At 44.0% G+C, this 132,644-nt stretch overlaps 3 protein-coding genes across 3 annotated transcripts; 1 reads left to right on the forward strand and 2 right to left on the reverse strand.

Moving 5' to 3' along the window:
* Positions 1-38,201: 38,201 nt before the first annotated feature.
* Positions 38,202-97,034, reverse strand: LOC306935574 (inactive dipeptidyl peptidase 10-like; the record flags this gene model as incomplete). Its single annotated transcript, XM_079518673.1, has 26 exons — positions 38,202-38,342; positions 40,768-40,844; positions 42,067-42,139; positions 42,264-42,319; positions 43,722-43,821; positions 46,315-46,369; positions 47,856-48,050; positions 49,277-49,346; positions 50,855-50,953; positions 52,053-52,100; positions 53,179-53,300; positions 75,171-75,218; positions 75,659-75,750; positions 76,128-76,235; positions 80,620-80,658; positions 81,209-81,347; positions 82,387-82,484; positions 83,172-83,326; positions 85,698-85,818; positions 88,060-88,141; positions 88,439-88,491; positions 88,992-89,066; positions 90,260-90,354; positions 92,070-92,165; positions 93,078-93,186; positions 96,975-97,034. 26 exons carry the CDS (start codon positions 97,032-97,034, stop codon positions 38,202-38,204), a joined length of 2,406 nt encoding a protein of 801 aa, XP_079374799.1.
* Positions 97,035-99,179: 2,145 nt separating this feature from the next.
* LOC306935575 (desmin-like) lies at positions 99,180-101,939 on the forward strand (the record flags this gene model as incomplete). Its single annotated transcript, XM_079518674.1, has 2 exons — positions 99,180-99,698; positions 100,584-101,939. The coding sequence occupies 2 exons, from the start codon at positions 99,180-99,182 to the stop codon at positions 101,937-101,939; spliced, it is 1,875 nt and encodes a 624-aa protein (XP_079374800.1).
* Positions 101,940-108,529: 6,590 nt separating this feature from the next.
* Positions 108,530-109,465, reverse strand: LOC306935576 (mitochondrial carrier homolog 2-like; the record flags this gene model as incomplete). The annotated part of the gene is made up of 1 exon (XM_079518675.1): positions 108,530-109,465. One exon carries the CDS (start codon positions 109,463-109,465, stop codon positions 108,530-108,532), a length of 936 nt encoding a protein of 311 aa, XP_079374801.1.
* Positions 109,466-132,644: the final 23,179 nt, after the last annotated feature.

The following is a 132,644-nucleotide window of genomic DNA, read 5'->3' on the forward strand; positions in this document are numbered from 1 at the left end:
TACCTCTAATCGTCCCGACACTAAAACATATCGTCATTACGTCACCATCGAAAACCAATTACACTCTGGCATTGGGACCTTTAATCCACATCTTTATTACGTCATCATTGAGAGCTAGTCATCATTGAGAGCTAGCATATGACACCAGTTATACCCTGACGTCATATGCTGGGACGGTGCATACGCATCAAAAGTAACCACATTATACCACGAATTAACTTACAAATTACATATACATATTCATAGAGGCATTTCCTGTAATCCACCCGACATTGATCGAGATATACGTCACCATCGAAGGCATTGGGTCCTTTAATCCACATCTTTATTACGTCATCATTGAGAGCTAGTCATCATTGAGAGCTAGCTATACCAGTTATATGCTGGGACGGTGCATACGCATCAAAAGTAGCCACAGTATACCACTAATCAACTTACAAATTACATATACATAGAGGCATTTCCTTTAATCCACCCGACACTGATCGAGATATACGTCACCATCGAAGGCATTGGGTCCTTTAATCCACATCTTTATTACGATATACTTCATAATACTACTTTTTTACGTGCAAAAAGTTGGTACGTAGCAAATAGCTAAACCTAATAATTCAATATTTCAATCAAAGAGAAGCTGAGATTTGACAGTTTGTAGCGGTCGACAGTACTTGCGCGCTCTGCTTGCGCCCTTGTGTGCAACAAGCAAGTAGGCACTCGACAGAGTGCAGTTCTAGTTTCAAATGTCCTTGCTCAAGGACACTTTGTGACACCAACTCTGGGGGAGCCCGGGATCAAACCGGCAACCTCGCGGCCAACCGGCTGATCTACCCCTGAGGCACTGCCGCCCCCTAGTGGTCTCTACCCGTGAGCAAGAATGGGGTCGTAGCAGCTGTAGCATATTAGGAAGATCAACATGCATCAGACTCCATGAGTGGCCAATTGATTGATTGATTGATTGAAGAATTTATTAACAGAATTACAGTACATTTCAAGCACAAACTCAATACAAAGGCTGTTAACTGTGAGTGGACGACCCAATTAAGCATTACACTTGTTTCCAATAGGGTCCACCATGTTCAAATCATCAAAACATTTAGAGACGTACAAATAGACACTTCTATAGACAGAACAGGAATTCATCATAAAGGAGGTAAAAAGGGAAAAGAAACATATACAGTGAGGGGAAAAAAAGGGGTGGGCGGCTCCGTTAATTTGTTTGTTTTCCTTGGAGGAGCTGCGTTGTGTCCCCAAGTCGGCTCCGTGGCCGTACCTTGAGTTGGCTGTGTGGCCGTGACCGTCTCTTGTGTTGTCCTTGCGTTGGGTCCCCAAGTCGGCTCAGTGGCCATACCTTGAGTTGGCTGTCTTTGTTGTCCTTGCGTTCGTGTTTGAGGGATTCCGATTTTACAGGGGCCAGTTTCGAATTGCAGCCGTCCGTAGGTGCCCTTTGAGAGCGGTTTTGAAGGAGTCAAGGGATTCGCATGTCTTAATGACAGTTGGTAGGGCGTTCCACATTTTGGTGGCATAGGAGCGAAAATAATTTAGTCCCTTGTTTGTGCCGAATCTGGGTTGTACATGGTTCGTTGCAATCTCTCTGGTGTTGTGGGTGTGGACTTCGTTAACATTAAGGAAGTATCTAGACAGGTACATGGGTATCTTGGTGGTGTATCGAATCTTGTGGACCAGACCCATTGCAAGATGCTGTACTCTGTCGTCGACCCTAAGCCATTCCACCCTGTCGAAGTGGGCAGGGGTGAGGTGGGTTCGGGGGGCGAGGTCAAGTAGGAGCCTGACCAGTTTGTTTTGGGAAGTCTGGAGCCTGGTTTTAAGGGCCTTTGAGGTGCTGTGGTACCAGGAGGTGCATGCATAGTCAAAGAACCCCTGTACAAGGGCTCCTGTTAAGGTCTTCAAGGTGTTTTTGTTGACCAGTGAGGAGATCCTGTAAAGGAATCTTGTTCTATGGTTGATCTTTTTGATTACGTTGGTGGCCATTTTATCACCGGAAAGATTAGCCTCCAGGATGGAACCTAGGTAGGTAATTTCATCTTTACGTGTGATAACATTGTCACCCACTCTAACCAAGAAGCCATTTGCCTTGCTGAGATTACTATTAGAGCCAAAGAGAATGGATTCAGTTTTTCCCAGGTGTAAAGACAGTTTGTTATCAGCGAGCCAGGTGCAGATTCTACCGAGTTCAGAGCTGAGGGCCTTTTCAACCTGCAGTTTGTTCCTGTCCGAGACTAGCAGTGCCGAGTCATCTGCGAACAGGAACAAGTTGCAGTCACAAGCTGAAGTCATGTCGTTAACATATATTAGGAACAGTAATGGTCCTAGTATGCTCCCTTGTGGAACGCCACAGCTCACTGGGAGGGGGGGGGGGACAGTGTTCCATTCACCTCCACCATCTGTTCTCTCCCCTCCAGGTAGGATTGCATCCAGCTCACTGATGTGCTATCGAAACCAATTGCCTTTAGCTTGTTAACCAGTATGGAGTGGTTCACGGTGTCAAAAGCTTTTTGGAGGTCCAGCATGACCATGCCGCAGTATTTGCCAGCATCCACCTCATGTTTGATGTGGTCGCTCAAATAGAGAAGGCATGTGTCAGTGGAGTGGGACGTTCTGAAGCCAGATTGGAACTCGTACATTAATTTATTAGTGGCAAGATACTTTTCAACCTGTTCATAGACTATTTTTTCCATCACTTTCGAGATGGAGCTAAGAATAGAAATAGGGCGGTAGTTGCCGGGGTCTAATTTACTCCCTTTCTTGTGCAAGGGGGTTACTTTGGCCAGTTTGAAATCTTGGGGGACCTGTCCCTGTTTGATGGAGAGGTTTACTATGTGGGTGATGATTGGAGCTATAGAGATGGCTGAGTCTCTGAGAAATTTGGAGGGAATATTGTCATGGCCTGTGGCCTTGTGGGGTTGGAGGGCACTCAGTTTCTTAATTACCTCATCAGTTGTTACCATAACTAGTTTAAAATCGTCTTTACAAACACCTAGGTTTCTGTAGAAGGTTGTAATGTGCTCTACACCAAAGAGCCCAGAGTGGGAGGGCAGTTTGTTAACCAGAGTTGTTGCTATGTTTGTAAAGAAGATATTCAAGCAGTTGGCCACATCAAGGTTGTCAGTGATGAGAGTGTTGTCCGATTTGATGTTTATGTTTGAAAACCTGGTTTTTAGTTTCTGAGCGCAGCCTAGTTGATTGTTTAGTAGCTTCCAGAGCTCACGAGGATTGTTTTTGTTTTCCTGTGCTTTATCATTGATGAAGTTACTTTTAGCTGATTTGGTCATGGCAGTTACACTGTTTCTTAGCTTGATTCGTTGGGTATTTAGGTTGTTCAAACGAGCTTGGCGAACACTGTCGAAGCGCTTGGCTAGCTTTGACTTGCATTTTAGAAATTCAGAGCATTTTTTGTCTCTGGCTTTCATTGCAGCCAGTATGTCTGAATTCATCCATGGTTCCGAGCGGGTTTTGCCCCTGGTGGTTCTCAAAGGAGCCATGTTGTTCAGTACTGGTATATTTGGTTTTGAAGCCAAGCCAAGCTTCTTCGACAAGTGTGCTTTTAAGCTCATCGGACCAATCCAGACTCTCCAATACTTGGTTAAAGACCTCACTAGAGTAGGTTTTGAGGTCCCTTGATATGACTGTTTTGTGGCAGCCGGTCTTAAGTTTTTGTATTTTGCGGGTACAGAATATCATAAAATGATCACTAAGCCCACATACAATAACCCCTTTCTTGGAGATTCTGGATTTGTCCGAGGACAGAATGAGATCAATGACAGTTTGAGTAGAATCACACACTATAGTGGGTTGGGTAATTAGCTGACTGACACTATGTAGATCACAGAACTTACTGAATGACTTAAACACAGGTGCTTCCTTACGTTGCATGTCTGTATTGTAGTCGCCAATCAGGATTTTCTCTACACATTCCTCCCCAGCTAAGCATCCCTCAAGCCAATCAAACCATCAGCTTCATGGATTGGCTGAGCTGATGTTTATGCCACTGTACCAATATAAACGTGCAATATCTTACATTATTAGAACAACCAATCTGTTTTTCTGCGAGATGTTCCAATGGACTGTGCACCTGGATGTAGTTGAACATGAACACTATGATCACAATGTTCTTGTGGCAGCGTGGGACAATGTGTATTCCTTTGAGCACAATCAGTTGAAACCCCACATTGTTGTTTATGTCTTCAACACAGTGTCTTTGAGCTGGAAGAGGTTGATGACCGGAAGAGGGCAACCTGCGTTGAAGGATCATTCCAGGAACTTCAAAGCTGTGCTGGTAGAAGATTGTATCTATTTATTGGATTTCTACTGCAACGTGTTTTATGCGTTAGATGTGGACACCCACATATGGGTCATGGCCAGGACGTCAGGGAAGGGAGAATACTTAGCCTGCGCCTTGGGGAAGATCATGTATGTCTATGGACAAAAAGAAAAATGGACTCAATTGGAAATGTACAAGTTGGACACTAATACAATGGTCTGGACTTTAATTGACACCAGAGGCACTCAATATGGGCACACCAGAGGCAATAAAAAGCTCCACTCTGCCACCAGCATCGGGACAAGGGTGTTTGTATTTTCGGGGTTCAAAGCGCTGTTCAATGTGTTTGACACAGAGACCAACCTCTGGCTGTTCACACCTTCAAGACCAAACGGACATTCAAGACCAATGGTACATTCAGTCCTTGCCTACAATGGAGAGCTGTACACATTGGGTGAGAGCGGTAAAAAAATCGCATATTTATATTGTGGAAACTAAACCCAGAGACCTTCTCCTGGAAGGAGGTTCAGACCTGGAAGAAGAGATGTACTGAGATGTACTGCTGTTTGACGGTGGGAGATCGTTTCATCTTCTTTGATAATGAACACCTGTTCATCTTAGACTTGAATCCTAGTCGCAAGACCTTATGCAAGCTGGCAGTTATTCAGTACGGTCTGGAGCAGTCAGAACTCCCACACAACATCATCTGGGAACTGGCAGCCATGCCAACAAACAACATCCACAGTGATAAATAATAACATGTTTTCCATGTTTTGCTCTGACTTCCAGTATGAAGTCCCTCCCCAACCACTAGCTGTTCACAAAGTCCCTGCCCAAAGTCCCTCCCCAACCCGTAGCCATTCACAAAGTCCCTCCCCAACCCGTGATGATAACCTCAACTGGACCTCCTAGTGCTTATAGTCATACCAATTCAATGCTGCGGGCCACTGTGTGTGGCCCCCGCCGGTGTGTCCCGCCCTAAGCCTCTGCCTGGCGCCTACTTTCCTCACCATAACTTGCACATTTCTACTGGCCATAGTTCTGCTGGTGTCAGCTACATTACTGGCTCCAATCTGCATGCTGTCTCGCCGCCAACTTCCATTACATCCCTAACTTTTTCCCGTTTCCCTCCTTTTATTATGATGGCCTACATCCGAGCAAACTCGGGTGTGAAATGCTCAAACTTAATCTCCGCCATTCCATGGCTCCGACAACGTGGAACAAGCTCAGGAACTCCTGAACAGAGTGGAGTTGGAGTGTGGAAAGGTTGGCCTTAGGCTAAATGCCAAGAAAATTGAGGTTATCACCTATAAGTTATAGGTGATAACCTCAGTTTTCTTGGCTATAACATCTCACCAGAACCTCTACCTCTCACAACAACAGGAGGCGCTGTGCTGAAGGAAGTCAAGGACTTCAAGTACCTGGACTCACGGGTCAACTCAACCGAAGAAGACCTGAAAGTGAGGATGGCACTTGCATGGAGGGCCCTGAATGGCATGACCAGTGTATGGAACTCCAATTTTCCCCGTCAAATCAAACTCAGATTCTTCTACGCAAGGGTGGAGTCTGTTCTCCTATACACCAGTGAATGCTGGACCCTGAAGCCAACCCTGCAGAAGTCTCTTGACGGGTGCTACAACAGAATGCTGTGTGCAGTACTTAACACAGCCGACGCGAATCGCGTATCAATACGTTATCAATTAATCAAACGTCGGGTGCGAACCACGTATCCATACGTTTTAATCACTTTTTTTATAGCATACTTTCATTCATCTTTTTACCCACCCGGACAATGAAGAACCATCCCCCTATCATTGCTGCTTGGTCCCGCTCACGTGATCAGAAAAAACAAAACAAAAAAACCCTCCCCTCCTGAAAACAGGAGGGCGGGCCGCTTTACGTGTAGAAGCCACTAAGCCAGTGTAAAATGGACGCGCCCATGGAATGATCCAGTCGGTGTTGTTACAGGGAGTGGAAACCACCCCCCTTTATAATGGTATGCCCCAGCAGCATTGGGGGAAGTTGTGATGTTGACATCCGTGCAGCAGTTCTAATACAGTCACACTGGAGTACATACTACTGTCTCGTGTCTCCTGATTTATACATACACAAACATGATGTCAGAAGTGGCTAAACCAAAGTGCAGTTTAAGTGAAGAGTATTGCGCTTCGGTGCGGGACCCGGCGTGAAGTTGGGGGGGAAAAAAAAAAGAAAAGACGGAAAGGGAAAAGACCGGCAGAACAGCTGTTAGCAACAAGCTAGCATAAAACGACACCACGATGGCAGCAAACATACCACCACCGGAGGAGCTGAAGATGAGCGGCGATCTGGTAAGTAACTGGGACAATTTCAGAGCAGAGTTTGAAGATTATTTACTTGCAACGGGATTAACAGAAAAGGCAAAGGAGGTACAGAATCAAATTTCACCTAATAGTGGAGGAGTTAGTGCAGAACATTAAGCTGTTAACTTCAAGTCATGCTACAGAGGTCCCCTTTGGTATGGAAGTACCTTAGGGTCATAGGAAAGGTTTTATCCAAAGAGACGAGTTGCTACACCTTTCATTTTGGAAATATTCACGTTTTTCAAAATGGCCGCCACCAATTACAGATATACAGCAGAACCAATATCTTTGCTTCTGTTAAAGCTATAATAATAAAATTGGTGTCAAAGTGTAATTTTTTGGGGTCAAGGATTCCAATTTTATAGGTTTCAAGGCAAAAAATCCCAATCATTTTCTCGTTACCATGACAACAGGGGTAAAATATGCAAATTTCATTCGAAAGAATATGTTTTAACAGGGTAACTTCCACCCCCTCATCCCCTAAAACTTTTATTTAGTTTTCCCTTTGGCATGGAAGTACCCTAGGGCAATAGGAAAGAAATTATCCAAAGAGACAAATAACATCACTCTTCATTTCTGAAATATATGCATTTTTAAAAATGGCCGCCGCCATATACAACAATACAGCATAGCCCATATCTTTGCTTCCGTTAGAGCTATAATAATAATATTGGTGTCAAAGTGTACAATTTTGGGGCCAAGTAATCCAATTCTATAGGTTTCAAGGCAAAAAAAACAATGCTTTTCTTGTTACCAAGGCAATAGGGGTGAAATATGCTAATTTAATTCGAAATAATACGTTTTAACAGGGTAACTTTCCACCCACTCATCCCCTAAAACTTTAATTTAATTTTCCCTTTGGCATAGAAGTACCTTAGGGCAATCTAAAGAGACAAGTAAGATCACTCTTAATTTCTGAAATATATACATTTAAAAAATGGCCGGCACCATTCACAGCAATACCGCAGCTGCAGAACCAATATACTGTATTTGCTTCTGTTAAACTATAACTAAAAAATACATCGCATGGATGCACCTGGGACGTATCCTCAGTGATGTATCCTGAGGTCATCACCTGGGACGTATCCTCAGTGATGTATCCTGAGGTCATCGGTGTTTCGGGTCTACCAACCTCATACCCCTCACTCAGGCGACCCAGCCGGGGTGATCAAGTCTCGACTTACGTCCCAGTAGCTACCCTCAATCAGTCCCACTAGGGCAAGACCAGGGCCACACAATCCGTTGGAACTACTCCAGAACTACTCTGCCAAGGCTGGGAGGTACGCTTCTGGCGCATGGAAGGACTAGGCTCTGTGGGTTGACTCCTGTCCAGGCCCCTCCTACGTCTCACCAGGTCCACTCCTGCTCTCACCAGGCCCAGGACCTGTGCATGCACCAGACACTTCATTCAGGAGTGGTGGGCAATGGTTCCGCAGACTCCACCCGAGCAGGAAGGTGGTGCTGCGGGCTCCGCTTGCTGCTTGAATGGCCCTCCTAAAGGCCTCACCGAGGTGACCACCGTCTCTCCGGTGGTCACCAGACTATACCTGGTTGTCACATAGTCTAGTCACTATAAATTAAATAATATAAATTATTAAATGATATACTCCTAAAATAATATTGGACTCAAAGTGTACATTTATGGGGTCAATTAATCAAATTAAATAGGTTTCCAGACTAAAATAACAATGGTGGTAAAAGAAACTTCTTCATATGACTATTTACTCTGTGTGTCTGTCTGACTGTATATTTATCTTTTTGACTGCTATCACCTGAGAGTTACACCTGTTGTAAGAAGAACTTCTCACCCTGGGGCCCTATTATGCATGTCTTAAGTACCAGGTCTTATTACCTAACTTAAGACCTGGAGGCGTGATCAATGCCATTTGGCTATTCTGAGTGGCCAAACAGCATTGACCACGCCTCCAGGTCTTAAGTTAAGTCATAAGACCTGGTACTTAAGACACGCATAATAGGGCCCCCTATCTCTAAGAGAGAGGCCGGCGCCGGCAACCCGTCTCATTTTGGCTGCTTACAGTATATCCGCGATCTTATTCTTTCAGTCATGACCCACACTTCATGACCATAGGTGAGAGTAGAAACGAAGATTGCTCGGTAGACAGAGAGCTTTGCCTTTTGGCTAAGATCTATTTTTGTCACAACAGAGCTGTACAGCGACTGCAATACCACTACTGCTGCTCCAATTATCTGGCTGATCTCCTGCTCTGTCCTCCCCTCACTCGTGAATAAGACTTAAACTCTTTCACCTAGGGCAAAGTATTGTTCCCTGCCCAGTATGCACAATTCAGCGGTTTCCTGGTCTCAGATTTGGAGATGCTGATCCTGATCCTAGCCACTGTGCACTCAACCAAAAAAGAATCCACTGAGAGTTGAAGGTCTCGGACAGATGGGTCCGGATAGGTGACAATGCGCAGCCCTGGCAGCCCCCACAGGAAACAAATCCAACTTAATGCCCAACACACGTGACAATGTTCTCGCTTTGGGTGTACAGAGATTGGATGGCCCTCAACAACAAATCCCTCAACCCATATTCCTGCAACCTGCATCTACAAAACACATGTAAACTGGATATGCCTACTCCCAGGCCTCTCCAGAATCTCTGAAAGAGTGAAGAGCTGGTCAGTTGTTCTACGGCCAGGACAGAATCCACATTACTCCTCTTGAATCTGAGGTTCGACTATCGGCCGGACCCTCCTTTCTAGTACCTTGGTGTACACCTTCCCAGGAAGACTGAGCAATGAAAGACCTCTATAATTGGCACACACTCTCTGGGCCCCGAGGGGTTGAAATGTCAAAGATGCACAGCGTGAAAAGAGGCGTTAACGGGCAATTATGGGCACTTGCTCAAGTTTAGCGGGCATATAGTTAATATACGGTAATATACAGGTGTGATGGTACAACAGTTTACCGGAGTTTGTTGGAAAGTTTAACTGGAGTTTCCGGCAATATACACAAACATATTCCATGCTTTTTGCGCAGTGATGTCTCAACCAAGCCCCTCAACACCCAGAGCCTTTAGTATTTATCGATGGATCTCATCAATCCCTGGGGCTTTGCCACTGTGGAGTTGCTTAACTGGCTGCTGACCTTCAGGCCTGTCGGCACCTTGCAACTGCTGGAGTCCCCCGGGATAACATACCCCGATAGGAGTCCTTCAGTCGGACAGCTTCCCTGGCCACCAGGGTGTTCGAAGACCTTCTGACCACAGCTCACAGCCGCAGCAATACAAGCTTTGAACATTGCCCATTCCCATTCAACGTCCCCAACTTCCACATGCAGGGATGCCAGAGAAGTCCTGCCGGAGGTGCCTCCTCCCAACGTCTCCAGTTCACCCGCGCTAGACGCTTGGGTTTGCCAAGTCTGTCCAGACTTCACCCTCACCACCAGATGGTGATCGGTTGACAGTTCAGCCCATCTCTTCACCCGAGTGTCCAGAACATACTGCCTCAGGTCAGCTGATACGATTTCAAAATCGATCATCTTAGGCCATAGGCTGCTCTGGTACCAAGTACACTTATGAGCATATGTTCGAACATGGTGTTTGTTATGGTCTGTCCATGACTAGCACAGAAATCCAATAACAAGGGTTCAGATCAGGGAGATTGTTACTCCCAATCACACCACTCCCATTGATTGATTGATTGATTGATTGACTAGGATTTGCAACCTCATTGTAATGACCCTAAAAATGTACACTTTGACAAGAACTGTACCATTATAGCTTTAATAGAAGCAAAGATCCATACATTTGCTTCTGTTGTATTACTTCAAATGGTGGTGGCCATTTTTAAACACATATATTTTAGAAATGAAGAGTGATTTTATTTGTCTTTTTGGATAATTTGTTTTTATTGCCCTGCTAAGGGGTATGTTACCCTGTTAAAACGTATTTTTCTAATGAAATGTGCATATTTCACCCCTGTTGTCATGATAATGAGAAAACTATTGGATTGTTTAGTCTTGAAACCTATTTAATTGGATTCCTAGACGCAGAAATGTACACTTTGACACTAATTTTATCACTATAGCTCTTAAGCAAAGATATATATGCTGTATATGGTGGCGGCCATTTTTAAAAACACTTCTGAAATGAAGAGTGATCTTATTTGTATCTTTGGATAATTTCTTTCATATTGCCCTAAGGTACTTCCATGATGAAATAGAAAACTAAATTAAAGTTTTATGGGGATGGGGAGGGGGTTAAAACGTATTTTGAATGACATTTGCATATTTTACCCCTGTTGTCAGGGTAACGAGAAAAGGATTGTTTTTTTGTGCCTTGAAACCTATAGAATTGGATTACTTGGCCCCAAAAATGTACACTTTGACACCAATATTATTATCATGGCTCTAACGGAAGCAAAGATATGGGCTATGCTGTATTGTTGTATATGGCGGCGGCCATTTTTAAAAATGCATATATTTCAGAAATGAAGAGTGATGTTATTTGTCTCTTTGGATCATTTCTTTCCTATTGCCCTAAGGTGCTTCCATGCCAAAGGGAAAACTAAATTAAAGTTTTAGGGGATCAGGGGGTGGAAAGTTACCCTGTTAAAACATATTTTTTTGAATGAAATTTGCAAATGTTAACCCTGTTGTCATGGTAACGAGAAAATGATTGGGATTTTTTGTCTTGAAATCTATTTCATTGGATTCCTTGACCCTAAAAATTTACACTTTGACACCGATATTATTATTATAGCTCTAACAGAGGCAAAGATATGTGGTCTGGTCTAATAGTGGTTCATTGTCGGTGGCCATTTTGAAAAACGTGAATATTTCCGAAATGAAGGGTGTAGCAACTCGTCTCTTTGGATAAAACTTTTCCTATGACCCTAAGGTACCTCCATACCAAAGGGGACCTCTGTAGCATGACTTGAAGTTAAAAGTGTCTTAACTCCTCCACTATAACCTCGCCTCACCAGGCTTTCCTCCACCTATTGGCTTTCACACAACACTATACTACTCGATTCCCCCCTCCCCTCCTGTTTCTCCTGCAGGAGGAGGGCCTTGCGAGATGGGGGCTCTGTCCTGGCTCTGTCTCTCGGAAAAAAACATGAACGGATCGCTGCCTAAACACATATGCACCGGATCCGATCGGCATTGCATTGCATAACGTCTGCAACACACATGGACAGATGCATGTTTCCTTCTTCATACTGTAGCGACCAAACGATCCCCGAGCCTACAATACTACGAACTAACCTAACCACAGTATCGAGGGGCCGCCACGACAACAGACACAGACGTCAGACAGTGTGCCGTTGGTGGATCACGTATCGCCATGCAGAACCGTCATAATCGGAGATCGCTCGGACGTGTGATTGTAACGCTTTTTTATTCATTATAATTGTAGTGATAAGACCGCAATGAACGCATCGGGGACGTAATCGACCCGGGTGTAATGTATAACGAACTTTTCCGCGTCCTAAACCGTGGTGTTGTGATCCGTTGTCGTCGACATCACAGCCGGGTGAATCTTTTTTTTTCCTCCATCGCCCCCAACCTGCATGCCCAGGCATGTTCTCTTGTTAGTAAATATACTTCACTAGCTTGAAAAACAAAATCAGCTGTTGATGACAACGCGTCTCACCGTTATACTATAGTTCTGAACCGAACGGTGGAATGGGACTTTTTATAGCCGTACGGATCAAGACTTTTGCTGCCCAATGTGCCCATGAACACCCCCCCCCCCCCCCCCCCCCAATGTTTTGCGATCAAGACAATGAGGCAATCATCATCATCATCTAAATAAAGCAGAGTTATGAAGGTTTATAGTCAGACATTGACAGGCAGATATAACAATAAACACAATAAATATGCTATACATCCTATACACCGAATGAAAGCCCTGAATGTGTACTTTTACGAGGAAAAGAGTAAACATTGATCCCATGTACAGTTTGTCATAAATTGGTTACATTGCACATTGCGCCCACCAGATATAACTGCAGAGAAGACATGGACCCGAACTCAATATTCACAAAATAAGGCCTATAGCGACATATAAATACTATATACCGTATGAAACAGAAGACTCTGCTTTCATAAGAAAAAAATCACACCCGTGTGAACTGAGTGGTGTAAGGTTTTATATAGCATGATCAGCTGTGGTCTGACGTAATGTCTGACGTAATGAAATAAGGTAAGGTATTATGTAGCCTGATCAGCTCTGATCTGACGTAATGAAATCACACCCGGATGTGATTTCACAACTGGCTTTTTCTGTGCAGAGAAAATGACCACGGTTGCTACGGTCATCCAGTTCACCCGGGTGTGATTTAATTACGTCAGAAATTATTTTGAACATAGCAACCATGGTCATTTTTTTATGCACACAAAAGCCAGTTGTAGGAGTGGTTTACACCACTCAACCAGTTGTAGGAGTGGTTTACACCACTCAAAAACTTGCGCGGTGCAACTGTAGAGAACAGTTGCACCGCTCACTTCACAGGGGTGTGATTTTTATTATTACAGTAGAAGTTTACAGACCAAACTGTAAATAAAAGGTTTACATGACTTTCTGTCTCAGTCCGTATATAGCGAGCTGTAGTGAATAAGTACAGAACAGTTGCAACGCTCACTTCACAGGGGTGTGATTTTTATTATTACAGTAGAAGTTTACAGACCAAACTGTAAATAAAAGGTTTACATGACTTTCTGCCTCAGTCCGTATATAGCGAGCTGTATTGAATAAGCAGAGAACAGAATATGGGACAGAGTTGCACCACTCACTTCACATGGGTGTGATTTTTATTATTACTACAGTAGAAGTTTTTTTCTTATGAAAGCAGAGAGTCTTCTGTTTCATACGGTATATAGTATTTATATGTCGCTATAGGCCTTATTTTGTGAATATTGAGGAGTTCACGTCCATGTCTTCTCTGAAGTTATCTGGTGGGCACAAGCTGCATTCAATAACCAATTACTGTCTAACTGTACATGGGATCAATGTTTACTCTTTTCCTCGTAAAAGTACACATTCAGGGCTTTCATTCGGTGTATAGGATGTATAGGATATTTATTGGGTTCAATTTTATATCTGCCTGTCAATGTCTCTGACTTTAAACCATCCATAACTCTGCTCGCTGTTCAAGATAACCACTTCCAGGCAAATGCAGGTGTTGCAAAAAGGTCAATATCTCCAGAATGGAACATGGTCAAATCAAAATGTATTTTTTTAATTGAAGTGGACAAGTTCAGCTTTCTTTTGATGTATGCGTGTGATTCTCGCTATAAGAGAACATTTTGCTGTGGGCCCCCGAACAAGGCCTTTGTGCAATGTTAAACGGTAGCAACATCCAAATAGGCCTGTCGAGATCTTGTAGCAATCAAAGTGTTAACATTAGCAAGAGTGTACATGTTACTAACAAGACTCTGGTGTGACTAAATATCATAAGATTGTAGTCGACTAAAATGTATTTTGGCGGGCCTTGATGCTGTCGTAATGACTGATTTTACATTTGCTGAAGGTGATTTAGTCGACTAAAATGTATTTTGGCGGGCCTTGATGCTGTCGTAATGACTGATTTTACATTTGCTGAAAATAGCAGATCTACAAGCTGACAACGCGTCGCAGCGCGACGTTGCATGCAACTGAGTGTAAAATGCCTTCTATTGGATCTCTTGTCCACTAGTCCCTCCCTAACATTTTAGTCTAGTTTTTATTTATTACGAAATTGTCCGTATATTTAGTCTTAGTTTTAGTCATCATAGCTTAGTTTTCATTTAGTTTCCATTTTGTTTATGTCAGTGAAAAAAGGTAGTCGACGAGTATTTTTCGTCTTAGTTTTAGTCGACGAAATCAACACTGCTGTCCAGTCCAGTCTTTTAGCTAACTGGATGCTGACTGTAGCTTTTGTTACTATAGGCCTATATAGTGAGTGATTTAAAAAAAAATCACACCTGTGTGAACTGAGTGGTGCAACTACACATTTATTGTTATAGTTACTGTCGAACTTTTGATTTATCACAAACTATACATACACCAACTGAGTACTTTTTCAATTCGGCTTTAACTCTCAACCCAAACAAATGATATAAGGTATTTGTATCTATTCCTCTACATGTCCCTAAGGCATTTCTATGTAATTCAGGGTCTTTTGATTTTTCCATATCGTCTTCTGAAGTGAAATATCTCCAATCTGATCTTTTGCCACTATGCCTAACATCTGTTGAGGAATAACTATAAAGATTGATTATATAGAGATTGATTCACTCTGACGTGATATATGTGATGTCAGTGACGTCACATACTAACCATAGCAACCATGCTCGTATTTTTGGTTGCTAACCATAGCAACCATGCTCGTTTTTTTGGTACGAACAAACACGGGTACACGGGTACAAAGCCAGTTGTTGGAGTGGTTTGCACCACTCAAAAATACAAAACGAAAATAAAAATAAATAATCTAATAACAAGAAATTGTATGGGATATACACTATCTTCCTCACTCTTATTTGTGTGATCTGTCTTTCAGCTGCTGCTCGACTGTTGGACTGCAAACTGACCCACAAGGACTTTAGCATCCCAAGGAACCGCAGTGACCCTTTTCCAAGCCAAGCAAACCCAAGTCAAACTTAGAGTAAGTACACCACACACCGTTTCCTTGTTCATACACTGTCACACTGGCTGATGAAGTGTGAACTAGGATAGTTCACACTTCATCAGCCAGTATGACAGTGTCCTAGTTCACACTTCATCAGCCAGTATGACAGTGTCCTAGTTCACACTTCATCAGCCAGTATGACAGTGTCCTAGTTCACACTTCATCAGCCAGTATGACAGTGTTAATGTCCTAGTTCACACTTCATCAGCCAGTATGACAGTGTCCTAGTTCACACTTCATCAGCCAGTATGACAGTGTTAATATCCTAGTTCACACTTCATCAGCCAGTATGACAGTGTCCTAGTTCACACTTCATCAGCCAGTATGACAGTGTTAATGTCCTAGTTCACACTTCATCAGCCATTATGACAGTGTCCTAGTTCACACTTCATCAGCCAGTATGACAGTGTTAATGTCCTAGTTCACACTTCATCAGCCAGTATGACAGTGTTAATGTCCTAGTTCACACTTTGTCAGCTAGTATGACAGTTTCCTAGTTCACACTTCATCAGCCAGTATGACAGTGTCCTAGTTCACACTTCATCAGCCAGTATGACAGTGTCCTAGTTAACACTTCGTCAGCCAGTATGCCAGTGGCGTGCAAAAGTAGTTAAAATAGCAGATTTACAAGTTTGCAGATGGTCTGTTTTTGCCATCTTTGAAAAAGCAACAATAATACATTAAAAGCAACTATTTCATGTCAAGGACCCCCAGAATTATCTGTATTTGGCTGCGGACCCCCAGCTTCCCCCCGGAAGCAAAGATTTGAGTTAAAAACGTTGCTGTGAAATAATATATATTCAAAGATTTGCGCCACATTTTCACAATTCTTCAAAAATAGCAGATCTATACTAGCTCATTGCTTGTAGATCTGCTATTTTTCAACAGCTAAAGTATAGCATAATGCTCAAAAGGGGTTAACCTTTAACCCATTTAGACCTGGTGTAACCTATACGCTGTTTAACCTTTAACCCATTTAGACCTGGTGTAACCTATACGCTGTTTTACCTTTAACCCATTTAGACCTGGTGTAACCTATACGCTGTTTAACCTTTAACCCATTTAGACCTGGTGTAACCTATACGCTGTTTAACCTTTAACCCATTTAGACCTGGTGTAACCTATACGTTGTTTAACCTTTAACCCATTTAGACCTGGTGTAACCTATACGCTGTTTAACCTTTAACCCATTTAGACCTGGTGTAACCTATACGCTGTTTAACCTTTAACCCATTTAGACCTGGTGTAACCTATACGTTGTTTAACCTTTAACCCATTTAGACCTGGTGTAACCTATACGCTGTTTAACCTTTAACCCATTTAGACCTGGTGTAACCTATACGCTGTTTAACCTTTAACCCATTTAGACCTGGTGTAACCTATAGGGTGTTTAACCTTTAACCCATTTAGACCTGGTGTAACCTATAGGCTGTTTAACCTTTAACCCATTTAGACCTGGTGTAACCTATAGGCTGTTTTACCTTTAACCCATTTATACGCTGTTTAACCTTTAACCCATTTAGACCTGGTGTAACCTATACGCTGTTTAACCTTTAACCCATTTAGACCTGGTGTAACCTATACGCTGTTTAACCTTTAACCCATTTAGACCTGGTGTAACCTATACGCTGTTTAACCTTTAACCCATTTAGACCTGGTGTAACCTATACGCTGTTTTACCTTTAACCCATTTAGACCTGGTGTAACCTATGCACTGTTTTACCTTTAATGCCGGCTGCTCCCTCTGTGTCACATTCACCTCTGTGTCTCATAATAAGTAGACGGGGGTCCACCTATGCTTTCTATGGCATAGGCAGCTCCGCGATCTAGACGCAGCTGCGCGACTTGAGACTAATTAATTAGAGCGACAGAGAGAAAGAGGAGTGTGTTGCGTGTGTGCGTCAATTTAACAAAGGTGCAGACAATCAGAAATCAGCAGAGTGATCGACGTTTGCGCTACTCTATGCCGAATTGAAGTGGGCTCGGCCCCAGACTTTTTTTTAACTCCCTGGAAATAAAAACGTCTGGGTTTCCGAGGCTACATGATAAGCAACACATTTTATTTTTTTAGTAAGAATTTGAAGGTTTTCAGAAAACCTTAGTTTAGATTTTAGGAGGTGTTTTTAGAATCGGCCTCAGGTCTAAATCGGTTAATTATTATAGTCTTAAACATAATAGTAGTAGTAAACAATAAACAGACAATAGTGCTTTTGAATATGTGTGTATTCACTGATTGGGTAATAGTACCAGTATCACTGTTACATATACACTCTATAAAGTAATGGTACCAGTATCACTGTTACATATACACTCTATAAAGTAATGGTACCAGTATCACTGTTACATATACACTCTATAAAGTAATGGTACCAGTATCACTGTTACATATACACTCTATAAAGTAATGGTACCAGTATCACTGTTACATATACACTCTATAAAGTAATGGTACCAGTATCACTGTTACATATACACTCTATAAAGTAATGGTACCAGTATCACTGTTACATATACACTCTATAAAGTAATGGTACCAGTATCACTGTTACATATACACTCTATAAAGTAATGGTACCAGTAGCACTGTTACATATACACTCTATAAAGTAATGGTACTGGTATCAGTGTTACATAGAATAGACCAGAACACCACTCCACATGCTGAAGTTGTTTGTGTTATCAAAGAGGCTGTACCCAGAAGGTAAACTCATGTAAACGGTGTCTCCCTCCTCCAGCTCTAGGATCATTCCATTAGAAATGGATTCCATTGTTCCATGATCGTTGTATCCATGGTTATACATGAGACGCTGATCATTTTTATACATTGCGATAACCACATACTCTGATGATCTACCATAGTGAGCTGCAGTGAACCTGAAGTGATAAACACCTTTAACAGGAGATGTGAAGATTCCTATGTAGAGAACACACATACATGCACGCGCGCACATGCACGCACGCACACACACACACACACACACACACACACACACACACACACACGCACACGCACACACACACACACACACACATAAATCATGGTGACACTTGGTGAAAACACAGTTAATTAAAACCAAATCACATTAAAGTTATCATCCCATCCACTATTGATTTCAATGGGAAATATTAATTTACATTACTGTAAAAAAAAACTAAGTTTGAAAACCTGCTACAAAATAGCAGATCTACAAGCTCACAACATGTCACATCAGGTGTTTTAGACTTATTAATAGTATACAATAGTATTGGGATACAATTGCCTTTTCTTTTCCCCATTTCCTGGAAAGTAACAGTTTTGGACAAGGTTTCCATCTGACAGTAACATTATGTAATTGGTTGGTGAGAGATAATTATGTAATGAATTAATGAAGTTAATGACTTAACATACATGACTTAATCACACCTACCTGTGGATGGATTGTAGGCGTTGCCAATGTTAGTGATGACTCTCTTATAGACCAGAGTGGTGTCAGAACTAACTGGTCCAATTGATCCACCCAAACCAACAGAGAAGGCAATCTGTGGTTTGTCTGTCAACACAGGGACATTATATAACTGTTTATAATATTATAAAAGCATAAATTATACTATGAGCCCTATATTAAAGCTCCATAATCCTTATGATAATGTTTTTTGTGTGTATCTGAGAAATATAAAGCTTAACAACATATTGTATAAACATACTGTACTTACTCCACAGTTCCTGCACCTTGTTGTCAGTGTCAGTGAGTCTGTTCTCTACGGTGGACAGCTGAGCAAGATGGGCTGAAATCAACAACATTCATATTAAATCAGCCATAAATCCACCTGTAGTTTAATTTGAGTAGATCAAATATACAATCAATAACATTACAACTAACTATTATCCAAGCATCAAATTAAGTCATTAAAATGAATGAACACTAAAGTAAGTAATTTTCCCTCAACACTGTCCTCTCCTGCCCGCATCCACTGAACATAACATGATTATTATCACCTTCACTTTCTTTCTTCAAGGCCTGCACACTGTTCTCACTGCTGCTCAGTCTGGTTTCTAGGATCTGGACCTGGTCATCAGTGGTACCCAGTCTGGTTTCTAGGATCTGGACCTGGTCATCAGTGGTACCCAGTCTGGTTTCTAGAACCTGGACCTGGTCATCAGTGGTACCCAGTCTGGTCTCTAGAACCTGGACCTGGTCATCAGTGGTACCCAGTCTGGTTTCTAGAACCTGGACCTGGTCATCAGTGAAATTCAGTCTGGTTTCTAGAACCTGGACCTGGTCATCAGTGGTACCCAGTCTGGTTTCTAGAACCTGGACCTGGTCATCAGTGGTACCCAGTCTGGTCTCTAGGACCTGGACCTGGTCATCAGTGGTATTCAGTCTGGTTTCTAGAACCTGGACTTCGGTCTCACTGCTGCTCAGTCTGACCTGAAGGTCTTCCAGCTCTTTCTCACTGGCACTCAGGTTGGCAGCCATTTCTGAAGAGAAGAAAATTACAACAAAATGATTTACATATTAGTTCTATTTCATACCTACTGACCGCCAGAGGGCGGTGTTTTCAACACCTGGATATACATCGCGCGCACGCGCAGAGGTCGAATATTAATACCAACAATGTCACTCGTGACCCCCTGTGGGCGTGAGCTACCGATATAGGTGCCCAGTTCACAGGGTTCATCCTCTTTCATCTTTTCGCTTTTGAGCGCAGGTCGATTTATTTTATTGAGCTCCTGCTATAGCCCTTCAAGGCTGTATGGGGGGGCTCTCGACGCCGGCTATGCCTAAAAAGCCTCGTAACCGTTCGATTGGGGCTACCTTGCGTCCTCCAGAGGCTACATGGCTGGCGGCGATAATTTTCCGCCGGGCTCCCTGGTCCAACTATCATGTTGGACTTTATTTTCTACAGGTAAGTTGTGTGCTACTTTACTTGCCCGGCGGGCGTGCCTGCTACAGCCTTGCGTTATCTTCGCTTTGCTGTGTTGCGTTACATTGGGTTGGTGACAGTGTTTGCTCGCTGAAATCCAACTTGTATGATTTGTGGAATTGTCGGTGGCGGCACTGCGGCAGTATCCGTCCATCCTCCCGACTAATGCATTAAGGGTTAGCGGTTGTGTGTTCACTAACTAACTAACTAAAAGAGCTAACTTTGTATTTAATGTTGGTGTGCTGTTGGTGTGGCTCGCAGAGGTGTGCTTCGCCTCGAAAGCGACCGCGGCGGCGCTTATTTGACTATTAATCAATACTCATGTTGAATGGCCGCACGATGCTAAATGAGCAACAGCAATGTTTTATGGCGTCAGTAACTGGGCAGCCCCCGTGCTGCCGCGACGCTTATTCTGAATGATTTATAGGATTAGTCATGTTGAATGACCACTCCTTTCCACGTGTTTTCTGCAAGAAGTGTTTTTCGCTCTGTCGCAGACGTGCAATCTACCACATATGTGGCGCTTGGTTGCAACGATGTCTACCAAGAGGAGGTTTGTGTGGTCGTGACGTTAATGAGCGCTTCTCCCCAGACGATTTCTGGTTAAGGAACAAACTTTTTCAAAATGCATGTCAAGTTGTAAACGCAGCTCAGTGCTGACTTGCTAGTTTGTTTTGCTAGTTATATCAAGCAGGAATATGACGATGTTGTCACTGCAGTGTGCTTAACGTAAGCTTAACTTAAGTGTATACTGCTATCTTGGATACGCATAGTGCTTGTAGCTTGAGTGTGATCCGCTCAGCTGCTGTTCGGGTAATACTTGTTGGCAGTATAATTACTAATATAATGTTTCAAGCGTCTATCACTTTACCATTGCGTGGTTATCAATAAGCGTAACGCTGTGGCTGACTGGTTCACTGGCATTGAGGGTGTGTTTCGCTCTGCTGCCATTCTCTGAAGGTTACGCAGTAACCATGGTTATAAGAGATATAAGCGAGGCATGCGCGAGTACGTGCTTTTATGCCCTCGTCGAGAGGGCACGTGCTTACGTCATGACGCAAAAGAGGCCCATTCTCTTATATACTTAATAGAATGTGAGTGTACTATAAGTACTTCTGTTGTCCGCGCCCAAGTTGGGATGCGTCCCATAGCGAACTGCTGAGGGTTAGATCTTCGTATAACCACGACATTGTGTACCTGGTACTCACTACTGCTTTGACATGTGCAGTATACTGTGGTTACTTGCTATCATAGCTTGAGTGTACGTCGCTCTGCTGCTGTTCAGATATTACTAATATGCTTGGTATTAAAATGGTTGTATATGACAGTCCAAGTGTTTGGCCTTGCCACTATACTATGGCACTACTTGACACTGTAGCTTGAGGGATTCTCGCTCTTTTGCTGCATTATCACTGACACTGGGGGTGTGTTTCGCTCCACTGCTGTCATACTTTGTGCTTGAAGCTGGCTTGAGTGGCCTTCACTCTTCGCCATACATAGTATTGTTGACATACTGTGTGTACTGATGGTCATTTTTCACTAGCACCGAGGGCATGTACCGCCCCGCCACTATCATATTGTGTACTTTACACAGGCTTGAGTGGTCCCCGCTCTTCGCCATGTCTGCATTGTATTAATGACATACTGTGCGCACAGATGATCAATAAGCGTACCGCTGTGGCTGACTGGTTCTCGCTGCTTTGGCCGCGTTATCACTGGCATTGAGAGTGTGTTTCGCTCTGCTGCCATTATCTGGAGGTATATGACAGTCCAAGTATTTGGCTTTCCCACTATACTATGGTACTACTTGACACTGTAGCTTGAGTGATTCTCGCTCTTTCGCTACAACTACATAACCAGTAGTATTTAGAGTGTCTCGCTCTGCTGCCGTTCATGGATTAGTACAACATGCTGGTCCTCTCTGGTCCCACAGAGGAGGTCCATTACTTGCGCATGTAGTCGGGTTTCGACTTGGGCGCCGGACACAGGCTATGGCTGTGGTTCATTCTTCCATCCATCTCCAACCGCTTATCCGTAGTCTGGTCGCGAGGGAAACAGCTCCATACCGAGAGCTGCAGACTTCCTCTCCAGAGCAGCATTAGTAACTTCATTCTGGGGGATCCCGAGGCGATCCAAGGCCATTTTGAAGATATTGCTGTTATTGTGGCTGCATACTGCTGGCACGTATGCCAACTGTGTTGGCCGTGGTTGTGGCTGATTTGCCTCCCACAGGGATGCTAGTGTTGTGAGATGATGCTCTCTCAACTAGGGGAAATTTCAAGGTGGTACTCTTGGCCACCAAGTTGCTCAGGTTAAGAACGTCTTAACCCATTTAGGGCCGATGCTGTAAACACCTTCTGAATCCGGACCTAGGTCTCGGAATGATTTCAAATGTCGATTTGAAGAATTGAGAAGAGTATACATATGGCTATATACTTTACATAGCAGCGGCAACCCAGACTTGTTCCTGTCTTAATGGGTTGATACATGGGTGCTGCTCTTTTCCTGCTGTTTGCAGAGCCGCTACTTGTGGTCTGTGATGAGTAGCACTGACCTTTTAGATTGCCTTCTGGGGGTGACCAACGAGACAGGGTCCCTAACCCTGGACTTAATGCCAGCATTGCTTCTCTGGTGGTGTCACTAGATGAAGCCTTCGAGCTAGTATGGCTATTGCCCATGGCCGCACGGAGTGTAGAGTCACTGGTCTGCCAACTAGATCCATGCCACGGCAGCTGGACTGGGACGTGTTGGACGGTCCCTTAATGGTCACCTCATCCTGGCCCTCTGGCCTGCGCGCATTGATGCGCAGGCACGGCACCTATGGGTGATGCTTGTTCTAGGCGTTAGCTTACGTGATAACTAACTACTCTGATGATGTTGGGGCCTAGTGTGGCCCTGAGGGGCGGCCACGGCGGGTTAGTGAGCCCGCCTGGCGACCCAGAGCCCCTGGATGTCCCGGGTTCAATGCCAGATCCGGCCAGCAATGTGTCCATGTGTGTCCCGGTCTGAGCCCCTAATTGCTCCCCGAGCGCTGTAGAATGGCTGCTCATTGCTCCTATAGCAATAACATGGGTAAATGCAGGGGACACATGTTGCGTATGTGCAACTGTACAGCTGAACTAGCTTGCACATTCTAACAGGCCCCACTTTCAGGGAAGTACAGTGGGACACTTAACACTCTGCCTGTCGTTCCAGGCCGGATGTTTGGGCCTGCCACCCAACAGACCTTGCAGCATAGTGCACGGTGAACAAGCAGTTTGGTTCAACTGAAGGTTTCTCCTTGATTCATGATGTGACTGATGACGGTGGTGGTTTCCGCCTGATCCTCGATCTCAGACCTACCAGCTGCCTCTGGTCATGTATGCTGGGCACAGTGGATGTGCTCCAGGCGGTGCCTGATTGAGAATGGTCTGCAAGCATGGCCTTGCTTAAACTCTTAGAGTTAATGCGGGGCTGCCGGACAGCTTCCACTGACCTGTCTCATCTTGGACGAGTACAGTGCTGCCAGCCAGTCCCTCTGGTTGTTAGGCACACCGAAGCGACATAGACGGTTGCTTCTCTAGGGCTGCTTTCATTGCACCCTTTTACATGTTCTGTCTATAATCTCTGGGCCTCGAACCCCAGAATTCTGCCTACCACCGTGGATACGGTTGGGTTACTGTTTCAGTTATGTACAGGCATTTAAGTAAGAGCGTGCTTCGCTCTACTGCCTACCACCTCCAGCCAGTGTCTGTGATGTACTGGGCCAGTGTTCAGTGGACTTGGCCCTTGGGATGTTTAGACTTTGTTCGTAACATGATATGTCAACAGTCTATCTTCCGACCCACTAAGGGGTCACTCGATCCAGTCAGTCTCTGCAGGAGGTCTGGCCTCATCTTGCTGGTTTCATAGCAATGCTCTTGTTGGGTATACAGTCCAGGCGGCGGACATGCTTCCCATTTAAGCCTCTTGGATCCGATGATGTTTCGTATCACTGGGCATGTGTACGGCAGAGCAGGATCTTTGGCCTTGAGCGCTTGGGGTGTGGCCAACTGTAGCTCTCCCTTCCGGCACTGGCCGTTAGGGCAGGACACTCTGGCCCACCCCTGGCCAGGCGACTTCTTGTAAATCTTCTCTACACTGCCACTTTTGGTGCCGTGTATTCACAGGATAGGCAGAGGCAGTCACACAGTAGTATGGTGCCACCATACCGGTCAGGAAGTATGAGTTTCCATGTTTCCGCCTCAATTTGTTTTTCATATTGGGCGGGCTATATGCGACTAGAGGTTCGTTTTTGGTTACCACTGCAGCCGAATCATCTACTGCAGCTTCTCGATGAAGTGCTTTGGCCTCCCCACAGAGACAGAATACCCTGTCACAGTTTAGGGAGAGGGTGCATTCTCACCCGGGTCACCTTCGGCTGCGTAAACTGACCACTGACAATCATGCCTATTGTCCGAATCCTACTTGATTCTTGTGCATCCTGCACCAGGGCGTTGCACGCCAACAGGAGTAAACTGTGGTCTAGTTGAGACAAAGCACCACCATGTTGCTCTGTGTTTTCATGATACCTGCCTGTGATATTGGCAGCCTTAACCCTCCACCAGGAGAGTAATTGTGATTGAGAACTGTTGTGCCCAGTACGGGCCTTGAGAGGGCCCGTGCATTTGAAAATAGCCGATGTACAAGTTCACAATGCGTCGTGTTGCGACGCATTGTGAGCTTATAGATCTGCTATTTTCAATAGACTTTGTACACATTTTGAACTTGTGAAGTGGGACATTCTGCAATATGAGTACTTTTACTTTCAGTACTTTAAGTACATTTTGATGCCAATACTTTTGCACTTTTACTGAAGTACATTTTCAATTCCGTACTTTTACTTGTAACGAAGTAGTTCTAAATTGCAGTATTGGTACTTTTACTTAAGTAAAACAATTGAGTACTTTTTCCACCATGCACTGCATAAACATCCTGACCTGCATTCTCCTTGGCCATTCGTTCCATCTCGTGCTTGGTGATGGCCAGCTCCACCCGAAGATCACTCACGGAGTCCCTCTGCTCCTTGACCTCTCCCTCCACGTTGGTCAGGCTCTGTCTCTGTTCCACCACGCTGGTTCCCAGGTTGTGCACCATGGCTCTCTGCTCCTTGACCTCTCCCTCCACGTTGCTCAGGCTCTCTCTGGTCTCGGCTCTCATGTCCACCACGGTGGATCCCAGGTTGTGCACCATGGCTCTCTGCTTCTCCACTTCTCCCTCCACGTTGCTCAGGCTCTCTCTGGTCTCGGCTCTCATGTCCACCACGGTGGATCCCAGGTTGAGCACCATGCCTCTCAGTTTCTCCAGTTCAGTCCAAAGGTCGGGTTGTAAGAGGGTGGCTGGTTCTGCGCCGTTGCCTCTCTCACTGACCGACCCCCCTGGGTCTCCCTGAGCTCCGACCTCAGAGAGACACAACAGCAGAACCAGCAAAGCTCCAGCAGCCTTCATTCTGGATGCAGAGTGGAGATACTGAAGACACTGTGTGGTGCACTCGTCTTTTATACTCTCATACCCTCGTAGACTAGCGTTGGACACGTCACTGTGCCCAGTGGAAAGTTAATCTACAAGCTGGACACTAAATAAAGTCAAGGACGGTCTGAGAAGTCCAACATGTGCTTCATGATTAGACGCGTGGAAAGGACGCCCTGGCTCTGAAATAAGTGTCTGTGAACATGTTTTAAGTAATCAGCTGTTGTTTTTCTGCAGTGATGTGAGGGCACTGAGTGTGACATGTTCAGGTAATGGAAAGTATCCATACAAAAATAGATATTCTTATGAACCACAACTGTTTTCTGTTCCTGCAATCCTTAATCTTCCCAGGGACCAGCCTCTTTCTCTCTCTCTCTGTGTGTGTGTGTGTGTGTGTGTGTGTGTGTGTGTGTGTGTGTGTGTGTGTGTGTGTGTGTGTGCACGCAAGCGCGCGCAGGCCCGTTTACCTGTAGACCAAAACGAGCCTGCTTATCTACACACACACACACACACACACAAACACACACACACACACACACACACACACACACACACACACACACACACACACACACACACACACACACACACACACACACACACACACAGGGAGCCTGCTTGTAGGCTAGACTTAGAAGTAATGACCTTAAATGTCCATATTTATAAAATCATCATAACGCCTCCACAAACTAAATGATTTTACAAAGTTACAATGTTTCATACTGTCCATTTATGTCCAGAAAAAGTATCTTATTTCTAAAGATGGACCAATATATCAGCCGTATATAGGTATCGAACAATATCAAAATAATACATGGGTTTTATACTTTGAGTTAGTGGTGCACCGATGTATCGGTGCCACATAATCGCTATTGGACAATATTCCTTTAAAATCAGCATTTTCTGGAGAAGCTTTCAAAACAAGTTGGAAAATATGTTAAATTTAAATATTACATTTACATAGTTTTGAACTAATATGTAAATCAGGTAATAAGAGTGCACAGTTTGTTAGAAGTCTACGTCGGCACCCATAATCACACTAAGTGTATGATGAGTATTGCAATGTAACTATTAGTACATGTACTCCAGAATCACACTAAGGCCTCACTCAGACCTTTACAACAGATTGCTGTATGCTTGCTGTATACAAAGGGTGTGACACAGCTTGCCCCAATGCATTTCCAATGGGAGTCACATGGTCTGACACAACACTTGTGTTGTATGAGGGGGAGGGGCGCAGTCGAAACACAGCCGAAAGCCATACAACAGCTTGTAGTCCAAAATGTAGTCCTCAAACCATGTGACTTCCATTGGAAATGCATTGGGGTGGCCATGACACTCACAGCATTCATACAACCAGCATGCAGCAATGCTGTGTGAGTGAGGCCTAAGGCTGAGCTCACACAGTCGCAACACGTGTGTAGTGTCATGGCCGCCCCAATGCATTTCCAATGGAGGTCACATGGTCTGTTGTATGGCTTTCAGCTGTGTTTCGACTGCGCCCCTCCCCCTCATACAACACAATGTTGTGTCAAACCATGTGACCTCCATTGGAAATGCATTGGGGCGGCCATGACACTACACAACATTCATCCAACAAGCGCATTACAGGTGTGAGCTCAGCCTAAGGCCTCATCACACCTTTCGATCTAGCACACAACATTGATGCATGCTTGTTGTATGAATGTTGTGAGTGTCATGGCCGCCCCCAATGCATTTCCAATGGAAGTCACATGGTTTGTAGTCCACATTTTGGACTACAAGCTGTTGTATGGCTTTCGGCTGTGTTTCGACTGCCCCCCTCCCCCTCATACAACACAAATGTTGTGTCACACCATGTGACTCCCATTGGAAATGCATTGGGGCAAGATGTATCACACCCTTTGTATACAACAAGCATACATCAGTCTGTTGCGAAGGTGTGAGTGAGGCCTAAGTGTATAATGAGTATTGTAATGTAACTATTAGTATATGTACTCCAGAATCACATGCACTAAGTGTATGATGAATATTGTAATGTAACTATTAGTACATGTACTCCAGAATCACACTAAGGGGCGACTCACACGGTCACAACAGATTGATGTATGCTTGTTGTATGAGATGTATGCTTGTTGTAAGCTCTCAATGCATTTCCAATGGGAGTCACATGGTTTGACACAACATTACATTACACACACACACACACACACACACACACACACACACACACACACACACACACACACACATCCAATCTTGCAACCCTATTTTGCAAGGTCATTAAGCCAAAAGTTCTGTCCAAAGATTTTGTAATATAACAAAAATAGCCGATCTACAAACTCACAGTAGTCAAACTTGCTGATCTACAAGCTCACAGACATCAATCTTCAAGACAATCTACAAGCTCACAGTTGTCATAATATAATATGTGGGTGGTGGCGCCTTGTGAGCTTGTAGATCAGCTATTTTGACCAGCCTACTTTACCCCGGCAGTAGTGGTATTAAATATGGAATTTAATTCAAATTTAAAAAAGATGAAATCTGGAAATCAATATTTTTTCCCACACGACAGAGACAATATAATTATTAATTATTTGACAATGTTGATACATTAAGGTTTCTGATCCAATCACCTGCTGCTACTAGATCAAACCTGTAAATATCCTTTTATTATATTTGTATTTATCACCCTGAAAATACAAAATAATAATGATTACAAAAATTACTTTTTCTATGACTTTTAACCACATGAACCCCAGCATGAGCATCCCTATTATGGAGGAACATTCACCAAAATAGCCGATCTACAAGCTCACAACGCCTTGCAACGTGACACATTGTGAGCTGGTAGATCTGCTATTGTTGGCACAGAGATATTGGGCCCTGTCTTGCTCCACCCCCTTATTCCTAAACTTATTTTGCCATTTTTTTAAACTATTTTAAAACATTTTAAAATAGTTCAACCAGCCAATCGACATCGAAACATTGCGAGCTTGCAGATCAGCTATTTGAACTATTTTAAAATGTTTTTAAAAAATGGCAAAATAAGTTTAGGGATATGCGGTAAGGGATAATAAGTGGTGTAGCAGTTGGTGTAGATGGAACCAGAACCCACCAGTACAGTGCAACTCAGCTCTGTGTTGTTAAGTAGACCACTCTTAACTAGGTTGTTAAACAGAATGAAGTGTGTGTGTGTGTGTGTGTGTGTGTGTGTGTGTGTGCGTGCGTGCGTGCGTGCGTGCGTGCGTGCGTGTGTGCGTGCGTGCGTGCGTGCGTGTGTGTGAGTGAGGGAGTGAGTGAGTGAGTGAGTGAGAGAGAGAGAGATCACAAGAGCAGCAGTGGAAAAGCTGATGTGTCTGTTTTTAGCTAAACTTATCTCCTTTGATAGATATGGGTTTTCAAATATTAACAGTTGTCCCTGTGTGTGTGTGTGTGTGTGTGTGTGTGTGTGTGTGTGTGTGTGTGTGTGTGTGTGTGTGTGTGTGTGTGTGTGTGTGTGTGTGTGCTCGCGCGTTGTACTCCACTGACAGCGGGCACAGTACATACGGCATTCCAGTTCATATCTTTATTTATATTTTAGAAAACGAGAATCTGAAATCCTAGGTATTATTATTATTATTATTATAAGACTATTATTTATTAGAAGTGACAGTTATAGACCTTTTCATCGCTGCCCGTTTGAAATGACCTTTATCCATATTTTAAACGTTGACTATTCAAAAATAGCAGATGTACAAGCCTGCAGCATGTCACTTCGTGCCACACTGCGAAGCTTGTATATCTGCTATTTTTTAGCATTTTCGGGAAAATCTTGACACAGCACGGTTGTTTTACATTGGGTAAAATAAATCCGTGTTTAGTGACGGTGTAACAAAAAAATATGTTTAGTGTTCTAGGGCCAATGCCGGCACCACCCACGAGAAAGAACATAGGCCTACCCTGGACCTCCTGCTGTCACATGGCATAACTGTTTCCGCAAGTAATTCTTTACCAAAAGAATGGTGTGCAGGCCCTACCTCCTTCCATAATAGGCCTATCTCACAGCATTTCCCTGCCCCCTTTCCACGCTCCCTTTTGGAGCTAGTGGTGTTATTTTTTCTGCGGTCCATAGGCTTCCATGTTAAAAGAGGTATTTTCAAGTCACAAACTACTGTTTTGTAAAGGTAAGGTTTATTCTACTTATTTGAGTTGTTATACCATTGTGTTTTCTTCATATTATTATCGGTCTTTGACATTTTAACATTAGGAAATGTACTTAGATTCTCCAGAGAAAAAAAGTGTAAATGCTAATGGTTAAATAACACCACTAGCTCCAAAAGGGGGCGGGGAAATGCTGTGAGATAGGCCTATTGCCTTATTGGCCCTGCACCCACTGTCGAGGTGCGTGTAAACAAGTATGCTCTGATAACTGTTTGCGCAACCAATGTTTTTCTGTCCATTTCCCTATTTTATTTACCACCACAATTCCCTGCTCTGCAACAAAATCTGGCCCTCATTTTCGTCGTACACCAACCCCTCAACCACGTCATTATTTTCCCCCAGTTTCATCCATGCCCTGGACTCCACCTGCGCTCCTCACTGCTCAGCATGTTCAACTCCACATGTACTCACATACTCAACTCTGTAGCGCCCCTTGGATACAGGCGCACCAAAGCTATCCCTGAGCCGTGGTTAAACCACACGCACGCGTAGACGCACAGAGAGGAGATGGTGCATGGACTGACTTCACGTTTCCCTGGACATTCTACAGAACAGCCCAGCGGTCTCTATATTGGACCCTATCCTTTTCTTCCTCCTATATGCTGCGCCTTGGTCCTATACTGTCTAAACATAACATCATAACCGCAAGGTCGCCAGTTCAAACCCGGGTTCCCCCAGAGTTAGTGTAGAAGTGTCCTTGAGCAAGACACTGAACCCCGAATTGCTTCCGATGTGCTACTTGGTGCCTTGCATGGTTTCCTCCGTCATCGGTGTATGAATGTGTGTGAATGTAATGCACAAACTATGTAAAGCGCCTTGGATAAAGGCGCTATATAAATGCACCATTTACCATTTACACTAACTTTTTGAGGGGCGCTCCTATACAGGTTTAATGTTTGTGTTTAGGTCAATGTTTGTTTTAAAACAATGAAGAGAAATTAATGTGTATTTAGTCACTAACACAAACATTAAATCCCATTAACAATAAAGATAATTTATTTTTTGTTTTGACACCGTTTGTTTTCATCATTACATCACCTAATCATCTTAACTCTATAATTGTGGCTAGCTGTTAGCATAAACCCCAGTTCCAGGTGCCACCATACGCGTTCACTTTAAAAGACACTGGAGTTTGCACACTCACTACACACACTCGAGTGTCATTGGAACAAGCACACACTGTTTACCTTTCGTCAGAAGCTTTTACATGACGGGACCATCACGGTACAAAGGCACACATTAAATCCGAAATTTGTATGGCAGAAGATCCACCAAGGACAGCTCTCATGGAGTCCGACTTATGGAGGTTTGAAAGTCCTCCTTTCAACTGCTTTACACCGTGAATAGAGGGTATGCGCATGCATAAAGTGAACGGCAGATCGGTGTTGTTTAAGTCATTTAATGCAATGAAATAGGACTTTTCTGTTTCTATGTATGGGCTATCAAGGCCAGAAAGTAGGTTTTTTGACACTCAGTAGGCATTCCCGCATAAACACATACCCTCTATTCCAACATCCGCACATCTGCTAAAACAAAACGTTTTATCCTCGATAGTTCTTTCTAATTCGATAAACAAATCAGTTCTGTTGTTAATACGAGTAGGCTATACTACACTAAATTAGTTGACAACTAATTGAATAATCGATTCAATTACGATTAATGGATTAATCGACACAGCCATACCTACGTCACACGTTTACAACAGGCTGTAAAGCAGAGGGGAGAAATCATGCTTCATACCAACTATCTAGCATTTGTGTATTTATAAATCATGTTTCATACAACCAACCAACTCTGTGTATTTATAAATCATGTTTCATACCAACCCCATTATTTGTAAATGGTAAATGGTGCATTTATATAGTGCCTTTATCCAAGGCGCTTTACATAGATTGTGCATTACATTCACCCATACATTCATACACCGATTGCAGCGGAAGCCATGCAAGGTACCAACCAGCACATCAGGAGCAATTTGGGGATCAGTGTCTTGCCCAAGGACACTTCGACATGTAGACAGGAGGAGCCGGGATTCGAACCGCCGACCCAAGGATCATTGGACGACCTGCTCTACCTCTTGAGCCACAGTCGCCCCATTTGTGTATTTATAAATCATGTTTCATACAACCAACCAACTCTGTGTATTTATAAATCATGCTTAGAACCAACTCCATCATTTTTATTGTTCAGGAAAGGACAGACATAATTTGTATTGTTCAGGAAAGGACAGCCTTGTAGAAACAGAGTTTATAATAATTCTGTCTAAAATCATTTCTGTTTGTTCAAAGTGCTCTAAACAAACATTAAAAGGCCATAGACTTTTGGCTGCCACATGACTAGAGCTATTGCCCCTCAAAACCAAGAAAACAGGTTCCAATATTCAATAATTCCTGATACGAGTGCAGTGAAATACATAATAAATAAAAATAAAATGAATTAGCAACGGCGTGAGACCGTTACATGAGCAACTACGTACAATAATGGTAACAGATGTAATGGTTTGTCCTGTAAAATCTGAATCAATAGATTGACCTAGTTACGTCAATCAATGGTCTGTCTGTAGTGAGGATCATAAGTACGGCCTTTGATGTTTGACAGAATGATAAATAACATGACGAGATGAATGGAATAAAGTCTTTCACTACTAGCAGCATACTAATGAAGTCTGGCTTATTTGACCCTGTTTTCCCTCCATTCTCCCTTTAAAATATAAGTATATACATTTATTTCTTCACATTTTCCCGGGATGTTACCTGTATCCAAGTACTGACACCAGCCGCTGTTTGTTTGTTTTTTTGTTTCTTTCTTTCTCAGTGACGTCATGTGACCACCACGGCTCAGTGACGTCATGTTGTAGTTTTAGATGTGTTGTGTGAGCGGTGACCACCACGGCTCAGTGACGTCATGTTGTAGTTTTCGGTGGTCACCTCGTCACCGAAAACTGGACTATGAATAGGCCTTTGTGAGGTGACCTCCGAAAAGGTGGTCACCTCTTAAAGGCCTATTCATAGTCCAGTTTTTCATAGTCCAGGCGTGACGTCATGTTGTAGTTTTCGGTCGTCACCTCTTCACAGAAAACTGGACTATGAATAGGCCTTAGGTATAGAAGGACTAGCCTGGCTAATAAGCCAGACCGAATCAGCCGTTGGCAAAACAAATTGCCTGCCGGCGGATTACGGTCTGGAGAGGCTTAATTGTACGCCCATTTCCTACACCAGAGAACTGGTGTGGCCAATCGGGACACGGTATGCAATATGGGCGGGCTTTGGTACATTGACGTTCAATGCTTGAGACCTTTGACTGACAGTAGCTCTAACCAATTGCGTCAAAGAGAAAATGTTTGAACCCGCCCCCCGGGAAACAAGATCCATACACATCATCTCCAGACTCAAATACCACACGACAGTGTGATTTGAGTCTGGCTTATTAGCCAGGCTATAGAAGGACATCATTGCTTATAATACCAAAAGACATAGATAATGAACTCATGCAATGTGTGGACACTAGTAGTATAGTCTCTGGTATCTTCTAAATCCCTGATTACCATTATACCTACATGTGCATACACAATAAAACAGAACACTAAAGTCACTAAAGAAAAGGTGTCAAAAGGTTAAAAATGAGGATAAAAATAGATGTACTTTATTTATAAAAGTTAAAGGGCCCCTGATGAAGACTCTGTTGGAGTCGAAACATGTTGGCTTCTTTTAACTTTATAAATAAAGCACATCTATTTTTATCTACCCTCTCCTCATTGTCTTTAGTATTCTAGTCCCACTGGCACTGACCTGTGACGCACCAGCCAGTGGTGGAAAGTAACTAAGTACTTTTACTTAAGTACTGTGCTTAAGTACAATTTTGAGGTATTTGTACTTTACTTGAGTATTTCCAATTTCCAGTACTTTTACTTATACTCCACTACATCTCAGAGCCCAAATTTGTACTTTTTTACTTCACTACAATCATTTGAAAACATACATTAACCACTTCAACCCTATACATTTTGGCCATTTGAAAATAGCAGATGCACAATGCGTCGCAACGCAACACATTGTGAGCTTGAGCTTTTGTACTTTTACTCAAGTAAAAGTACATTTTCAATCCCGTACTTTTACTTGTAATGGAGTAGTTCTAAATTGCAGTATTGGTAGGCCTACCATTTTTGTATTTTTCCAGTTTTTCATGTGTCTATGAGGTGACAGTACTTCATTAGACACCCTGGAGTCGTTTTTATGTGCAATGGTGTATTAACTTTGGATTTAGGGTTTCTTCCTGGAGGCTGAACCCTTGACAGTCAAACGGGCCAATGAAATAAACCCCTAACCCCTCCCCCTTTATCATACAACTACAGCTGTGGGTACGGCTTCAGTTCAGGTGGATCACCACCCACCAGGCAAACCAGGCATACTTAATGAACTGGTGGGCATGCCCACATAAAACAACATTTTAACAAATACCGTACACTTTTTTGACCACTTTTTCCACCACTGGCACCAGCCTACTTTACATTATTAATTTTTGCATCTCCATCGAGCACCTGGTTGATTTTCTATTTGTCACTATAAAGTCACTATTCACATTTTTTTTGTTTTTGTTCTAGATACAGTTTAGATACAGTTCTAGATACAGATACAGGCTTTTCTTACAGTTTAAAGCCTGTAAATAATAGCTTTAATATGAACATCATTCTCTTGTGTGTTACCGTAGGGAGATGGGGCTATGGCCAGTTAAAACTAACACGTGGCTCCCAACATGCACGGAAGGTTATAACTAACATGTGCCAGGTTAAAACTAACCCGTGGCAGGTTAAAACTAACCCGTGGCAGGTTACAACTAACCCGTGGCAGGTTACAACTAACCCGTGGCAGGTTACAACTAACCCGTGGCAGGTAAAACAACTAACCCGTGGCTCCCGACATGCGTTGCAGGTTAAAACTAACCCGTAGCTTCCTGTGAGGCTAGGTTTAGGGTTAGGGTTTTGGGGTAGGGTGTCACATTGGTCCTATGGCTGGAACTATCCGATTAAGATAGAATGAGCACTTCCGCATTCCATTGTTACAATGGGAGTCAACACTAGTGTCGCCACTCTCATACTATATTACTCTGGTCGGACGAAACACGTGCACCCCATAAGGAGATGCAGTGTCCTTGCATGTTACTGTCAGTGTGTCCGAGTGAGACACACACGCACGCGCACGCACACGCGCGCGCACACACACACACACACACACACACACACACACACACACACACACACACACACACACACACACACACACACACACACACACACACACACACTTTGAACGAAGGCAGACAGCGATTTGTGTCTTTGGCCACTGACCATGTTTTGACCCTGTTGTTGTTTTCTCTCTGTGAATACGAAAGACAGAGAGGTGAAGTAGAGCAATATACCGCCATACACGTACGCGGGGTGGTAAAATAAGTTTGACAAACCTCTCCACCAATAGTTTTCCTATATGATAAAAGTAAAATATGAAAAAGCGTGACATGAGGGCTATGTTAATGTTGGTTAAATATCCTTGGCAGTGAATTTTATTTGATTGTATTGTATTAGACGCAGTGTTGTCAAAGTTACTCTAGAAGAGTAAGTAATAGTATTACTTATTACTTTAAAAAAGTAATATAGTTAGCCTACTTTACTTATTACTCCATAACTAGTGTTAATACTTAGTGTTATTACTTTAATTATTAATTTCTTTCTCAATCTCAGTAATTGCATCTTTTGTCCCCAGAAGTCTTACTTTGCATTTTCAACATTAGCAGTATTTTCTCCCCCTTTTCTTATTTAAATCTGAAAAGTGTACTGTATAGTGTACACACATCATGATGGGTCAATTTTGTTCCATTTGTACACTCATTTGAATTAAATGAATTAACATTAAGACTTTTTTCCAACTGTTTTATGAGGTTTGAAGTTGAGTTTTTCGCCGTGGAAAGTTCCTTCTTCCCTATGTACAACTTGCAGCGGACAATAATGTTCTTCTCGCGGACATAATCAAAATAATGACAATACTTCAAAGTAGTGAATGTAAGTCTAAGCTGTGTGGTGCCGGTGTCTCCTCCACCTCCATGTTTAGTTTGTTTATGTATTTTGTATTTGTCTACCAAGGGTCACACACTAGTTTGTTGTTCCACGTTCTGGACAATTTAAGGCCCGCACTTCTACATCCGATACTTAACACCTACAGTACGCATCGTTTCCATTTCCGCTCTAGAGTCTAGAATAATCTAGAGCGGATCAGCAGCCTGCAAAGAAACTCCATCCCAACCATTATATATAAACACTCAAGCCCACAGTACCACCAAGGCTTGTGAAAATAATAAGTTACTTTTGGAAAAAGGTTAATGTAATATTATTACTCAAAATGTGAGTGTAACTAGTTACTTTACTAGTTACTGGAAAAAGGTAATAATATAATATATAATATATACCACTAGACGTCATGTAGGGAAACAGAATCACGGTGTTGAGTTGATATAAAAAGGCACCTCGATGTCGTATTGTCATAATTCCATTACAACCTGCGAACATGGTTTCGTGCAGAGCCATCTAATAGAAGAGTTACAATATAGAGGGGGCGGAAACAGAGCGCTCGAGCGCTGTCCATGCAGCCTGAACTGAGACAACCTGGAGTTGGAAATACATCGTTTTCAACGAGGGCAGCACAAATAAGAGCTATTATTTAAGCATGTGTGCAACATGACAACTGTTTTAAAGTATTGTACAGTAACAACTAGTCTCTTTAATGTTTATGTTGTACTATTACTACAAAACAATCTAAAATAAAGGGATTTAAGATCATTAAAGCTGGGCTGTTGCCTGAGTCCAATGCATTTCTGCCTACTTGCGGTCCAGGACTTGTCCCAGTTGATTGTCCCCATTCTAATCTCAATAGAAGTCTATGTAGAGGCCATGGGGCCATTGTACTGGCCCCATGAAGTGAACACAGTTTGCGTAACTCTGTCTATATCTAAGGCTCTGGTTTCGTGATGCTCTGTGTCTGAACATATGGGATCTAGTTATGGAAAGTTAGCGAAATGTTTGGCAAATCTACAAAAAAAAAAAAATTATGCTTACCACTAGCTTTCATCACAAAATGTATTCATAAAAGGTGTCTACTCTCAATTTGTTCTCAATTTGTTCCAACCCAACTCGCTTGGGAGCCGGGAAACATCTGCTGAAAGTTAGGGTACCAAACACGGAGCCCGCCAGAAACGTAGAAAGCGTAGATTAACCTTTGTCTGGCCGCCCGCCAACAGTGTAGACTACGTTTTCCAGGGTTTATATTCTGTAATCCATGTTTTGATCCGATCGCATCGGTAGCTGCCTCTCGTTAGCATCACAGTGTAAAGTGGGACAGTGGCCGCGGCGGCCATTTTGAAGATGCGCGCGCATCCACTTGCACTCTACTGTATGTGCTGATTTAAATGGCCTGTATCTCCAAATCGGCGCAATGAATGTCGTTTCTGGTGAAAACAAGGTTTTTCAACGGCCGGCAGCAGGCGCTGTGATACGGTCGTTTTTTCGAGAACAACCGGTTGTCGAGAACAACAACCGGTCAAGACACCAAACACACAGCATTATTGTCATTGTAACATCCGGTTACGGATATTTGTCTCTTCAAAATAAGGGTTGAAAGCGGAAAAACCTTGGCAATGCGCGATAAATAGATGAATTAATCCCGGCGGGCAGTGGTTAACAACCTGTATAAGGTAAGATTTTCAAAAATGCATTATACTTTAAGTCGTTTGTGACATGCCTAACTAAGTAGCATGCAGCAGTATACTTCAGTATACTGTGGAGAGTAATCCAGGCGATGAGCGAGTGACGTCAGGACTTCTGCACTCTATAGCACTGGTGCCCAAAGTGGGGCCTGGGGACCCCCATGGGTCCTTGAGAGAGTTCCAGGGGGTCCCCAGCTAAATGATAGTTTGGAACCAAATGGCCCATGGGTCTGTAACTCTGAGAGTGTACAAATGGAATCAAACATTTGTACACTCTCAAGAGTTAAATAAACATAGATTTGACTATATAAATCGGGGGTCCCAGAGATAGAAATGCCATTAAATGGGGGTCTGTATACTAATGCATGTCAAACTGGGGGTCCTTGAAAATAAACGGGTTGAGGATCTCTGCTAGGGCTGTAAAAATCGTCTCTTATGGGGGTGCCGGGCATATCTTTTCAAAAAACGGGCTAATTAGTGTCAATGTGGGGTCCTTGACATGAAAAGTGTCAATTTGGGGGTCCTTGACATGAAAAGGTTTGGAGTGACGTCAGGACTTCTGTACTCTATAGCAGGGGATGAGTTGGCGAGTGACGTCGTCTGGACTTCTGTACTGTATGGAAGGAGCTAGTCGTCCTCCTTGGACGAGGTGGGGCCGGGGACCAGCATCTCCTCCTGGAAGCAGGACCTGAAGAACTGGAGCACTGACGTCAGCATGTAGTGCTGGCTCTGGACCGAAGCCATGTGGTGGTCTTCATCTGGGAACATCTGAACCACGGGAGGAGACACACGGACCACTGTTAACTCTATAATTGCGGCTAGCTGTTAGCATAAACTAAGGATTTAAGACATTATTTTATAGAATCGGCCTCAGGTCCTAATTAATGGATAATTTAAAGGGAGGCATCCTTTGGTTAGATATAGCATTGGTTAGACATAAGGTCGATGAGGGGTGCCTTAAAAGGACCGGATTAAGGTTGAGGGGTGCGTTAAGACAACCAGATTAAGGTTGGTGAGGGGTGCGTTAAGGGTTGGGAGAGGCGTAAAGTTAGGTTTAGGTGTGCTGCCCCGTGGGAGGTTAGGGTTAGGTTTCTGGTTTAAGGACTTCAGTGTTTTGTACCATACTATTGTATGAGTACCGAACAAAGAATGTTTGCTTTCGCCATCTTTGTTGAAGAAGAGTCTGGGCAATTACATTTTAGTCTTACTAGAAGTACTAAAAGTTTCTCAATCTAGTTTTAGTCTGGCTTAATCTAGTTACCTCTGAGGTCAATGATTAAAGTGTGATTACCTTTGAGGGTATTAAATCCACCCATCAAGCCCATTAGTGTCAACCTCAGACCAAGATGGTCTGATTTTGAATCTGAATGGCTTTGTGTTTCTGCTATTATCCTGGCTCTGCTCGAATTAAGAGCAATTTAGAAGTTTAGCATTTAAAGGTTTGTTTACTACCCTGTTTCCTGTACTGGATGAGGGATGAGTGAGGGTTTGAGATATAGTATAGGTATAGGTATAGGACTGGTCTAACCAATGACTAGTCTGTATATAGACTAGGCTTGATTTCTGAAAATGTGCTTATTTAAAGTGCTGAAGGCAAATCGTGTTAATTTATTACATACATGTTTTCTAGGGGTATTAAGGGCTGCTGAATCCAAATCTGCTGTATGTATAACTCAAAAACGGATGCTAAGCCCTGAAAAAAAAGGCGGCCACCACTATACTGAAATATATTACATAGCATATTTTTGACAAAAAAAAAGTATAGAAACTTTTGTTTTCTTTTTTTTAATTAGGTTTTCATATATGGGGAATCCAATTAAATATTCAGATTTCAAATAAAGTGTGAGTAAATTGCGTAAAACTCATATACGTTGTCGCATAACGTTAACCTCTGTTGTACTTTCACAATTACATCTGATAATCTGATATCATCATGGTGTGTGACTGAGTGGCATAATTTACTCCCCTGTTTTATTACCGTTAGTTGTGTAAAGAGATAATAAATGTAGGTTTATGATTTCCATGTTCTAAGAATTGCTGCCAAATCGCATGGAACTTGCTTGAATTATCCATCATAACATAACACATTTTCTCCATGTGTAATATACAAGTCAGTTCAGATAACCAAGAGTGAGGTCTGTTATTTCTGAAATACTAGGACTGGATGTGAGGTCTGTTATTTCTGAAATACTAGGACTGGATGCAGTGGTGTGCACAGACATTTTGAGGGGCAGGTGCTCAAGTGAAAAAGGGGCACCTTGTGCAGCGCGTGGAACCGGCCGGTTGCCTTAATAGTGTGACTGAGATGTATAGATTTTGGGGCCTAAATAATATATTAGAAGCTATTTTATCAAGAATTGATCAATGTCACCATGGTCCACATACTGTAGTCAGTACTGTACAAAAAAAAGCTTTTTATGCTTGTCCTCCGACAGCATATTGTTAGGCTCATTAAAGGTGTAATTCACTGTCATGCACTTTAATGTCTAGACTTTGAGCTTCCTGATAATCTGATATCATAATGATGTGTGACTGAGTGGCATAATTACTCCCCTGTTTTATTACTGTTAGTTGTGTAAAGAGATAAGAAATGTAGGTTTATGATTTCCATGAAACCAGGTGGTTTCAAGAGAATAACCGGTCGATACACAGCTCAGCATATTTCCTGTCAGTAGGCTGGGGTGAAAAACCCAAACTCAACTGTACTACACCATGCCATACATATTAGGGATATGACAATACCAAACTCATAGCTAGTGGCAAACACATGCTAATATACTTAAATTAGCTTAAATTAATTGTAAGATTTAAGATACATTCATGACCTTCGGGTATTAACCATGTTCTACCAGTTACTCAACTGCCAAAAGGCCACATTTATTTTCTATACATCGGCAGACATCCCTCCTGCTTTGCATAAGATCAAAGTGGGCAGGGGGGGGGGGGCATTTTTGAGTTATACATACAGCAGATTTGGATTCAGCAGACCTTAATACCCCTAGAAAACATGTATGTAATAAATTAACACGATTTGCCTTCGGGGTTCATATTTTTGGGAAACGGACTCAGTCTAATAGGACTGGTCTAACCAATGACTAGTCTAAACTAAACACTGCACGGGTAAAGAGGGGGGGGGGGGCTGTATGTGTCTGTTATGAACGGAACACGGGCGACAGGGTCGGGGACGGGTCACCTGCAGCGTGTAGTTAGCATTGTTCGATGTCGTCAGCAGCTTCACCAGCTCAGCGGAATGTTGGAAGTGAACGGTAGCTGTGAACAAAGGTCGACAACAATTACACTGGATTCACTGCGGCGCTCTCTGTGATCCATCGATTACACTGGATTCATCAACACGCTCTCTGTGATCCATAGATTACACTGGATCTCTTCTCCACTAGTTCCTCCCCTAGCATTTAGTTATACTGGATCTCTTCTCCACTAGTCCCTACCTGACATTTTAGTCTAGTCTTTGTTGATGATGAGATTGACTGTATATTTATTGACTCGTAGTTAGTGTGGTTTCCCTAACAGGGCAACCAGACTATTGTTTTTGTAAATTTGGATACTTTGGCACACTACTCCTCCCACAGTTTTTGCCGCACACACTCGAGCCATATGTCAAATCGACCAGCTTCATCGGGAATCGTGTGCTTGTATTTTGCTAAGAGATCCGTTGTATAGTTTAATTGATGATTCATTAATTAGTTCTCCATATACTTATAATGGGGAAGCCCACTTTATGTTTTGGCTTATAACTCTTGAACCATAGGTTGTAAAATCAAATTTTTGCCCTGGATTCTTGGGTCATGACGCATCTCCCCATATAGGCCACGCCCATTTGCGCCAGGATAGATTTTCCGCCATTTTGAATTTTCTTCAAAACACACTTTTATTTTCTGATTCTACAGATTTTGTCCGAATCTCACAGAAATCGGTACACATGATCTCTGGACCTATCGGACCACGTTTACATTTTTTTCAGATTTTGATTTTTTTTTTTCCGTATCGTTCGGCCTTAATCGTCGTCCTAAGTTAGTGGGAGGGGCCTATTTTACAAAAAATGCCTAAAATCACGAACGGAATGTCCAATGCATCCCAAATTTGAATCAGATGTCGCGGGTGGTTTAATCAACCAAAAGCCAAAAGCGATTCCATTTTCCTCCATAGGGGGCGCCGCAAATGCAAAAAATGTAACCGTTTCTTGCAGAAAAATGATTTTTGGGGGGATAAATCCCCTCCGAATTACTTACGCATGATCGCAGGGGTGACGCGACATTGTAATTGGCTGGCAATATCAGTGGGAGGGGCATATTTAAGCCACTGCGGCAACCACACTTTGCAATTTTTTTAAATTGCGACCTTTCTAGTTTTAATCATCATTGCTTAGTTTTTTATTTTGTTTTCATCTAGAGTTCGTCAGTGAAAACTGGACCAACATTTCTAAACATTTTTCGTCATAGTTTTAGTCAACGTAATTAACAGTGGCTCTCACCGTCAGCAGTGCCGTGGACAATGAGAAGTTTCCGTTGGACGGTTCCAGAGACGTTACTGAGCAGACTGGAAATCTGTGGAACAACAAGACGTTACTGAGCAGACTGGAGATCTGTGGAACAACAAGACGTTACTGAGCAGAAAGAAAGAAAGAAAGAAAGAAAGAAAGAAAGAAAGAAAGAAAGACTCAAGTTTTACCTCATATCTGCTGTCCTTGCCTGGAAATCCAAAGTATCGTTCAGTGAAGGCTGAGCCTTTACAGGAAGAAACAGGAGAGATGAGAGTCGTTCAACATGCTGTTCTGAACCTTTTATTCACATGTTGCTTTCCTACATGTGAGACAGTGTGGCGATGGATTAAAAAAGCTTTAGCTACATGTGAGACACTGCATGGCGATGGATTCTAAAAGCTCTAGCTACATGTGAGACAGTGTGGCGATGGATTTTAAAAGCTTTAGCTACATGTGAGACACAGTATGGTGATGTTTCAAAAAGCTTTAGCTAAATGTGAAACGCAGTAATTCAAAAAGCTTTAGCTACATGCGAGACACAGTAAAAAAAAAAGCTTTAGCTATTGTGAGACACAGTATGGTGATGTTTCAAAAAGCTTTAGCTACATGTGAGACACAGCAAGGCATTGAATAATGAGACTTATTGCACGGCTTGGTTGAATGCGTGATTCTGATTGGTTAATCACTGAATTCAGCTGTGCCATTTCTTGATAATGACCGCTCCACTCTATAACAGGCTGCTGTCTAATCAAAGGCTCAGAGCACCTAGCTGCACACACAGGCGCCTGATACACTATTAAAACAAGATCGCAAGATTCATTTTCAATTAAATGGGAGTCGCTGTGTTCTGCCCTCCTCCCCCCCTTGGACTCCCATTGAAAATGAATTGCGAGCTGCTCTGCACCCCCCTCTCCCTCCGGAAAACAGAGAGAGCGATTTCGTTTTAATAGTGTGTCCCGGGCCACATACACACTGACGTATTTGAGGCTCTGCAAGCGATGCACCACGGGGGCCCCTCCAGCAGGAGGGGGGCCTCACTCGCCCAAAGCTATAGCCTAGATAGAACTTGGTTTACATTTGAGATCAGCCCGGGGAGTGACATCATCGCTGTCCGGTGTTGCCGTTGTCTGTGGCCTCATACACACATATCAAACGGACATGCTGTGTTCCGTCTGTGTTTCATGGCCGCCTCAATGCCAATGGAAGTCACGGTGGTTTGACCCTTGTGGCAATCAAACACAAGTGTTTGGTCAATACACCATGACTTCCATTGGAAGACACAGCATGTTCGTTTGATATGTGTGTATGAGGCCTGTGGGACTGGGAGGTCCATAATCTGCTTCAATGTTTACATCTGGATTTACGGCAGAGCGATGCTGAATGGGATATTTTCCAAATTGCTGAGAAGATGGTAAGTCTTCCATGATGTTATAATCGGCGTGTGGTGAAAGGGCACCCCGCCCGGATCCTTGCAGGGGGGGGGACTCGGGATTTTGAGCACCGCTACTGAACGCACAATGTCATTTACAGCTAAACGTTGCACTCTCAACTCCCAAGAATATTTCTGACAACACAGAAATAGACGATGTAGTAAGTAACCGATAAATCGATTCTATTTGATCAAATACTGCTGAGGTTTCTCGTACCGTAGAGTCTCCAGTTGGTCACAGGAGTCACGGCGACGCCACACTTGAACATGGAACCATGAGACAAGAGCAGCAGTGTGCTGAGGAACCCACCATAGGCCTGCAACAGCAATACATATACCAATACATTACAGCTGAGGAAACCACCCTAGCTAGGCCTGCAGTGCACCAACAATACACATACCAAGACATTACAGCTGAGGTAACCAGCGTAGGCCTGCAGTGCACCAACAATACACATACCAAGACATTACAGCTGAGGAAACCACCGTAGGCCTGCAGTGCACCAACAATACACATACCGAGACATTACAGCATACATGGGCAACATGGCGGCCCGGGGGGCCACATGCAACCCCCACCTTCACTGAATGTGGCCCTCAGGTTAATATTGGAATACTGACATATTATTGATTTCAGACATTCCAAACATGCATGCAAACATGACCCGCTTTAATTACTTCTAAATGACAGTCTAAATGAGCTTAACACTAGGATGTCTGAAAAAAATGCACTACTACTATGACGGCTAACGGTCAGGCTGACCGGTGTTTTTCGTGCTATTTGTTTGGCCATTCTCTCCCCCACTGTCTAATGATCTTCACACCTCTCTCTGCATGGCTTGCCATTGTCTTCTAAATGTTACATTCCAACGAATTCAAGGCAGCAGTTTCAACTAGACAGGACAACTCAAGTTATTTTTTATGTTTTATTTCAGTTTACCAAACTATAATTATAGTGACGGTGTGAGCGCTATATTGAATACCCTTGCGCAGCAAACACTGTCCGACTTTGTATTGAGCCAATAAAATAGGCTACCACACGTTATTGTATAACAGCCAGAGCCAGGCACATTGCTCAGAGTCAGACGAAATACGACATTAGTTATATATTGTCATTTTTATATAGAGGGGGAAACATCGATGTAATTAATATATATTTGATTGATTGTGCCAAAAAAAGGAAAGAGCTGTGCGTGCGTGCGTGCAAATCAGAAAAGTTTAGGCTACAGACAAAGGAGTTGGGAGTTTGGGAGCGGCTAGCCTTCTATATAATGCTGCGCACATATTAGCCTATATATATTTTAAAAATACCCAGCATAATTTTTGGGAAGGCTAAGCCTGGCCTAGCCTTACATACCCGCCGCCTATGATCGATGTCATTTATATATATTTGATTTATTGTGCCATCAGAGAGGTCCGTAGCAGCAGCACGGTTTATATATACACCATAGGATAGATCAAGTCATGTGACGCATCACCGCCACAAATAGTGCTACAGCGTTATCTAAAATGCACTTCCGCATACCTCACCGTCAGTTACTTGGATATTTTCTCCCTCTCCACGAGAGAGGGAGAGAGAGAGAGGGAGAGAGAAAAAAAGAGAGCCGTGATGCGTGGAAGAAGGACGGACAGAACTGTTCTTCTGACTGACAAAACATTTAGAAGTTCGGGACGTCTATCGGGTTGGACTGATTTCAAACACTGTCATTTTTATTTGGCATCGCGCTGATTCGCGCATCGGCGAGCATTCTCGCTTCAATGAAAGGAAATGTCGGTCGGGTCAAACAGACCATGCTATAAACTTTATTATTCCAGGATAATTGATTCATTTTTATCATCGCCACCTTACATAATTATGCTATAAAGATGGCGTGTATAGTCAACATGTATTTATATCTATTGAGCTATGCGTTTGGTTGAAACAATACACCAGTCAGTCAACACACCATATTTCACCATATTTTTTTTTTCCGTTTCGAGAAATAAAGTCAGACATCGTTATTTCTGCAAACCGCATATAACAAATATAACACATCTAAAACAACAAACTTACATTCGTAATGTAAGTTTGCCTACATGTGGAAGTAGGCCTAGTTGGAATGCAAATGACACATTAGCTTGAACAATGCCCGTCTCCAGCCGGGAGGGAGGTGTGAACAGCGCTGCTTGCGGGGGAGAAAGGGTGAGGAGTCTATAGAGCGGTCCCACGGACCGAAAAAGAGCAGACATTTTAGTAGAATTATGTCTAAAATCATATTTCCAAAACGTTTCAGATGGAAAAAAAACAGAGATGGTTTGAATCTAACATTTAGAAAAAGTCATGCAAGGGGAACTTTCTCAGGACTTCATGGGCAAAGAAAATCCACTTCAAAATTTCAATTTCCAGACCGCTCCGACGCGCTAGTGTTAATGAGTAGCATTTAGACCTGAGGCTGATTCTAAAAAAAAGGTTTTCTGAAAAAACAATGTTTCTATATCAGTGGTTCTCAAACTATTTCATGTCAAGGACCCCAACAAATATATGTAAATGGCCGCCGACCCCCATCTGAAAATATGTTGTTCCAGGGACCCCTTAGCAGAGAGACAGATGAAGCAGGGACCCCTTAGCTTAGAGACACTTAATTAACTGGTGGGTGTGGCTATATAAAAGAATACTTTTAACACTTCCTGTACAAAAAAAAAAAATCCTCCAAGTATAAGGAGGGAAAAGATCACAGCACTCCATCTTTAACTATTCCTTATCCCTAAATATGATTAATGCCATATCAGTGTAACAAGCAGTGCTAAACAGAGAAGCCATGTTACTGTACCTTTCCGTACACTCCAACTCTAGTCCCGTCAACATAGGGCAGCCTGAGCAGGTATCTGGGAGATGAGAGAGAGGATCGCTGGTTTGGAACATGACTGATTGAACCCATTTAGACCTGAGAACTGATTCTACAAAATGTCTTCTAAATCACGACAGTTTCTATGTCAGTGGTTCTCAAACATTTTCATGTCAAGGATCCCCAAAATATTATGTAATGTAATTGGCCACCGACCCCCCATCTGAAAATATGTTGTTCCAGGGACCCCCTGGTGTGTGTGTGTGTGTGCATGTGTGTGTGTGTGTGTGTGCATGTGTGTGTGTGTGTGTGTGTGTGTGTGCGCGTGCGGGCGTTGTGGAAATAGCAGTTAGCCGCACGTTAGCATTGCTAGCCTGCAAAAATGATGCACAATTGCACTAAAATACGCGAAAATACGGCAATGGCGTGGAAAGAATTAAGTACAAGTATCAATACCACAACGTAAGAAATGGAATGGAATTAATGGAATGTGGTGATGTTAATTATCGATTAATGCATTAATAGTTAATTGATACGTTTTGATAACCTTATTGATCGATTAACCGGTATATAAGCAGTGTTTTTGTAAAGAAAAATAATAATCTGAGAATCTTAATTTCCCTCAATGTCTAACATACAAATCTACATTTAGCTGATATACAGAAATAATATTCCTTGATCAAACATTTATTTGACCATTGACGATACAGGGCCAGGCAATGGTATCTTTGTACTGTATGTGCGTTCCTCGGCCACACGCGCGCGCAGACAGAAAACCACCCAATGATAGAACCGCATAATGTTCAATTAATTTACAATTAGTTATGAACTGTTTAAGTTTAACCGACTAATGTATTAACGGCGATTAAGCGATTAACAATTAATTATATATATTCTTTAGTTTTTGGTCTGACTAGGCTAAATGTCATCAAATTAAAATGTCCAATAAATAATGGGCCTTGATATGAAACGGGTTGAAAACCATTGATTTAACAGAACCTAATCTACATCATGATATTAATTTAACAGAACCTGCTCCAGGGCAGCGATGTGGTCTTGTACATCTGGTATTATATTAAACTCACTCCAGGGCAGCGATGTGGTCTTGTACATCTGGTATTATATTAAACTCACTCCAGAGCAGCGATGTGGTCTTGTACATCTGGTATTATATTAAACTCACTCCAGGGCAGCGATGTGGTCTTGTACATCTGGTATTATATTAAACTCACTCCAGGGCAGCGATGTGGTCTTGTACATCTGGTATTATATTAAACTCACTCCAGGGCAGTGATGTGGTCTTGTACATCTGGTATTATATTAAACTCACTCCAGGGCAGCGATGTGGTCTTGTACATCTGGTATTATATTAAACTCACTCCAGGGCAGCGATGTGGTCTTGTACATCTGGTGTTATATTAAACTCACTCCAGGGCAGCGATGTGGTCTTGTACATCTGGTATTATATTAAACTCACTCCAGGGCAGCAATGTGGTCTTGTACATCTGGTATTATATTAAACTCACTCCAGGGCAGCGATGTGGTCTTGCACATCCACAGAGCCCAGTCTCTGGTCCAGCCCATGTAGGACCCTCTGACCAGTGAAGCCGCTGCCCCGAGCGTCCAGGCGGGCAGCGATCACATGGTCCGAGCTGACCAGGACCGAGTCCCAGTCCAGAGAGAAGCGGTCGCTCACGCTCTGGCCACCGGGGGCGCTGGCTCTGTCCAAACAAAACAAAACACGAAGTACAGAGGAGGAGAATCGCCATTTTACTGTTTGGGAAAATGAAACAATGTCAGTTTATGTTCCTGCTACGTGATTCTGTTTAAAAGTCAGAAACTGTTCATTTTAGTAGTCTGCTTTAGCGACACCTCTTCTATCTCAGTTGTTGTGGGGGGAAAAGTATATATATATATATATATATATATATATATATATTTATACCAGTGAAAGATTATATAAAATATAACTGTACAATTTACACAGCATTTTTAATGCAAGTAAACGGAATGAAAAGGATCTAAACAACACGCTCTACGGGAGTATGGCAGCTCACAGGGTGCTGCTTGGTTTCAGAAAACTGTTAACACTTTTTATGCACCGGAATGTTTCAAAATAAAGGCGCTAGTGTGCCCAACAGACGAGGGAGATTTTACTCTGTAAAGCCCAAACTTCCATTTCCCCCCAAAACCGGGAGTTATAATGATCCTTTACTACATCACGCTAATACGTCTGATCTCTCTCTAGAAGCGTTAATATTCCAAACGAGATGCATTGGTTAAGTCAGAAATGAGGACAGAACATCGCCGTTTTGATCAGAACCATGGACAGCTCCGGGACGGACGAAGCAAGGCGTTGCCTAGCAATGGCCGCTGTACAAATCAAAACAAACAAAAACAAAAAATAGCGATCAGATTTCATATCATTAAAAAGGACCTAAAGACGTGTCCTACGGGTGTAATAATATATATTATATATATATATTGTTTATATTGTGTTTTAGTTTCCAAGGTGGCCGCAGCGCCAGGAGGGGGTGGCCTTACTGGGCTGCATTCACACATTCAAGACACCTGTCCTGTGTGTCTGTCTTGTGTCTGTGTTTAATGGCCGCTCCAATGCATTTCCAATGGAAGCCCATCAAACAAAATGTTTGATGGGGGAAGGGGGGGCAGAACTCATCCATCAAAGCTGTGTTCAGACACAAGTCAGGGGTCAGACAAAAGGCAAGTGTCTTGAATGCAGCCCAGTTAAGGGAATATGTCGACCCCGCCCGCTCACCTCCGCCCCACCCCCTCCTGGTGCTGCGGCCATCTTGGATCCTAAACACAATATAAACAATGTGAGAGCGGTGGGGCCGAGAAAGGCCCTTATTATTATGAAGACGTGTGGACACGTCCTGGACATAATAAGTGTTAATAACAGCGACATTGTATTAACAACACGTACATCATCAGGAGGAGAGGGTGCTGCTTGGTCTCGTCCAGATGTTTAGGGACACTGATCTCCAGACGGAGAGCTGTGGGCAAAAAAAAACAACAACAGAGGAAGCAGCTTTTATCCAATGACACACACTGTCATTATAATATACAATGTAGGCACGTAGCAGACGCTCTTAATCCAGAGCGATTTACAAGTAAGCAAGAACAACACATGGTAATACATCAAATGCATAGACATAGTCATCTAGGATAATGAGGCAAGTCATTCACCGCCACCAGGGTGCGCCAAAAGTCCCAGACCGCCACCATATATATATATTTTTATGTAATTATTGTTTTATTTTTTTCAAAATTCAGAAAAACACGTCCTTGGCACTCCATGACATCATGAAAAAGAAGTCCTTGGCAGCCATTGAGAACCTATAACATCTGTGTAAAAGTACGTTCAGACTTGGATGGATAGAGCGGCGCGATTACATACAAAGTCAACGCAAAGACGAGAAGTTGCACGAACGAACAGGGGCAAACGGGAAGCGATTGGCGCGACTGGAAACAAATATGGTCTGAACGCAGCTTAACAGTAGAACATCTGTAAAATGAAACTATACGTATACACTATAGAGTGCTATGTCTACATAATATGCTTTAATAATACCTCTCTAACTCTGAGAGTGTACAAATGGAATGGAGTGTAACATTATTCTCTTACGGGGGTCCCTGGCATATCTTTTCAAATGGGGGTCCGTGGGCTAATGTGTCAATTTGGGGGTCCTTGACATGAAAACGTTTGGGAACCACTCCTTCACAGCACTGCCCTTCAGTGTAGTATTTCAGTAGCATAGCAAGGTTATCGATGAGTACAGTTCTCCTGTCCCTCTTGACTAAATGTACTTAGTTACTGTGTTGATTTCGTCGACTAATACTATGACGAAAAATGTTTGTCGACTATACCTTTTTTCACTGACAAACTAAATGGAAACTAAATGAAAACTAAGCTATGATGACTAAAACTAAGAGTAAATATTTTAACAATTTCGTCAACAAATAAAAACTAGACTAAAATGTTAGGAAGGGACTAGTGGACAAGAGATCCAGTATAAGTCATATTACACTTGGTTGCATGCTGAACATGGCAGATTTAGAAGCTTGCAGATCGGCTATTTTCAGCAAGTGTCATTACGACGGCATCAAGGCCCGCCAAAATACAATTTAGTCGACTAAAATCTTATGATACCTAGTCGACTAAAACTAGACTAACACTAAAACATACCAGGTGACTGAAATGTGACTAAAAACTATTCAAGAGGCCTGGGCCATGGCTCAGTGGTCCAGGCACCTTGGCTGGTAACCCAGTCTGGCAGTGTGCCGCGGGTTCGACTCCCGATCCCGACGGCCTTTACTGCATGTCTTCCCCCCATCTCCCTCCCTATTTCCTGTCAGCCTACTGTCTGTCTCTCCATAAATAATATAAAATAAAGGCGAAAGCCACAAAAAAAAAAACATTTAAAAACTATTCAAGAGAAGAGACTGACTAAAACTAAAATAAAAAAATGCTGTCAAAATCAACGCTGCTTAGTTAATTTACCGAGGTCGTTGATGAGTACGCTTCTCCTGTCCCTCTTGGGCATCGGCATGGAAACCAGAGCGTCCCTTAAGACCCCGTTGTCCTCCACCATGACACTCTCTGAAAGAACAACAATAGATATTAGGAATTTGCTCAGGGACGTGCAGAGTGTGTTAGAGAGGCAGGGGCTGTAATCACGTAAGAGGGCACTTTTGGACAAAAATAGCGAAAATAATGTATTATTATTATTATTTTCGGGGCGCAACCCAGCACTCTTTAGCTAGTGGAGATGCGGTGTAACGACATGGATTTCTAAACAAATTGTGTTCAACGCAAAATGCTGCATTCAAGTTCAGGAGACTTCGGGGGGGAAAAAAGCAATTCCCCTGAATGCTGCCTTCCGTCATGGCATGGAAAGGAGAGGAGGGACATTTTGCATGTCTTTCACCGTGTAGTAAATGCTGCATTCCTGGTCTGGAAAGGGCTGTTGTTTGCAGACAGGTGAAAGGGCAGGGGCTGAAGCCCCCTTTGATGTCTAAGTGTGAAGGTCCCTGAATTCGCTGCTGCAGTAAATCAATACATAGGCCTATAAAAAACCACTGACAGCGGTTTTTTCGTTGTTTTCCCCATACACCTTTCAAGTATAGCCTTTAGTCACATAATATTTTATTTAGTACAATCGATCCCACGATCGTTGATAAACAAAGGTTTTTTTTTCGTTTTTTTGACCCTCGGTTGTCTAGTTCAGAGGTTCCATCCCAACCACTGGTGCTAGTACCACTGGTGGTACACAGAGGAGTCGCCCAAAAACAGAAGAAAAAGTGGAATGAAATATTTATAGGCCTATTACTACTTGTAGTTCTTCTGACCAAGCAATTGGTTGAAATAGGCTATCCAGCCGTGCTGAAATGAGCATGACAGCACACCTTAATAGTAACTATTACAAAATGAAAATATATATATATATTTCGAAACTGACCCCCATAAAAAAAAGAAACAATAAGTAAAAAGGAACAATAAATGTGAAGTGACGTTTGGGGGACTTTAAAACCCAAGTGGAGGTTTGCTACTCGTTTACCGTAAACCGCAAGATGCCACGGGCAACCAACGTAGCAGCAGCAACGCAATCCAACCGCATCGGCCAAAAAACACACTTGATGCGAGTGACCGAAAGACGAGACACGACAGCACACAAATTAAATGACTTCAACGCACCTACCCGTCATATCAGTCAGTCTGTGTAGAGTTGTTTGTGGAATTCCGGGTCCTGGCAAAAGAAAAGAAGAAAATGAGTATTTTGGAAGTTGTATTTATACAACGCAGTTTCGGGAGAAGAGGCCTCCTTCCGCTCAACCTTAACCTTATCAATCACTCTCCCCTCCTTATCAAACTCACCTGCCTCTCATTATCACCTGGCCAATCCTGCCACAATCGCCACAGTATGAATACACCTGTGTGCCGACACCTACCCGTTCTCACTGCCTACGTGGTCTAGAACAGACACAGTTTGTAAGCAAGTTTTCGTCTACTGATTTCGTCAAGTCCTCAGCCATATGATCCTCGCCGTGAGCGATCAGAACGTAAGCGTCATTTTTGACAGCCCGTCACTCAGACTCACTCATTTCCGACAGTTCGGCTCGCTTCAGCTGTCCGTCGCCGACTGGACGGTGGCCGGCCTCCAGCGCCTCCTCACGGCCAGAGGAATACCGTTTCAACGTTCACCCGTTCATACCGTTCCATCCACCCCTTCCACCTCCATCTCCATAATCACACTTCTCTCCTTCTCTTTCAGGAACCTGGGGCAGTTCCGGAGCAGAGACGTCCGCTCTCCGAGCGCGCATACACGGCGTCCTCTTCCGAGACTACTCCCCCACCCTGAGTCTCACCCATCCCGGGTTCCCCTCTTCCCCCTCATTTATCATTCAATAAACTGTTAAACTTGAGCGAAGGTGTGGTCTCTTACTAAGTGAATTTAGTTTTAGCCATGGTCTTTAAGAGTAGGAAAAAAAGTGGAATCCCGCACACTGTCTTCACTTACAGAATGTTATTTAAGCAGCAACGTTTCGGTCGGTCAGAACGTCATCGTTCAGAACGTCATCGTTCTGACCTTCAGGATGTTTAAACACCACCATACATTAACCCTCGCATAAAACTAAAATACTTTTCTAGTTCTTGGCAGTGAGTTAATTCAAACGTATAGTAGTAGTTATTAACGTATTGTTGTTTTTGATGTGGGTGTTTGAACAGACTGTGAAGACCAATATCCTTCAGGACAATACAGATTATTATTATTGTAGTACCTCTACAACATGATAAGTACTAGTATTAGTATTAGTAGTACCTACCTCTGCAGCTCAGGAGAACATGCTGGTAGTCTGGGCTGAAGAGGGCGCTGTAGTACGAGCACTGAGGTGTGAAGAGGAAGCAGCTCACACACCGTCTGTGGAACGGATCTACTGTGGACACGCTAAAGACGCACGCACACGCACACGCACACACACACACACACACACACACACACACACAATGGACCCTCACAATGTGGACACTCTGGTTGACCCTAGAACACTAAACACGGGTGATTTCCTCGGGTAGCTTCATGATGCTCACAGTGACATCAGAAGCAGGTTTGTTTCCCTGCCCACATCCCTGTTTTGTGGTTTTCCTACAGGCAGGTGTTCGGGTGAATTTCACCCAACGTTTAGCCTGACACTGAATTTTAATTTAGTTTCACTTCATTATTCAGACTGAAAGCCCTCCCCACGGCAGCAGTTTATGGGATGGGTGTCATCAAAGCGGCAGTCTTCGGTGATTGGTTCATACCAACCAATCAGAATAGTAGGAAAGCAGATGACGTTGTTGTCAATCATGTGGCTATGGCTAACCCGTTTGCTAACCAAACAAACACAGCCAACGAGCGCTACTAGTATGTAAACAAAAGCGGTAAAATATGTCGGATGATGATGTTTATAAAACCTCTCGTATCTGTAAAGAAACGATTTATCATACGTCGATTTAATAGCCAGATTGATACGGCCGTGAGTTACCGCAGTGTGGGCAGCCATGTTTGTTGTCTGACGCTGTTGAGTGACGGGGCTGATGGCCAATCAGCTTACTACTTGGCTACGTTCGGATTTCCGAACATAGCTGACACCGTCGTCGGGAGAGACTCCAGACCTGAATCGCCAGAACATATTTTCTTAATGGGCATGGCTAGCAATTCAGGGCTGGCCTCATCCAGGCGGGCTTCATCCGTGACAACCTCCCCCCCGGCCGAACGCTAAAACGACCCAGATCAACCACCATGCCGACACCGGGCGTAAGTACCGCCACGACAACTACGGAAACTACCTCGGTTAGCCCACCACCACAGTTTTTATACCGTGTACACTCACCGGACGACCCACCCGAGCACTGGTCGATCGTTCCTGCCAGACCGACCCTCATCCTAGGAGACGCAAACTTACTCAAGACTACCCACGATAGCAAACAGATTCCTACAAATCGACGTCTATCCGGGCGCCTCACTGCTTCACACCAGCAGCATCCTGACCCCACTGCCGACACCGTGCACGGAAACCAAACAGGTGCTCCTGGCCTTCGGACCAGACTTAGAACAGACCTTATCGCCGCGAAAACCTTGATATTATCGCGGAAAACTGTAGTCCCTCGCGAAGGAAACATTTCCCGCTGGGCACAGTGCGCTTTGCACTTACCCCCTGTCCCGATGGCCTCCCGAGGGAAGCTCGGGCCGCTATCCGCGCGGCCAATGAATGCCTCAGCTACTTCCACCATTGGGTTCATGTGTTTGGTCCGACGGAGCATTGGTCCGAACGACAACCTACCTCAAACCCTCACCCTAACCCCCCCCGGGGCAGCACACCTAAACCTAACCCCAACCCCAACCCTCTCCCGACCCCCAACGCACCTCGGACCAATGCTCCTTCGAACCAATGCTCCGTCGGACCATAGTATGCCTCCCCACATTCCAGCCCTCCCGAGCGACCAACTCTTCGTGGAAAAAGGACAGCACGCGATGGAAGCCTATAACAGGCTACGCCGTCTGGCAGTTGTGGCGACTATTCCTTCAATAAAAAACGCCATTCCTGCACTAACCACCCTGGAACAGGAAGATTTAACCACTACACGAGTCGAACTCCCTCCCCTTCCGGAATCCATCGGATCTGCACCACCGCCACCACCACATGAACCTCCCCAGTCTCAACCCGACACCCAATTAACCCCAGCCTAGTCAGAAATAGAACAATGTTAAATAGAACCTCATGTTTGATTTTAGTTTCACTCCCCCCCCCTCCCCACCTTCCCCTCCTTCCACACTCCTTTTCCCTCTCTTAACTTATTTTTCTCCCTCCTCCTCCTCCTCTTTTTTCTTTTCTTCTCTCTCTCCCTCTCTCTGCCTCTCTCTCTCTGCCTCTCTCTCTCTATCTCTCTCTCTCAATCATCCACTCTTTCTCTTACAATAATCAGGCATGAGTCTACACTGCAACAGCGAAACGGGACGACCACCACCTACTTCCGATGTAAGGATGACCACATATTCCGCTTTAGACTCTCTGTATATATAATTAAATGGATACCAGCAGACTGCCTGCATTATACACTCTCTAGAGACCGAATGCCGAATAGCTCTAATTTCAATTTGATTAGAACAACCGCTCGATTGTGTTATCAAACATACACCAGCAAGTGTTATCGGCCTTATTCCCAGCATACTATGGCTTACTTTAATCTACTCCGTTATCTTGTACCTGTTTTATCCAGAATGACAAAATGTTTCACACCTGTTAAGACAGACCATTGTTCACTGTGAGGCCTCATATGGATTTTCTAATTTATCTCATTCCCTGTGACTCAACTTATAAGAGAGACCACATTAGATCGAACCATTCCTATGATACAATTTCTCCCTCTCAATCGTATCGAAACCGACACCCCAGTCTCAAAAGCTCTTCCATTTACTTTACTTCACTAAGAAAATAGGGACTAATTTCCCTTGTATACACTATAATCTTACTCCCAATATCGACATGATTCCCAGCATACCAGAAAATGAAAGAAAAGGAAACTAAGAAAAATAGCCCTTCATTTTACTGCCAGGCCTCACATAGTTTAATTCATCCCATCCCCCCCAGTGGATTACTTTACAAGGAAAACACGGACTATATATTTCCTCTCTGTATTGCTACAAACGGAACGATTACAATAAAACAAAATAAAACAGGATAGTCTACAAATACAGCATACCGGACAAAAAGAGCCCTTCCTCATAGATTTATCATATCCCCCAGTGGATTACTTTACAACAAAAAATATTGCTATCCATACACTATATAATTCCTCTCGGTATTGCTACGAACGGAACGAATACAATATAAGAAAACAAAACAAAACAGGATAGTCTGCAATAAACAGCCTATACCATATCAACCTACCGGACCAAAAGAGCCCTTCGTTTTTTCTCCCTCCTAGATTTATATCCCCCAGTGGAGTAACTCACAAGGAAAATTCGGACTATATTGCTATTAAAAAAAAATATTTTTTTCCCCTGTATCGCGTCGCTACGCGACGCTCAATAATATTATATTAAAGTGTACTTCATGCCGTAAATATGACTGCGATAAAGCCATGACTGTGTGCCTTCCGGCTAAAATACAGATAGTAAGAGAAATCTATGAAAATCTGGGAACTAAATCGTTACCAAGAAATTTCTTCACCAATGTGTTTCTAAAGGTGTCTAATAACATGTACTAAAAGTTTGAAATTCAACTCCCGTGGGAAATTGAGTTATTAGCACAATATGTGACCATACCCATAACATCCTATATAAGGCAAAAAAGTCCAAATTTCATCATTCTTTAAGTATGAAACTAGGGGGTTTTCATGATTCTGAATCCATTCCAAGCATTAGTTTTGCACAAAAAACACTCCTTGGGAGGAAAACGTCAGCACATTTGGTCAAGTGGATATGGCCTAATTTAGCCCAAGGAGTGTTTTTTGTGCAAAACTAATGCTTGGAATGGATTCAAAATCATGAAAACCCCCTAGTTTCATATGTCACATGCTACTTAAAGAATTATGAAATTTGGACTTTTTTGCCTTATATAGGATGTTAAGGGTATGGTCACATATTATGCTAATAACTCAATTTCCCACAGGAGTTGAATTTCAAACTTTTAGTATATGTTATTAGACACCTTTAGAAACACATTGGTGAAGAAATTTCTTGGTAACGATTTAGTTCCCAGATTGGTCAAATACCTGATAAAATGTGACCGGGTCTGGCAAATAGGCCCTCATCTCGACCAGAGTAATTTTTCAGTTTGTTACAGATTATTAAAGTACAGAATGTAAGCTTTCATATGATGTATCATTCAATGAAATTGGAAAATATTTGAAGGAGATATGACCATTTTAAAATGATTGTGCCGTTTTACCCAAAGCTGAGAAAATCCCCTTTGAATGTTCACAACATTTCAACACCTAGAGCTGGCTAGCCTACTTTGACTTATAAATGTATACATTTAATTTGCCCAAATCAATAATCTGTTGGAATGAAAACCTTCTTCAACATTCAAGCTGTGTTAATATGAAAAAAAAAACGAGAAAAAAAAAAAAAGTTTATTTTAGATTTTCTGCCTTTTCATTATAGGCGAGATGAGGACCATTTTGCTAGACCTGGTCACAAATGCCCTTACTAAGAGACCAAAGGAGCCCTTCGGTTTTCCCCCTCTCCTAGATTTATCATATCCCCCAGTGGATTAACTCACAAGGAAAATTCGGACTATATTGCTATTCAAACACTATATTTTTTCCCCCTGTACTGCATCGCTTTGCGACGCTCAAGAATATTGTATTAAAGTATACTTCACGCCGTAAATATGACTGCGAAAAATAAAATAAAATAGGATAGTCTGCAACAGCCTACCATATCGGCATACCGGACCAAAGGATCCCCTCTGTTTTTTCGCCCTCTCCTAGATTTATCATATCCCCCAATGGATTAACTCACAAGGAAAATTCAGACTATATTGCTATTCAAACAATATACCCCCCCAGTACATCCAAAACCACAGGTGGAGGGCTGGGGTGGTAGTTTACTAGTTGCAGTAGTTTACTAGTTGCAGTTTTTTTTAGGCTTGTTCCTTAATTTTGATTAAATCTGTGATTCTGCTCAAACATTGTCATAAAGGTAAAAAGTAATATAGGCTAAAATTTGCAATTTTGTTAGCATATTATGTAGATGGCAGTCTAGTGTCGATCACTGTACAGATTCTACGGTTGGGCAGATGTAACTTAGGCTCTTAGTTTACTTTTAATCATAGATTACTATTTCATTGTATTTATGATGTTCCTAGGGTACTGTAAAATGCTCTGGATTATGAGCGTCTGCTAAATGTCTAAATTGTTTTACACTGTGTGTAAATGCTGAATAAACTTGTCTGGGGTTTTCTTTTATGCCTGAGTAGACATTAAAATGACCCCAAACATGTTGATCGCATTGATCGCTTTAAAACTCTAAACTGCTCTTTCCCATGTGTTTACACAGCTCTTCAAAAAGAGACTCGCTATTGGGAAGAAAATCCTGACCCCTGAGGACCTCTGGGCTCGAAGGCTCTGATGCGAACTTCGTCAGTGACGAAGAGAGTGATGACGAGAAGACGGGCTTTAAAGTAATCAAGCCAAACTGGCGCTCAACAAGGCTGACTGAAATAATGGAGCGATGCCAGGAGGAACTTGATTCAAACAGGAGGCGGGGTGTGGAGCCCAAGGAGACCCGCATGAGGGTTCATTCTGGACTCTTTACCCTGAGATCCCCCCCTGCTCCAGAGGGCAAATGCCTGTACATAAAAGAGGCCCTGGAGGGTGAAGAGGAAGGGACTGGAGGAGTGTGAGTGTGAGAGGCATGAATTCCGTTTGTGTCCGAGCATAGGCATGGTAACACCCGCCTGCCTGTGATTGGCCTACCGACACTGCCTGTCTTGACTGTCCTCCGAGGTGGATATGCTGGATAGTCTGATGCGAGGTTACTCCGTGGTGGGAAATGATATGAAATGAAGTAGTATGGTATGATACAAGAGAACGCTAACTTGTACGTTTTATTTTTGTAGAAAAGGCAAACTAATATTGTTTATGCCGTTTGCTTTGATGGAATAACTGATTGAACATGCACGCCATAATATGATTTGATTTGGGTGTTTGTGTTGATTGTGTAATTTGTGTAAACTTGAAATATTATTATACTATAAAAAGATCTATTTTCCCTTCATCTTTATCCATCTTAGTGTAATAGTATTAGTTTACTATAATTAGATTAATACACGATAATCAACACTAACACTTTATTTAGAACACACCCAAATCAAATCATAGTAGGCTACAACATACGTGTTATTCAATCAAAGCAAACGGCATAAACAATATTAGTTTGCCTCTTCTACAAAATTGTAGCCTATTATTTATTTCTCAATCTCACCACGGAGTAATTAACCTTGCGTCTCCGAGGACAGTCAAGACGGGCAGTGTCGGTAGACCAATCACAGGCAGGCGGGGCGTTACCATGCCTCAGCCATGCCTATGCTCGGACACAAACGGAATTCACGCGTGTGAGAGTGGTTTCCCCTCATCTGCTCCTCACCCTGACTCCCGTCGTCTGTGCTCCATCCTGTGCGCCATCCTGTGTGTTCTTGTTCTTGTCCTGTTCAGACAAACTGTGAGACCATGTCCTGGCTACAACACTTTGTTGTCAAGCTGCCTTTTTTTGTTTTAACATTTATTTAAATGTTTAAACCTTCAATGTATTGTTCCTAGTCCTACAGAGTGACTTAAAGGACAACTTTAGGGTTTTTTTCAACCTAGGTTCATGTTTTAGGTTATTAGAGAAAGTAAAAGATTAATGTAATTTTTCTTCATTTGCTGCTTTTTTTCGTTTTAGGGATTTTAGCTGTTTTTGACATGGGGCTAAATATGTATTTTTTCACATTTTTATAGCGATTTATTTTTTTATTATTTACTATAGTCTTACTAGACTCCAAGAAATTACATCTGGCCACAAAAGATCACAGGGTCTACTGAATGTGTCAAACGTAGGCTATACCTTCACATTCAGTAGATCCTATGATCTTTTGTGACCAGATATAATATCGTGGGGTCTAGTAGGACTATAGTAAATAATAAAAAAATAAATCGCTATAAAATTTTGTAAAAAAGTACACCCATGCTGGAATGAGTACACTTCATTCAACTGTATTCAGTGCTTTCACATTGCAGCGATCCGTATCTGAGTACACTTCATTCAACTGTATTCAATGCTTTCACATTGCAGTGATCCGTATCTTTTGGAGGCATGGCCCCTGTTTTGAGGTTGCTAAATAAATTATGTTTGTTTGCACTGAAGTGATTTTTGTTTTGTAAATTGTTTTTAGCTTAATGTTTATATTCAAAGTAGGTAGCCTTTTTGGATGAGACATTTGGTGTAGAGGGAAAAAAAGAACTGGGCCTTGTATAACGTTTTGGGTACACCAATCTGTCTTTGTATGAGTCATAGGGCAGTATTATGCGTGTCTTAAGTACCAGGTCTTTGTCAGGCCGTGCTTCAAAGCCTCCAAAAAAAACTAAAGTGCAGGCCTACAATACTCAAAAGTAACCTCAGCGACACGAGCAAGGTCAACATAGTTGCTGAGGATCAGGCCTTTATGTTGACCATGCTCGGTCGCTGCATCAAGCAGGTCGAGACCCCAAGAGGCACAAAGGTTCTGTTGACCTTGACAAGGCTCGGGCAAAAGGACCCTAAAAAAGTCCTTTTGTCCGACCTTGTCCGTGACACAGAGGAGGTTGTTGCCATGTCGGCCCACGTGGCGGTTTCCATCCGTGACAACAATCAGCAGGTCGACCTGATGCAAGGCGGGGATCAAGACCTTCCTGAGATTCCAGAGGTTACCTCAAATTGCACAGAAGTCTCTGCAGGAGCTGCAAGTGGAAGTTAGTGCTAAAAAATATCCTTAGTTAGAGTGTATCCAGCTGGTCAACCTGAACGAGCAGTCCCCATGTATGCTGTTTTGGACGATCAAAGTAACCAATCACTGGCACGATCAGACTTCTTTGAACTCTTTGACGTGAAAGGAGGTGCAGTCCCCTACACCTTGAAGACCTGCTCTGGCGTTGTGGAGACTTCAGGAAGGAGAGCAACAAACTTTGTCGTCAAATCTATGGATGGACAGGTATGGCTCACTCTCCCTACACTTGTCGAATGCGATATAATCCCAGACGACAGGTCTGACATCCCCACTCCGGAAGTAGCACGCCATCACAAACATCTGAGGCATATGGCCGACAAGATACCTCCTCTCAACCCAAATGGCCCGATACTGATCCTCTTAGGGAGAGATATGTTGAGAGTGCATAAAGTGCGACAACAATACAACGGAAAGCACAACGATCCCTTTGCACAAAGACTTGACCTGGGATGGGTCATTGTGGGGGACGTTTGTCTGGGGAAGGCACACAAGCCTACCTCAGTGAGTCCTGAGAGCTATGCCAGTAGGATGAAACTCCTAGCAGGTTTTACCAAACCGGACAGGTCTAGGGTGAGAGGTCAGACAAAGCAGTCAGACAACCTTGTGAAAGCATCTGGGGCCAATAATGGAGTATCCCCTGTGTCCATAACTCAACTCATCATGAGCAGAGAGCTTTCATTAGAGCCTAATATAAAAGCTCTGTGACGATTTTGAAAAAAATCCCTTTTGGAGCTCAACATTGGCAGCCATCTTGCATTCGAAGGTCAAATATAGGACAAATCATTATATACATGACACCATATATATATTCTTTGACCAAAATGAGCTCTGAAACCATGTATTGTGCATCATTATAGGTCAAACCATTAAAACGGCAGCCATTTTGGATTTTGGCCTTTTTCCCGCACTTTAAAAAAGTACACCCCGGCCAAATTTGTTTAATAACCCTCCTAGATGACAAATCCATTGAGAAACAGACCGTTGCTCTCCACGGTCACGGAACGGCCAAAAACAACCCAACTATGGTCTCCAAGTGCCCCAACAATAACCCTTGCAATGTCACGCTTCAGACACCAGTCCAGCAAATCATGTTCTTTAGAATCTTCATATTCTAAAGAACAAAATTCTTCCCTATTTTGTATGTTCCATAGTCTCGTTCTGTTGATTCAGAATCAACAAGTGTTTTCGTCTCTCTGCTGATTTTCACCAGTGGGCACAGTTGCATCTTCAGATTGTGATCTATTCTGAAACAAGGTCCCATTTATATGATGGGTTGTGTGTGAACCTGTTACGGTTTGTTGTCTTCCATCTGAATTATGACATGCACAGCTCTTCCTTTCACGAATCCAGGTGGAATTCTTCGTCTGGACTGCTCAGTCACTAGTTGTGCCCATGTGTTATTCAGCAGACGCACATCAGAATATGACACTCCATGACCACATTTGTTCAGAAGTGTGGTTACTTCTTTTGAGCCAGTCATTCGATGGACAGTCAGGCTCAAAGCAGTACTTTTTACAGACCTCTTATGTGTAATCTATGACTCCCAATCACTGGCAACAGACCAAATCTTTTGAGACAAATTTGAACTACTAGTTGACACATATCCTTTATTATTCTTTGTAGACTGAGGGTTAACAGTCCATGCCATAGCATTATAAAGGCATGCCATGGGTCCACTGCTGTCAAGCCTTGCAATCAGTTCCTCAGCTGAATTATATATCTGTGATGGGCATTCAACCCTCTATCTGCTCGGCACATAAAATCGACCAAAAAAAAAAAAAAGTATAACCGTCAATGACGGTGCTGGTTCCATACTATATATTATATCTATTTTTTTAACTTTATAAAGTTAAAAACAAATACAGCGGATGCTCTGTTCGTTTGAAAAAAATTCCGATTTGACATTTTGAGATTTCTTCCAGCAAAGCGAAGCCCTTTTCTCTTTTTTTGTTTTTTTTCCCAAAAAAACCACAGTGAACGGCGAAGCCCTGGCCAATTTGTTTTTGTTTAAAAAAAAAAAAATTGACTGCAAGTTATAGAGAAGGAGTTAATGGAGGAGGCCACCCTGTTGGTCCACCCCTATGACCATACCCACAATACCCTTGCCCCAATGAGACCCCCTCAGCCACCCTCTACCCTAACCCCTGTTGTGTCCCCTCTATCCCCTATCCCTGAGTAGGAGGATGTGATTGGGCCAACCCCACCCTCCTTCTGTCCCCCAGCCCGTTCCCACAGCCCCTCCTCTGAGTCAGAGGAGGCTAGCAGCGACGCCCCACCGCCCAAAGCACTGCCTCTGACTCAGGAGGCTAGTAGCGAAGCCCAGGACGTCCATGATGCCAGCATGGACGTCAGCATGGACAATGCCAGCTTTGATGTCTGGGATCTGGAGGAGCTGGATCAAATTGAGGCTCAATTTCTGGCCCCAGACCTAGACATCCAGGCTGGCATCAGAGATGCCATGGACATTGCCATGGACGTGGACCCTGTGGACGTTGCCATGGACACTGACCCTGTGGGACCCCCGAGCCCCATCCCATCCCCCGAGCCCCAACAACGCTCTCCCCCGGCTGTGGTTGAGGCTGAGGATGAGCCAGCCCGTGGGCTGGAGCCTCTCATCTTAGAGAACACCCCACCCACACTGGAGGGATACAGTGAGGCGGCTGTGTTCAACACGAACAATATCCTCTCCTCATTCGAGGAATATGCCGGGGATGTGCATGGGTTTGTGCACAGGGACATGGGGGATCCCGTTGCCATCCACCCAGTCTGTGTTCCAACTCTCGAGCTTCGAGAACGACATAGACGGGGTGGTGGTGCAGATCCCCCATGCATGCTTCGTGAAGGCCAAAATCCACTACCTGTTGGTGCCAGAAAGTGCCAAAGGTGGACTTACCAACCACTGGCCCATTCTTAAAAAACACATACCTCTCAGGAGGATGAGCCCTTCAGCCCTGCAGGGGATCCTGCAGGGACTTAGCAAGGGGGACATGGACAGACCCTCAATTATGAAGAACCGGCTGAGCGAGCTGTCGAGGGTCAGCATCGTCGCCGACGACCAGGACTTCATGTTGACCATGCTCGACCAGGCCATCAGGTCAATATGGAGTCTGGTCTGAGGGTGATGCTGACCCTCACCAGGTTCGGGCAGAAGTCGCCGACTCCCGTCCTCCTCACGGACCTCGTGCACGAGGCCCTTCTACAGGACATAGAAGCGGTCTCCGTGCACGTGGCAGTGTCCGTGGTGGATCGACGGGAGTTCGGTTGACCTGTTGTGGTCCAGGTGCGGGCTCAACAGGGTAATTGACCAGAGGGGCAGGGTGTTCACTGCCTTCACCCTGCACGAGGCCGCCAATTACCAGAGCCCCCTGGACCACCTACCTGCAAACCAACACAGAAAACTCAGCCGGGTTTTCCGGGCGCCTGATGCTGGTGCGACGCTGAACTTTGTTCAGCTCTATGCCGATGGGCCCCACCAGCATCAGACGCCTTTCTATAAGCACCCCGTCTCCGGGTCATAGTCAACTGTTTCCTGCAAAAACTGGAGACCAACAGGGCAATGCAGAGACGGTTACTGGCCTACTTGGCCCACATGAGGGACCTGGTCAGCAAGTTGACGGTCAAGATGGCGGCAAGGCTGGAGGGGGTTCTCCGGATGGAGAGAGGGCACATCCCCCTAGGCCTTGCCGCCTCTGACCTGATCGATGCTGACGCATTGAAGACCCTCCTCGTCTCCAGGAGTGTGTCAAGGACCAACAGTCCTACACCAAGTTGGTGGAGGAAGTCCTTGACCGATTGAAACACTTCCGGGCAGGGCACACCTTCGCCCGGGCGGTCGACATCGTCAAGAGGGCGGGAAGGGAGACGGCAGCCGTGCTGTTGGCCGGCCTCAGAGAGGTGAGGCCGGTCTTCTTTCCCCTGACACGCTACTGGTCCACAAAGAGGCACGCAAGCGCCATTTGGGATGCTCCGAATTACATGTGCATCCACGATGAGGGGGAACAACCCTTCGTGCTTGTCTTGCCCGTTCAGACCTACACCACCAGGGTGATAGTGAAGCTGCTGGAAGACAGGCAGTTTGCTTCAAGGTGCGCCAAGTACACTGAGCTGGGGTTCCCCTGGATGCCAGAGGTGCTCAAGAGGCTCCCCAGCTCAGTGGTACATGGCACCTCGGCGGTCCAGCAACTAACCCTCATCAACCTCCTGACGCTGATTTTGTGTGTAGGATTGTACATGAACAACGAATTCATTCAACACGCAGTGGTCAAGGGGTACCTCATGAACTCCATCTACACCATGGCCGAACTGAAAAGAAAAATCAAATCCTGGGGAACTTTGTCTGCAAGAAGTTTGGCAATTTTGTTTGTAGCCCACATTATTGAAGGGTGAGTGTTTGTGTGTGTGTATAAGTCACCTGAGGCAGGTCTTTTTTTTTTCTTTTTTTTACTCCCCATGCCCCATGAGGCAGGCTTTGTAGCCCACACATTGGCCATTCTTCACGTGATCCCTTCCTCAACTTTCGCCTGATCATATTTGCAAAAGCTTTTGTGAGGTCATCATCACGAAGGCCTTTTCAGAGTTTCAACAGCATACATGCAAGGATTCACTGATGTTGGATGGACTACTACATTTTTCCCAGTCATGTAAAATGAAATTTGCTCTCCAAACCGGTCTTGTAATTTTCTCTTCAACTCAAATGTGTACTTAATACAAGCCTCATGCAACCCATTTGTAGTGCTCATATTTTCTTCTAGCAAATCTGTCATCAGATAAGCTTCTTTATCCTTAATCATTTTCATCTCAATTAATGTCATTAATTCCTCCGTAACTTTATTCTTCATATCATTCACTTTTGCCTCTCCATCCTCGTCCAGTGCTGTTCTTCCACATTTAATGTCTAGTAAGTGAAGTGTAGCAGATTTTATGATAGTACACGTCCACAGCAAATACATCAAAAGACTGTCCACTCAAGATTGAATCTCTTTGCTGCCCCTTCAAACTTGTTTCCGGGTACATTATGTAACTGGTCAATTATTTTCTTGAAAGCACTGTCTTCACAACAACGCCCAAGGCCACCATCAGCATGAGGCTTTGTGTCTTTAGTTGTTCTGTTGTTACAAATGAAGCATATGGAATCTGTCTTATTGACACCTTGTTCTTTTTTATGTTGCGTATCTTCACCTACTTCTTTAGGTATATCCACATCATCTATGACTCTAGTGTCTTCTTTAATGCCATACTCTTTTTGTTTCCTCTCTAAATGTGTTCCAAACATTATCCTGCATGTGGTATGTGCCTGAAATGTTGTGTTTGTGCTTGTGATTCTTTCTTGACAAGTAAATGCATTATACCGGACTGGGATTTTGTTATGTCCGTCCATAAAGCATAGAGCGGAAAAAAATACTTTTCACCAGCAGATAGCTTATTATTACTTCCGTGAACCAGGGATGAGCATGTGACGTCAAAACTCTTCTCTTGGCTCTCAGGAGACCTGAATCAGCAGCTCTCGTCCGGTCCAACCTCGCCACAAGATAAGAACATGCAGACATGCAGGAAAGTTCTGGCTACCACCATCGTGGGAGTGGTCTTTCAGCATCAAGGTGTTCAAGGAGTTGTCCTGGGATCAGACAGCCGAATGACGAAATCGAACCGACAAATTATTGAGGTCACCGACACCAACCAAAAGATCTTCATGATTAATGAAGCCAATAGGTATGTGCTCTAGGCTAGTGTCTCCAGTATATTATGTAGTATATATAATCTGTTGGACAGAACTAATTTGAAGGTAAAATCCAAGCAAAATGCACATACCTGTAAATCTTGTGAAAAAAGGGTCCTATTGCACCACCTACGGGGACTGGTGCATTAGGAGCAGACACTTCCGGCTGTCAAGCTGTCACGTCGTGAGGCGGGTGTTCGGAGCTGTCAAACCTGACAAACTCTATGTTCGTTTTTACGCTCTTTTAACCTCTTTTTTAACTTCAGCTACTCCGAACATGAACATGATGATTAGTGGAATTATATTTTAAAGACCATCAACAATTTTATCATCGGTCGTCTGGATCGACCTACATGACAGCTAGCAGTGTGACCTGCTAGGTTACAAACCTTTTTACTATCATGGGAACCAAATCCGGATAGAACTTACCAGAGAGACGATTCAACAGCAGCGGACCCCTCTGGGGTCCCCAATGGTAAGACCCGTTCCTGTGTATAGTCCGGATATGTATAGTCCTGTGTATAGTCCGGATTGGAAATTGTCAGGCCGTCTCAACGCTGCGGGCTCTGAAAGGAGCCCGTATGTGTAAATCTCTCTCCCTGCTATCCATCTGCTCTACAGCCGCTGGCTCCTCGCCGCTCTACCCCTGTTTCTTGTTCGTTCGCTGGTTCTGGTCTGTTTATTTTAACAGGAACGATGACACCTTTAACGGAGGTCGCGGATCTGGAGGAAGAGCTGCGTTCCATTGAACAGCTGATACAGAGCTCCTGGCACGGAAGACTGCACTATACTCCCGCCTGGCCAGCGCAGAATCTGGGGATAGTCTTCAGTCCACCTCCTCTGCTGCTACTACTGTCTAGGGTTGGGATTCGTTAGGATTTTAACGGTTCCGGATCCTTCCCGGATCCCTCTGAAGGGTTCCGGTTCCTAACGGTTCCCTTAACGGATCCTAATATTATTTTTGCCCCTTTTTTTCTGACATAGATTATGCTTATATTATAACTAACCTAACCAAGTACATAATAAACACAAATTCATTAATTAAATTATTGAAAATGCACTTTACAATTATGAGGTGGCACTATTATTTAAACTTCACCACCACCAGCAGCTAGCCACCACAACAATATAATTGTTGCAATTTGTACTGTATATTGCAATTTGTACTGTATATTAAATATACAGTACACATTGCAATAATGATATTGTTGTGGTGACAAATGTTGTCTTTAATGTTCAGATTAATTTAATATGAAGGACCCCTTACCTAATGGAAACAAGCCATAGTGCTTTCTTGGATTATAAACTCCTTTTAGCAGACCTTGTCTTGAACTGTATAGGCTACGTTCCTGTGCTTTTTTCTGCAAACTGTTTATAAAGTAATCAATCTATGGAGGTATATGCACCTAAACGCTGGGCTCTCAACAGTCACACGATTAATTTAGAGCCAAATCAAAAGCAGTTGAGTTGCTTATAAGTTGTAAAAAGTGCAGACAAATTGATTCCTCAATGTGGACGTGGTACAAGTTGCAACAACCTTTGCAGAGGGAACTATAGCATCGCATTTATTGAACTTTGCGTGCTCACTGCTCAGCCGCAGTCATTTCCCTCTCTGTTAACCACACTTTGGAGATCTGTTTGACATACTGTCCCACTCGCTCCGCGGCGGTCGCTGAATGCACAGAACAGTGGGCGTATCCTCCCCGACCCCACTCACTCTGTAGGTGGGGTGACGTCACCCCAGGCTCTGCTTGCATGCACACACAGACACAGCGGAGCTAAATGACGACTGATGAGAACCGTTTGGGGAACCGTTAATAAAAAAACGATGGAACCGGCTCCGGATCCGCAATGTCGGAACCGGGTCTGAAATGGACCCGGTTCCGAATCCCAACCCTACTACTGTCCAGCCTGCCCCTGTTGATGAATCTTCACCAGCACCTTCGCCATCCTGGGCAGTGGTAGTCAAATAAAGCCGTAATAAAAGGCAAAAAAGTGTAAATTCCCCTCTTCGATGCGAGTTTGAATATGACTTTCCCAACTTCCAACTACTTCTCCCCACTGTCAAAGGCTCCCCAGGAGTCTGTCCTCTCACCGCTTCCCTCTCTGGCTCACCGAGTGGACTCTACCTGGGGAATGGTAGATGGGAGAAGCTCCACACCCGCCTCGGTTTCTGAGCGGTCTAGGGCTAGAAAGCGACCGGCTTCGGCTAGCCCTCCTCTGTCCATGGACTCTCCTCTCTCGCCAACGGCTCCGCCTGGGGACAAACGTCCTTGTCTGTCCTCCGTGCAGCCTGTGGTGGCCACTCACGTACCAGTCACTTCAATCTCTGACACCGTAACTGCTCCAATCACTTCTGATTCTCTGATAGAGATAGACCCCCGATCGCCAATACTAATCTAGGCACCTCCAATGCTAATGTTGTTGCTAATGCTAACGGCAGCTCCCCCAGTGCCAATGCTAACCGGGCTAGCGTGCTAACTCATTTCTCTAAGAAGCTGGTATCTTTCAACAACACCAAGCACAACTGCAAGGCAGATATTTTAGTGGTGGGCGACAGTTTGCTCAGGAATGTGATTCTTCCTGGTGCCGTGTCCTACTGTCTCCCTGGAGGAAAGATAGCTGATCTGATTACACTCGTTCCAGCTGTTGTTGATCTGCATCCTACCGTCTCCATAGTAATTCTACACGTGGCTACAAATGACGTCATGGCTAGGCATTCCACAAAGATGCAAACAGACATGGAGCTGCTGTGTCCCACAGTGGAGGGCCTGGGATTGCGATGCATTGTGTCGGGACCCATTCCATCACTTTCCAAAAAACCTGAACACTTTAGCCGACTTTTTAGTTTCCATTTGTGGCTAAACAATTTCTGCACTGCCCTAGGCTTTGAATTGGTGTGATCCAGGTACCATTGACACCCTTGCCAGCATGCTCTCCAAGCACACTGATGAGGAGCTTCTAGTCCTGGGAGACCTAAACCAGAACTGGGTGGGTGTGGCTTCTGAACACCTCAAGGAGATTGCCAGTGATTTGAACATATCCCAACTGGTCCTCGAAACCACTAGGCCAAATGTATCCGATAGCTCTAAATCCACCCTAATTGATCTTATTTTTTCTAATAGAGCGGACAAAATCTCCTCTTGCTGTGTTTTCGAGCTGGGGGTTAGTGATCACTGCCCAGTCGGATGCATAAGAGATGCCAGGGTACAACGTTCTAAATCCAAGGTGGTTCTAAAGAGACATTTTAAGCATTTTAATGAGGATGCTTTCTTATTAGACATTTTAAATAGTGACTTATTTTTAACTTCCTCATCCACAGATGCTGATTTGGCACTTGAATTTTTTAGTGTCACTTTTACATCTATTGTGGATGCACATGCCCCGGTAAAGAAAATGAGAATCAAGGATAAAATCACCCCTTGGTTCTCTCCTTCTTTAGCAGCACTATTTAATGAAAGGAACAGAGCCTGGGCTCTTGCTAGGCGATCTGGAGACCCAGCTCATTGGGCCTGCTTCCAACAAATAAGAAACAAATGCACATCCTCTTTTAGAAAGGCCACATCTGATTACTATTTAAATGTAATTACACGTTCGCAGGGAAACTCCGTACATTTCTGGAAAGCAGTTAATTTCCTTAATAATAACTCCTCTTCTATGCTACCGCCTCAAGTAATCGACAATAATAATAGTCTAATCTCAGACCCTGTGGAAGTTTGCTCTGCTTTTAATTTGCATTTTGCAGAAGCTGGTCACTTATTTAACAATACCTACAATAGACCCCCTCTTACCACTCATCACCACAATACTAGAAATAGCTCAACAGACCAGTTTTCCATCCAGCCTCTTTCTACATCTGTTGTTCTGGAAGCCCTGCTTAATGTTAATCATAAGACCTCCACTGGAGAGGATAACTTAGACCCTTTATTTTTAAAAACAGCAGCACCTCTCATTGCAACACACATTACACATATCTTCAATCTCTCTATTTCAGGGGTTCTCAACGTTTTTGGCCGGGGACCCCCGGAAATGCTTTGGCAATGTCTCGGGACCCCCGCCCCCTCCCGACCCCCAATATAAATTGACTGCTACAATAACCTTAATAATAGAGACAATACACCATAAATAAATACTGAAACCAGATATAATCATTAGGGAAGGTGTATGCATGTACTATGTGTACTATATGTAAACTCTTCATTTCCACTTTCAGTTGCAAAAAAATATATATAATTTATTTAATATTTAATATATAATATATCATTTGGGGACCCCCCAAAATAATTTGGCGACCCCCCCGAGGGGGGGTCCGGGGGGGTCGGGGGAAATTGCTTTCCCCGGATCTGGAAACTGTGTGCTGTGTGCTCCCACTTCACAAAGGTGAAGCAAAATTTAAATAATTACAGACCAATCTCTGAACTACCCTGTCTTGCCAAAATTTTGGAATCCCTCATAAATTCACAGCTCAAATCATTCCTCACACGTTTTTCAATTTTAAATATAAATCAATCTGGCTTCAGAACCAACCATAGTACTATAACTGCTGTCACTCTAGTTACAAATAACATTGTAACTGCTTTGGACAACAAATTACATTGCGCCGCCCTCTTTGTGAACTTATCGAAAGCGTTCGACACTGTACACTTTACTCTTACAAAAATTACACAACATTGGTTTTAGTAATACATCTTCTGAATGGTTTCATAGTTATTTACATGACAGACATCAATCAGTGAAGTCCGGGAGCTCCCAATCTGAGTTTCGTCCAGTCTCCATGGGGGTCCCACAGGGCTCAATCTTAGGTCCTGTGCTCTTCACATTATATATTAACATTATTTCTTCTTTAAATGACTGTCATGCCCACCTTTATGCCGACGACACAGTCTTATATTGTGTTGCTGACACAGCCCAGCTTGCCACCAGTAAGCTGCAGCTGGCATTTAATACTCTCCAGGTTGCCCTGCTCAGGCTTGTCCTAAATACAAGCAAAACTAAGTTCATGCTTTTCACCAGGGCTAGAACCACCAGACCTGAAAACGTATTTTTAATATCTTCCAATGGCTCTTCAATTGAAAGAGTATCAGATTACAAGTACCTTGGCATCTGGCTGGATGAGAAATTGTCTTTTAAATTCCACATTGAAAATCTTTTCACCAAACTGATTTCTATAGGAACAAAGCATGTTTTCCGGCATCCTGTAAAAAAACAATAATTGAAGCCACATTTCTCTCGGTTCTGGACTATGGAGACATTATTTACAGGATTGCTGCACCATCAACTTTAAAGCACCTTGATACGGTTTACCATTCTGGCCTAAGATGGGTCACTGGTGACAGCTATGGTACCCATCACTGTACACTCTATAGGAATGCAGGCTTGTGAGTGACTTCCTGACCCTCAAGTTTCCTTTTGCTAACTCAGAGCTAGGTAAAGCAGCCTTTTCTGTCAGTGCTCCATTTGATTGGAACGAACTCCAAAAACCCCTAAAAATCAGATCACTGCCTTCCCTAGGTCAGGGAAATGATTTCTAGCACTTTTACTCAACAATGTAACTGTTTTAATTGATTCTCATCTATCTATTATAGTTATTTTAGCTTTGGACACTTTGTTTTACAATTAATATATTTGATATTGCTGTATTTAGTGTATGTTGTTGATTTTTGTTTTGTATTTCGGCTACATTGAAAATGAGGGCCTGCCCCTCACTCAGAGTTTAAATAAAGGTTATGATGATGATTATATGGCCCATCAAAATCAGGTACTGGCACCATGGCCCACAAAGCTGCTTTTTTTGTAGTGTGCTTAAGCCAGATGTACCAATGGTCTGCCTCTTCTCTTTGTCATTAATGTATTTTGTACAAAGCAAACACCTGGTGCTTAATGTAGAATGAGCTGCTAGAAAAGGTTTAGCTGCCATTGCTAAAGAAGTTTATGTTCTGTCGGTTTGTTCCCACTGTGTCAGGCAGTGTTGAAAGTACATGTAGGCCTACTTGGTGCAAAAATGCACTTTAGTGGGTTTTAATTGCAAAAGTTTCAAAATGGACAAGGAGCAGGCAAAAAACAACAGCGAGGCAGAGGTACAGGTAAGGGCTTAGCAAAAATTGTCGTTGTTGAATCAAAGTGGTAAGTAATACAATAAAAACAAGGCTTGAAAATGCTGGCGAGCTTGGTGAACACACAAGGCAATCTGGCACAGTTCAGAGTGAGACTGGGGTTTATATAGGGCTGGGTTGATTGCAGAGGTGATTGATAGCAGCTGGTCACACAAGCCTGTGTGACCAAACATTACCTGTTTTTTGCGTAAAAGACTGTGCTGCAAAATTATTCATACATATGTAGAATTACTTTAACTAATTTATCTCAAATATGCACAATACAAAAATGTCATGCATGAATTGATTCAACAGGGAAAACTACTTTACTCAACTGAGAAAAGTTTGGTAATGATCATTGGTTATCAAACATATTGTCTACTCTAAAAGTCATGATAAATGCTATCAAATTATTGTAATGGCCATATTAGCTTATTAAATGGACAAATGACTGCTTATTGTGATATTTACTCCCTCTGCAATTATCAAATTCACAGGAATAATAAATACATTTGTAATTACTTGGAACATCACTAAAAGAAAAATGACCATGTATTTGCATTGCCTCATTATATACTTTATGCTAATTAAACACTATAAACATACTCAATGGTTACATTGCAAACATCCTTACACCTGAACGAGATAAAATATTCAGTCACTTAGCAGAAAACCACCAAAACACAAGTTGGCTGACCTCTACTTCTTATTTCTGCTCATTTATTCAAATATGGAAATTACCTCATTAACTATGCGCGATACAAAAATGTACCAAGCAGATTTAGATTCTACATCAAAAATCACATTAGGAACAACTGAGAAAAGTTTGGCACACCCGGTAATCAGGTTGTCAGTGGCGTGCACAGATAGACACTAGGGGGTGCTAGAGCACCCCCTGCCCTTTTGGCAATGTGCCCTTTTGAAAAAAAAAAACTTTTATTTTTTTATAAAATAGCAGACCTACAAGCTCGTAGCGCGCCACTCGGTGGCGCGCTATGAGCTTGTAGATCTGCTATTTTTCAATAGCTAAAGCATAACATAATGCTAACACCAAAAGGGGTTCCCGCCCAAAATGGGTTAAGGCAACCGGCCGGTTCCACGCGCTGCACAAGGTGCCCTTTTTTCACTTGAGCACCTGCCCCTCTAAATGTCTGTGCACGCCACTGCAGGTTGTTATAGCTTTTTCCCTGTCTACTGGGAGAACCTCTCCAAATGCAAAATTGTACTTGATTCCAAGATCACCGAATACAAACAGTGTGGCTTGCCGTGGTTGCCCACAGTGCTCGAAAGGATACCAGAGGAATACAAGAGTAAGGGAGGATTCCAGCCTCAGCTCATAGACTCCTTGATCTTCATCACCATTACCGGGTTCTTTATGAACGGATTATATGTGGACTACAAGCCGGTGAAGGAGCTCATGAAGCGCTGCCTCTTCACCAACGCCGAAATGATGAAGATGACATGTCCAATTTCCTGATGAACTTGGGCCAGGGCAGGGGGAAGATGCTTCTGGTACCCACCCTAGCCACATACATACCATGGACCTTCAACAAGCCACCCCAGGGGGAGAAAAGCAAGAGAGAGGAGGAAAAGGCGGGAGAGAAAGAAGAAAAATCCGAAACCGAAACAATTCAGGCGGTTGGGGAACCAAACACTAAGAGGTGGCCGCTGCATCTATGGCTGAGTTAAACAAAAAGAAGACCCCCTATAAGGAAAATTGTAACAGAACGTTGAATGTGAACACAAGATCAATCTAAACAACTCGCTCTTAAAAACAGCAAGGGAGGTCGCCCTTTTAAGGTGCAGTGGTAAATAGTGCAGTGGTAAATAGTGATTTTTGATCGCATCGCGCCCGACATATTACCGTTTCTGGCGAAAGCTAAGCCATGTCTGCTCCTGCTAAAACAACTTGCACCTCCTTCTGTGAAGTTCCGACGCTGTGTGACCCGGATGAAAACTGACGTCATCCGCTACATTCTGGCACTGTGCGGTAACATTGAATGAACACTAGGTGGCGATAAGAGCGGTAAATAGGCTGCTCTATTATGAAGATGTGATTGGTCTAAAATCGGGTGCTTTGTTGTGAAGTGGGTGTGTGATTGGTTGAGAACAGAAGCATGGAGCTCATGTCTACCGGCTCCCCTAACTCTCTCCTTACTGGCCTACCGGCATGCACACTTAAGCCTCTCCAATTGGTCCAGAATGCCGCAGCTCGCTTGGTCTACAAACCAGCCATAATTCTCACATGTCTCCCCCTTTCTCCGTTCCCTCCATTGGCTCCCGGTTGCTGCCCGCACAGAGAATAAAACTGTGATGCTGGCTTTTAAAGCAACCAAAGGTATGGCACGCCCATATCTTGCAAGTCTGATCGAATGCTACCAACCCTCCCGCTCGCTCAGAGCAGCCAATGCAGGGAAACTGGAACATTCACCAAGAACGCCGGGACAACGTTCCACACGTCCCAAACTCTTCTCCCTTCTGTTGTAATGCTGTACCTGTACAGTTGTCTTTGTGTCGGTCCATCCTCTGTGCTCAGGAAGTAACTGCAAAACAAAAACCTCACCAGTTATTTCATAATAATCTATTTGGGAGACAACAGTACGCTCTCTCACACACAGTGATGCTAACGTGCTAACCACAGTACACGCACAGTGATGCTAACATGCTAACCACAGTACACTCTCACGCAGTGATGCTAACGTGCTAACCACAGTACACTCACTCGCAGTGACGCTAACGTGTTAACCACAGTACACTCACACGCAGTGATGCTAATGTGCTAACCACAGTACACTCACACACAGTGATGCTAACGTTCTAACCACAGTACTCACACGCAGTGATGCTAACATGCTAACCACAGTACACTCACACGGTGATGCTAGCATGCTAAATACAGACACACACAATGGTTATAATGTGCTAACTACAGACAATAGCACTCACACACAGTGATGCTAACATGCTAACGTGCTATACTCACATACAGCGGGCGTCATCATCGTAGGCCAAGATCTGACACACCTCCCAGCTGCCTGAGGTCAGGTGCCGAAGGTTGACCTCCTGACCTTTAGACTGTTGGGGGGGGGCATGAAACAATTATGCTATAATGAAAGCCAATGTTATCACGTTAATACAAATCTATAATGTATAATGAAAGGTCAAGGTCAATTATTTATTCTGCATTTCAGCCACGGACCATTTGATGACATTTAGCCTCTCAGACCCAAAACTAAAGAATATGTTGTTGTTGAGAGAGAGCAGGGAAACAAATAACAATATATCCTACATTCTCTAATAATTTGTGTAGACTTCTTGAATTTAAGTAATGCAGACTTTTAACAATAACGTAACTCTTGAGAGATGAGATATCATAGTAATGTGTTACCAGATGAGATATCAATCATAGTGTTGTGTTACCAGATGAGATATCAATCATAGTGTTGTGTTACCATATGAGATATCATAGCGATGTGTCTGAAGGCTCCACTTCCTCCATGTTTCAGAGGCGTGGTGATGAAGAACGTTGATCCGTCCTTGGAGAAAACAGGCTCTTCGTTCTACATAAAAATAAAGGAGATCGACTGTTTACCGGTAATTGTAGTACCTCACTTCACCATGTGCACAGTAGGAGATAGGAGAGTTATTCTCACTGCAAGTGGCAAGGTAAAATGGTAAATGGTGCATTTATATAACGCCTTTTATCCAAGGCGCTTTACAACGATTGTGCATCACACATCACCAATGCACACACAGATGGCGGAGGAAACCATGCAAGGCACCAACCTGCACATCGGGAGCAATAGGCCTATCTCACAGCCCCCTTTCCACGCCCCCTTCCGGTAGATAGTGGTGTCATTTAACATTAGCATTTACACGTTTTTTTCTCTGGGGAATCTAAGTACATTTCCTAATGTAAAAATGTGACAGACCAATATTATTATGAAGCAAACAAGATGGTAAATCAGCTCGAACAGATAGAACAAACCTTACCTTGAGAAAACAAAAGTTGTAGACTTCTTAAATTACCTCTTGTTAACATGTAGTGTCTATGGAGTGACGTCACGCTATCACCACTAACTCGGAAAGGGGGCGTATTAAGGGGGCGGGGAAATTCTGTGAGATAGGCCTATTAGGAGTTCAGAGTCTTGCTCAAGGACACTTCGACCTTAACACTGGGGGAGTTGCCAATCGACCACTGTACCCCTGAGCCAATGTTCGGTTAATTCGGTTATGTAATTAGTCTGTCCCAACAGCCAGGAACCTTGGTGTTGTCCTGGACAGTCAGCTCTCGTTCAAAACTCACATCACAGCTGTCACTCGATCCTGTAGGTTCACACTCTATAACATACGACGAATTAGACCGTTCCTCACCCAGGAATCATCCCAGCTCCTAATCCAGACAACAGTCCTGGCAAAACTTGACTATTGTAACTCTCTCCTTACTGGCTTACCGGCATGTGCACTGAAGCCTCTCCAACTGATCCAAAATGCCGCAGCTCGCTTGGTCTTCAACCAGCCAAAATTCTCACATGTCTCCCCCCTGCTCCGCTCCCTGCACTGGCTCCCGGTCGCTGCCCGCACAGAATACAAAACTCTGATGTTGGCATTTAAAGCAACCAAAGGTATGGCTCCCCCATATCTTGCCAGCATGATTGAACCCTACAAACCCTCCCGCGCACTCAGATCAGCCAACGCAGGGAAGCTGGAAGTACCCTCACTAAAAACGCCGGGACAACGCTCCACACGTCCCAAACTCTTCTCCCTTCTGGCCCCAAAACTGTGGAATGCACTTCCCGTTGCAATCAGAACTGCAGCATCACTCCCGATCTTCCGCCGTAGTCTGAAAACCCACCTTTTCAGACTCCATCATGGCCCATAGCACTTACCCTACCCCCCTTAGACAGCACTTCTTAGACTTATATAGCATTATATAGCATTTGAAACAGACTTATAGCATGTCATGTAGACAGCACAATAAGTGCATTGTATGTAGTCATAGCACTTCATAGTATATAGTGTATAGTAGTCATAGCACTTCATAGTATATATGTACAGCATAGTATAGCATATATGTGTAGTTTATATGTATAGTGTCATTATATAGATATGTTCTAGTTATAGTTTATATGTATAGTGTCATTATATAGATATGTTCTAGTCACGTTCTTAGCTTACGCATGTTTCGCGATAAATGCTTTTTACATATGTGATGTATTCCCATGCTTTTTGTTCTTGCTTATTGTAAGTCGCTCTGGATTAAGAGCGTCTGCTAAATGCCTAAATTGTAAATTGTAAATTGTAATTATGTTGCTCTGCCGATTACAGTATGTATTGTTGCTCTTGGTATTTTAGGAATTTTCTTATATTTTTTTGGTACAGTGTGCATGGTTTTAAATGTACTTTATGAATAAAGAGGATTGGATTGGATACAATCAATCAATCAATCAATCAATCTTTATTTCAAGTGCACGGCTCGTTGCTTTGCGATGCGTTGTGAGTCAGTTACAGTGAACCGATAGGTCTGGCTTCACTGTTCTGGCTGCATGTGTGTGGTCGGACCGGCGTACTAACAGTCCGACACCATACCCCAAACCCAACCCTACACCTAACCTCACAGGAAGCCATGGGTTAGTTTTAACCTGCCACAGGTTAGTTGTAACCTGCCACGCATGTCGGGAGCCACAGGTGAGTTTTAACCGGCCACGGGTTAGTTGTAACCGGCAGCGCATGTCGGGAGCTACGGTGTTGTCGGACTAATGCCTGTTGGACTGTTAGTATGACTAACCCAGTGCCGTTTAGATTAGAGAGTTGTGACAACAATGTTCACTTCACAGGGCCAGTCCAATAGCGGCTCTTCTACATAGACTTATATTGGCGAAGAGCATGGCGAAGAGTGCCAAAGTCCTGGACCAGACGTTGACAGAATGCACTGGACTCCGGTAACAGCCCAGCTTTAATGATCTTAAATCCCTTCATTTCAGATCGTTTTCTTTTTTAATAGTACAACATAAACATTACAGAGACTTTAGTTGTCACTAGGCATGTCCCGATACCGATACTTGTATCGGAATGCCCTCCGATATGCCCTTATTTGGTCATATCGGAATCGGCAAGTACGCCCCGCACCAATCCGATACCACATTTTATTTAATCACGTGATGCGCGCAGCACGGTGAGACGGGGCCGCCGGTATTGAAAACGCGCATCTCCAGCCATAGGTGTGAACGGCTTTGCCGACGTGCGAATGGGGGACAATTTAAAACAAAGGTGGCTTGCTGTAGTTTGCGACTAACATAAATTTGCATGCACAAGGGATGCAAAGTAGGCTTTTGTTGTTTTTCTTTCTCCCCCTCTCTTCGAAGTTAGACTGGACAAATAAACTCTAAACTGACTGGGCCACGGTGGGCTCACGTTCATGGAAAAGTTTGGTTACATTTTAAAATACAAGAGGGGAGCTAAATGCACTGCAGTGATCCAACTATTGCAACTTCAACGGGGGAGAGAGAGAGAGAGAGAGAGAGAGAGAGAGTCGCGTTAGAGAGTTGCGTTAGAGAGAGAGAGACGCAGAGAGAGAGAGAGAGAGAGAGAGAGGAGGGGGGTCACGTTAGCAACAGGCTAAGCTCACAGCATATCGGTACGTTCGTTCTATAAAGGGTAGATCCGCTCCCATTTGGGGGCTGCTCCCAGCCCCTAAACGGTAGCGATCTACCCTTTAATAGAACGAATGTACGGTGCATTTGTTGCATAAAGCGTAGATCTGTGAGCTCGCAGCACGTCATGTCACAAACCGAAACAGCTCTCATTTGGTTTTGTCATTTTCCTCCCTCCGCAGTTAGACTGCTGCTCTGTGCTGAGTGCTCTCGTTAGTTTTATTGTCCGTGGCCATGAAAAGTGCGTTCTCTCCCGAAGTTTGTTTGTTAGTTGCGTTGTGCGCGAGCAATGCGACCACCGGCATAGTGACAGCCAGTCAGCCAGGGCAGAGAAGGTACGATACGGCACTTGAAAAACACAAAAAACCTGGCTAATAAAAGGACGGTTTTTATATACTTAATTCAACGCCACCCCCGGTAATTAATAGGGGGACGGCTTTTTATTGAAGGAAGGAATGTATTTGAGGATTTACGGTATGTATTGTATTTCAAGACCCAGTAGTAAAATGTAGTGCAAGGGATGTTTTGGTTGGTGTGTGTGTGTGCTTGCAAAGTGGAACATCACCAGGGCTAAACGTCACGTTATTCTACGTGATAACGCAACCAACATGAGTACATGTACTTTACACTTTTTTTAAAAAGCATCGGTATTCGGTATCGGTATCGGCTAACACAGAAATTGTTGGATCGGAATCGGATCGGAAACGAAAAAAGTGTATCGGGACATCCTTAGTTGTCACTGTACAATACTTTAAAACAGTTGTCGTATTAAACACATGCCTAAAATTGCTGATATTTGCGCTGCCCTCGTTGAAAGCAATGTATTTCAAACTCCAGCTTGTCACACTCCAGGGCTGCATGAATAGCGCTCGAGCGCTGTTTTCTGCCCCATCAATGACGCCACTCTCCTAATCCAAATTCCAATACCCATATCGTCCACTCGCTCACTCACACTCGGTCACTCCAGCATGGCAAATGATGGTGAAATTGGTGAGCTGCTGAAATATGTTACCATCTTGTGGACTTACATGGAGGTCTTGGCCTGATCACCGCTAGATTGAACTCATATTTGTCACATATTTCAGCAGGTCACCAATTTCACCGTAACACCTCCATGCTGGAGTGAGCGAGTGTGAGTTATTGAGTGGCCAAGATTTTGGGTATTGGAATGTGGCTCTAGTCTACACCACTCTGGTGTAACCAACATATGCACCCCCACTGAAACAGTATGTCTAACCAACATATGCACCCCCACTGAAACAGTATGTCATTATTTTGACACGCGTCTCACCTGACGATCCAGCCACGCCTCTGACATCATCACATGTTTCTGAAATCAAACAGGAAGTTGTCATGTAAATCAGTAATAAACAGAAAGTTGTCATGTAAATCAGTGATTGTCAACACATGGGGAAAGTGCCAATGTTACTCTGAGAGTGTAACACATGGAACCAAATGGACCCTTACGGGTCTGTAACTCTGAGAGTGTAACACATGGAACCAAATGGACCCTTATGGGTCTCTCTGAGAGTGTAACACATGGAACCAAATGGACCCTTACGGGTCTGTAACTCTGAGAGTGTAACACATGGAACCAAATTGACCCTTATGGGTCTCTCTGAGAGTGTAACCCATGGAACCAAATGGACCCTTACGGGTCTCTAACTCATAGAGTGTAACACATGGAACCAAATAGACCCTTACATGTGTGTAACTCAGAGTGTACACATGGAACCAAATGGATCCTTAATTACGGGTCTGTACTTTGAGAGTGTATACATGCACCGAATGGACCCTTACACATCTGTAACTCTGAGAGTGTGTAACAAATGGAACCAAATGGAACCCTCTTGACACCCGCACCTCTGGTGACCTCTCACCTTGACACAGGTGACCTTTGAACCTTGACCTCTGGCGACATCACACACGGTCAGGACGGACATGTTCTGAGCTCTGTTGACCCAGCGCACCGCTGCCTTCTGATTGGTCACCCACGTCACCATGGTGACGTAGTACTCACTACGGGGGGAAAAAACAAAACAAGAATGACTCTGGTTTGTGAACCTCTTTAAACCAGTGGTTCCCAAACTTTTTCATGTCAAGGACCCCCAAATTGACACTAATTAGCCCGAGGACCCCCCATTTGAAAATATATGCCAGGGACCCCCATAAGAGAAGATTGTTACGGCTCTGTAGCAGTGATTCTCAACCTGTTTCATTTCAAGGACCCCCAGTTTGACATGCATTAGTCTACGGACCCCCATTTAATGGCATTTCTATCTCTCGGACCCCCAATTTATATTGTAAAATCAATGTTAATTTAACTCTGAGAGTGTACAAATTAACGGATCCATTTGGTTCCATTTGTACACTCTCAGAGTTACAGACCCATAAGGGTCCCCCTGGAACTCGTTCAAGGACCCCTGGGGGTCCCCGGACCCCACTTTGGGAACCACTGTTATAAAAGGGTTTGTGTGCCTCAGCTCGCACGCTGATGCGTTCAGAGTATGGAGTGTAAAGAACAGTGTTGATTTCGTCGACTAAAACTATGACGAAAACCTTCGTCGACTACCTTTTTTCACGGACGAAAACTAAGTGGAAACTAAGCTATTATGACTAAAACTAAGACTAAACATATTGACAATTCCGTCAACAAATACAAACTAGAGATCCAGTATAAGACACAAGTCATTTTACACTCAATCAACTGTTGATTTAGTCGACTAAAATCTTATGACATTTGGTCGACTACAACGAGACTAACACTAAAACATTCCAAGGTGACTAAAATGTGACTGAAACTAAATGAAAACTATTCAGGAGACCATGACTAAAACTAAAATCAAAATTTGCGGTCAAAATCAACACTGATAGAGACAGCCAATCAGGAAATAAAGTCTCCACTATACGGCCACTAGTAGCGGCAGATCAACACGTTGTCCAGACGCTTTTCCAGCAGCTGGCAAAAAAAAACGAATAATACAACAGGGTGGTTAGTGTTGACAGTGATTATTGGCCAGGGTTGTTTTGTCCTGGTCAGTTACCTGAGGTCAGTTACCTGAGGTCAAAGCTGTCAGGAGGAGGTAGTTCAGTGGTCAGAGAGCTTCCGTCCAGACTGACCACATACAGTCTGACCACAGGATTCACCTGACCCATCTGCAACGCACGCACGCACACACACACACACACACACACACACACACACACACACACACACACACACACACACACACACACAGTCAAATGCGGACCTTTGGAGGTGTAGGGGTGGGTTTTTATCAGTACCTTTGGGGGTACAGGGGTGGGTATCAGTACCTTTGGGGGTACAGGGGTCAGTATCGGTACCTTTGGGGGTACAGGGGTGGGTATCAGTACCTTTGGGGGTACAGGGGTGGGTATCAGTACCTTTGGGGGTACAGGGGTCAGTATCGGTACCTTTGGGGGTACAGGGGTCAGTATCGGTACCTTTGGGGGTACAGGGGTGGGTATCAGTACCTTTGGGGGTACAGGGGTGGGCATCCCCCCCTTTACCCCCCCCCCCCCCCCCTTTCCCCTCACTGTATATGTTTCTTTTCCCTTTTTACCTCCATTATGATGAATTCCTGTTCTGTTCTTTGTCTATATAGAAGTGTCTATTTGTACGTCTCTAAATGTTTTGATGAATTGAACATGGTGGACCCTGTTGTAAACAAGTGTAATGCTTAATTGGGTCGTCCACTCACAGTTAACAGCCTTTGTATTGAGTTTGTGCTTGAAATGTACTGTAATTCTGCAAACTGTTTGAAATACAAATTTCAATCAATCAATCAATCAATCAATCAATCAATCAATCAATCAGTATACCTTTGGGTAAGGGTAACTGTGCCCACGGGGGTACAGGGCTCCGGTGAAGCGAGCCAGCTGCATGCTGGGAACCAGGCTGTCGTTGACGGACAGGTAGGCCAGCCTGGAGCCGTCAGGAGACCACCAGTGAGCCACCTGGGTGTGGAGCACCTCCTCTGGAACATACACAGACACAGACACATTGGTCCTCATTCACAACGGCGTTTACGCTCATAAAGTGACGTTACGTGAGCGGAGCGTGAGCGGACAGGCATTTACGTGGATTCCCACATTACGTGGGAATTCATGAACTTGAACGTGAACTTGACGGTGACGTGGGTTGGTCGGAAATTCCGCTGAAAGCTGCGCCACCTCTCATGGTCGTGTACGGCTTGCGTAGATTTATTAAGAAGGCTTTAGTCTTCATGCTGAATCAATTAAAAGTCCCCAAATCTCAGATAAAATATGTAGGCATGTGTCCCCAACATTGGTCGCACATAAAAAAATATAGCCTATATAAAAGCCAAGTATCACTTGTATGCCTAAATGCATGCATTCTAGAGGCAGGTTAGCCTAGAGTGCCATACAGAAACTGCCCCTGCAAGCCCGACACCTTTTTTATTTATTTATTAGGATATTTCTAGCATGCGCGATTGCGCTGCTCACTTGACAGCTTTCTACTCGCAGTGCAACGCGCTGTGAGCTTGTAGATCGGCTCTCGCAGTCTCGCGGACTCGCGCTGCATGTTAAAAAACAAACTCACAATTATAATAAGAACATACACTTATCTGCATTCTGCACTGTACGAATCCAACGTTGTTTAGTGTAGTAATGTCTGCAGTATAGGCCTATTTAAATTGTTTCGTTATGGAGCTCCTTTGAGTCAGTCTGACTGTCGGTGCGTGTGTGTGTGTGTGGGGGGGGGGGGGGATTAGCCCTATATAAAAAATAGAAGACCACATTAGCCTATTTGAATGAATGGCATCAGCGTGTTTGAAAGTCGGCCAGTCATATCATAGTTTTAAGCCAGCTCACCTCCACTCGCGCTTGTTCACAAACATGATGGACAGACATGAAGAAAGGCTGTTGATGATGATTATTATTACCACTGTAACTCGCTGATCAGCATGTTGACAGAGACTCAGCCAATTAAAGTTTCACGTAGGCCTAAATGCATTTGCTGCAAGCACCTATCTGCCTCCATTTGCGTCGTGGTATTAATTTATAATATGTATATTGATCACATGCGGACGCCACACAGAATAGCCAACTCTTACCTGCAGCTGAGGAAACATACAACGTAGTTGGATCGGATGAAATATAGCCTTAAGTCCAAATCCCACAAGAAAAAAAAGAAAGAAAATATGTCCTGTGTCCATGCATGTCCATATATTTGCTTTCCAAATCCGACAGTGCAGGGCAGGGAATCAATCACCGCAGTAGACTAATCAATAGGGCCTTTTATCATTGCCGAGTTTTAATATAGCATTTGGTTGTGTGGTGAACAGTACAAATTAACTTCTTTCTCATTATGTGAAAGTAACTGTAACATCAGTTAACTTATTAACGTTCTGACATTTAACAAGGAGTGAAGCAATGCGTGCCAAGTTGGCAAGTTTCGTTTATAATTATATACAAAACTCGCGCTGTTTGCTTGAAGATCTGTCCGTGCAGAGACCCGCCTGTCAAAATTAACTGCTCTACAAGCTCATCGCGGCTGTTGTATATAATTTAAAGCCCGGTGCAGGCTATGATGACGTATTTCGATATTTCCTGTTGCCTTATATGGTGTGGGATGGGCGTTCTAACCAGGCGACACCAGGCGAATCGCTTGGGAAAAATGCGGAAAGGCTACACTCTGCGATCCGCACAAATTAAGTGATTACACCAGCTTCCCTGAATAAGACGGGAGCAAATCGCAGCGTGATCGGACAGAGAAATACGATGATATTTAGTATCTGTATACGCTTCCGTTACACTCTGGCGTAAACGCCGTTGTGAATGAGGACCATTATGAGAAGCTCTGGGACTCAGAAGCTCCTCTGTAGAGACAGACACATTATGAGACACCAGGAGACCACCAGTGAGCCACCCGGGTGTGGAGTACCTCCTCTGGAACATGCAGACACATTATGAGAAACTCTGGGACCAATGCATCTTAGTTTTAGTCATCATAGCTTAGTTTTCATTTAGTTTCCAATTAGTTTTCGCCAGTGAAAAAAGGTAGTCTACGAACATTCTTTTGTCACAGTAATAGTCGACAAAATCAACACAGACACATGAGAATCTCCAGAAGACACAGACACATTATGAGAAGCTCTGGGACCTCTAGAAGCTCCTCTAGAAGATACAGACACATTATGAGAAGCTCTAGAAGACATAGACACATTATGAGAAGCTCTGGGACCTCTAGAAGCTCCTCTAGAAGAGATAGACACATTATGCGAAGCTCCGGGACCTCTAGAAGAGACAGACACACTATGCGAAGCTCCGGGACCTCTAGAAGAGACAGACACTTTATGAGAAGCTCCAGAAGAGAGCTCGTACCTTCATACAGCCAGTCACAGATGCCGTTAAACACCACCCCCTCCTGGCCAGACGAGGTCAGTCTCCACGAGCTGCTGCGGACATCCGTCTGGTAGTAGATGTTGTTCTCAAATATGTAGATCTGTAACCAAACAATACGTATTGCTCTCAAACATGTAAATCAGTAACCAAACAATACATGTTGTTCTCAAAGCATCAAAGTAGTCTGATGGGTACATATATATATATATCCTATATATCCATCTTCTGGCGTATCTTGTCAAAAGTCAAAGTCGTACGATTTGTCACACGTTACCGCAGTGAAATTTGTTCTCCGCATTTGACCCATCTCTTGGAGGAGTGGTGAGCTGCAGGACCGGTGAGCTGCAGCCGTGCTGCGCTCAGGGATCATTTGATTTGATTTAATATTAATATTAATATTAATATATTTATCGCTTAATGATATATCGCTTAATATTATTATCGCTAAATCGCTAACGTTTTAATATTATTATCGCTAAGCTTCTCCCTACTTATCTCCCTACTTCCTTTACTCTTCTTCTGACAGCAGCAGCATAGCTAGCCAATAAGAGGGTTTGCGGCCAATCAGAGGCGGGTCTATGTCTTAAAGCGTATGTAGAAAGAAATCACGCTCCTCTACCCTGAGACATCCCACCCTGTCCTCTACCCTGAGACATCCCACTCTGTCCTCTACCCTGAGACATCCCACTCTGTCCTCTACCCTGAGACATCCCACCCTGTCCTCTACCCTGAGACATCCCACTCTGTCCTCTACCCTGAGACATCCCACCCTGTCCTCTACCCTGAGACATCCCACCCTGTCCTCTACCCTGAGACATCCCACCCTAGCATAATGTATCCGGTAGGCTATCACTACGCCAGCAGCAGCACAATACCATATAGTTCCACGTGACAAAGGGGTCAAAGTTGAACCAAAGTTGCTCCAAATGGTAGAATTAGGTCAACACTACAAATGATAGTTTTGTGGATTAATTTATTTTGAATGAGAAACAGACCAGAACTCCCACCACGGGACTCAGGCAATCAATTAATACCTTTGCAAGCACTATATTAATGGCAAGTATAGAGCGTCGCAGTCCCGCCCCCTACCAGGGCCCAGGAAATTATTCCCCGTTCATTTTCCTCATTGACATTTCAAAAAGTATTTAATTAAAGTCCTTTTAAGCCTCGTACAAAGCCAACTCGAGTTCGAGTTGTGAGAAATCATGACAACAAACACAATTTTTCGGGCCGAACAAATAATTAGAAAGAAGAAGAAAACGGCAGGTTTTTTGTTGTTTTTCTTCTTTGTAATTATTTGTTGATCAATCATTTGTTGTCATGTTTTGTCACAACTCGAGTTGGCTTTGTCCATGGCGTAAACGTCTTTAAATAAATACTTTTTGAAAAGCCTATGGAGAAAATGAACGGGGAATTCACCTCTGGGTCTCACGTCGTCATGACTGCGATGCTCTATTTCCTACAGCTTTAAATCCAAAAATCTGAAACTAACCCTTCAAGTACAGTACTTAACTTGAGTACATGTACTTAGTTATTTTCCTCCACTCTAGAGAAAATATGCAGAGAGAAGGTGACATTAATAATGCACCCCAGCTGCCACTGGGCATTCTGGGAAGAAAAAAAAATGATCCCACTCGAGGGAAAAGCAGATAAATATGCGATGGAACGGTTAATTACTTTCCTTGTCTAGACTCAGGGTAAATAATGGCGTTATTAGTATTCAGTGCTTAGTATTCAGTGCTTAGCACTCTGTGCGGCGGAGGCATTCTCCACGCAGAAAAGATTTGCTCGTCTAAACACTCATGTCTTCCGGCGTTAAAGAATAAATAAATAATAATAAAATAAATACTGCACTGCTCTTTTTTTTCTCTCTCTCCTTCTCCATGGTCCATGGTGAGCCGCCGCGCATCCCGACGATCATAAATGATTTGTGAGTTTGTATCGCATCGCTGATCACATGTAACTGCTCGTAATGATAGCTAAGGGGTATGAGTTAATGCGACTGATCACTGTGCTCACCACAAAAGCCCCCACCTCCCTGAATAACCCGGAAAGGAAACAAGGAGCGTAGAGTTAGAGCGGACGGGTGGCATTCTTTATGTGTGCTTATGCTGCCACCTAGTGGCAGAAATAAAGTTAACATCAATTATTTTACTTGTTTATGAAGCTCTCGAGGTGTAGCATTCGCCAGCGAATGTCCGCAAAATTCGACACCAGAGCGAAAGAAATAAGCCACATTTTCGCAAATTCGTTGCTGATGTGGAGGCTTGCATTGACTTCATGATAATACAAAATATATTTTCGTGGCTAATTGGCCCCCGGTGTGTAAAGATCTACTCACCAGCTGTTGACCCTGAATGCCCCACGATGCGAACTGGAGCACCGAGTCCGACACCTCTGGAGGGTTGAGCTCTGTCACCTCTCTGGTGGGAAACACATGGAGACACATTTAAACACATGGATTCAAAACATGGATTCAACACATGGAGACACATGGATTCAACACATGGAGACACATGGATTCAACACATGGATTGAACACATGGATTGAACATATGGATTGAACACATGGATTGAACACATGGATCTCATGACTCAATCCTTAACACTACTTTTGCCGGGGAATGTTTCAGAATAAAGGCGCTAGAGTGCCAATAAGCAGATGAGGCAGATTGTACTCTCACCTGCCGTCCGTTACATATTGTGTCTTAATTACTCACCTGGTATGCAGGTCGTAGATCAGATATGATGCCAGGAAGGAGTGTCTGTAGACCTACGGGGTATACAGTTTATCACACATTATTCAAATCAATTTAAACAGATCTGTGCGCCTCCCATAAGGATCCACTCATTGTCGTTTCTTTGTTGCTTGTTTTCTTCCGAAAAATACTCCAAAGTTGTTTTAATCCAAACCGCCTGGCGTTCAGATGTAAACAGTGATTTCTGATCGCATCGCACCAGCCATGTCACCGCTTGTTGTGAAACCTAAGACATGTCGGTTGTTGCTCGAAAAAGTGTGTGCGCCTCTACTTGTTGCATTGGGCTGTATTGACGGTAATAGAACGGCGCCTATATAGGGGATATATATATAGATAGATATATTCGACAGTCGACACCGGGCACTGCACTCCCTGTGGTGGTGTGGAACGCGTGCAGGTCAATTTTTTGCGGGACGATTTGACCATACTAAAGTAAAGCACAAATACCTCAAAAGTGTACTTAAGTATACAGCAGTTAAGTAAATGTACTTAGTTACTTTCCGCCACTGCTTACCTGCTTGACATCGTAGCCCAGCAGCACAAAGTTCAGATCTGGAGACACCGCAAACTTTGTCGCCTTGAAGGTGGGCTGTGAGAGAGATGGACACATAATAATAAATAATAACATATTTTATTCATAATGAATAAAATAATAACATATTTTATTCAAATTTTAGGGCAATCAAGGTCGCCGTACAACAAGTTAAAAACAGTTAATACAGAACACGGTTGAAAGCAAAAGCAAAAAAGTATAGTACAACTTGCAGCAGATAGAGGTCAGCCATATGCCTGCCTAAACAGGTGGGTTTAGAATGTGGTGATAGAGTCCATGTTTCTTATATCAGGGGGGAGGGAGTTCCAGAGGTGAGGGGCAGAGCGGCTGAAGGCTATTGACCCCATGGTGGACAGACGGGCTGGGAGGACTACGTGGGAATGTCGATGTGAATAAGGCATGGCGGGGCAAGGTTAGGAATGGCCTTGAATGTGTGGAGGAGGATCTTGTAGTCGATCCGGTGTTTGATGGGAAGCCAGTGGAGTTGGTGTAGTACAGTGTTTGATGATGTGAATGCACTCCCCGTTGCAATCAGAACTGCAGCATCACTCCCAATCTTCCGCCGTAGTCTGAAGACCCACCTTTTCAGACTCCATCATGGCCCATAGCACTTATCCTACCCCCTTAGATAGCACTTTTTAGACTTAGATAGCAGTTGAAACAGACTTATAGCATGTCATGTAGACAGCACAATAATTGCATTGTATGTAGTCATAGCACATCATAGTACATATGTATAGCATAGCATAGTATAGTATATATGTATAGTTAATATGTATAGTGTCATTATATAGATATGTTCTAGTTACGTTCTTAGCTTACGCATGTTTCTTGATAAATGCATTTTATATATGTGATGTATTCCCATACTTTTGTTCTTGCCTAATGCTAAATGCCTAAATTGTAAATTGACAGGGGTTCTGGTGGTGATACGGGCAGCAGCGTTCTGGACCAGTTGGAGCTTATGGAGGAGTTTGTGGGGGAGACCAAAGATACGATACGATACGATACAATACAATACAATACAATACAATACAATACAATACAATACAATACAATACAATACAATACAATACAATACAATACAATACATGAAAGGTGTTCCTCGTTCCATTAAAATGAAGGTGGGCGTTGTATGTGGGAGAGATGGACACATGAAGGGTGTTCCATAATTGTTCACATACGGTATGCTGGTGGGGCTGTTTCCAGGGAGTAAACTATAAACTCACAAAGGTGGTGTTCTTCAGCAGGATGTGTGTGTGGTTGCCCTGCGTGGTGCCTTTCACAACATCTCCGTCCCAACTCCGAAAAATGAACTCCTCATCTGAATATATGAGAGAGAGATGAGAGAGAGAGAGATGAGAGAGTTGCAAAAGAAACTTTTGCCCGGGTCTCAAACTAGTGAAAATAGCAGATCTACAAGCTCGTAGCTTGCTATTTTCATGACTTCTTAAATATAATTAAGATTATATATCAGCGCGACGCGTTGATGCATGTAGATCGGCTATTTTCAGCATGCAACCCAAGTGTTGTCCACTGACTAGTCCCTTCTTAACATGTTGGTCCAGTTTTTATTTGTTGACGGAATTGTCAATATAATCTTAGTTTTAGTCATCACAGCTTAGTTTTCATTTAGTTTCCATTTAGTTTTCGTCAGCGAAAAAGGGTAGTCGACGAGCATTTTTCGTCACAGTATTAGTCGACGAAATCAACACTGTAGGACATTCTGAAAACAGAGCTCAGACATGCTGTAATTCAGCATCAATGTGAGGAATGTTGCACTGCTTTACAATCTGAGCTGGTCTGGCCGAGATCCAACCAGGTTTACTACAGCTCTGACTCCCTATACTATCCCTATAGTATATATATATATAGGCATTACAGAGGTTACCAGCTCAGTGGCCTTGTGGTTAGAGTGTCCGCCCTGAGACTGGGAGGTTGGGGTTCAATCCCCGGCCGGGTCATACCAAAGACTCAACTCAAGGGTTGGATTGGGGGTAAGTCCCTGCGACATACTAGCGTCATGTCCAGGGGGTGTACTTCTGTACTTGCTGCCTCACGCTACAGAAACCGGAGATAGGCTGCTGCCCTATGGGCCTCATGGCTCGGCAAGACTACTAACCTCAAACAACAGAAACTCTTTCAACTTTTTTTTGTTTCAGAAATATGTTAGTAAATAACATGTTAAAAGTCCTAAGAAATCCCAGTGGTGGAATATACTGAAAAATGCTTAAAAAAATGGTTTTGTCACAATTTTCCATTGATGCCCATGTAAAAAGAAAACAAATATTTTTAAAGTATGTTTTCTTGTCAAATTTCCTCACAAAAGGTTTGGTACTGTCCGCAATCAACCAGGAACTGTGTTGGACACAGTACAGGGCTTGTCCATAATAATAATAATAATAAGCAAAATCTGCAAAGTAACTATTAACTAAAGTTTTCAAATGATTGTAGAGTAAAAGTACAACAGTTGGATCCGAGATGTAGTGGAGTAGAAGTAAATGTATTGGAAATTGGAGTGACTCAAGTCAAGTACAAATACCACAAAGATGTACTTAGGTACAGTACACAGTACAGTAAATGTACTTAGGTAAGGGGTCGGCAACCTTTCTGACATGCAGTGCCATGTTTTCATTTTCTTGATAATCAGTGTGCCGTATCAACATAAAGTTGAATTATGTCACCACATAAAAATGTAATATTTCCATCTGATTTTGATTGTCCATAGGCTGTGCATAACCTTTTTATGTGGCCTATTTTCTTTCACACAGACTCAGAGCCCAGAGTTTGAGTGAATGTAGAATTATGTGCAGGGTGTATGTGAGGGGACTTCATTTCACAGACTAAACTTTTTTGAATACTTCTTAATATTAAAATAAAAGATCTCTCTCACACACTTATGCCAGTGTGCCAGTGACCACCCTCCCCTGTGCCAATGTTGGCGCCCGTGCCTGAGGTTGCCTACCCCTGCAGTAGACAGTACAGTAAAATGTACTTAGGTACAGTACACAGTACGGTAAATGTAGGTACTTTACATACCACCGATCCACCTGCCGTCAGGATCATGCACGTGGAAACGTCTCTGGAAGAGGTCGTCCAAGGTCAAGTGGGAGCCAGCCGATTTAGAGCCGTCATCTGTGGGGAAAAAATCACACCCGTGTGAACTGAGTGGTGTAGGGTCTTATATAGACTGATCAGCTGTGGTCTGACGTAATGTCTGACGTAATGAAATCACACCCGTGTGAACTGGGTGACCATAGCAACCATCCTCTTTTTTTTTGGTACGAACAGACACGGGTACATTTATTTTGGTACGAACAGACACGGGTACAAAGCCAGTTGTTGGAGTGGTTTACACCACTCAAAAATAAAAACATTACATTATTTTATTATAATAAAATGATACGCCCTGAGGGTGGGTAGGTCTGTATACTGGCCATATATGGAGTGTGTCTTGAGTGCACAGGGTTTGATGAGGTCAGATCAACATGTGGAATTAATTCTGTATACTGGCCATATATGGAGCGTGTCTTGAGTGTACAGGGTTTGATGAGGTCAGATCAACATGTGGAATGAATTCTGTATACTGGCCATATATGGAGCGTGTCTTGAGTGTACTGGGTTTGATGAGGTCAGATCAACATTAAGGAATGAATTCTGTATACTGGCCATATGGAGCGTGTCTTGAGTGTACAGGGTTCGATGAGGTCAGATCAACGTGTGGAATGTCAGAACATGGTCAGCTCCACGTATGGAGATCTAAGGGTGGCAGCGAGGCACAGTGTCTTGAGTGTACAGGGTTTGATGAGGTCAGATCAACGTATGGAATTAATTCTGTATTGACCATATATGGAGCATGTTACCGACCTGTAAGGGTCCATTTGGTTCCAGTGATGTGCAGCGACGCGATAGGCTCAGCTTAATTTGCCAGCAGTGATGTGCAGCGACGTGATAGGCTCACCTTAATTAGACATCAGTGATGTGCAGCGACGCGATAGGCTCACCTTATTTAGACAGCAGTGGTGTGCAGCGACGCGATAGGCTCACCTTTAGACAGCAGCACGATGGACAGGCCAATGAGAGAGAGCACCAAGATGATGACCAGCAGAGAGATGCCAATCCCCTTCCAGTTCCTATCAGGTCCAACATCTATGTCCTGTGAGACAGACAGACAGACAGACAGACAGACAGACAGACAGACAGACAGACAGACAGACAGACTTTTATAGAACTTGCTATTTTATTTTTATTTCTTTTAGCATCCTAAGAACACAGAATAAGCATTAATTACAGAAATTAGATCTGCTGAAATTGGCAACTTGTGTATACTGTATATGTTTTTTTATAAACAAATAAAGAAACAACCCAGTGATGGAAAGTAATAAGTACCTTAGTACTGTACTTAAGTACAATTTTGAGGTATTTGTGCTTTAGTCATTCTAATTTCCAACACCTTTACTTCTACTCTACTACTATACATTTCAGAGGCAAATATTGTACTTTTATTCCACTACATCTATGTGAAAACGTCAGTTACTAGTTACTTTGTAGATTTGGATTATTATCACAAAACATTCATTAAACACATTTCGGCTATTTGAAAATAGCCGATCTACGAGCTTGTAGATCTGCTACTTTCAATAGATTTGAAAGTTGCGAAACGGGACGTTCTTCATATGAATACGTTCTACTTTTGTGTACTTGTAACGGAGTATCTTTACATTGCAGTATTAATATTTTTTTCTAAATTATATTTGTTTCACCCAGTGTCAATTATCTAATGTAATCCTGGGCGCTACACCTCCTCTGCCAACCTGGGGAGAGCAGCAGACTGACCTCATGCTTCCTTCTATGCATGAGGAGTCTAAGCTGCTTCTTTTCACCTGACAGGGGGGGAGTTTCCCCTGCCGGACGTATAGCGCGTGGAAGGAACACGTTATTCCAACCAGTTCCTTTCCCCTCCATCAGGCGCCCCGGTTGGCCAGAGGGAGGCAGTTTAGAGACCAGGATTACTGCATGTTTTTTGTGAGGAACATGCAAACTCCACACAGAAAGGCCCAGTATTGATATTTTTACTTAAGTTACAAATTGTGCTGTAGTTTTTTTCCACCACTGAAACAACCTATCAAAGCCTCTGGGCTCCCCCCAACCCCCCTCCCTCCCCCCAACCCCCCTCCCTCCCTAAATAATTCATCTTAATTTGATTCTCAGTGTCGGAACCACGTTATAAATAAATCCATCTTATTGACAGAGCCCAGAGTAAAAAAAACAAAACAAAAAAACAGCAATAACCATAATTATGTTCGTTCACAGAGCTATTTACCCCCCCCCCCCCCCCCCCCTCCCTCCAATGCCTTTAATTGAGAGTATAATTCAAAGATAAATACCCCAGAAGACGTCCCCCCACTTATTAGCATTCAGTATGAATGAATCACAGGGGATAGAGAAGGACTGATTGTAGCGTGCATCCATCCATCTTCAACCGCTTATCCATATTCGGGTTGCGTGGGTAACAGTTCCAACACAGAGATTTCCAGTTGAGCCATGCATCGGGAGCGGGACCCCGCAAATGTTGTGGCCGAGGGCAGTATTTTAAATAACCAATATTATTCGGTCAAGATAAAACCAGCGGGCCCCGAGATCCTGCATCGTCCTGCAATTAACCAGATACAGAGCTTATATACACTTTTAGCAAGATATGAATATGGCTGAGTCTGGGAACGTAATTTCCACCACTCTCTCTCTCAGTCCAACAGACATCTTCAGGCACGCACCACGCAGGCATGGAACGGAACACCTGTCAATCATCAGTAATCAAAGTGACTCTGATAGAGAAGTGTGTTTTACAGACGAAGGAGTTTCTTTTCCCAGCGACGGACATTCTCTGTTCTAAACCCCTTTTTGCTCTTCCCCGTGTGCCTCACTCTCAGCAATAATAATGCGAAACAGAACACAGAACAGAATCTCTCTCTCTCTCTCTCTCTCTCTCTCTCTCTCTCTCTCTCTCTCTCTCTCTCTCTCTCTCTCTCTCTCTGCAATGTAGAAATACTCTGTTAAGTAAAAGTCCAGAATTCAAAATGTGCTCGAGTAAAAGTACAAACGTATTGGCTTAAAAAACCAACAGTTAGAAAGTACTCATTGTGCAGAAGAATGTCCCATTTCAAGTTTTTCAAAATAACAATAATTCTAGAAAATAGCAGATCTTACAAACTCACGTGTCGCATCGCAAATACCTCAAAGCTGCACTTAAGTACCGTACTTATTAAGTAAATGTACTTTACTTGACACCACTGACCGTTAAGAGGCTCTCCCATAGGCTACTGTACGCGTACTGTACGTCATGTGATGACAAAGCGGAGCGGCTTTATTGCGAGCGCTGTGCCACCAGCCTGTGAACACATTAGAGTCTGGACGTGACGTGCTGTCCCATGATTTACTGCGTTAGTCACAGCACGGTGGGAGCCTGAAAACATCTACTCTAGTACTGTACCGCTTCCAGGTACTTGCAGTGGTGGAAAGTAACTAAGTACTTTTACTTAAGTACTGTACTTAAGTACACATTTTGAGGTATTTGTACTTTACTTGAGTATTTCCAATTTCCAGTACTTTTACTTCTACTCCACTACATCTCGGAAGCCAAAACTTGTACTTTTACTTCACTACAATCATTTGAAAACTTTAGTTACTAGTTAAAGCTGCTATAAGCAATAATTATGTCAACATTTTAATGATCTTTTTATTTTGATTTTTTTTGGTATTCAGACAGCCGAAAAAAACCCGGTCGCAATGACTAACCAATCAGGAAGCAGACAGGCAAATCTACCAATGACAAAGCTTCTAGGAAAATCTTTGAATGCAGATTGCGGCCCCTAGATGTGTCACAGAGACAAATTTTTTTGGGAGCGTTCTAGCCTACCCATTGCTGGCTGTCTGAATACCAAAAAAATTAAAAGGTCATTAAAATGTTGACATATTATTGCTTATAGCAGCTTTAACATACATTAACCACTTCAACCCTATACATTTCGGCCATTTGAAAATAGCAGATCTATAAGCTCACAATGCGTCGCAACGCGACGCATTGTGAGCTTGTAGATCTGCTATACATACATTTTTGTAGATTGTTGCTTGTAGATCTGCTATTCATACATTTTCAATTCCGTACGTTTACTTGTAACGAAGTAGTTCAAAACTTGCAGTATTGGCACTTTTACTTAAAGGGGCATTCCACTCATTTTCAACATTTTACTATGTCATTAATATATAATTTTTTCATACTTTTCATACTAGGAAACACAGCATGGGGGGACTTTTTTATTATTTCCACACAACAGCTCTAAGGTATGTTAATGACATGGTAAAATGTTGAAAATGAGTGGAATGCCCCTTTAAGTAAAACAATTTAGTACTTTTTTCACCACTGTTACTTTGCGTAGTATTCGTATCAGATGATTTACTGCGTTAGTCAAGTGCACCGCCGTTGGCCAGTGCACTTGTGCAATAAGGAACACGCTGTGACTTGCCAGTTGCCACTTTGAGTGGCTCTCGGGCCAGAACATGATTTAATATTCTGTCCACATCGGCTCGCATGTCTTCTATCCCCACAAATTTGATCAATCAGGCTCTCTCGTCGCATGGTAAATGGTAAATGGTGCATTTATATAGCGCCTTTATCCAAGGCATGTACAAGTTGTCATTTTCTCATGTCCCCCCCCCCCCCACCCGGCCCCCACACATGCAAAGCGTATTTGGGTATTTAAAAAGTGCTATATAAGTCCCAGATATTATTAATATTAAGGCGCTTTACATAGATTGTGCATTACATTCACCCATTCACACACACATTCATACACCGATGGCGGCGGAAATCATGCAAGGCACCAACCTGCACATCAGCAGCAACTAGGGGTTCAGTGTCTTGCTCAAGGACACTTCGACACTAACTCTGGGGGAGCCCACAGGTTTACGGAGTGCATTGCAGTCTGTGGGCTCGCACGAGTACATGAACCACGTGACCGGGCTGTTTTCTGCCCCCTCAATATTGCAACTCTTCTATTAGATACGATACACAATACAACTTTATTGTCAGCTTGCACTGAAATTTGTTTTGCGTCCATGACGTCACTGTTCAAGATACAGACAAGACATACACAATACATTACAATAGATACATTACAGGACACAAATCACAGAAGCAGACAGGAACAAGAACAATAGAACATATCCTCTTGGTTTACCGATTTTGGTTTAAAAGCAGAACAGACTGGTGTACAAAAGAGTTCTTTAGCCAGTTTTTCTTATATTTAGGGACTCTAAACCGCCTCATGGAGGGCAACAGTTGATATTCATAATTTAAAACATGTAAGGGGTCAGAGGAGATACTCTTCGCCAGTCTAAGCATGCTCTTGGTCTGGGCTTCTTTAAATGAATGTAACACGACCTCAACAGGCCTACCAACAATTTTAGCCCAGATCTTAATTTGGCTATAGAGTTTGTTCTTATATACTATAGATATGCTGTTAAACCAGGCCGTGCTACAGTACAACATCACAGTTTGAACAACAGATGTATAGAAAAGAGACAAGGGGCTCCATTTTCGTCACCGCTAAACCCCTTATCCCTAAACTTCTTTGCCTTTTTCTACAATTTTGAAAAACATTTTTGAATAGTTCAACTAGCCAATCTACATTGACACGTTGTGAGCTTGTAGACTGGCCATTTTAACTATTCAAATTTTTTTTGCAAAATAGTAAAAAAAGGCAAAGAAGTTTAGGGATAAGGAGTTTAGCGGTGACGAAAATGGAGCCCAATATCTGACTACTAGCACCAAGCGATCTAAGTCGTTTGTAAGGAGTACATACGCTGCTGTATCCTCTTACAGATATATTCTTATAGCAGTTGGCTCTGAGCACAGCCAACTGCTATAAAAAAAACTGAGTTGTGTCAGTCGGGGCTAACGCTCACCCCAATACATGATTTTTACTATTCTGTGCCTAAGACACATGCGGGTGGCCGGTTAAGACACACCCGTGGATCAAAGATATGCACCCGTAGTGGAGTAGAAGTAAAAGTATTATAAATTGGAAATACTCCAGTAAAAGTGGTCTCAAAATTGTCCTTAAATACAGCATGTAAGTAAATTTACCTGTTATATTTTCCTAGATACCTGCCAAGCTGAGAGCTGATCAAACATCTTCAAACCGCAGGACAAAAAAAAAAGAAAAAAACTAAATCAAAACTGCACACACCAGTCATAATGTTCCATCAACACTAATGTTAAAGTCTCATGATGTCATTAACCCATTCTGGACGGGTGTTTTAACTTTTGATGTTTCAACTATTGAAAAATTGCAGATCTACAAGCTCATAGCGCGCCACCGAGTGGCGCGCTACGAGCTTGTAGGTCTGCTATTTTTGGAAAATCGTGAAAATGCGGCACAAATCTTTGAATATATATGTTCTTTCAGAAGCCTTTTTTTTTTTTTGACGCCAGACCTAAATGGGTTAAGGTAACTGCATGCTATAGCTCATAAATAACTGGCGTTTCTCACGGGGAGGTGTGAGATGTGTGGCTGACATGCGGCTCAGAGCGTTCCCTGCACATTCCACCGGCCGTATATAACCCATTTAGACCTGAGGACGCACCTGTGTCACCTTATAGCTTTTTTTTAACCCACTAACCATTATTTGACCTATGATCTCATAGTGCGGCACACACTAGGGGCTTGTAGATCTGCTATTTTTGAAAAATCGTGAAAATGTGGCGCAGATCTTTGAATATATATTCTTTCACAGAAAACATTTTTATTTTAACTCAACTATTTGCTTGTGGGGGGGTCCCTGGATCAACATATTTTCAGATGGGGGTCCAAATACAGATCATGTTGTGGGTCCTTGACACGAAAAAGTTTGAGCACCACTGACATAGAAACATAGGTTCTTCAGAAAACCGTCAGAATTTAGAAGACATTTTTGTAGAATCGGCGTCCTCAGTTCTTAATGGGATAAAGGCCAACGCATGCGGGTGGAAGGGAGAACAGCCAGCCAGCCCGTCCAGCATCCTTCCATCGTAGCGTATAGCGTTGCACCGTCCAGCATCCTTCCGTCGTAGCACCGCCAGCCGGCCCAGCATCCATCCTCCGTCCAATCATGAGCTGCAGCCCGGAGAGGATCTCCTCTTACCGCCGACACTTCCACGGCAGCACTTCGTCCCTGATGTCGGTCAAAGTGCGGGCGTCCAGTCCGTCTCCCGTCCGCGTGAGCGCCCGCTCCGCCAGCTACAGCATGCCGGCGGGAGGAGGGAGAGCGAGTCGCGCCGCCTCCAGCAGCAACCTCCGCAGCAGCAGCAGGCTCCCCGTCGTGGTCGCCGTCGGCTCCGTGCGTTCTTCGAGCGCGTTCGGGAAAGGCGCCGCGGCCCCGATGGCCGACCTGGACGCGGCCGCCGCCGAGAACCGTGAGTTCCTGACCACGCGCACCGGCGAGCGGCAGGAGATGGTGGTGCTCAACGACCGCCTGGCCGTCTACATCGAGAAGGTCCACTCGCTGGAGCAGCACAACACACTGCTGGAGGCCGACATCGAGGCGCTGCTCAACCGCTACGTCAAGCCCACGGGCATGAGGCGGCTCTACGAGGAGCAGCTCAAAGAGCTCCTGAGGATCGCAGAGCAGGCGAGTAGAGATGGCCGTCATGACAAAACAACAAACCTTTAGACCTGATGTCAAAAATAAATAAATCAGACCAGTCTGAAGCGAGTGGTGCAACAGCACCCCCTATTGGTACTCTAAACATAGTAACATAGTAACATAGTCACATAGGGACAAAATGTCTTCAAACAGTTTTCTGAAAAACCTTATGTTTCTGTATTAGTATTAGTGGTGCTCAATATTTCATGTCAAGGGCCCCAAAAAGTATATGTAATATGCCTCCGCCCCCCCTATCTGAAAATATGTTGTTCCAGGGACCTCCCCAGAAGCAAAGATTTGAGTGAAAATGTTCACTCTGTAATAATATATATTCAACGATTTAAGATTTGAGGCACATTTCCGCGCTATGAGCTTGTAGATCTGCTATTTTTCAATAGCTAAAGTATAACATAATGCTTTAAAACACCAAAAGGGGTTCCTGCCCAAAATGGGTTAAGCGGGTAACGCGCCATAAGTCAGAGCGTGGTGGTTACAAGAAGAGTTATTGAGAATAAAAAAACACACACGTTGATATTGGGTCATGGAGATTTGTATTTATCGTGACATCCTATGTCATTATACACTAGGATGGATTGGCTTTTGTTCAGCTGCTAATTCAGTACTTGAACCCTATGTACTTGAACCCTTATATACTTGAACCCTCTGTACTTGAACCCTCAATACGTGAACCTTCTATAGATCGGCTCAATAGATTGACTATTTTTGGCAAACGTTCATCCCCCAGAATAGGGATGCTGGGGGTTCAAGTGGTTTTCACAAAATAATGTTCATATGATCCCTACAGGCGAGTGTAAAAATGTTCATATGATCCCACAGGCGAGTGTAATAATGTTGACATGCTCCCTACAGGCGAGGGCCCTGCGTGACTTGGCCGTGGCCGCCAAGGAAGCCATGGCCGCTCAGCTAGAAGAGATCCGGCGGCAGTACGAGGAGGCCCTGGAGCAGAGGAAGCAGGCGGAGATGGACCTGGTGGCGCTGCGCCCAGACGTGGACCGCGCCACCTCCGCCCGCATCGCCCTGGAGCAGCAGCTGGAGCAGCTGCAGGCGGAGATGGAGTTCCTCAAGAGCGTGCAGAAGGAAGAGATCGAGGAGCTGATGCAGCAGATCTACAACACCGTGGCCACGGCCCAGAGCTCCTTCGCGCTTCCCGACCTCTCGTCGGCCCTCAAGCAGATCCAGACGCAGTATGAGGACATCGCGGCCAAGAACCTGGCGGAGATGGACAGCTGGTACGGCAGCAAGTTCGAGGACATGGGCAACAAGTCGGCGAGGAACGTCGACAGGCTCAGGAGCGCACGGGAGGAGATGAACAACATGAAGAAGGACATCCAGAACAAGGAGCAAGACCTGGAAGGTCTGCAGTCCAAGAACGACGCCAACGAAGCACAACTCCGCGAGACGCAGGAGAGGCACAGGGCGGAGCTCGAGGCCCTGAAAGCACGGATCGAGGCGCTGCAGGCGGAGCTCAAGTCCACCAAGCAGAGGACCGCCAAGCTCCTACACGAATACCAGGAACTCCTGAACATCAAGATGGCGCTGGAGGTCGAGATCATAACGTACAGGAAGCTGATCGAAGGTGAAGACTCGCGGCTCACAGTGAGCCAGCTGTCTCTGGCGGGCAACGGCCTGGGAGCCTTCGGTGTCGCCAGAAGCACCACAGTCACCGCAGGCGGAAGTGTCGCGGCAATGAACGGAGAAGGGAGTGTCAATGCAAAGAACGGAGGTGGAAGTGTCGCGGCAATGAACGGAGAAGGGAGTGTCACAGCAAAGAACGGAGGTGGAAGTGTCAATGCAAAGAATGGAGGTGGGAGTGTCGATGCAAAGAACGGAGATGGGAGTGTCGATGCAAAGAACGGAGTTGTGGGCACAGGATCGGAAGAGAGCGCCAGCGACGCAAATAACGCCGACGGCCATGAAGGGAACGGCGTCGGTGCGTCGGTGCCCATAGAGAGCAACAAGGGCCAAGAAGAAGAAGAAGCCGCGAATGGCGCCAGTGCGAACAACAGCAACGGGCTCGGACAGAACGGCGGCGAGAGCGGCACGGTGGAGAAATGCTGTCACTGCAACGGCGTGAAGAGGCATGGCTCTGGCGGTCCAGCGGCAGATGGCGAGGCCGTGGAGGTGGTGGAGAGGAAGACGCTGCTCATCAGGACCGTCAGGGTGGAGCCAGACGACGCCTTCACCATCAACGATGACATCGTCTAGATAGAACGCTGCTTCCCAACCTGCGGGTCGTGACACGGTTGTGGGTCGCGGACACATGTTTATGGCTCCTTTTATTTTTTTATTTTTTTGGGGGAGTTTCCTACATTTTGTTTTCAATTATTATTATTATTATTTCAAAACAATCCCAAAAAGGCTGACTATTTCATGTATTTAAAACAAATTCAAGGTTTTCTTTCTGTAATTTCATGAAGAAATCCAAGAAAAATCTAATAAATTCCATAAATGAGAAAACAAATGTTTAAGTAGCAAAGCAAAAATAGCTGATTTACAAGCTCATAGTGCGGTGCGAAGGTACACGCTGTGTACTATGCTATTTTTGCATTTTGTGTCCCCGGGCAAACGTCTAATATCTCTACTAAATAAAGATTCATGCAACCGTGTGTAAAATTAGGCATTACGACCAAAAACACTGAATAACAATGTGCCGACAAAATCATGCAACAGTGTTCATTTTGTCGACTAGAACTATGGGAAAAAATGTCCATCGACTACTTTTTTTCACTGACGAAAACTAAATGGAAACTAAATGCAAACTAAGCTATGATGACTAAAACTAAGACAAAATATATTGACAATTTCGTAAACAGATAAAAACTAGACTAAAATGTTATAGGAAGGGACTAGTGGACAAGAGATCCAGTATAAGTCATTTTACACATGGTTGAATGCTGAATATAGCTGATCTACGAGCTTGTAGATCGGCTATTTTCAGCAACTGTAAAATCAAATCAGTCATTACGACGGCATCAAGGCCCGCCAAAATGTAGTTGAACTAAAATCTTATGATATGTAGTCGACTAAAACTAGGCTGAAATTATAACATTATAACCGAAAACTTGACCGAACACGACACGACACGTTTTTAATGCATGACATTTCTTAATGCTGTTGTTGTTGTTGTAACTGTCTGGCTGAGGCTGAGGCATGTGTCCACGGCCCGACGCTGCACGCTAAATTAACGAGGCTGTCCTCGTCCTGTCCTGTTTTTCTTTTCTTTTCTTTTTTGCTTTGATTAACCTGAACCTACGACATTATCAATCAGTCAATCATAATCTGCTAATAAAATGTTTGTCTGCATCCAGAAACGCTGTGGTCTTCTCCTTATTCCCTCTTCGTGTTATGAACAAAACAAAAATAGGGCTTGAGCCCCTGCCCTTTTGCAGAAAGTGCCATTTCCCTCAATTTTGCCACATAAGGGCATGTGGGGGGGATGTGATGTGGGGAGCCAATACGAGCTTATGTGGGGGCCAATAAGGGCTTGTGGGGGGCCAATAAGGGCTTATGTGGGGGGCAAATAAGGGTTTATGTGTGGGGCAAATAAGGGCTTATGTGGGGGGCCAATAAGGGTTTGTGTGGGGGGCAAATAAGGGCTTGTGTGGGGGGGCAATAAGATCTTATGTGGGGCCAAAAAGGGCTTGTGTGGGGGGCCAATAAGTGCCATTGGCCCTTCAAGACGAACATTTGACAAGTAATGATAAATTCCACTATCATAATGAATTATCTTTTAATCTGCCATCAGTCAGTTTTAGTTTCAGACTAATGAGAACATATTGCTTATTTTACTGTCCAATGACATGAAATGGCACAAGGGACGGACTCCACAAAAAGACCCCCCCAAAAAATCGGCGCCCACACATGTGCCCTTTTCTGGAGTTTGAGCCCCTGCCCCCTCAGTGCTCTCTGCACGGCCCTGTGTTTTAGGGTGGGAAAAAATCACGGCACTCCATCTTTAAAGATGGTGTTTCTGATAGAGATGTGTCAGCCTGCATGATATCTTATTAAACATAAAGATTATGTTTCTGATAGAGATGTGTCTCAGTCTGCATGAGATCTGGTTAAGCTGTGTTTTGTTTTATAGGCTTTGTGTGGAAATTATCCAAACAGCATCTTGCAAGACTAATTATTACCGCTAATAATAATAATAACCTGGATAATTCACATTGGTAGTTGAAAATGTCGGGATATGTCACTACTACATTTAGTTGGGTTATTTCCCCAACGACATTCAGCCAAGGAAATACAACTACGGTAAAACACACACGTTTTAATTTAAGCCGGCCCCCGTCACATGATCAAAATATAGACCTGAAAAATCACACCCGTGTGAAGTGAGGGGCGCTCTTATCATTGTACATCATCATGACGTATCATGTCGATTTGCTCGTCTACATATGACGTAAATTCTCCATTCATTGTCAATTAGAATTTAATGTTTTTGTTAGACGAAGATCTACACTAATAGCTGTATATAGGAGGGGCTAGTGCCCCTCAAAAATCACACCCGCGTGAAGTGAGGGGCTCTCTTATCATCGTACATCATCATCTCATTCCCGGCAATCAGAATTTGCGTCCTCTCCTTCGTCTTCAAGGATTGTGTTGCACAATGTTTGTGTTTACACAAACCCTCCATTCATTGTCAATGGCATTTCATGTTTGTGTTAGTTACTTAAAGCTGGACATAGGAGGGGCTATCAGCCCTCAACAATGTCAGTCGGGATCGGGATGTACAACAAGACGATATGTTGACAAAGACACTCCATCCTCTGAATATAGTCTTCAGTTCATTTCGTATTACGTTAAAAGTAGGCTAACTACAGTTGAATGTCAATGGGCTTCTATAGCTGGCCTGCAGTACACCGTTCTAACGGACCAGAAGTGGGGGCGCTGTCTCATTTGAGGGTGTGACATTTGTAGTCCCCGTTAGTCTCTATTAGCCGATCACGTGACAATGCATATTGGGTTACAAAATAGCAGATCTACAAGCTCGTAGTGCGGCACTCGGTGCCACGCTATGAGCTTGTAGATCTGCTATTTTTCAATAGCTAAAGTATAACATAGTGCTTAAAACACCAAAAGGGGTTCCTGCCCAAAATGGGATAAACAGCTTTTGTCCCCACACGTCTCAATATTTGCCATTGACAATGAATGGAGAAATTACGTCAGAATTTCCACTAAATATGACGCAAATTAAACATCAAAACATTAAACGCCATTGACATTTTAGGGGAAATGTACGTCATATGTAAACGAGCAAATTAGCTAACCAATCAAAGGCAACAGGCATTCTGATTGGCCAGTATGAGATGATCCCCCCTCTGCCCCCCCCTTTTTCCCCTCACTGTATATGTTTCTTTTCCCTTTTTACCTCCTTTATGAATTCCTGTTCTGTCTATAGAAGTGTCTATTTGTACGTCTCTAAATGTTTTGATGATTTGAACATGGTGGACCCTATTGGAAACAAGTGTAATGCTTAATTGGGTCGTCCACTCACAGTTAACAGCCTTTGTATTGAGTTTGTGCTTGAAATGTACTGTAATTCTGCAAACTGTTAATAAATTCTTCAATCAATCAATCAATCAATCCATTATGATGTACGGTGATAAGAGGGCCCCTCACTTCACACGTACTGTATGTGATTTTTTATATTTTTGAGGGCCTCCCAGAGCCATCTAATAGAAGAGTTACGATATTGAGGGGGGGGGGGGGGGAACCGAGCGCTCGAGCGCTGTTCATGCAGCCTGAACTGAGACAAGCTGGAGTTGGAAATACATTGTTTTCAACAAGGGCGGCACAAATAAGAGCTATTTTAAGCATGTGTGCAACTAACAACTAAAGTTTATGTTGTACTATTACTACAAAAACCATCTAAAATAAAGCGATTTAAGATCATTAAAGCTGGGCTGTTGCCTGGTTCCAATGCATTTCTGCCTACTTCCGGTCCAGGACTTGTCCCAGTTGGTTGTCCCCATTCTCAATAGAAGTCGGAGAGTCGCCATTGGACTGAAGCCTCATGAAGTGAACGCAGTTTGCGTAACTCTATCTATAGAGTTATCGTAGTCTATATCTAAGGCTCTGGCCCCTCCTATATACAGCTTTTGTCCCCACACGTCTCATATTTGCTATTGACAGTGAAAGGAGAAATTAGGTCACATGTTCCTCAAATATGACGTACATTTGTGGCAACACAAACATTAAATGCCATTGACAATGAAATGTACGTCATATTGGCCATTCTACTGAATTGGTTCAAATTGCAGTCCCACAATGAAAAACACATATTAAAAAACAATTTAGTGTTCAGACTTTTCACTGTAGTAATGTCATAGTATGGTCTAATTAATCACAATACATTAATTGAGATAATATCAAATTAAATATATACAGACATAAACATCTATGTTACTTCCTATTGGAAGTGAAAAAAGTACTTTTTGTCACTTTCCTATATATTTTTAATACCCCCATTTGATTTATTTTTGTCTGTACAGCGGGGAATTGAAAAAAAAATTAGATTAAAATAAGCATCTTTATTCGAAGGTAAAAGTCTGTTTCGGTAGTGACACATTTTGGGAGAGGAAAGATATTCCAGTACATTATTAAAATACAATATGATAATTGACTGTGCCTTTACTAAATATGTGTCCCTTAGATCTGGTGCAACATGAATATGGTCAAAGTTTTTCCAAAATATCATACACATTTCACACAATTTCCAACTCTGAATTTGAACCAATTCGGTAGAATGGCCCATATAGACGAGCAAATCGGCTAACCAATCACATACATTCAGTTGTTCATGAGATGATGTATGATGATAAGAGTGCCCCTCACTTCACACGGGTGTGATTTTCTTTTATTATTTACTTTTGAGTGGTGCCAGCCCCTCCAATATACAGGTTTAATGTTTGTTTTTAATTCAATGTTTGTTTTAAAAACGCCGTTGACAAAGAGAATTGAATGTTTGGTTTGTCTCAATGCATGTTTGTTTTACATCATCATGTTATAAGATGATCAGAGTAATGTAGTAAGAGAGTGGTGACACGCTTTGATCTCGCCGCAAAGCGGGTGCCTATGGGCGACAGTTCCAAACATTGCTCCTATGGCTGGAACTATTCCATTGAGATAGAATGAGCACTTCCGCGTTCCATTGTTACAATGAGAGTCAATGAGTGTCATTACTCTCTTTTATACTACTCTGGTAAGATGATAAGAGCGTCCCACACTTCACACGGGTGTGATTTTTATTATTTAGGCCTATTTTCCATTTCTTTGGAGCGCGCCATATAGGCTCATGGGAAATTCTGGTTACTTAAAGTTAAACTCATGTCACATTGTGAGTTTCAGGTATTTTTTTCCCCAGTGTACTTATATATCTGAAACTCTAGTGACAACATTTTCAGTGGAAAGGTTTCTCCCCGTGTGGATACGCTGATGTACCTTCAGGTGATCGGTCTGGTTGAAGCTCTTGTGACAGTGTTTGCAGTGGAAAGGCCTCTCTCCGGTGTGGATACGCTGGTGTCTGTGTAGATTAGACAGCGTACCGAAATGCTTCTCACAGTATTGACAGCGGAAGGGTTTTTCTCCCGTGTGGATGCGCAGGTGAAGCCTCAGGTCACACGACTGAGTGAAACTCTTTTGACAGTATTTGCAGTGGAAGGGTTTCTCCCCCGTGTGGATAAGCAGGTGAACTCTCAGGTGATCGGTCTGGTTGAAGCTCTTGTGACAGTGTTCGCAGTGGAAAGGCCTCTCTCCGGTGTGGATACGCTGGTGTCTGACATGGCTAGTCAGCGTACCGAAGCTCTTGCCACAGCGTTGACAGTGGAAGGGTTTTTCTCCCGTGTGGCTGCGCATGTGAACTCTCAGCTGACTCAACTGAGTGAAACTCTTGCCACAGTGTTCACACTGGAAGGGTTTTTCTCCCGTGTGGATACGCACGTGACGCTTCAGGTCGCCCGACCTGAAACTCTTGCCACAGTGTTCACAGATGTGGACTTTCCTTCCTGTGCAAGACATTGGGGGAAAAGAGTGTAGATCTTTTGGGGCTGTCCTTTTCCCTCTGTCTCTCTCACTGTCTGTCCTGTCGTGTCCCGTGTGTCTTGTCTCTGTCTCTCTTGTCTTCTGGGTGGGTGCTGGTCTATGGTCTCAAAGCTTCTGTGCTTGGATGAAATAAAGAGGTGACGGACAGCCTTTGTATAGTGCTTGGCTATGGACGCTCATGAATCACACCGATGTCACTATGATGAGTCAGCTATATCCTCATATGGTGTTTTACGTTATGATGTCAGCACTAGATGTCTCTGCCGGCTCCATAAATATATAGTGCTCTAGATGAGCCATGCCCAAATAAAGAGTTTGTGATGTCAGACTAAAGCCCTAACCACACCAAAGGAACACCATGCAACTCCTTGGGTCCAAACGGTTGCAAGGAGTTGCATGGTGGCCCTTTGGTGTGGTCTGGGGGCTGTTGAATCACTAGGGACGACGTATGTGCAACCGGACATATCGCACCGCTGGGACAACGCTAAAACCGTCTCGACCATTTGGTGTGGTTAGGGCTTTAGATTTTTGTTTTTACTTTTTATTTTTTTACTTTTTCAGACAAATGCACCCACTCTCTGTACGTGTGTACGTACGCATGTATGTCTGTCTTTAATGCACGTAACTGTATGTCTGTAACGCGCGTGTCGAATTTGATGTCGGAGAACCACCGACATCAAATTCGACACGCGCGTTCCACACCATCACAGGAGGTGCGGTGCCCGGGCCTCGAGTCGGTTGCTTACTTCACGTCAGTCCACTTTTGTCCACGTTTGCACTCCATTCTCCACACACTCCACACATCTCTTCTGGTCGATGGCGTAGGTCTTTCCCGCTGGAAGCTTCCGGAAGAATAAGCTGTTGCCTCTGCTCATGCTGCCCTGTGCGTTTAAATTCCTCCAGCAGTCCACCCAGGCGGGATACACAGAGGCGTAGGGAGGCAGACCTCCTGCCAGCCCGCAGTTGTTGACCGCCATCAGATTTGACACCAACTCGAAGGGATACGTGAGCATGCCGGCAAACATTCCCGTCACGACCTGGGTCTTGATCGCTACCGTGTGACCCGTAGAGTCATCGAGGGCGTAGGTGTTGACCAGGTGAGCCAGCAGGTTGCAGATCCACAGGGACAAGGCGTCGCCCAGCAGCCGAGGAATCAAACCGGCAAAGAAGCCCAGGATTCCTTCCTCTCTGTAGACCGTTCGGATGGAACCGAACGCTCCGCCGTATTTGGTTTCTCGTCCAATGAACTGGACCATACACCTCAGCGTGATCACGTGGAAGGGGTGCGCGACGACGGCGGCGCAGGAACGAGCGATCATCTCTTTGGTCGTCTCGTTGACCACGTGGAGCAGGGATCCGTCCTCTGGCATCTGATCGCCCGTCACGTTAAGGTCTCCTTCTTGGCATTTCCGCAGGACTCCGCCGTGGACGATGATGCCGATGGTCCCGGCGCACAGCCTGGGAGCCAGTCCTTTGAACAGGCCCGCTTTACCGTCTACCTTGACGATGTGCTTGGCGTAGGCGAACGCTCCCGGTAGCTGGTACTCCTGTCTGCCGAACATGCTCCTGCCCAGGGACGGGGGCAGAGGCTCGTATCCGACCTGCGCCAGGACCTTGGTGTACATGAAGGGGTGAGAGAGCACGGCCATGCCGGAGGCCAGCAGCACCTGGCCACACGTGTCCACCATTTCGTGCAGTGTCTCTGTCACGTGCACCGACCTACGCCGGTCGATTGATCTCAAAGCTTCTGTCCTTAGATGAACTCGAGAGGTGACGGGCCAGCCTTCATATAGTGCTTGGCTATGGATGCTCATGACAGCTATATATCCGTCCACATATCAGCACGATGTCAGCACTAGATGTCACTACCGACTCCATATGGAGCTCTAGATCGACCATGCCCAAATATGGAGTTTGTGACGTCACACTTAGATGAGCAAACTTTATTCTAGTATTAATTTGTTTTATTTTCAGACGAATGCACCGACCCAATGTACGCATGTATGTGATCGATCAGATTGTATTTCTGAAACTGAACAAAGAGACTAGGACTAATTGCAAGCAATTGAGCTATCAATAACAGCTCACTTGATCTCTTAGCTCCGCCTTCACTTTTGAAAAGCTCTTCAGCCCCTATATAGGTTGCTCAGTTTCAGAGACACTCTGGCTAGCGGTCTGACTCTGCATTTGCTTGTGAACCTGCACTTTGGTACACAGTAAGTGAAAACCTACATACACTTTTCCTTCCTTTACACTTCTGAGCTTTCTTAGCTCCTTTCCTTTCCCCCGTCTAACCACACTACACCCTGACTCATGGCTGGTTGAATCTCAATCTTTATCGAACAAATCACACAGGCTGACTATTATAGCCTAGTGTCCAATCCAAAGACCCGGACATCCAGACACATCCAGCGAAGGAGGCCGTCTCCTAGGGTTTTGTATCAACTTACTTCCTACTTCCTATTCTTACTATTATTATGTTATAATTATTAGTTGCACTTTATTATTATTATTACTTTATTATTTATATATTATATGTTTATAATGTGCTTCCCCACCGTCCCTATACTGTCCTCCTCATGTCGCCCTAGACACTACCTCTCCCGTCACAGAGATCCCTCAAATCTCATCTATCCAGCTCGTTCACCCAGTCACCACATTGTGGTGGAGGGAGGCCTATGGAACTGCCACGCAGCTACCAAAAAGAATATGCCTGAATTCATTTCAGGCCACGCCTCCCTCAAGTCTCTGCATTTCCTTGCTCTGACTGAAACCTGGATCACCCCAGATAACACTGCAACCCCCACCTCCCTCTCTGTTTCACACAAGTTCACCCACACCCCTCGCCAAACAGGTACAGGGGGGGGGTACAGGGCTACTAACATCCCCCAAATGGAATTTCCGTGTCTTAAATCTCTCTCACCTTTCTCTGTCCACATGTGAATTTCATGCTATCTCTATATCACAACCAGTCCCCCTCACCCTCATTGTGCTCTATCGCCCTCCAGGAACTCTCGGGAACTTCCTGGAAGAACTAGACTCTCTGATCAGCTCGTTTCCGGAAGATGGCACCCCCGTGATTCTACTGGGTGACTTCAACCTACCGACCGCAGATAAGTATCTTCCCATTACATCCCTTCTGGCCTCATTTGACCTCTCCCTATCTCCCTCCCCTGAGTCCCCTCCCACTCACAAGGCTGGTAATGTTTTGGACATTGTGTTCTCCACATTCTCTGTTACCCCCTTAATTAGGTCTGACCACCACTTCATAACCTTCTCCCTCTCTCTCTCCACCCTCCCGCCTAAACCTACTAATCCTCCGAACGTCACCACCCGACGCAATCTCAAGTCCCTAAACTCATCCTCCCTCTCATCCTCTATTCTCTCCTCTCTACCCTCCCTGGAGTCCTTCCTCTCTCTCTCTCTCATCTGACACTGCAACCTCATCCTTCCTCTCCTCTATCTCATCTGCATTCGACCAACACTGCCCGCCCTCATCCAGGCCAGCTCGCTCATGTCCACCGGCTCCCTGGTTATCTAAAACTCTCAGATCTGAACGAACACCTCTAAGGGCAGCCGAAAGAAAGTGGCGCATGACAAAGCTACCAGATGACCTTTCCCACTTTCACTCACTCCTCTCTGCCTTCGCCCTCTCACTAACCACTGCTAAAACCTCTTTCTACCACACCAAAATCCAATCCTGTACTTCTAACCCAAGGAAGCTCTTCTCCACTTTCTCCTCCCTCCTTAAGCCCCCTCCCCCACTCAACCTTCATCCCTCACTGCTGATGTTTTTGTCAACTACTTCGAGAAGAAGGTTGATGATATCAGCAGCTCCTTTCCCCCCTCCCCCATAAAGTGGCATCTGACTCAACCAACACTAACCCCAACATAACATGCATGTCCTCCTTCTCTCCTCTTTCCCCAGACGAGGTTCTATACTAGTGACATCCACTAGACCTACCACCTGTCCTCTAGACCCTGTCCCGTCTCCAATCTTCCAGACCATCGCACCTGATCTGCTCCCCTTCATCACCTCCATCATCAACACCTCAGTAACCTCAGGCTGTGTCCCATCTGCCCTCAAGTCAGTCAGAGTAACACCACTCCTCAAGAAACCAACCCTTGACCCCTCAGATGTCAAGAACTACAGACCGGTATCACTCCTTTCATTTATTTCTAAAAGCATTGAACGTGTTGTCTCCAACCAGCTCTCTCTCCATCTCTCACAGAACAACCTGCTGGATCCCAACCAGTCCGGATTTAAAAAGGCCTACTCCACAGAAACTGCCCTGCTGGCAGTCACAGAAGCACTACATGCTGCCCAGGCTGCTTCCCACTCTGCAGTCCTGATTCTCCTAGACCTATCAGCAGCATTTGACACAGTGAACCACCAGCTGCTCCTAGACACCCTAGCGGATCTAGGCATCGGTGGGACGGCACTAAAGTGGTTAACCTCCTACCTCACCGACCGGACCTACCAGGTTTCCTGGAAAGGTCTGCTATCATCCCCCCGAACCCTCCAAACTGGGGTCCCACAGGGAGCAAACCCTCCCGTGCACTCAGATCAGCCAACGCATGGGAAGCACCCTGACTAAAAACGCCGGGACAAAGCTCCACACGTCCCAAACTCTTCTCCCTTCTGGCTCCAAAACTGTGGAATGCACTTCCTGTTGCAGTCAGAACTGCAGCATCACTCCCAATCTTCCGCCGCAGTCTGAAAACCCACCTTTTCAGACTCCATCATGGCCCATAGCACTTACCCTACCCCCTTAGATAGCATCTTTGTAGACTTAGATAGCATTTGATACAGACTTTTAGCATGTAGACAGCACTATAATTGCATTGTATGTAGTCATAGCACGTCATAGTACATATGCATAGTTTATATGTATAGTTTCATTATATAGATATTCCACTGTTACGTTCTTAGCTTACGCATGTTTCATGATAAATGCTTTTTATATATGTGATGTATTCCTATGCTTTTTGTTCTTGCTTAATGTAAGTCACTCTGGATTAAGAGCATCTGCTAAATGCCTAAATTGTAAATTGTAAATTGTTATGTTGTATTTGATGTTGTGAGACGATAAGAGCGCCCCTCACTTCACACGGGTGTGATTTGTATTATTTACAGTGCAGCCCACGTGTGTTGAGGGTACAGGTTGTTTGTTTTTCCTTAAACAAACATTAAAAAACGTTTAATGTTTAATGTTTGTTTTGTCACTAACACAACTCATGGAGTTGGTATAACGTATGTTCAGGAGGAAGGCCATGCCTACAAGCTAAGATCGGTGACCTCCCCTGCCACCATGCCATGCTAATTCTATTCCTAGCCTCAGGTATCTAGCTACCTCCTTCCCCACAGCTACAATCAACTCCACCACTTACCTGCCATGACTACCGATGCCAGCTCCACCCTCGCCACTCACCGAGGCCCTGCTGCCATGGCAACTGTCTGGCTCTCTGCCCTATCACCACCCTCGCTCCATTAAAGGGAAGAGTATATATGCCAGCCTGTTCCACTTGTCACTCGTGCACCGTATCTCGTACCCCTCCCTCCCTCCCTCTTCTTTACTAACTCTCGTTCTCCAGTTTCAGGTTCCAGACGGGGGTCTCGGATTGGGGGCGTGTCCTCGCACAGTCAGGACGCCCGCTACTCAGACCCCATGCCAAACACCCAGGGTATCCTACCCCCCCTGGAACCCGGCCTTCGTCCACCACCTCCCCCCCCCCACAGAGCTTGCTCTACAGAGCTTGCTCTCATCCTTCACCTCCCCCAGGGGCTTAGTCTTCACTATCATCCTCCCCCCCCTCACCCCCTCCCCCCTCCCGTAACGCCAACTCATCCATGTCTCCCTCACCCCTCGACCCTCCCCCCCCCCCTTCACCCGTCACCCAGCCCCTCGGAAACTACCCTACATCCTCACTCCCCCCCTCCTTCCCCTATTCCCAACCCCTCATCCTCCTCCCTTCCCCCCTCATCCCCACGGACAGTCCAAGGCCATCCCACGCATATCAACATGCACCTCATTTCTATCATTCCTTTTCATGTTCCTCCTCTCTTCTAAATAAACGCTAAACCATGTCAAACGATGTTCGATTGAATGTGTGGTCTGTACTAGTGAACATATACATTTGGTGGTCCTTGACATGTAAGAAAAAGTCCTTCTGCACACCTACGATGGACAGGTGCGTCGGATAACTGGAACTGAGAAGTAGATTGGTCCTTGACATGAACTAGTTTGAGACCGACTGACATATAGAAACATGGGGGTTTTTCAGAGAAACTGTCAGGATTTAGACGACAGAATCGTTCTCAGGGTTGAAATGGGTTAAAACTTCCCCCAAGGCACATCAGGACCGGGCTCCAGTTGACATCAGAAGCAGGCTGATTCCCAGCGACTACACAGAGCCTAGTATAAAGGGAAACACTTGTCTGACTGCCTTTGGGGGAGACCCCATAACACAGACATTAAATGCCATTAACAATGAACAGAGTTTAATGTTTGTTTTGTCACTAACACAGACATTAAATGCCATTAACAATGAACAGAGTTTAATGTTTGTTTTGACCATGTTTGTTTTGTCCTCGATGTTGTAAGATGATAAGAGCGCCCCTCACTTCACACGGGTGTGATTTTTGAGGGCCTATATACAGGTTTAATGTTTGTCTTCAGGTCAATGTTTGTTTTAAAAACGCCATTGACATTGTAGAGAAATTAATGTTTGTTTAGTCACTAACACAAACATTAAATCCCATTAACAATAAAGAGAATTTAATGTTTGTTTTGACAACGTTTGCTTTACATCACCATTACATCACCTAAACAACATGAGTTAGACTTTAATATCCCTCACTTCAAACGGGTGGGAATGTTTCGATATTTTGAGCGTTATAGGGGACGTTTCATTTAGTCTTTTGTGTGCCAGAGAATTAGTCGCCCTCTTACGACGTGTTTAGGACGTGGCGCATGGCAAGCTTGTAGGCCTTCTTCCGTTGCTTCATTCTACAGTCTGCGTGTGCTGCTGTCTCTTTGACGCACTGAAACTCACGTCACATTGTTCCCAGTGGACAGAGTTCTCTCCGGAGTGTGGACTGTGGACACGCTGTTTTCTCTTCAGATTACATAACCAAGTGAAACTCATGTCACATTGCTTGCAGTGGGAAAGAGTTGTCTCCGGCGTGGAGTGGATACCCTGGTGTTTTCTCAGAGCACTTATATCTCTGAAACTCTTGTGACATTGTTTGCAGAGGAAGGGTTTTTCTCCCGTGTGGATACGTTGGTGTATCTTCAGGTGATCGGTCTGGTTGAAGCTCTTGTGACAGTGTTCGCAGTGGAAAGGCCTCTCTCTAGTGTGGATACGCTGGTGTCTGTGTAGATTAGCCAGCGACCCAAAACTCTTGCCACAGAGTCGACAGTGGAAGGGTTTTTCTCCCGTGTGGATACGCAGGTGAACTCTCAGCTGACTCAACTGAGTGAAACTCTTGCCACAATGTGCACAGTGGAAGGGTTTTTCTCCCGTGTGGATACGCAGGTGACGCTTCAAGTCGCACGACAGACTGAAACTCTTGCCACACTCTTCACAGATGTGGATTTTCTTTCCTGTGCAAAGCATCTCTCCTGTGGTGTCTGTCTGTCGTGTCTGTCCGAATTGTCTCCGCCACTCGGTCTTCTCTCTAAACCCTCACACAGACGTTAAAGTTGCCACTCTCAAAGTGAAGTGAGAGTAATTTTCACATCTTATATAGCCTATCAGCTGTGGCCTGACATGATGTCAGTGACGTCACACACTAACCATGCATGCTTAACAACGCACTTTGCGGAGGCGCCGTTGCAGTTCATGCACTGTCCTGGATTTACACGACTAGCGAGCTCAATCTCCATATTTGGAGAGAGCAGTGGTGTGTTCTAGATTGTATTTTTGAGGGGCACCAGCCCCATTTATACAGCTTTTGTCCACACACGTCTCATATTTTGTCATTGACAATGAAAGGAGAAATTAGGTCAAATGTCCGCAAAATATGACGTAGATTTGTGGCAACACAAACATTAAAGGCCATTGGCAATTAAGGGAAACTTTACGTCATATGTAGATAAGCAAATTGGCTAACCAATCACATCAATTCAGTTGTTTGTGTGATTGAACATGTATAATGATAAGAGCGCCCCTCACTTCACACGGGAGTGATTTCTGGTCATACTATAGGGGAGAACGGGGTAAGATGTGCCAGCAGGTAAGTTGAACCACCCCCTTTATCTAGAAAACGAATAAACTATGTTGTCATGTGAACTTAAATCTAGTAAGAATCCATCATTTACACCTGGAGCACATCTGGAAAGTAGAAAACATTATTTTACACAAAAAACTGTTTTTTCTCAGTCAAAGTCAGATTTCGCCACAATATATTTACCACATTCTACCGTCCTGTCGCTAGGAATGGACGCTGTTATCTCAATATATACACTACAGTTATGCACGCTGTTATATCCATATGCTACAGTAGTGAGTTGTAGATTTAATAATTAATTGATTATCCTTCCCACTTATGTGTTAAATTACACTTTGATGAACAACGGTGTAGTGTTAACATTTTTAAAGTGGAAGATCTATAGAGCACCGAAGTCCACTGTCACTGTCAGTAGAGGGCGCCAGTCCACAGGTTCATGTAGTTTTTATTTGCATTGAAATCCCCATAGGGGGATTTTAGATCTCTTCATATAAGAAATGTGTTTGAAAAATAAACCGATCATCCCGGCCTTTTCACTCATATGGCTATGAAGCATCGACTGAAGGTGGAAATGTACAAACTAGCAAAGAGTAACACAATAAGCGCTAGAAACGAGTCAAACAACCCAGAGACTACATTTCCGGGTAGGCAGGGTGGCTGCAGCTGCCCGTCGCACAACATAAACTGACATGTTAATTACGTTTTTTTATAATTGTATTGATATTTAATGTTATTAAATGATTTAATGATATTTAATGTTTCGTGGTTAGTACGAGTCTAGTCACTGCCAGCTGTGTTTACATCAACAAGGAATCTCTGGAACGCAATGTGTTGACAGCTGAGCATGACGTATATTAGCAGCGACATTGCTTTCATATGTAGTTTCAAGGCTTTTGCGGCCAAATGAATTCCATTTTCTCCAGAAACTGGCTGTATCAAATATGAATGGACATCATTAATGACGCACAGCCACCCCCCTGACAGAAAGACTGGGATGATCGGTTTATTTTTCAAACACAGTTCTGCATTGAAATGGGGATTTCAATGCAAATAAGAAAATACATGAACCTGTGTACTGGCGCCCTCTACTGAAAGTGACGTCAGACTTCGGTGCTCAATAAGCTTACAACACGTTGCATATTCTAATAGGGCATAGAACTGGTACGAACATTTCATATTCACCCATTTTTTAGTCTTATGATATTGAAAAAGACTGAAAAAACAAAGGGCATGTTCTCTATGATTTTCAGTTTTGCGCACGCACGCACGCACGCACGCGCGTGCACACACACACACACACACACACACACACACACACACACACACACACACATGAATAAGAATGTGTGCTGCTTTGCCTTAAATGTCAGAGGCAGAAGCATGAAATGAACTCACAGCATCCACATGGCATCACATCATTGCCTAATGGACGGTGGTCTGTGTTCGTCTGAAATCATAGAGAATCAGAACTTATTTACTAAAATACATTAAGAATCAAAGGTGTCAGTGATGTGTGTTGGTACAAATACGTATTTTATATAAAAAATAAATCACTATCATTTAGGGATGTACGATTAATCGGTAGCATGATCGGAATAGGCCATATCGGCCATAAAAATGCCATATCAGTATCGGAATGGTCTCGAGATACAGATTATTTAATCTGTTTTCACCAGAAAATGATTTAATTGAAAAATGCAAAAAAAATCAACAATGAGTTAAATATGAATCAAAGTGTGCTGTATACCTCTAATCTAAAACAACAGCCAAATCAAATATATGATCTTTCTACGTTTAATTTGTGTACTCATCTCATTCAGTATTCAGTTGTGAAAACAGATGGAAAAGAGTACCGGCTATTTTTTTTAAATTGATTTAATACTTTATTTTACAGGCTTTGGGCCGATAAGGCCCTATAGGGCCCTATAGGCTTGTTTCAATTGTGGTCCTCTGTATAATATCAGAATCGGTCAGAATAGGTATCGGCAGATATGACCCTGCAAATAATCGGAGATCGGATATCGGTCATAATTTCATAATCGTGCACCCCTACTATCATTGTTTGGTCAGTATCAGCTATATCTCGACCACTTTAACCCATTTTGGGGTGGGAACATAGAGTATATAAAAGGATAGAGACTAAACTGGCGCGAAGCTCCGCCCCCCCCAGCTATTCATGTCAGTGGAAGTTGCTCAGTGGTGTTTTGAAGCACCCGGAAGACTGCCGGAAGTACCGTCTCAGAACGTCTACTTCCGCATTTGACCACCAAATTTTGGTGGTCAAATGCGGAAGTGCAACCGAGCGCTCAACGTTAAAGCCCAGCTGCACGGGGTTTCCCGGTCATGAATCCACGGGTCCGCCTGTAGTCCCTCCTCCTACCACTAGGGCCCAGAGCTTCAACGTTGAATAGCCTCACTGGCCCCTTGGGCGGGAACTCCTTTTGGTGTTTTAAAGCATACTTTAGCTATTGAAAAATAGCAGATCGTGAAAATGTGGCACAAATCTTTGAATATATATTCTTTCAGAGCGAACATTTTTAACTCAAATCTTTGCTTCTGAGGGGTTCCTGGAATAACATATTTTCAGATGGGGGTCGGTGGCCAATTACATATCATTTTGGGGGGTCCTTGACATGAAATATTGAGCACCACTGATAACGAAACATAGGTATTTCAGAAAACTGTCAGGACACTTTTTTAAATTTCGACGTCAGGCCTAAATGGGTTAAATTAAGCTGAATGCTCTGACGTGGAGGTGAACACTGACGTTACAAAGACAACGACGGAGTAGATATGGCAGTCAAGTTAAAATAATTCAATAATTCATTAGACTGAAAGCTGAGATGAGATCAGATAAACTGACTCACTAAACAAAATGTAGGCTATGAAAGGATCAAATGAATCACTAGAAGATTACGTGAAATCCACACATGAACCACGAATCAACCTATAATCCTGTCCTAACAACATACATGTACCCTGAATCAGCCTATAATCCTGTCCCAACAACATACATGTACCCTGAATCAGCCTATAATCCTGTCCCAACAACATACATGTACCCTGAATCAGCCTATAATCCTGTCCCAACAACATACATGTACCCGGAATCAACCTATAATCCTGTCCCAACATACATGTTGGCCTTGAATTGTGTCATAGATGCCCCCCTGTTCTCCATTTTCCCCACCACTCCCACAGTAAAATGTTGTCTTCATTCTAATGAGGGTATTTTAGTAGGTCCAAACTTTTTTTTTTTTTTTTTTTTTTTCACGAATCGTCTATTAATCTTCCTGTCTGATCTACAAGGTGCTGCGCTACGAGCTTGTAGATCTGCTAATTTTTGAAAAATAGCAGATCTTTGACTATATATTCTTTCACAGCGAATGTTTTTAACTCAAATCTTTGCTTCTGGGGGGTGCCTGGGGTCATTGACATGGAAAAGGTTGAGAACCAACTGACAGAAACATAGGGTTTTTCAGAAAACTGTTTAAGGCCAATATCGGCCGATATAGTGAAGTGTTGACCGATTGATCTCCCATCCCTGGTCACAGTGTTGTTTTTGTCGACTAAAACTGACAATGTTATTCCGTCGACTACCTTTTTTCACTGACGAAAACTAAATGGAAACTAAATGAAAACTAAGCTACAATGACTAAAACTAAGACTAAAACTAGACTAAAATGTTAGGAGGGGACTGGTGGACAAGAGATCCATAGTATAAGTAATTTGACACTTTGTTGCATGCTGAAAATAGCAGATCTACAAAGCTCACAACGCGTCACGCTGCAACGCGTTGTGAGCTTGTAGTAACCCTAACCCTAACCCTAACCCTAAGTATAAAAAGTAATTACGACTGCATCAAGGCCCGACAAAATACATTTTAGTCGACTAAATCAACTGTAGATTTAGTCGACTAAAATCTCGTGACATTTAGTCGACTAAAACTAGACTAACACATTCCAGGTGACTAAAATGCGACTAAAACTAAATGAAAACTATTCAAAAGACTATGACTATGATCAAAATGTGCTGCCAAAAACAACACTGGCCCCTAGTCAGCACTCAGCAGTGACCATCAGCCTGCTTCAAAGCCTTTCCTCTCATGTGAACTGTGGAACTTGGTGTCAATCCAGAACGATTATTTCACGCATGGATGACAAACACTTGGCACGGCCAGTATGGACACATCTGTGGCCCAAAGCCGTGCAATGTCGTCGTGAGAGGAGTTTACATACAGTACATGCCCGCCTGCATGCCTGCCCTCCTGCCCGCCTGCCTGCCTGCCTGCTTGCCTGCCTGCCCTCCTGCCCGCCTGCCTGCCTGCCTGCCCTCCTGCCCTCCTTCCCGCCTGCCAGCCTGCCCTCCTGCATGCCTGCCCTCCTGCCCGCCTGCCTGCCTGCCCGCCTGCCTGCCTGCCCTCCTGCCCTCCTTCCCGCCTGCCAGCCTGCCCTCCTGCATGCCTGCCCTCCTGCCCGCCTGCCAGCATGCCTGCCTGCCTGCCTGCCCTCCTGCCCTCCTTCCCGCCTGCCAGCCTGCCCTCCTGCATGCCTGCCCGCCTGCCAGCCTGCCTGCCTGCATGCCTGCCCTCCTGCCCGCCTGCCAGCCTGCCTGCCTGCCTGCCTGCCCTCCTGCCCTCCTTCCCGCCTGCCAGCCTGCCCTCCTGCATGCCTGCCCTCCTGCCCGCCTGCCAGCCTGCCTGCCTGCCCTCCTGCCCGCCCTCCTGCCCGCCTACCTGCCTGCCTGCTTCTCTGGTACAAAAATATTTTGAGATGGTGGTGGTGGTGGTGGGGGGGGGGGAGGGATAGGCAAATACATATTTTGGGGATCCTTGATATGAAAAAGATGGAGCACCACTGATATGGTAAAAGAAGTATCGTGTAATTGTATACACGGAGCGAACAGGCGAGAGTCAGGGACATCATGTAACGTATAAGATAGGATACGGTGGCGGGCAATTATGGCACTACGACATGTTGTGAACAGGCTGCATTCTTATGAGTGCACCACTTCTGAACACATGATGTTCTACTTCTAAATGCTCTCAACGTTGTATGAGGTTGTAAGTCATCATTATAATAACTCAATATCTTGTCATGTTAACCACTAACGTTTTTTGATAAAATAATGATTTGGGGATCACAGGACACAAAGACTGTACATGTTTATGCATATAAGGAAAGTTTGGTGCAATGTGGGGTCGTGATCATCTCTCTCTCTCTCTCTCTCTCTCTCTCTCTCTCTCTCTCTCTCTCTCTCTCTCTCTCATGTTCTTAGAAGCGCTGGGCAGACAAAGCGTTGTTCTATTTTAACACAGCTGTGATGACACACGCTTCATTGCTAACATCTTTCATCTGTTTTCTTCCTTTAGCTCAGTATCCTGTTGGCTTTCACTCTCGCTACCTTTTTAACACATTTACACCTGAGGCCACATCTGTGTCACCTCATAGCTTTGAACCACTTCAACCATTATTTTAAACTAGCTGTTAAAAAATAGCAGATCTACAAGCTCGTGCTACGAGCTTGTAGATCTGCAATTTTTTTTTTGAAATCGGGAAATTGTGGTGCAAATCTTCGAATATATATTATTATTATTTTAACTAAAATCTTTGCTTCTGGGGGGGGGTCTCTGAAACAACATATTTTCAGATGGGGGTTGGCCGGCCACATACATAGAATTCTTGGGCTCCTTGACATTAAATAGTCTGAGCACCACTGATATAGAAACATAAGGGTTTTCAGAAAACTGTGATGATTTTTGTGATGAATCTAGTGTCCGGTCCGGTCTTAATGGGTTATCTCCTGCTTCCTGAGAGAATGACACAGAATGACACAGATCTCCAAAGTGTCTCGTTCTTTTATAAGTGTCTCTAATCCCCATCACCAGTGCTGGGAAAAGCACTCAATTGTTTTACTTAAGTAAAGGTATCAATTAGGGGTATCGACATATCAATTTAATTAAAAAAATCCATGTATATCGTATCGTTTGACTTTGTATCGTATCGTTTTGCAATGGAAATAATCGGTATCGAATTGTTTTGCAATGTAAATAATCAATTTAATCGATAATAAGTATGTGCATTGTATTTAGCAATTATTCCTTCCTTTTTCATTCCATATAGCTCTATCGAAAAACGTTTGTATTCTCTGCGTTCATGTCAAGGCGTGGGTTTGTCCATACATACCCAGGGGGCAAAGGGGGGTGTGCTGCATTTTCCATAACAAATGGTTGTTTCTGGTTGTCCACCAGAAATAATATCTATGGCCCAGTAGGATCACAACCTATAGGATCACACTGGTCCATCTTTTTTGCTGGAAATTCAATTTGGCCACCGCAATATTAGCCCCCATTAGATATAATGGGGGGTGAATAGGGCAACATTTTAAACTGAGGGATAATTCCACACAACGTCACAGGTTCATCAATGATATGAATACGAACAATTTTTGTATTGCAAGTTTCCATGAAATCCAATATGGCCGCCACAATATTAGCACTGCAGAAAACAGGTTTGGCTCTAACTTCTGAACCATGAGATGAGCTATAAAATGCAAACTTGGTGTCTATTTCATTATTAACCCATTCTGGGCGGGAACCCCTTTTGGTGTTTTAACTAAGCATTATGTTATACTTTAGCTATTGAAAAATAGCAGATCTACACGCTCATAGCGCGCCACCGAGTGGCGCGCTACGAGCTTGTAGGTCTGCTATTTTTGAAAAATCTTAAAAATGCGGAAACAAATCTTTGAATATATATTCTTTCAGGGCGAACGTTTTTTTTTAATTTTGACGCCTGGTCTAAATGGGTTAATGATGATGTTTGGTAGCCATGCATACCATACAGCTAACCAGTTGAAGAAATTGCAGATTGAGGCTTTAACACAATATCTGAGATCATTAGGGTTTTCTGTGACGACTGAGAACTTTAAATCCGCGCTCTCTGTCGTCCCAGTGCTTTTGCAGCTCGACGGCGAATGAAATAAACAAGTCAAAGAACACGGCAGTGCACCTCAGGGCTGCACACCGCGGGGGGGGAACCGGGCCGGAAACAAATCATCTCCTTCACAGAGAAATGCCATTCCAGATCGTATAAAAATAGACCCGACTGCAAAACAGACAATGGTTTTTCAATGCAGATGTTTTTCATGTCTTTTCTTTCCACCAAAAAAGCATTATGACGTTATTTCACTTTCAAACATGTTTGGGGCCATTTTATCAACTACTCAGGCTTGTGTTTTTCACCCCAGACCTTTTTGTTTTGTTTTTTTTGTCAGGGGTGATTTGCCACCTCCGCTCCATGTCGGTGGTAAACCACCCTGCCGGTGATGTATTTATCCACATTGACCTCCTAGCCATACATTATCCCTTATTGGTCCTCACTAATACTCATTATAATATATTGTAATTATCTTCATATAATAAGGGCCTTTCTCGGCCCCACCCTTCTCCCATTGTTTATATTGTGTTTAGTCTCCAAGATGGCCGCAGCACCAGGAGGGGGTGGGGCGGAGGTGAGCGGGTGGGGTCGACGCTATGCCCTTACTGGGCTGCATTCACACATTCAAGGCGCCTGTCTTGCGTTTGTCTTGCGTCTGGAAACCCAGACGTTTTTATTTCCAGGGAGAAAAAAAAAAGTCTGGCACCGAGTCCACTTCAATTCGGCATAGAGTAGCGCGAACGTCGATCACTCTCTGCTGATTTCTGATCGTCTGCACCTTTGTTAAATTGACGCACACACGCACACACGTACACACACACACTCTTCTCTCTCTCTGTCGCTCTAATTAATTAGTGTCATGTCGCGCAGCTGTGTCTAGATTCTCCCGGCGGATCCTGCCGAGAGCTGACTATGCCATAGAAAGCATAGATGGACCCCAGGCTATGTTTAGGGAGTAATATGTTTTTCCATTTTCTTCATTTTGTCGAGGAAATGCAGAGCCAGATCACTCATAGCATCTCTGAGGATAGAATTCTGGATGAGCAGGACATTTGCAGCATTTTGTACGAAACGGGCCACTCCTGAAAACTTTGGAAGGCAATCTTAGCCAATCAGTGTAGAATCTGAGAAATCCAACAGACTCGTCTTGATCACGTGACGATCATGTGTACCGATTTGCGTGACATTTGGATGAAATCTGTGCGACTAATATAAACAATGTGTCCAGAAATCGGCCTCATGGTGGCGCTATAACCGGCAGATGTGGAGGGATGCAGGAACAATGTTTTTCCATGGCCTCTAGGGAGTGCGCATACAAAGGTGTACACAGATCAATGCAGTTATAGGTAAAAACAGGAATTGCCCTGTTATAGCGCCACCGTGAGGCTGATTTGGGAAAAAATAGTGGCATGTCGGTCTAGTGTAAATGTGCGTGTATAATTTCAGGGAAATTGCATTGTATTTGTGATTTGTGGCATTTTGTTCGAAACGGACCAATCATGTGAGCTTTGGAAGCCAATCTTAGCCAATCAGGATGGATTGAAGATGGGAAATGGTGCAGATCCGTGTTGATCACATGACTATGGAGATAGTGTATACCGAATTGCGTGTTGTATGGATAAAATGTGTACGAGTAATCTACAGAAAAGTGTTTTGCCTAAATCGGGCTCATGGTGGTGCTATAACAGGCAGTTGAGGAATATCTGGGGCAGAGGTTCATCGTTGGCATCCAGGGAGTGTGTCTTGCATGGATCGGGCCAACGGTGACGGAGATTAGCTGGTAACGGACGGACGGACAGACGGACGGACACACGGACGGAGTGCCAAACATACTCTCTCCCCACGCCTTTGGCCTGGTGGAGACAATTATCTTCATATAATTCACCTATAGCTAAGACCCGGCCTCTCCCACTTAGACACTCCCACTTGGACACTTTCCAGCCAAGCTCATTCATTCCAATGCAAATATCATCTCTTCCCAATCCTGCCAAGGCCTCTTTTTTAAAACAATGTTTTATCATATAGGAAAACTATTGGTGGAGAGGTTTGTCTAACCCATGTTATGCTTAGCTGTGATTGGACCATAGCAGTTTGGGGAGGGGCTTAGCTATAGGTCAATTGGTCCTCACTAATACTCATTAGTATAATATATCATAATTATCTTCATATTGGTCCTGACTAATATGCCATCATTTGAGAGTCTACAATTAAACCAAGTCCATTTGGTTTCATTTCACACTCTCAACAGTTGAAGATCCAATAAGGGTCCATTTGGTTACCAACTAACTCTCCCATCATTTAGCTGGGGACCACCTGGAACCCCCTAGAGGACCACTTGGTGGTCCCCGGACCACTGGTTGAGCAGCACTGGCCTATAAAGTGACTATAGGACTGGATATCATCATCCGTGTATTAATGGAAGAGTCCATGTCAGGGTTTGCTTTTCACCTCGCCTTTTCCACAACCATCCTCAGCGTATAAGAAGATTATGAACGATACAGCGCACACACACACGTGCACACACGCACGCACACACACATGTGCACGCACACGCACACGCACACGCATGCGCACACACACACACATGCATGCACGCGCACACACGTATGCGCACGCACGCGTGCACACGTATGTACACACACACAGACAGTGACACATGCACACGCACGCATGCGCGCACACACACACACGCATATCTGCCACTGGTTAGATAACACACAAGACGGCACTGGCCAAGGTCAAGGATGTCACTCAGAGTAACTAAGTACATTTACTTATAACTTATGAGTACAATTTTGAGGTATTTGTACTTGACATGCAGTATTTCCGATTTTGAGTACTTTTACTTCTAGTCCACTACATCTCCGATGACAAAATTGTTTTATTTAATATATCGACTGCGTCCTGCTTCTCATTACCGATACCGATACTAACAAGTGTAATGTTAACTATACTATTAAATGCATGTGCTTAGGGCAGCTATACTGTACACATACACACGCACGCACGCACGCACGCACGCACACACACACACAATCCCTGCAGTGGGGGAGGGGAGAGAACGGGGGACGGGGGTCTCTGAAGACGGCTCGTTACAGCTCCGGTGGTGGAGGGCCGGGGGGGGGGATCGGGAGGGGGAGGGGGGGTTCCGCTCCAAGCCACGCATGCACTTTCATTTATCTGCCAAACCCACCCAGGGGGGGGGGGGGGGGGGGGGGGGTACCATCTTAAACAGCAGCTGCCTTGTGTGTTTTTTATGAATCCGACATGTGATGCAAGCCGTGTGTCACTTTATTCATTCACTAAGAACAACTGGCCATGTGTATGTTATGGTTGGTATACCAGTAAGACGCCCTGAGGGCGAGGGCGAGCGCACGCATCCGTCTGGGTGACGGCAGACTGCTGGGCGATATGGAAGGAATTCTGTACTGGCCATATATGGAGCGTGTCTTGAATGTACAGGGTTTGATGAGGTCAGATCAACATATGGAATGTGAGAACAGGTCAGCTATATGGAAATCTGGTTAGCCAGGGGTTAGATGAGGTCAGTGTCGTGATCTTCATATATGGAGATGGCCATATATGGTGGCGTGACGTGTCACGGGGCGTGATGTCACGAGGCGTGACCATATAGGAGGCGTGATGTCACGAGGCGTGACCATATATGGAGGCGTGATGTCACGAGGCGTGACCATATATGGAGGCGTGATGTCACGAGGCGTGACCATATATAAAAAGCTGACGGACGGACGGACGGATGGGAGATGCAGATTTTCATAGTAAATGCGACCATAGGTCGATTATTATTATTATTATGTTTTCGGAAAAATTCTGCCAGTTTGGGTAGTTCTGTGCTATTCTGCAATATGGTAGAGGGCCGTGAGCATCACACTCATTCGCCAAAAGACCTTTGACCTTGATGAAAAAGAATACCATTTTTTTAAATATATATGTCATACATCATCCACGGAATGTGTGATGTATGATGACAAGAGCGCCCCTCACTTCACACAGGTGTGATTATTATGTATTAGCCTACTTGTCCAGTCATCAATGTTTAAATAGCTCACTGTGTATCATTTCAGTCATCAATGAACATTGAGCGCACACGCACACAGTCTCTTAATTCCAAAAGCTTATACAATCGAGTCAATTAAAACTGTTTAGCTGGTCTAGCTCCCTGCCTGTCCATCTTTCCACTTCGGCCACTCCCCCCTCCCTTTGCTTTTACAGCCCCTTACACACACCTGTCTCCAACTGCCTCATCAGCCCAACAGTTCCCTTCTCACTATAGGCTACTCACCTGTGCCAACTTCCCCTATCAAACCTCCACCTATAAGACTGGACTCATTCTGCTCATTCTTTGCTAGAGTATAACCTAATGTTGGTGTGTTTTCCGGACTCCTGCTTTTCAGTAGATCTTTTCCCCAGTGTTCCTCAGTTTTGATCTTCTGCTTGTTTTTTGGACTTTGATACGACTTGCTCCTTTGTTTTGCCTTTTGACCTGCCTATGGATATTATGGTTTTTGACCTGCCTGCTTCAGTTTATGTAAGCCTTCCCCTTAAGTTTTGTCATTATTAAACTCTTGCAAAGTAATCTGCCTGTGTTGCCTGCATTTGGGTTCTACTTTGACACGCACCATAACAAAAACCAGTGATTCAACGGAGAACAAACGCCTGTATTACGCTGGTGTATCTCTGAGGAGGATATGGCAGCATCATACAGGTCTGCAGGAGAGGGCTGTAGCCGGATCCAGTAAGCGGTGCGTTTCTACATACCGGTAGATGGAACACGGTATAGCTTAACATAGATATATAGAGCGCGTGTGGACGGAGTGGCCACACGCGTTCCATCTATGTAACCTATTACATATTCTATTGCACCGGTTGCCACATTTCTTCTTCTCGGGCCGTCTTCAAAGTCCCATGAATCATTGACAAAGCAGTGCGGGGGGGAGGGGGTTGGGGGTGGGGGGAGGTGGGGGGTGGGGGGTGGCACTCACGCAGACTGTCCTCAAACACACAAACCATCTGTCCTGCTCTCGCACGTGAATGATTCATCCATCGATGATTAAATGATTCATGCGTTGATGATTAACCCATTTAGGACTGAGAACAATAATTCTTCTAAACGTTTTGAACCCCCCCCCCCCCCCCCCGACGCAAAGATTTGAGTTGAAACCGTTCCCTCTGAATGAATATATATATTCAAAGATTTGTGCCCTGCCATGACTATTCCTAAATATTCAGTTTCTTCTTCTTTTTTTTCTTCATCTGAAACATTTTCTAAATAAGAACACAGACATGCAGATCCAACCCAGACTTGGGCAGGTAGGTGCTGAGCAGTGATGCAGTATGCAAAGATCAAACACGATATAGACTCAGCTCGCACACTGTGGCCTCCGATGCTGTGAGAGATGCCTTTATTGCACCATAAGATGACTGTGACATTTGGAGCACAATGCTCTTCCTCATCAGACAGTCCTGAGTCCTGAGGAAGAGCATTGTGCGCTAAATAACACGGAAAACGGCGCTCCTGGACTTCCTTGAAAACACGATAAATCAATATTTGGCGATTTATGGCTAAAAAGACAATGGTCAGCTTGTGTGGTACCTGGCCTTACTAATACTACAGTCATGACCTGAAGTCAGCTTGTGTGGTACCTGGCCTTTACAGTCATGACCTGAAGTCAGCGTGTGTGGTACCTGGCCTTACTGCAGTCATGACCTGAAGTCAGCGTGTGTGGTACCTGGCCTTACTGCAGTCATGACCTGAAGTCAGCTTGTGTGGTACCTGGCCTTACTGCAGTCATGACCTGAAGACAGCGTGTGTGGTACCTGGCCTTACTGCAGTCATGACCTGAAGTCAGCGTGTGTGGTACCTGGCCTTACTGCAGTCATGCAAGTGTTATATAATTTAACCATGAATGATGTGCCTGCTGCATACAAGATGACAACACTGCTGGAGGTCAGATACCTCTCAGTCTCCAAACGCACGCAACGCAACACCACTTGAGCTGATGCAGCAAAAAAAACTAAAAAACTAAAAACATGTTGTTTTAGCCTATAGGTTACTTGGACCTGGGTGACAAATCCACACACTACAAACTTCACTCTTTTCTCACATTCCTCTCACCACCTGAAACACCACTGTCGAGATTAGGTCGGGGTGAATGTTCGTCCCCAAAAAATAGCCGCTCCACAAGCTCACAACGCGTCGCGACGTGTCTCTTACATTAATTGACAATTTGGCCAATGTTTTTTTAGCATAGTTTGTTGATTACTTTTGATTAAACTGATACTTTTCTTTGAGGGTTTTACAAGTCCTTAAATTATCACGTCACTGTCATCTTGGGGGGTCCCGACCCACAGGTTGAGAACCCCTGCACTAAGTCATGATGGAAGTGGCTATAAAAGAACAGGGGACATACAAAAGGAATGCAAACAAAATAAAAAATAAATAATGAGCATGTTAACACAAACAACTTAGGCTAAAAAGACGAGGCGTCGGTGAAAGAAAACATTGCGTACCTTGGGATCATCGGAGTATCTCCGAACATTCTGAGCCGCTCCTGCACTTTGAGCTGCACTCATGTTTCAGCACCGCGGACAGCTCCGCTTGTCTTCAGCACCGCGGACAGCTCCGTTTATTTCAGCACCGTGGACAGCTCCGCTGGTTCTCAGCTCCGTGGACAGCTCTGCTTGTTTTTCAGCACCGGACAGCTCCGCTTGTTTTCAGCTCCGTGAACAGCTCTGCTTGTTTTCAGAACCATGGACAGCTCCGCTTGCTTTCAGCACCGGACAGCTCCGCTTGTTTTCAGCACCGGACAGCTCCGCTTGTTTTCAGCACCGGACAGCTCCGCTTGTTTTCAGCACCGGACAGCTCCGCTTGTTTTCAGCACCGGACAGCTCCGCTTGTGAATGAACAACTATACGAGCGAGAGAGAGAGGGGGGGGGGGGTTGGTGGAATAAATGCTCTGCTCGTCCTCACGTTGGATGATCAACTGTTTCAAGTTGCTTCTCCTTTGTGATGATGATGATGATGATGACGATGAAGATGAAATAACTTTAGCAGAGTGTCGTGTTTGACGCTCACACATGCATGCAGGTTTGTTGTGTTCTGCTGCTGGTGCTGCGAGGCTGACCGTCTGTCCGTCCGTCTGTCCGCCCGCCCACAATCCAGAGTCACAGAATAGTCAGTGTTTCCTACTCGTTTTTCAGTGTTTACGATAGAGGGCGCTCTTGGCCAACCTGTGAGTGATCCTATAGGACTTTCAGAGAAGAACAACACCTGGGAGGAAAAAAATCCAACCCTGTCCGATCTACTCTTAATGGATTTATTTAAAACAAATGTTTCTCTACGTTCTTTTTGTTTTTATGTTTTTTCAGTTTTTGGCAAGAACAAGCTATATTCAACTGAATATTTTTTCTCAGAGTGTGTCGACCAGCGTGGAGCGAAATATTCTGTGGAGCTCGATACTCAAAAAACCCGATATCAAGTTTAATAATGAGTACCCGGTGTCAATAAGCTTTGAGCTTATCGAGTACCTGGTATCAATAAGCTTTGAGCTTATCGAGTACCTGGTATCAATAAGCTTTGGGCTTATCGAGTACCTGGTATCAATAAGCTTTGAGCTTATCGAGTACCCGGTATCAATAAGCTTTGGGCTTATCGAGTACCCGGTATCAATAAGCTTTGGGTTTATCGAGTACCCGGTATCAATAAGCTTTGAGCTTATCGAGTATACGGTATCAATAAGCTTTGGCCTTATCAAGCCTGTTATCGAGCATAGCGGCCCATGATGTCATGTTTAAACAATCAAGACAAGAGGCGATCAAGAAATACATCTAATAATCCATGCTGGCACAAACATGTCGGTCTAAAAGTGTATTGATACCTGCCAACCAGCGCTGTCCGGAGAAACAAAATTACGCTTTTAACGTGACAGTACCTGCTTCATCTGTCTCTCAGCTAAAGGGGTCCCTGCTTCATCTCTCTCTCAGCTAAGGGGTCCCTGTTTCATCTGTCTCTCAGCTAAGGGGTCCCTGCTTCATCTGTCTCTCAGCTAAGGGGTCCCTGCTTCATCTGTCTCTCAGCTAATGGGTCCCTGTTTCATCTGTCTCTCAGCTAAGGGGTCCCTGCTTCATCTGTCTCTCAGCTAAGGGGTCCCTGCTTCATCTGTCTCTCAGCTAAGGGGGTCCCTGCTTCGTCTGTCTCTCAGCTAAGGTGTCCCTGCTTCATCTGTCTCTCAGCTAAGGGGTCCCTGCTTCATCTGTCTCTCAGCTAAGGGGTCCCTGCTTCATCTGTCTCTCAGCTAAGGTGTCCCTGCTTCATCTGTCTCTCAGCTAAGGGGTCCCTGCTTCATCTGTCTCTCAGCTAAGGGGTACCTCCTTCATCTGTCTCTCAGCTAAGGGGGTCCCTGCTTCATCTGTCTCTCAGCTAAGGGGTCCCTGCTTCATCTGTCTCTCAGCTAAGGGGTCCCTGCTTCATCTGTCTCTCAGCTAAGGGGTCCCTGCTTCATCTGTCTCTCAGCTAAGGGGTCCCTGCTTCATCTGTCTCTCAGCTAAGGGGTCCCTGCTTCATCTCTCTCAGCTAAGGGGTCCCTGCTTCATCTGTCTCTCAGCTAAGGGGTCCCTGCTTCATCTCTCTCAGCTAAGGGGTCCCTGGTCTGAAAGGCATTTCATTTCACTGTGCATCCTATACCACCACGGCTTCAGTGTTTCATGGCGTTGAACCTCATAGCATCAACAACTAAAAGACCTTCTCTTCTCCTGGCTGATCAGCGGACGCTTTGAAGAGCAGCCCAACCTTTACTAAGGAAAACCAGAGCTGAGACAGTGGCATGCAGCGCTGTGATGTCACACTGGTCCTGCCTTGTGATTGGCTTCAGTCGATTGCTGTGATATCATAAATGAACATGGCTGCATGGCAGGCTGCAGCGGTATAATCCCTCACATTCTCTTCGTAATCTTTGGCCTCCAGTTTGAGCTCTTACATAAGAGAGTCTTTCCCTTTGACTCCTTTACTGACCTACTTTAGCTATTAAAAAATAGCAGATCTACAAGCTCGTAGCGCGGCACTCGGTGCATAGCAGCTTGTAGGTCTGCTATTTTTTTTTGAAAACTCGTGAAAATGTGGCGCAAATCTTTGAATATATATTATTTCAGAGCGAACGTTTTTAACCCACATTGCTGCGATCTGGGAGGTTCCCTGAAACAACATATTTTGAGATGGGGGGGTCTGCGGCCAATTACATATATATATTTTGGGTTCCTTGACATGTGACCTTGACCACTTAAGGCTCATCTGGATTTTCGGTGGTTAGGTGACCACCGAACTACAACATGACGTCACGAGCCGCGGTGAAGAGCAAACCACCGCCACCGCTCCAGCTCTTCTCTCTGTTTTTACTCACCACCTCTCAAGGTTATTTCAGCTCCGGTGGTCAGCTCACCACCGGAGCGGTGGTCACCTCACCACCGAAAATGCAGACTATGAATAGGCCTTCACAGTATGCAATGATTTTTGTATGCAGAATTCCTTTTCTGGCCATACAGCATATGGAGTTCTGTGATGACACGAGTATATGCCAGGGGTCGGCAACGTTTCTGACATGAATTGTAAATGGTGCATTTATATAGCGCTTTTATCCAAAGCGCTTTACATATAGATTGTGCATTACATTCACCCATTC

The sequence above is a fragment of the Electrona antarctica genome (assembly GCF_951216825.1).
Source record: "Electrona antarctica genome assembly, chromosome: 13".
NCBI lineage: Eukaryota > Metazoa > Chordata > Actinopteri > Myctophiformes > Myctophidae > Electrona > Electrona antarctica.